Genomic DNA, 144,179 nt, shown 5'->3' on the forward strand with positions numbered 1-144,179 from the left:
TTCACACACATATCTACTGGGAGCGCTTGAGGTTCCTAAACCTGTATTCCCTGGAACGCAGGAGGGAGAGATACATGATTATATACACCTGGAAAATCCTAGAGGGACTAGTACCGAACTTGCACACGAAAATCACTCACTACAAAAGCAAAAGACTTGGCAGACGATGCAACATCCCCCCAATGAAAAGCAGGGGTGTCACTAGCACGTTAAGAGACTATACAATAAGTGTCAGGGGCCCGAGACTGTTCAACTGCCTCCCAGCACACATAAGGGGGATTACCAACAGACCCCTGGCAGTCTTCAAGCTGGCACTGGACAAGCACCTAAAGTCAGTTCCTGATCAGCCGGGCTGTGGCTCGTACGTTGGTTTGCGTGCAGCCAGCAGCAACAACCTGGTTGATCAGGCTCGGATCCACCAGGAGGCCTGGTCACAGACCGGGCCGAAGGGGCGTTGACCCCCGGAACTCTCTCCAGGTAAACTCCAGGTATCCTTCACTTTCACACACATCCTTCACTTTCACACATATCCCTCACTTTCACACACATCTCTGTCACTTTCACACATATCCTTCACTTTCACACATATCCTTCACTTTCACACACATCTCTGTCACTTTCACACATATCCTTCACTTTCACACATATCCTTCACTTTCACACACATGTCCTTCACTTTCACACATATCCCTCACTTTCATACACATCTTTCACCTTCACACACATCCTTCACTTTCACACATTCTTCACTTTCACACATATCCTTCACTTTCACACATATTTACCTGGAGTTTACTTGGAGAGAGTTCCGGGGGTCAACGCCCCCGCGGCCCGGTCTGTGACCAGGCCTCCTGGTGGATCAGAGCCTGATCAACCAGGCTGTTGCTGCTGGCTGCACGCAAACCAACGTACGAGCCACAGCCCGGCTGGTCAGGAACCGACTTTAAGTGCTTGTCCAGTGCCAGCTTGAAGACTGCCAGGGGTCTTAGGTTAGGTAAGGTTCGTCAGGAAACAGGACAAATGTTTCCTGACGCGGGTCTTAGTCAGATGATGACCCGCCTTTGGAGCTTTTGGTCATCTGACCGAGGCCTTCCGCTGGCTTACCGGTCCACCCCTTTAAAAATTATGGTCATTTATAACCATTGTTATATATTATTTGACAGTCTTATGATGCTGCCAGGGGTCTGGTGGTAATCCCCCTTATGTATGCTGGGAGGCAGTTGAACAGTCTTGGGCCCCTGACACTTATTGTATGGTCTTTTAACGTACTAGTGACACCCCTGCTTTTCATTGGGGGGATGTTGCATCGTCTGCCAAGTCTTTTGCTTTCGTAGTGAGTGATTTTCGTGTGCAAGTTCGGTACTAGTCCCTCTAGGATTTTCCAGGTGTATATAATCATGTATCTCTCCCGCCTGCGTTCCAGGGAATACAGGTTTAGGAACCTCAAGCGCTCCCAGTAATTGAGGTGTTTTATCTCCGTTATGCACGCCGTGAAGGTTCTCTGTACATTTTCTAGGTCAGCAATTTCACCTGCCTTGAAAGTTGCTGTTAGTGTGCAGCAATATTCCAGTCTAGATAGGACAAGTGACCTGAAGAGTGTCATCATGGGCTTGGCCTCCCTAGTTTTGAAGGTTCTCATTATCCTTCACTTTCACACACATATCCCTCACTTTCATACACATATCTTTCACTTTCACATATCCGTCACTTTCACGCATATCTTTCACTTTCACACATCTGTCACTTTCACATATTCACTTTCACACATATCCTTCACTTTCACACATACCCTTCACTTTCACACACATATCCTTCACTTTCACACACATATCCCTCACTTTCACACACATACCCTTCACTTTCACATTGACTTATTGTAATGTATATAATCCAGTAAAGTCAAAATAACCTGACATATATTCAAGGTTAATTTACATGTAAAGGAAGTGTATCAGCCTTCATGGGAAGTACCTTGACACCGGTGAAGAGCTCTCGATCCAGGGAGTTGGCGCTACCCTACACTCCCATTGATGAGACCTGATGACCTCCCATTCTCCAGGCGATGTATGACCCCCGACGGGTTTAGCGCTCCCTCGTTAATGTAATTTTAATAATTTAATATTTTGGTCTGAAAGCTCCTCAATTGTCAATATGTTGAGGTATATTATTTACTTCGTTTTGTGTTATATATAGCCAGATAGAGGCTTTTATAATAGAGGAAACAAGGAGAGACTAAGAAAGTGAAATTTGAGCAGAGAAACACATTACTAGGCAACATTACGAGTCCCGTGGCCTGGTGGCAGAAGCTGTCGCTTCACACGGTGAGGTCCGGGTTCGATACCCAGCGAAGGGGTGGAAACATTAAACGTGTTTCCTTACACGGGTTGTCTATGCTCACCCATCAGTAAAATGGGTACCTGGGTGTTAGTGGACTGGTGTGGGTCGCATCCTGGGTCTTAGTGGACTGGTGTGGGTCGCATCCTGGGTCTTAGTGGACTGGTGTGGGTCGCATCCTGGGTGTTAGTGGACTGGTGTGGGTCGCATCCTGGGTGTTAGTGGACTGGTGTGGGTCGCATCCTGGGTGTTAGTGGACTGGTGTGGGTCGCATCCTGGGACAAAACTGACCTAATTTACCCGAAATGCTCTGATAACAAACCCCTCAAGGAAGGTTCCTCGATGTTGGTGAGGGGCTCTTGATTTAGGGAATTGGATCTGTGCTCCAGTTCCCCGAATTAAGCCTGAATGCCTTCCACATCCCCCCCCCGGCGCTGTATAATCCTCCGGGTTTAGCGCTTCCCCCTTGATTATAATAATAATCTGATAACAAGCGGCTTTCTATATAGCATTATATCATTGATGTCAACTATGGCCTGTATACCCTGTACATGTACTTGTAGTAAATAAAGATATAAGTTTACTTAGGGAAAAGTATACTAAGTACAATTATCATACACAGTGTAAATTACTCTTCAGGATAACCCAAAATAAATCACAGCGACTTATATCCAGTGGGATCCTTGTATTAAACTATTACGAAGAAAATCTATAACGTTACACAGAACATTGATGAGTTCTCTTTGTAGTGGTCAACTGTCTTATAAACGAAGGAATTGTTAAAAAATAATAAAAGATAATTATTGTTGGGTGAGTGTGGCAACTGAGGTGAAGAAGCTGAAGTTGACTGAGAGAAAGTTGCCTCAGTCACCCTCCAGACGTTGATAAAGGTGCTACACGTTATTTCTCTCCCTGGAACCTAAACCATGTCTCAATATACCATATATTCTTCTGCAGTGGGAGTATAACATGTCATGTGGCAGAAGGAACAACGTGAGTTAGTGTGAGGCGCCAGCCTGGGTGTGGTACAATGTGGACAGTGTGGCTGTTACTGCTGCTGGCTGGCATAACACCTGCCCAAGGTAACTATATATCCTCTTAGTACTAACCTCTTAATTCTTCACCAGCTAACAGTAATTGTTCATGAACTGAGTAATTGTTCACAGGCTGGGAGTAACTTCACGACTTGGGGGATATTTGTTCACTGGGAGTAAATGTTCATAACAGCAATTGTTCACGAACTACAAATAAATATTCATGAACTAGAATTGTTCACGAACAGTATTTGTTCACAAACCAATTTCAAACTAATTGTTCACAAATTGGGAGTATTTTTTTCACAAATACATTTCGCGTACAATGGAGAAATTGCTTAGAATTGTTCAGTCTTTGTCCAGCTTATTCACTTTTGCAGAAGCTTGAAAATTGTTCTGCAAGTGTTCATAAGAACGGTAATTGTTCACCCAACGTTAAGATAAGTTCAGTAGTATTTCACCGTCGCTTCAGGACCTGACTTATATTGGAAAATTTTCGTATCTTAGAACAGGGAAACTTCGTGTATGTTCAATATATATGCGCTAAACCCATATGGGTCACACAGCACCGGGGATTGGGCGGTAATCGTGTGTAATCCGAGGAAGAAGGTAGCTTCAGTTCATCACATCAAGAGCCCTTCACTAGCATCAGGGAAGCCAAGTTGTCTCAAAGCTGATATTGAACATCTGAGAGAGGAGATTAATGTCATTAAATGTAATTGTACATAAGAGTGTCGAAACTTGAGATAATTCAACACAATGTAATTGGCTGTCCAACAAGTGTAATTGTTCATCTCAAGTGACTTCCTCCAATGGGTGAAATATAATGGGTTCTCTCCTATAAGTTTTCGTAGCATTCCTTATCTTTCAGCCATTATTCCACATCAAACCTGTCCCATGAACCTTAGAAATACATCAGCGGCCTTCTCATGGCTAACACACATTAAACGACCTTCAGAAACTTGAACAATAAATCTTTTAGAATCATATATTCCACTTATGTAAGATCATCCTGAAGACGTTAGTCAGTCACCATTCACTGAGGTAGCTTGATGCTGGTGAGAGGCTCTTGATCCAAGGAACCGAACTAACCCCCAGGATCAAATCTGAGTACCTCATTTCCAGGGCACATTTGACCCCTACGGCTTTATCGCTTCCTGGTTAATATAAAATTAATCTGCATCAAGCCTGCTGAGGACTAACTAGAGCCTAGTTACCTCTACTTCTGTTTAGATAACCCAAGTAAGGATAGCTTATCAGAAGGGGATCTCGGTCAGTCTTCGAGTATGCAGCACCACTGGTGCATCCCTCACCAAGCCAGGCACATGAAGAGAAAGTTTAGAAAGAGATTTTCCACTAGACTGGCACCTGAGTGGAGGGGTAGGAGCTATGGGGAGACTGAGTTAGTTCTGATTCATGAAGGAGACTGAGTTCTGATTCATGGAGGAGACTGAGTTCTGATTCATGGAGGAGACTGAGTTCTGATTCATGGAGGAGACTGAGTTCTGATTCATAGAGGAGACTGAGTTCTGATTCATGGAGGAGACTGAGTTCTGATTCATGGAGGAGACTGAGTTCTGATTCATAGAGGAGACTGAGTTCTGCTTCATGGAGGAGACTGAGTTCTGATTCATAGAGGAGACTGAGTTCTGATTCATGGAGGAGACTGAGTTCTGATTCATGGAGGAGACCGAGTTCTGATTCATGGAGGAGACTGAGTTCTGATTCATGGAGGAGACCGAGTTCTGATTCATGGAGGAGACCGAGTTCTGATTCATGGAGGAGGCCGAGTTCTGATTCATGGAGGAGACTGGGTTCTGATTCATGGAGGAGGCTGAGTTCTGATTCATGGAGGAGGCTGAGTTCTGATTCATGGAGGAGGCTGAGTTCTGATTCATGGAGTAGACCGAGTTCTGATTCATGGAGGAGACTGGGTTCTGATTCATGGAGGAGGCTGAGTTCTGATTCATGGAGGAGGCTGAGTTCTGATTCATGGAGGAGACTGGGTTCTGATTCATGGAGGAGGCTGAGTTCTGATTCATAGAGGAGACTGGGTTCTGATTCATGGAGGAGGCTGAGTTCTGATTCATGGAGGAGGCTGAGTTCTGATTCATGGAGGAGACTGGGTTCTGATTCATGGAGGAGGCTGAGTTCTGATTCATGGAGGAGACTTGGTTCTGATTCATGGAGGAGGCTGAGTTCTGATTCATGGAGGAGACTGGGTTCTGATTCATGGAGGAGGCTGAGTTCTGATTCATGGAGGAGGCTGAGTTCTGATTCATGGAGGAGACTGGGTTCTGATTCATGGAGGAGGCTGAGTTCTGATTCATGGAGGAGACTGGGTTCTGATTCATGGGGGAGGCTGAGTTCTGATTCATGGAGGAGACTGAGTTCTGATTCATGGAGGAGACTGAGTTCTGATTCATGGAGGAGACTGGGTTCTGATTCATGGAGGAGACTGGGTTCTGATTCATGGAGGAGGCTGAGTTCTGATTCATGGAGGAGGCTGAGTTCTGATTCATGGAGGAGACTGGGTTCTGATTCATGGAGGAGGCTGAGTTCTGATTCATGGAGGAGGCTGAGTTCTGATTCATGGAGGAGACAAGACAGGATTGCAAAATATAAAGTACTTCCAGAAAGACCAGACAGATAAGATAGAGTAACAGGATGGACCATGAAAGAACACAGACACTTGATATCCAAATCAACCCATGAAACACCAGACAGCTTTTACAGTTACAAGATAGTGAAGAAGGGGATGAGCTAAGAAATATAGAGGTTAACTTCTTACGTGCGCTCTAAAATATAGCACATAAATCACGTCTATCAACTGAAAAATCGAAATGAGCCATTTAAAAGTATCAGATCACATCTGTGTCGGCGTTGAAATCTCTCTCCGTGAATAATTATATGCAGAACAGTGTTGAAAATAACTTGTTTCTTACAGATTTTTATATTAACCCTAATAAATAAAAGTAGGAGATGAATTCTTGACAAGAATGATTAGAAGCAGAACAGATAAATCATGTGCATTTTGTCAGGATATATGAAAAAATTTCTCCCGATGCGGGTGTTACTCTTGTGATCCATGGTTCATTATGAAGCTTTTATGTAACTACACTGACGCCTCTCCCTGACTTGACGCTCCACACAGTAAACTAATAACCATCATATCATCACTACTGCCATCTGTAAATATTTTTTCCAGAAAAATAATGAGATATAGTTCTGCAAATTCTAATATGTATTAGGTTTATTAAACTGTTCAGCTTTATCTAAACGAAGGAGAATATTTTTATTATTATCACACCGGCCGATTCCCACCAAGGCAGGGTGGCCCGAAAAAGAAAAACTTTCACCATCATTCACTCCATCACTGTCTTGCCAGAAGGGTGCTTTACACTACAGTTTTTAAACTGCAACATTAACACCCCTCCTTCAGAGTGCAGGCACTGTACTTCCCATCTCCAGGACTCAAGTCCGGCCTGCCGGTTTCCCTGAATCCCTTCATAAAAGTTATTTGCTCACACTCCAACAGCACGTCAAGTATTAAAAACCATTTGTCTCCATTCACTCCTATCAAACACGCTCACGCATGCCTGCTGGAAGTCCAAGCCCCTCGCACACAAAACCTCCTTTACCCCCTCCCTCCAACCTTTCCTAGGCCGACCCCTACCCCGCCTTCCTTCCACTACAGACTGATACACTCTTGAAGTCATTCTGTTTCGCTCCATTCTCTCTACATGTCCGAACCACCTCAACAACCCTTCCTCAGCCCTCTGGACAACAGTTTTGGTAATCCCGCACCTCCTCCTAACTTCCAAACTACGAATTCTCTGCATTATATTCACACCACACATTGCCCTCAGACATGACATCTCCACTGCCTCCAGCCTTCTCCTCGCTGCAACATTCATCACCCACGCTTCACACCCATATAAGAGCGTTGGTAAAACTATACTCTCATACATTCCCCTCTTTGCCTCCAAGGACAAAGTTCTTTGTTTCCACAGACTCCTAAGTGCACCACTCACTCTTTTTCCCTCATCAATTCTATGATTCACCTCATCTTTCATAGACCCATCCGCTGACACGTCCACTCCCAAATATCTGAATACGTTCACCTCCTCCATACTCTCTCCCTCCAATCTGATATTCAATCTTTCATCACCTAATCTTTTTGTTATCCTCATAACCTTACTCTTTCCTGTATTCACCTTTAATTTTCTTCTTTTGCACACCCTACCAAATTCATCCACCAATCTCTGCACTTCTCTTCAGAATCTCCCAAGAGCACAGTGTCATCAGCAAAGAGCAGCTGTGACAACTCCCACTTTGTGTGTGATTCTTTATCTTTTAACTCCACGCCTCTTGCCAAAACCCTCGCATTTACTTCTCTTACAACCCCATCTATAAATATATTAAACAACCACGGTGACATCACACATCCTTGTCTAAGGCCTACTTTTACTGGGAAAAAATTTCCCTCTTTCCTACATACTCTAACTTGAGCCTCACTATCCTCGTAAAAACTCTTCACTGCTTTCAGTAACCTACCTCCTACACCATACACTTGCAACATCTGCCACATTGCCCCCCTATCCACCCTGTCATACGCCTTTTCTCTAAACGAAGGAGAAGTTAGCTCCAATTCTTTGAAGGTTTTGCTAATATCAAGGCACCCTCTTAAAGGTTAGGTATATATAGTATATGATGTGAACTAGAAATATATAGACCAGGATATGGCAAGAAACTATGGAAATTATAGAAAGTCGTGAAAAGGCATGAAATTAATTTAGAAAAGTCTTAGCCTTTAGACCTATTAGATATTCAGATAAAACAAACTAAAATACAGACATGAGAGAAATAAAACAATTTTTTCAACAATACCAAAAAAGAGAAAGTTAAGAGCCCAAGTTAGTACTCTAATTAATATATAAATATTGTACAAAATCTATATTGTACAAAATCTTAAGTTTTGAAATAAAATTACTAAATTAAGGGATACGTGTGTGTAATACTAAATGAAAAGTTCAGAATATCCACGGAAGAAGAGGATTTTAATGAACCAGAATACTGCTTACGAAACCTAAACACAACTTTCCCACGAATAACGGATACCACATGGAAAGACGCCAAACGCCTCTGCCAAGGCTGCCAAGTCGAGCTCTCTCATCACCATGTTATAATGAGAGTGCTATATATCAGAGAGCATGTAGAGTTCACTTTCCACATCTGCAACGCCCTGACATGATCGATCTAACTCTCCCCTTCCTCCTTCCCTCGCAAAAGATTCCACATTTCCTTGCAGAAAGTCCCACCTTCAACACAGACTTAATCTGGCGTTTTAAAAGCAGCTAACCTATTACATTAACTTTGACATACTTATGAAACCCATATGAAACAGCCCATTGTAGTAACGAGAAAAGAAAGGATAACAAGAGACTACATGATACCAGTGTAAGTATAAATGGATATGACAAAAAGCTAACAGACGATTTTTTAATTAGCGACGGGGAGAAGAAGATTCTAAAGTTAAAAAAAATACTTAAAAATAAGATGAAGCAGAGAGCTACTTTTAAAATATGACTGTACTGTGCTTCATGAGAAGGTACAAGTGCGACAATCACTGACATTAAAAGAATGTTTGGAGGAAGTTCAGAGGCTGCAAATAGGCTGGTCCCATATCAGAGAGAAACTAGTCTGTTATGACAGCTAAACATGTCTGGCAGAGACCTTATTAATGACAATTGAAAGAGGCTGTATACTCATGTGTTCAGAACTTTCCTTTCTTGAATCAATCAAAAACCTTTCGCACTGTAATATATTTTATTTTTGAAGGATATTATTACCGTACGGGTATAGCTTTGGTTTTTAAATTAATATTAATAAAAGCATCACAAATTCCAGAACAAAAAAAAAATATTAAAATTCTCAATTGTAGCAGTTGGATTTTGTGTTATAATTCATTAGCCATTTTTTCCACATTTTTAAAAAATAAACGACTCAAATTCTTTTGTATAATTATATAATAGTTTTACGTGCAGCAAAATTCTGAAGGGTAACTTTTTCAGTTGTGCTTCACTTATGTTGTCAACTCCTTTCATTCTTCTTTTTTTTTTTTTTTTTTTTTAATTTACTACTGAGGTGGTAATATGCGTCAGGCAGCACTGCAGAGATCACTGTCCTTTTTCACGTTAAAATTGTCGTGCCGCACTGCCACTAACGTATTGTACTTCATTTATCGTATTCGCTTATTTTATTCTTTATTTTGGCTCACTAAGATATTATTGTGATCTTCCTTGCTTCCTCACGTTACTTTATGGTTCATCAAAGTGTCTACACAGTTTGTTGTTCTTGATTACTTCACATACTGTTAATCCCGACTTGTTAATATTCGAGATGGCTTCTTAATATGGTACTCCAATAATATTCACTTTTATCATTCTGCCATTCCTTGTCTATTGTTTTAGTTTCCAAGTGAGCATTTGAGAGATTACTCACCTCCCTGGCCTCCTGACTCTTGTATAGATCGCCGGTTATTGAGCTTGACAGGGATCTTAGTAGAAATATGGCACATTAACTATCGAGTTATGCTAGGTTAGATATACATATGCTCTTCGTATATGCTTATAATAGTTGTGTGTCCTCAAACTAATCATAAAAAGATTGTTATATACCCAGAGTTAAGCTATTTATACACCGAGATGCATACATCTCAGTGTGAATGTTACTGTATTCCCTCTTTTAGGGATTAAAATGCCTTCGTCTGCTACACGTCTTACTCCAGTATATAAAGACCAATCTTCCTGCCTGTGCTACAGATTCTTCAAGACTATGGTACTTATCACCTGCTCCTAACCTGAAGGATTGATTAACACAACTACTGACTGCTGTATATATTTCTACCTTCATGCTGTCCATGTATTGTATTGATAAAACCACTAGATGGCGAAGCGTCTGCAAGTAAAGATATCCGGATGTTGCACGTGTCTTATTCATGACTGCTTGTTCCATAGTGCCACAAGCATGACTGCTTGTTCCTCGGTGCCACAAGCATGACTGATTGTTCCTCGGTGCCACAAGCATGACTGCTTGTTCCTCGGTGCCACAAGCATGACTGCTTGTTCCTCGGTGCCACAAGCATGACTGCTTGTTCCTCGGTGCCACAAGCATGACTGCTTGTTCCTCTGTGCCACAAGCATGACTGCTTGTTCCTCTGTGCCACAAGCATGACTGCTTGTTCCTCTGTGCCACAAGCATGACTGCTTGTTCCTCGGTGCCACAAGCATGACTGCTTGTTCCTCGGTGCCACAAGCATGACTGCTTGTTCCTCGGTGCCACAAGCATGACTGCTTGTTCCTCGGTGCCACAAGCATGACTGCTTGTTCCTCGGTGCCACAAGCATGACTGCTTGTTCCTCTGTGCCACAATCATGACTGCTTGTTCCTCGGTGCCACAAGCATGACTGCCTGTTCCTCGGTGCCAAAAGCATGACTGCTTGTTCCTAGGTGCCACAAGCATGACTGCTTGTTCCTCGGTGCCACAAGCATGACTGCTTGTTCCTCGGTGCCACAAGCATGACTGCTTGTTCCGATTTTGTCTCTAGTTGATAAGTGATTTGCTCTACGATATAATTATAAAAATGTTTGCAAGCGCAGAAATTATAAGAAAACACATGCAGTGAAAAAAATAAACATAATGTATACTGAAATATGCACGCCTGTCTAGGAATACGCTACAATGAACTTCTCAAACCATACCACGGGCGGGATTTGAACCCGCGGTCAGAGAGTCTCAAAACTCCAGACCGTCGCGTTAGCCACTGGACCAGCTAGCCACAATAAGATTCGTCCAACTAGGTATATTTCTACACCATAGGAAGGTTAGCATAGGCACCACTGTGACCACAAATGCAAGTTTTACAGACGAATCTCCAGCTAGCGTGGCCGTGACGAACTCTAGCTCAAGTCCCCTTACTGCCGTCAACATAACTCACGAAATCGTAATGACACGATTGCAAACAAGCCATACCACGGGCGGGATTTGAACCCGCGGTCAGAGAGTCTCAAAACTCCAGACCGTCGCCTTAGCCACTGGACCAGCTAGCCACAATAAGATTCGTCCAACTAGGTATATTTCTACACCATAGGAAGGTTAGCATAGGCACCACTGTGACCACAAATGGACGAATCTTATTGTGGCTAGCTGGTCCAGTGGCTAACGCGACGGTCTGGAGTTTTGATACTCTGACCGCGGGTTCAAATCCCGCCCGTGGTATGGTTTGTTTGCAATCGTGTCATTACAACTTCTCAAGGTATATACGCTGAATTTTATGCACCTCGAGATAATTACGTTGAGATATATAAACTTCTGAGGTGGAAATAGACACTGGTTGTAGAGAATTCTTTTATTTCAACGTTTCGCCCAGTGTCTTTATTTCCACTTGTCGGTTTTTGTCATTATCTACCTACCTCTGGAGGCACCTACCCTGCACACTATAAACAGTTTGTGGTCTTAGATAGGTTCACCTCTGACCCTCCAACAGTGCTTCAACCTCGGCTGTTGCTCGTCTCCGGGTTTCTGAGTGGCTAATGGGGATTATGACGCTTGCTGAGCTGTGTGTTGATTGGTTATGTCTATGCTGCTCTCTTATTGGCTTCTGTTCTACTGTTCTGGGATTGGCTGATTACTCGTGTGACGCTTGTTGAAGATGAAGAGGAAGATCTTGTTAGCATTATTATTAACCCGGATGCTTATTAAACCAGAATGACTTAAGAAATTTATTAGTGTTACTAATTTCCATTGAGGTCCTTTAATCCTCTTCCCCAGGGTGCGACGCACAACGGTAGGCCTACACTCGAGTATCTACTTATTGTTAAGTGAACAAGGGAAACAGGTGTAGGAAACATGCTCAGCGTTTCTGTTTGTGTATATTTGTTTATAATGTTCTGATGACATCAGGCAAATATAGAATTTGAAACTGTAAACCACTTGCTTATCTTTTCAGTAAATTCGTTGCAAATTGGTATTGGGCCTGGTATGTGGAAGACTACCAATACGAGACCTATTTTATTTACACTATAATTTACAGGCTAACAACTGTTGTGATACCTCAACTTATTTCAAAGACTTGACATTATCAGAGGTACACTTCCGCCTCAGTTTTCTACCCACAACAGTCGACTAACACTTCTTTATCTATCTCTTTACTGCTAGGTGAACATAGCACGTGTAATGAAACTTGCCCATAAACCTCGACCACCTGGGAATTGAACTCGGGTACCATCGGTTGTAATCTCAGCAATCACAATTGAGTGCACACAGTCGATAAAAACCTATTTGCAACACAAAATATTGACTAAGAATGTTGCTGGAGCAAAAACTGTTCCAGGTGTCTTCAAACCAGTCTGAACTTAAGGCCAACTCCCTAAGACTCGCCTGCAAGCCCAGAACCTGGTCTCTGCAACACATAAGATAAATTAAGCATTGACCTAAAGTACGTTATACATTAAGCATTGACCTAGAGCACGTTAAACGTGCCAAGCATACACAAATATTGTTCTTCCTCTCTCTCTGTTTTCCAGAGACAAAATATTAACCCCTGCACTCAATTATCAAAATTTGTTCACTATAGAAAAACAACATAAACCTGAAAAAACCCTATTACAGCAAAATATTAACACGTCACAAGAGTAACATGTGCTAACACTGCATAAATATTTACTTCAGGCTTAGTTAAAACCAACAAAAACCGAAATCTATGCAAGTGAGCCTAAGGTTATTAACCTAGTAACCTAGTAAGGGACACTTCCTAGGACGCCTGATGTATGTATAATTACTCTCACTTGATATTCAGTATTGACACCATTAAGGCAATTAAGTCATGTGTCATACTAACCCTCTTACTCCGACGAACATTGTATACTAAAACAACAGATACAGATACTTAAATGGGTGTATAAAAAGAGTGTTATTAGGCTGAAGTTTGAAGACTTGCCACAGATAATGGTTTTCTCGGTAGCTGTAGCAGTTATTATTCATGGTATTTAATGTTAACTGTGTCGAACTTGTTGGCCTATATTGAAAGCTAACAGTGTGAAAGCCCATGTGATAGCTTAACATGCAATATGCTAATGACCTTGACAGTCGTAGCATCTTAAGCACAACAAAGAAGCAACATCTGCAGTTTTCTGTCCTTAATAGTTCGAGGGATCATTGTTCCCAAGAGACCCAGTTTCAGACCAAGCTTTCTAAACTGGAAAGGAAGCATTATAGAAATAAATATTCAAGGATTTGGAACGACGCTTCCCCAGGAACCAACTTGATTACTGTACCTCGTACTTCCCAGGCGCTATATGACCCGTATGGGTTCATTTTTTTTAAGAGAGATTAAGCGCTTCCTCATGTTTATAATAATAATACAGGAATAGGAATTTAAACACTTAAAAGTCAAGATAAGTGTACTGAATGTTGATAGAAACATTGCAGTGAAGCATTTATGGGTACAGTAATAGTAGGTTTTATCAAGCACATGATACATGTATACTTAATAAAGCCCACTCGTAGGTAAAAAATTGGCCAATAAAGTCTTCACCGCATTAAGTGTATATTTACCACTTGTCGGCATTTCACTTTAATTGAGTATATACTGAATGTTTGTAAAACTTGTCATATATTCATGAGATGAGACTAGCAAACTCGCCGGAGTGCATCATGCATATAATCTATTATATTCCTATAATAACCATATATTTTATACATTGTAGGACTTTACAATATTTGTGTTAAATATATGGTTATTATAGATTACCATTGAGGTGCCTAAGAGGAAGACGTAAGTGGTGATGCATCATACATTTAACGGTGCTAAGTAATAATTTAACTAAGGATAACTTTCAGAAAAAGAATATGATTGATATATCTGCACTAAAATGCGTACAGTGGGAGGTAGTTGTTGATGTATCAAAGATGCCAGGGCGACCCCACTCAACCTGACACATATATGCTGGTCCGCCTTAGCCTAGTGTCCGAGATATCCAATAGTTGCTGTTCCCCGCTACCAGTTTATACCGTTACTGAGGACCCACTCTATATATGTTGTTTGTTCTCACATTCGCATGGCGTCTGTCGTACGCAATTTATCGTACCATTACATGACTAGTGTTTCCTGCCACGTCTCGACCTTCCACGTTACCTCTATACTAGAAATAGACACTGGAAACAGGAAAACCTGTAACTAAGATGATTCATCTGAGGCAGATAAAGACCAGAATTGGACGAAAAGTTGTAATCAAACGTTTCCCTACTACCAGTGTCTATATTTCCACTTATAAGCTCACGTCACTGTCTACCTGTTTACCTTTATACTAAACCAGAAAAAAATCAGTATTCGTACTAAATTCTTAAGAAAATTTGTCCATGAAAGTACAGCCTACTAATATATATATATTTATATATATATATATATATATATATATATATATATATATATATATATATATATATATATATATATATGCAATAAGATCACAGTAAACAGGTGATTTCAGAATATGCAAAACAACCACTCTGAAAGAATAGAGAAATTCCAAGTGCTTTCGTGACTACTCACATTATCAAGGAACTATATATAGTTCCTTGATAATGTGAGTAGTCACGAAAGCGCTTGGAATTTCTCTATTCTTTCAGAGTGGTTGTTTTGAATATATATATTATATATATATATATATATATATATATATATATATATATATATATATATATATATATATATATATATATATATATATATATATATATATATATATATATATATATATAAAAGATTCACATTGAAAAGATCAGTCAACATCTGCAACAATGTTGTAATGAGCGTCCACCTGCAACAACACGAGGTAAGCAGAACACACTCCAAAAAAAATATATATATATAAGGAGCGGGTTGAGGCCGGAGCGTATAACGGTTTCCGTCTTGTTGGGGTCGACTACCACCAACCACCGTCCCTTCCCACAATATTACGTCCACTCCAACCCTACCCTTCTGTGTCACCCCTCAAACTCCATTAACCTAGAAGGCTCATTTGATTTCATAAAGGCTAGGAATTAAATTACGTGGAAGTTGTGTTTAGCAGACAGAATTGGTTCGCTTTTGAGCATGCCGAGTATTTCTCAGAGAAACATGGAGTAAAGGGGAGAAAAGAGAGGGAGGGAGCTTATGAACTATATTCCTTCCGTAATGTGTAACAACTTGTGGCCGCTGCTAGGCTATCAGGTTAATTTAACGCACCACTTATGGTTAATTTTCCACGTCATCTCGGGCAAACACACCTTAAGGTTATTTTAATATCATATATGGTTAATTTCATATACGATTTTAGTACATTTGCCTAATTTAACACATATACACCAGTTATGTTTATTTTAACTTGTACTTTAAAGTTACTTCTCCCTTTATGGGTATTTTAACACATTAGTTAATATAACACTTTTTATGGTTATTATAAAATTTAAAAATTATGTTTGAGACCTAAATAATAGCCTACTAAAAACTAATTCATTTAACATGCTCTGTGGTTAATTTAAAGCACCACCTTAATATGATTGACCTTTATTTTTAATTTACCATATCCGCTTAAAAAAAAATTACCAGCAGGATTCTAAGGTTGACACAAGTTCTAAATCTAATACATTTTAGAAAAGTGATTTAACCCTTTCTATTTAAGTAATTTAGCACATCTAAAGGTAATTCAACATGCCCTGTAAGGTTAATTTCACAAAATTACTGATGCCTACCGATATCCGCTTGCCTACACTCTTCACACGGAGTTCACCGCCAGGAATCATGCATTGTACAGAGTTCACGATTGTGTTAAGATAAGATAAGATAAGATTTCGTTCGGATTTTTAACCCCGGAGGGTTAGCCACCCAGGATAACCCAAGAAAGTCAGTGCGTCATCGAGGACTGTCTAACTTATTTCCATTGGGGTCCTCTCTCTTAATGTTGACAGCACTGTTTCACTGTTGGTAGGATGGCTTCATTGTAGGCAGCCTTATCTGTTTCATTGTTGGTAACCCTATCTGCTTCACTGTTGGTAGTCCTATGTACTTTACTGATGGCAGCGTTGTCTGCTTTACAGTTGACAGCACTGTTTCACTGTTGGCAGTCTTGCCTGCTTCACTGTTCACAACACTGCCTTACTGTTGGCAGTACTGTTTGCTTCACTGTTAGCATTTTGCTTAACGTTTGGTAGACTGTTTCACTATTGGTTGCACTGCGTCACTGTTGACAGAACTGTCAACAGTGAGGCAGCTGGTAATTGAGTCATTATAGTAGCACTGTTTCACTGCAGGTAGTCCTCTTTGATTTACACTGTGACTATGCAGGTAGTTATTACTTGGAACTGTGGAAGTGCTTTGTGTCTCCCATATATCTGTTAATGGCTCCGGGGAGCATCGCCCCTGCGACCCAGTCTCTATGTCATCTACAGAAATAAATATACAGGAATATGTTCTATTACCGAAAAAAAGTACAAATAAACGTGTACTGTAAGTAGACGTTTGTAAATTTTACCAATTATATGTTTATTAGAGAAAGAGCAACGCATCCCATATAGCAAGTCAAGCTCAAGTGGAAAAAGTGCCAAGGTTTGCGATGAGTCTAGTCCCAGAGCTAAGGGGCATGAAGTATGAGACGCTAAAGAAACTATATCTCATGACTTTAAAAAAATAGGACCGGGTGACAGGATTACGACGTACAAATTACTGACATTAGTTGACGGGGTGATGAGTCGATTCGAGAAAGGTCTCAGACATACGAAAGCGCAGGCTGGAATTTAAAACAGACAAGTCACAGGGATGTTCGGAAATGCAGGATCCATATATAGTTTTAAGAATAGGTATGGTAAGGCTCACGCAAGCAGCAGAGGAAACCTGGTAGCGGCCAGTGGAGAGGAGGGGGACAGGAGCCGAAACTCGACCCATACAACCACAAATTGTGCTGGGTACTTCTGCCAGAGTGCAGAACGTTTAATAGGTTTCCGTTTCACACTCGTGTAGAAGGATAGTATCTCCGGATAGTTGTTCTTTGTAACTATACGTGTAAACTTTAAATGTGTAGGTTTGTGATGGACCACGGCTCCAATGCTACGTTTTACAGCCTTCCTTTTATTTGTAGATTTATTGATTGTTTAGCGTTTTCAAGTGACGTCATCAGACCGGAAGTCGGCCATATTTGAGGTCAAGAGTTTATTTGTTCGGTCTTAGGTACTTAAATAACATCAACAATGGTTAACTGTTGTTGTTGTTTTTTTAAGTTGTTACATCCTTCAAGGGGCGCGCCTGGATGTTAGTGTAGGGCTAATCCAGGGAATTGGAGCTACCCTCCTTCCTTGGATCAAACCTGATTGCTTTCATTCCTTAGGCGTTGTATGACCCATGGGTGTTTAGCGATTCGCCACCAATAAATGTTAATAAATAAATTTGTTAGCATAAAGGCATTTGACATCGATAACTAGCTGCCCGCAACTCACAAATGATAAGATAGTTATTCTTTTCCCAGACGTTCCTCCATACAGTTGGGTATTGTTATGCTTATTTCTGTAAATTTTTACAGCCACTACTCTCGCCAGTCACCTACCTGTGCCTCTCATCATTGTTTCTGCATACGCTGACAACCCCCGCTGCTCTGTGAGCCACCTAACCCCTATATCGGAGACTGAGCGTCCTCAGGGGAGACACCCTTACACCACCTGCCACGAGACATTACTCTCTCCAACCACCATCTGTATGGAAAGTAGGGCGTCTCTTATTCCCGCTCACACATTATATGCCGCCTCCACCACCTTTTTGTACAGTAGAGTAGCACTTGTTGGTACGATGCCGTGCAAGAATTTGAACATTATTTATCTTGGAACTGATGCTAATCTCAGTTTCACAAACCACCTCCGTTGACTGGACAGGTGGCTTCGTTTTATGCTAAGTCAACTCGTAAATTCTTCGAAGGGGTATACACATCTTATCTAATCGAATCTAAACATATATGCAGTGTTAGGTAACCTAATTATGGAAACTATTCGCCCGTTAGGGGTTTTATCATTTTAATGAAAAACAAAAACAGAGAATGTATAGTAGCGTGGAGGTCAGTTGTAGTGTAGACGAGGTGCGCAAAATGATTATTTGACGGACGGCTGTATCCTGACGACCTAAAATCAGTTTAGCAAGCACTACGTGTTTTGCACAATTGTAGTATAAAAAACGTTGATGTAATCCCTCATCCTTGATATGTTTGGCATCATTCCCTTCATCAAGTGGTCATGGGTAGTAATTTAAATATGTGGTATTACCATTATTAGTACTGCAGGTTTATTTATGATCACCATCACGGTGTCTAAGTGACAAGTCTCTGTCTCCACATTTTTTTCTTGCATCCTCTGTGCTAGTCATCTGCTATAATATTAACTACTAATCCAAAGTTATTGGAAAGTATTTCCTGTGTCCGGTATACTTTAGAATGGTAAAAGATGCATTAGGAAAATCCTACTTTCACCGGGAAGATGTAAGAGAGAAGCCATGTCCTGTCCTGTGAAAGTAAAAGTGAGATTAGCTTCACACATCCGCCAGGGAAGCCAGCAGCATGACGCCGTGACGTCACCATTTTTATACAAGTGACGGGCCTAATACCTTGTGATTATGGAAATTATCTCAAAATTTATTATCAGCCATGCATATAATAATAATAATAATAATAATAATAATAATAATAATAATAATTTGGCATCATTGACATATATAGAAAGTCCCTGGTTATGCAGAGTATTCTGGGCAATTCTGGTTAATATTATTTCCCAAGATGCCACCCACACCAGTCGTCTAACACCCAGATACCTACCTACCTGCTAGGTGAATAGGGACGGCAGGTGTATGGAAACGTGCTCAACGTTTCACTCGTGCCAGGATTGATTCCCGGACCCTCAGTGTATGAGCTGAGGACGCTACTGGTGTACTGGTGCTTAAGTGTACTGGCAATGTGCACTGGTGCTTGAGTGTACTGGTAGTGTGTAGTACTGATGCCTGAGCGTACTGGTAGTGTGTAGTACTGATGCCTGAGTGTACTGGTAGTGTGTAGTACTGGTGCTTGAGTGTACTGGTAATGTGTAGTACTAATGCTTGAGTGTACTGGTAGTGTGTAGTACTGATGCTTGAGTGTACTGGTAGTGTGTAGTACTGATGCCTGAGTGTACTGGTAGTGTGTAGTACTGGTGCTTGAGTGTACTGGTAGTGTGTAGTACTGATGCCCGAGTGTACTGGTAATGTGTAGTATGATGCTTGAGTGTACTGGTAATGTGTAGTACTGATGCTCGAGTGTACTGGTAGTGTGTAGTACTGATGCTTGAGTGTACTGGTAGTGTGTAGTACTGATGCTTGAGTGTACTGGTAGTGTGTAGTACTGATGCCTGAGTGTACTGGTAGTGTGTAGTACTGATGCCTGAGTGTGCTGGTAGTGTGTAGTACTGATGCCTGAGTGTACTGGTAGTGTGTAGTATGATGCTTGAGTGTACTGGTAATGTGTAGTACTGATGCCTGAGTGTGCTGGTAGTGTGTAGTACTGATGCCTGAGTGTACTGGTAATGTGTAGTACTGATGCTTGAGTGTACTGGTAATGTGTAGTACTGATGCTTGAGTGTACTGGTAATGTGTAGTACTGATGCTCGAGTTTACCTGGAGTTTACCTGGAGAGAGTTCCGGGGGTCAACGCCCCCGCGGCCCGGTCTGAGACCAGGCTGGTAATGTGTAGTACTGGTGCTTGAGTGTACTGGTAATGTGTAGTACTGGTGCTTGAGTGTTCTGGCAATGATGTATATTGGTGTAAGCCATCTCATCCGCCTGCCTCTCATGTTATTATTATTATTAAATATTAGCCGGTATTCTCCCGGCCCGGGCCTTTTCCAAGTGGTGGCCCGGCCTTGGCTCCCTCTTTAGGGAGTGTCTGAGACCTAAGTCTCCCATGGGAGGAGGCACAAGTACCTCATCTTTGGGACCAACTGTCCCCAGGCCTAGCCACAAGCTAGGCCTCTCTGGTCTGCCATCCCCTCCCCAAGGGGGCAAATGGGAATGACAGGCTTATGAGCTAAACGCTCGGGCTCAGGCACCTACCCTACCCTAGAAGGGTTAGGCATGGTATCGATGCCTCTCATGTTTATATCAGGCATAACCAGATCTCCCGACGAGGAGGAAAAACTGTTGGCGGGGGAAAAGTATGTTGGCAGAAAAACAAAATGTTCGCAAGGAAAAAAAACTGTTAGCAGAGAAACAAAACGATGTTTGCAGGGAAAAAAAATGTTAGCAGGATAAAAAAGCATGTTGGCGGGAAAAAAAACATACTGACAAATAAAAGCATTATAGAAGAGAAAAACATGTTAGCAGAGAATCAAAAATATGCTAGCAGAGAATCAAAAACATGTTAGCAGAGAATCAAAAACATGCTAGCAGAGAATCAAAAACATGTTAGCAGAGAATCAAAAACATGTTAGCAGAGAATCAAAAACATGTTAGCAGAGAATCAAAAATATGCTAGCAGAGAATCAAAAACATGCTAGCAGAGAATCAAAAACATGCTAGCAGAGAATCAAAAACATGTTAGCAGAGAATCAAAAACATGCTAGCAGAGAATCAAAAACATGTTAGCAGAGAATCAAAAACATGTTAGCAGAGAATCAAAAACATGTTAGCAGAGAATCAAAAACATGTTAGCAGAGAATCAAAAACATGTTAGCAGAGAATCAAAAACATGTTAGCAGAGAATCAAAAACATGTTAGCAGAGAATCAAAAACATGCTAGCAGAGAATCAAAAACATGCTAGCAGAGAATCAAAAACATGTTAGCAGAGAATCAAAAACATGCTAGCAGAGAAAATCATGCTAGAATAGAAACAAGCATACTAGCAGAGTTAAAAGCATGTTAACAGAATAAATCATGCCAACATAGAAGCAAAATCATGCTAGCATAGAAACAAAAGCATGTTAGCGCGCGTCCATCACGTTCTTCCCGCCCTCTCAGATCCTGTTTTCTCCACCTGCGTCTCGATTTGTTTCTTCGACCTTGGCTTCTTATTTTCTTAAAAAAAAAAAAAAAGTCCCTCTATGAACTTCAGCTTGACAAATTTTCTTAAGCTTGAAATATTAAAGAAAATGAAGCCTAATGTATTTTCATGGCAATGTTCGTTTGAGTTTAAGCGAGGAAAAGTTGTATGTCTTGAAGGAAGTCATATTGGGCGGGTTGCGTTAGCGGCCACGGTGATGGGAATTGAGGTCACCTGGCAACACCACGCACTTCTTGTGTTTGTTTTGAAAATATTTTTGTCTGTGAATGTTTCGGCGTCTCCGTCTCTGTTTTCCTCCTTCCAACTCCTTCACTAACTCCTGTCCCTCCCTCCCAGCTCCTGTTTCTCCTTCCCACCTCCTGTCTCCCTCCAAGCTCCTGTCTTTCCCTGCTATTTGTTCTTTATAACTCCTGTCCCTCCCTCCCTCTATCCCAGGTCCTGTGACCCTCCCTCCCAGCTCCTGTCCCTCCCTCCAATCTTCTGTCCCTCCCTTCTATCTCTTGTCCCTCTCTCCCACCTCCCGTCCATCTGTCTTTTTGCCTTATATCCCTTATCTACTTGTCCAGAACAAGTAGGTGTTATTTTAGTCTTGCGTAAACAGTTTAGGAATTAAAGCATTTACGTACTTTAGAAAACAGTTAGTGCATTTTAAGAGTTCATAAACTGACGCTAGGTAATGAGCAAGAAGAACAATATAATATGAAGATGGGTTGTGGGGTTTGTTACCCTGACATAACAAATACTCAAAGTGACTATAAAAACAGGTTAGGCAGATACTAAGCCAATGGGCATCTTTAAATACGAGTTAGGTGCAAATACTTTGAGAATTTTTTAAAAATGAGTTAACAAAAAATATATGTCCAGGTTTCAAAATGAGTCAGGTACAAATAATGTGAGCAGCTCCAAAAACCGTGGGAATGGTTGTGTTAATAGTACCTGCCTAGCATGGGCTAGTAGTCCCTTTGTTCTTGGGAATTTACCGGTGAGTAGTGCTTGGCCGCTGCATGATACCTCCCAGGTTTTATTTTAACATATCAGCTGTTGCCACTATGGTTGGGTGGAAAGCCACAGTCTAGAATCAAGGCATGAGAAAATAGGTTAAATGCAGTGGCATTTAAGATAGTATAGTAGTAGAAGTATAACAGTAGTTGGAAGACAAGCTTCAAGATTGCTCAGTTCCTGTTAAATTTTAATTCGCCTTCCATACATGATTAACCATGAACCATTTTTTCCTGCCAAGTCTCGTCAGAGTGAAGGATGAGTAGTGAGGATGCTTTTCTATTTTGGCTTCATCTCTTCATCTAGTGTATATTATACTCTGAGAGTTTACTTTAATCGCTATTTTAGAGATTAAAGTATGCTTGTTGTTACTGTACAGGTGAAAGACTATAATAATAACCCTCGTTCAGTTGATAAACTCTAAGCCTAACGATAGTGCGTAAAAGTATTGAACTACAGTACAGCACCTGCTAGGCTGGTACAGCACCTGCTAGGCTGGTACAGCACCTGCTAGGCTGGTACAGCACCTGCTAGGCTGGTACAGCACCTGCTAGGCAGGTACAGCACCTGCTAGGCTGGTACAGCACCTGCTAGGCTGGTACAGCACCTGCTAGGCTGGTACAGCACCTGCTAGGCAGGTACAGCACCTGCTAGGCTGGTACAGCACCTGCTAGGCTGGTACAGCACCTGCTAGGCTGGTACAGCACCTGCTAGGCAGGTACAGCACCTGCTAGGCTGGTACAGCACCTGCTAGGCTGGTACAGCACCTGCTAGGCTGGTACAGCACCTGCTAGGCTGGTACAGCACCTGCTAGGCTGGTACAGCACCTGCTAGGCTGGTACAGCACCTGCTAGGCTGGTACAGCACCTGCTAGGCAGGTACAGCACCTGCTAGGCTGGTACAGCACCTGCTAGGCTGGTACAGCACCTGCTAGGCTGGTACAGCACCTGCTAGGCAGGTACAGCACCTGCTAGGCTGGTACAGCACCTGCTAGGCTGGTACAGCACCTGCTAGGCTGGTACAGCACCTGCTAGGCTGGTACAGCACCTGCTAGGCTGGTACAGCACCTGCTAGGCTGGTACAGCACCTGCTAGGCTGGTACAGCACCTGCTAGGCTGGTACAGCACCTGCTAGGCTGGTACAGCACCTGCTAGGCAGGTACAGCACCTGCTAGGCTGGTACAGCACCTGCTAGGCAGGTACAGCACCTGCTAGGCTGGTACAGCACCTGCTAGGCTGGTACAGCACCTGCTAGGCTGGTACAGCACCTGCTAGGCTGGTACAGCACCTGCTAGGCTGGTACAGCACCTGCTAGGCTGGTACAGCACCTGCTAGGCTGGTACAGCACCTGCTAGGCAGGTACAGCACCTGCTAGGCTGGTACAGCACCTGCTAGGCAGGTACAGCACCTGCTAGGCTGGTACAGCACCTGCTAGGCTGGTACAGCACCTGCTAGGCTGGTACAGCACCTGCTAGGCAGGTACAGCACCTGCTAGGCAGGTACAGCACCTGCTAGGCTGGTACAGCACCTGCTAGGCTGGTACAGCACCTGCTAGGCTGGTACAGCACCTGCTAGGCAGGTACAGCACCTGCTAGGCAGGTACAGCACCTGCTAGGCAGGTACAGCACCTGCTAGGCAGGTACAGCACCTGCTAGGCTGGTACAGCACCTGCTAGGCTGGTACAGCACCTGCTAGGCAGGTACAGCACCTGCTAGGCTGGTACAGCACCTGCTAGGCTGGTACAGCACCTGCTAGGCAGGTACAGCACCTGCTAGGCTGGTACAGCACCTGCTAGGCTGGTACAGCACCTGCTAGGCTGGTACAGCACCTGCTAGGCAGGTACAGCACCTGCTAGGCAGGTACAGCACCTGCTAGGCAGGTACAGCACCTGCTAGGCTGGTACAGCACCTGCTAGGCTGGTACAGCACCTGCTAGGCTGGTACAGCACCTGCTAGGCAGGTACAGCACCTGCTAGGCAGGTACAGCACCTGCTAGGCAGGTACAGCACCTGCTAGGCAGGTACAGCACCTGCTAGGCAGGTACAGCACCTGCTAGGCTGGTACAGCACCTGCTAGGCTGGTACAGCACCTGCTAGGCTGGTACAGCACCTGCTAGGCTGGTACAGCACCTGCTAGGCAGGTACAGCACCTGCTAGGCTGGTACAGCACCTGCTAGGCAGGTACAGCACCTGCTAGGCTGGTACAGCACCTGTTAGGCAGGCACAGCACCTGCTAGGCTGGTACAGTAGTTCAGCGATATACGATAATCCTGGTCTTTCAGCATATTCTCGCACCAAGAATGATAAACGTTAACCATTCCAGGTTTCTATTTTTTCTGGCCTTCCTTGTTACCAAACATATCATGGCGTGTCTGTTGTAATTTGCTTATTTGTCGTTAATATAAATTTGTATAGGTATATGCTACCTAATCAAACCTAGATTAACAATCTAATTTTTCTAACAAAGAAAATAAATACAATATAGGGAAAAACGGGTAACTAAATGATTGACTTAGAGCAAAGCTTTGATCATTGACGTTTTAAAATAAAGGAGCTCTCAGAGGCTTCATCCAAACTCTCTCTCTCTATTATTATAATCATAAGTAAACTTTATACCCCCAAAGGTCATACAGTCTAGAAATTCCATTATTTTCTAGATATAAACAGTCTATAATTCTTGATATTAGGGTGTATGTGTATTGCTTAATGACGTAGGTTGTAACCTGGTCCGTCCAAGTCTGACCCAGACGTCGTCATATATTTCATTCTCTTATGGGCGGGTTATTTGTCTAGTGCACTACCTCCCCTCAAGGAAGGTTCCTTGATGTTGGTGAGGGGCTCATGATTTAGGGAATTGGATCTGTGCTCCAGTTCCCCGAATTAAGCCTGAATGCCTTCCACATCCCCCCCCCAGGCGATGTATAATCCTCCGGGTTTAGCGCTTCCCCTTGATTATAATAAATAATAATAATAATAGTGCACTACCTTAATTTTCTTATTTTCCTCCTAGTTCTTCGTATTAAACGCTTCTTTTGCAACATTAATATTTTATTGTATTTATAGTGTAGTGAATCAGTGGCAGACAAGATTTCATTCTCTCTCAAATGCAAAATAATCGCAGTATAAGAGTAGTGAAATTATAAGTGCATTCGTGATTTCTCACATTATCAAAGAATAATAAAAATAATGATAATGTGAGAAATCACGAAAGGGCTTGGAAATTTACTATTAGGAATAGTAGTGGTGCTAGTATTGACACTTAGGAGACCCCGCTTGTTATTCTCATTTATCCTCCCACTCCTATACTCTCACTTTGTCTCCTATGTAGGCCGCCCGTTTTCCTGATCTACATAAGAACATAAAGCAGCAGCACTGCAGCAAGCCTACTGGCCCCTGCTAGACAGGTCCAAGTCACATACTGGCCTAAGCCAGTCAAGTCCAACTCACACCCACTCATGCATTTGTCTAACCTATTTTTAAATAGGTTAGACAATTATCTTAGGTCGATGTAAGGAGAGTATTAAGTTACTTTCCGACTATACACCAAACTTTGTGGTTAGTACACACAGCGTGGTGTATATGCTCTAAGTGTGTGACTTCTGCTTTAACAAAATGTATAGTTTCCGTAACTATTTTTTTTTGTACGTTTTATGAACATTTAAGACATTGGAAAATGGTTTAAAAAATAAAGTTTGAGTATGTTGCAATAAGGGAGGCAGAGGTGCAGAAAGTTTCCTATAATGCAGCTTAAAATATATGTAACTTTCTATTGTCTTGGTGATGGCTCTCCAGGTATGAATTATTCAAGTTTAACCTTAGTGGAGAAAATGGCTTCACGCAACGATAAAAGAAAAAATACTGTGAAAACAGAATGTGTTATTTTGCGAGCAAAATCTCCGGAATTTGCAAATTGTACTGTATGTAGGTAGTGAACCACATGGGCTTACTGCCCTTATTCTCTCATCCAATTATGCACCAGATATTTTACATCCACTAGACACTATTCATTATTTCTTCGCCAGTTTCCGCATACTGCAAAAAAAAAAAAAACTAAATTTTAATTACACGCCGGTGAAATGAAATGTGGTAGAATTGTCATACAATGAAGGTTGGCAACCGCGCGCAGGGTGGTACGTTGGTGGCTACATCAACCAAAACGACAATGATGATTGTCTCGGCCGTTGATCCCAAATACACCCTAGTCTCTAATCCTTCCCTCTCCCTCCACTCATAACTCAAAAATATACTAAAATAAGGAAATCTTGAGTGAGAAAAAAATTTCTAGAAGTCATTACTTTGGGCGAGGCTTCTGTGCAGTATAATGATGAGACAACCAAGAACCACTCAAGGCAACAAGTGGTCTCAAGCAGAGTTGGCGAAAGTCTGCCTTCCAGCCAGGTTGACTGTTGTGACGTCACTTTGGCTGGGGAACCAGGCTCTCATCTGATGCTTGGTTGAACTGAACAATAAATACAGTAGCAGGGCCCCAAGACTGCAATACTCTGAATTGCCAGCCAGTTCACTGGTCGAGAGGGCATGCCAGTGGTTGTGACGATCATTGAATAAAGTTTGTTAGACACGGCGCGCAACACAGCAGGATTGTTAGTTTTTTTATTTGGTGAACATGTAAGATAAAATGTAAATCTTACAAACTTTTACTTATAATAAAAATGCATTTATCTTTAATTTTATCTCTTATTAGTTTTAATTCATTTAACATTTCTTTTCCAGTTTAGGAGTCCTGTTTGAGATTGGGCAGCGGGTGTGATGATTCTAGTAACCGTAAACAGATATAATAAGTATTTAACGCTAAACAATGATGATTGAATCCTGGTCGTTGTCTTCATTCTCCAAAATTAGGAATTAAACTTAATATTAACCAAAAATAAAAAGTGGTCATTATAGCATGGCAGGGAGGTTGGTGCCCGTCATATAAGGTTGTTGATCTGTCCGCTAGGGTGACGTTGTGCTCCCTTTTTAATATTTTGGTCGTACTTTCGTGCCTTGAGAAGTTTTCATTAGCACGGGATAATTGTTTGGTGTGCAATTACCTACCTGGCTGTGGTTGCTGGTGCTGAGTCTTGGCTCCTCGCCCAGCCTGTCAATTACCCATGAACAGCCACACTATTCCTGGTAGCATGCGCTTAGTTATACATTATATTACGACTGTGTAAAGACCCTGCTTTCACCACTTCATCATCCAGTTCATTCCACTTTCTTAACACTCAGACCGTAACTTCAGCTTCCATCTATGTCCCTCTTTGGTACCCTCTACTTCAGGGACGGCGCCAGAATTTCTGTTCTATAGGGGTGAGGGGCTCAGGCGTGGCTGTCTGGTTGGAAAGATGACTAAGAAACTTATTTTGAATCAGCGTTATTATTATTTTTTTTTTATTGGGAGGCTAAGATAATTTTGTAAGTGCTGCAGCCTCCCCAACACCTCCCATCCCTTCTGCCTTCCTTTCAACCAGTTTGTCTCCCCCCTATAAAGTTGTCTGGATATCTTGTACGTTATAATTGTCTCCCTTTGTTCTCTTTTTCTAATGTTGTAAGGTTTAGTTCCTTTAGTCTTTCTTTCCCTCAAGGAAGGTTCCTTGATGCTGGTGAGGGGCTCTTGATGTAGGGAATTGGATCTGTTCTCCAGTTCCCTGAATTAAACCTGAATACCTTCCACATCCCCCCTCAGGCGCTGTATAATTCTACGGGTTTAGCGCTTCCCCTTGATTATAATAATAATAATAATTTAGACTTTCTTCAAACAAGTGTGTGCGTGTTGAATTTGTTGGGGTCGATTCGTAGCTCCTTGGGTTATTTAACTTGTGTCGACGAGCTTTATGATTCATGGTGGCTTAGCGCTTCTTTTTGATTATAATAATAATAATAATAATAATAATAATAATAATAATAATAATAATAATTTATGACTCATGTCCTTCAATTCCCTACTCTGCAAGCTGTGTATGGTGCTTGCCTGCACCACCACGTCCAACTTGTTGCACTTGCCACCTTGATGATGTAAAAGTATTTCCTTATATCCGGGTTGCTTACCTGTGTCTCGAGCCGTCACTTTTATACCTCGATGCTTCTCAGTGAGACTTCTCTCACTCCACTCTGTCTCATCCCCTTAGTAGTACGTTGTTAGACATATAAGTAGTAGATTGGTAAATAAGAACTATTCACAAAGGTGCTAACCTATTATGTAAAAGTCAAACGGAAGGTGTTAATGTTTTGCACCTTGTCAAAGGTGCTGATCTTTTTCCCTCTCCTGAAACTTAACAAAACTTTAAAAATATAAATTCTAATTACATTCATATATATATATATATATATATATATATATATATATATATATATATATATATATATATGTGTGTGTGTGTGTGTGTGTATTGTTTCTTTAAGGCTCTTAAGTTTCATATCAGTCGAATTGTGGCACTAGTCTCGTCGGGAACCTTTGGACTTTGTCAGAACTAGCAGGTGTGTAAAGCTTGTTAAGATATGGGTTGCAGGCTGGCACTACATACTCAAGCTGGCACTACATACTCAAACTTAGCATGAAGTATGTCGTTTATGAAGTTGTAAATGATTCCTAATTAATACTAGTAGCTTCTCATTTTTCTTTGGTTATTGTTAATATGCACTTCCAGTGATATGTTCGGTGTGACGTACACTCCCAAACCTCTCTTTGGGACCGTACTAACATACCTTTTTTTCTGTAGCTCTTAAGTTTTTTTTTTATCTCGGTATGTCAAAAAAAATATTTGTCAATATTTGTCTCTGTCAGCAGTTTACTATAATAGGCCATGATTACTTGTCATTTTGCTTTTGTTGGCTGTATTTATGCTTGTCATTGTGATCTTTTTACCTTACCTTTTGTTTTACCGTATTTTGCGGCTTATTAGACGCATTTTTCCACAAAATGTCTCCAAAAACCACCCTCCATCCTATAAACTGAAGGTCAGTGACGGGAGCTATAAGTTTGGGGTGTGGGGGTGTTCTGCAGCTCTCCCAACAAGTCTTATAACCCACGAAATACGGTAATTCTACATTTGGCTATGTTCTGGTAGCTTCTGTCCATACTTATTTTACACGACTCTTCCACCTCGCAGTATCTGCTGTACTGTGGTGACCTCAATGCTCCCTGAAAGTGTAATCTCGTCTGCATGTTTATTAGTTTAGTTTCTCTGAATGAGAGAAAAAGGTTGATTAGGATAATGTGTCTCTCCTTAGTTTGTTAGGTTTAAGGTTTATTAATTGCATTGAGGGTCATTAAGGCCGCAGCTCACCTGTACTCTAACACAGAAAATACTTTAATACCTGCAAGCCAGTTTAATACCTGCAAGCCAGTTTAACTCTAAACTTGGCATTACCGTAAACTGTCCGTCCATGTACACCATCATGTCAGTGTATGTACATTATCATGTCAGTGTATGTACATTATCATGTCAGTGTATGTACATTATCATGTCAGTGTATGTACATTATCATGTCAGTGTATGTACATTATCATGTCAGTGTATGTACATTATCATGTCAGTGTATGTACATTATCATGTCAGTGTATGTACATTATCATGTCAGTGTATGTACACCATGTTATGCACGAGAGTATGTGACGTATTGTTATACAAGCCAGGGGTCAAGCCAGGGGTCAAGCCAGGGGTCAAGCCAGGGGTCAAGCCAGGGGGTCAAGCCAGAGGGTCAAGCCAGGGGGTCAAGCCAGGGGGTCAAGCCAGGGGGTCAAGCCAGGGGTCAAGACAGGGGTCAAGCCAGAGGTCAACAACATTACCAAGACTTCAACATTCACTATTTCCACCTCCCTCAAGGGAGGGCCTTCATGCTTGTGAAAGGCTCTTCATCCAAGGAACCAGATCTGTCCTCCCATTCCTTGGATGGAACCTAATTGCCTCCCATTCCACGGGTGCTGTATGGCTCCATAATAATATTAATACTAATATAATAATTTATTATTTTCCACCACACGAACACTATATTGTAATGTCATTTTCTAGTTAATAAAAGGCTGAATTGTGATTGGTTATGTTACGAGAACTTGAATACCATTGGTTAATGAAGAGGTAGGCGAGCTGTGATTGGTTTATAGAATGAAAACTTGAATACCATTGGCTGACGAAATGTGAAGTGAGATGTGGTTGGCCGACAACGAACCGGAGAGGCAAACACCAGCGCTCGGTGTATTTGTTCTGGTTTGTTTTAAGCTGAGCACATGCAGTTGTTTGACCAGACGCATTTTTGTTTGATGGTGCAGCGCCAAGTGCAGACTTTGAAGCAACTAGTGAACGCTGCAAGAGAACGCCTGGGCGCTACGAAAGAACATGGATGTTGCAAGTGAATGTTTGGACATTAGAAGATGTATGGATGCTACAAGTGAGTAGTTGGGCGTTACAAGATGTATGGATGCTGCAGGTAAACGTTTGGGCGTTACAAGAGGTATGAACGCTAAACGTGAACGTGTAAAGACTACTAGTGAACGTTTGGGCGTTACGAGACACCTATTAATATTTCACTATTGAAAAGAACTATATTAGAATCCTGGGCTGTTGGTTAACATTAACATAGAGAACAGGAAATTCATGGCTACAGTATCAGATCACATCCATCACTCCTGCTCATAAAATAAGAGCGCTACCATATTGAAAGAAGTAACAAATTGTTAATTTCACTCTAGGGTAACTTTCTCATACTATATCAGGCACAAACAGATATGTGGGATCTAAAGTAGCAGTGGCAGTAAAATATAGTTAACTAGCAAAGAGTAGACTGCGAGGCGTGCAAGGAGCACGAGAACCCTGATAACCATCATGGTAGAAGCAACAGACACACAATGAGCACGAGAACCCTGGTTCATGGTAGAAGCAACAGACACACAATGAGCACGAGAACCCTGGTAACCATCATGGTAGAAGCAACAGACACACAAGGAGCACGAGAACCCTGTCAACCATCATGGTAGAAGCAGCAGACGCACAAGGAGCACGAGAACCCTGGTAATCATCATGGTAGAAGCAACAGACACACAAGGAGCACGAGAACCCTGGTAACCATCATGGTAGAAGCAACAGACACACAAGGAGCACGAGAACCCTGGTAACCATCATGGTAGAAGCAACAGACACACAAGGAGCACGAGAACCCTGGTAACCATCATGGTAGAAGCAACAGACACACAAGGAGCACGAGAACCCTGGTAGCCATCATGGTAGAAGCAACAGACGCACAAGGAGCACGAGAACCCTGGTAACCATCATGGTAGAAGCAGCAGACACACAAGGAGCACGAGAACCCTGGTAACCATCATGGTAGAAGCAACAGACACACAAGGAGCACGAGAACCCTGGTAACCATCATGGTAGAAGCAACAGACACACAAGGAGCACGAGAACCCTGGTAACCATCATGGTAGAAGCAACAGACACACAAGGAGCACGAGAACCCTGTCAACCATCATGGTAGAAGCAGCAGACGCACAATGAGCACGAGAACCCTGGTAACCATCATGGTAGAAGCAACAGACACACAAGGAGCACGAGAACCCTGGTAACCATCATGGTAGAAGCAATAGACACACAAGGAGCACGAGAACCCTGGTAACCATCATGGTAGAAGCAACACACACACAAGGAGCACGAGAACCCTGGTAATCATCATGGTAGAAGCAACAGACACACAAGGAGCACGAGAACCCTGGTAACCATCATGGTAGAAGCAACAGACACACAAGGCGCACGAGAACCCTGGTAACCATCATGGTAGAAGCAACAGACACACAAGGAGCACGAGAACTCTGGTAACCATCATGGTAGAAGCAACAGACACACAAGGAGCACGAGAACCCTGGTAACCATCATGGTAGAAGCAGCAGACACACAAGGAGCATGAGAACCCTGGTAACCATCATGGTAGAAGCAGCAGACACACAAGGAGCACGAGAACCCTGGTAACTATCATGGCAGAAGCAACAGACACACAAGGAGCACGAGAACCCTGGTAACCATCATGGTAGAAGCAACAGACACACAAGGAGCACGAGAATCCTGGTAACCATCATGGTAGAAGCAACAGACACACAAGGAGCACGAGAACCCTGGTAACCATCATGGTTGAAGCAACAGACACACAAGGAGCACGAGAACCCTGGTAACCATCATGGTAGAAGCAACAGACACACAAGGAGCACGAGAACCCTGGTAACCATCATGGTAGAAGCAACAGACACACAAGGAGCACGAGAACCCTGGTAACCATCATGGTAGAAGCAACAGACACACAAGGAGCACTAGAACCCTGGTAACCATCATGGTAGAAGCAACAGACACACAAGGAGCACGAGAAATCTGGTAACCATCATGGTAGAAGCAGCAGACACACAAGGAGCACGAGAATCCTGGTAACCATCATGGTAGAAGCAACAGACACACAAGGAGCACGAGAAATCTGGTAACCATCATGGTAGAAGCAACAGACACACAAGAAACACGAGAACCCTGATAACCATCATGGTAGAAGCAGCAGACACACAAGGAGCACGAGAACCTTGGTAACCATCATGGTAGAAGCAGCAGACACACAAGGAGCACGAGAACCCTGGTAACCATCATGGTAGAAGCAACAGACACACAAGGAGCACGAGAACCCTGTCAACCATCATGGTAGAAGCAGCAGACGCACAAGGAGCACGAGAACCCTGGTAACCATCATGGTAGAAGCAATAGACACACAAGGAGCACGAGAACCCTGGTAACCATCATGGTAGAAGCAACAGACACACAAGGAGCACGAGAACCCTGGTAACCATCATGGTAGAAGCAACAGACACACAAGGAGCACGAGAACCCTGGTAACCATCATGGTAGAAGCAACAGACACACAAGGAACACGAGAACCCTGGTAACCATCATGGTAGAAGCAACAGACACACAAGAAACACGAGAACCCTGATAACCATCATGGTAGAAGCAGCAGACACACAAGGAGCACGAGAACCTTGGTAACCATCATGGTAGAAGCAGCAGACACACAAGGAACACGAGAACCCTGGTAACCATCATGGTAGAAGCAACAGACACACAAGGAGCACGAGAACCCTTGTAACCATCATGGTAGAAGCAACAGACACACAAGGAGCACGAGAACCCTGGTAACCATCATGGTAGAAGCAACAGACACACAAGGAGCACGAGGACCCTGGTAACCATCATGGTAGAAGCAACAGACACACAAGGAGCACGAGAACCCTGGTAACCATCATGGTAGAAGCAGTAGACACACAAGGAGCACGAGAACCCTGGTAACCATCATGGTAGAAGCAACAGACACACAAGGAGCACGAGAACCCTGGTAACCATCATGGTAGAAGCAACAGACACACAAGGAGCACGAGAACCCTGGTAACCATCATCTTAGAAGCAGCAGACACACAAGGGGCACGTGAACCCTGGTAACCATCATGGTAGAAGCAACAGACACACAAGGAGCACGTGAACCCTGGTAACCATCATGGTAGAAGCAAGAGACACGCAAGGAGCACGAGAACCCTGGTAACCATCATGGTAGAAGCAACAGACACACCATAGGCTCAATACAGTACTAATCATGAGTGACTCCATCGATAAGGAAATAAGAGAACAGTGATAACTAGACATGTGGAGATCTAAGCTTTTATATATCTTTGATGAGTATCCAGAGTTTTTCTACTGTAGGAGCCCTGCCCTAGACCAGGGTTGTCTCATGCTTGCCTGGTCAACTAGGCTGTTGCTGCTGGCAGCCCGCTGGCCAACATATCCATAACAGTCAGGGTGATCTGGCACTTGATGGAGGTACTTGTCCAGTTTCCTTCTGAAGGCCTCGACACTTGTACCTGGAAGCTACAGTAAATCTGTATATGAGATGGCGTCCAGCAAGCAAGTACGGGAGCACAGCAGAAATTCTTACATATGAGAAGAGTGAACGTGAACAACAGTGATCACATAGTTCAGTCACATGTTATGAGGGAAGTAACAACAACAGCCATCACAGATTCTATCAAGTCATATTCTTCCTTTGTAATATTAGTTACTCAGAACTGAACGTGATGATCATGACACGGACCAGTGCGGCCCCGCAAAGCTCTTTGCTTGTTCCTTCATAATACACAGTAAACTCTACAGCCAGGTAGCAGTGTAGACCCAAGGGCGAACTATACACATGGATTGGCATCTGCAGCATCCGAGTAAATTAAAACGTGTAGGGCCACTATCCAAGATTATGTGCCCTGTAAAAAAAAAAACAGTTCCTGCAATAAATATTAAAGGACTCGGGTTTGATTCGCTGGCGACGTAAGACGAATGATCAAGTGCCCTTGTACACCTAGCTGAAAATAAATACCTAGGTGCCAGCCGACTCTCGTAAGTGCTGTCTTTTGAGGGAGGATAACAGCTCTCAGCCTATATATTTTTTAAAGAATGATTTGTAATCGAAAAAAACACATATTGCTACATATGCAGAATAATTCCTGTGAAAAAATAGTGAAATTCCAAGCGGTTTCGTGATTTCTCACATTATCAAGGAACTATATATTGTGACATCGCCTGTTTACTGTGATCTTATTGCATTACTACATGTATGCATATAAACGTAGTAATGTTGTAAAATTCCCACACTACATCCTCCTTATTCTCCCTGCCAGCAACTTTCTCAGTAAATTAAGGTATTTCCGGCCACATGTTCACCCGAGTGGCTGGGGAATGAAGAATGAGGAGAGAGCCTTCTGATATACTGTCTTGGCGTCATCTGTTTAGATAGCAACGGAATATGAGACGGGTTTCTTAGTAGCAAACTTTAGTACATACCGTAAGCCTTACGGGAAAGGTCTTGTATTATCTTTTATCTTGTACTCCTCGTAGTCCTTTTATTTGTACTTTCTCTCTCCCTTGTGATGGTAGTTATCTTCGGTATATCTCTTAATGTCTTGTGTTATCTTAGCCTTGAAGTTATCACATTCCTTGTATGTCTTCTTGGTTTGCACGTTGTCCTTGAGGTGGTGGTCAAGGCTCTCTCACCTTGCAGTCATGGCCACGATACTGATGACGTCTCCACCATCAAGGATTTCAAAGTTACAATATTCTGTGTGTGTGTATTTACCTGTTTGTGGTTGAAGGGGTCGAGTCTTAGCTCCTGGCCCCGCCTCTTCGCTAGTCGCTACTAGTGTATGTGTGTGGAGAGAGAGGATCAGAATACAGAGGTGGAGGGGAAGTGCATTAAGAAAGCAAGAGTTGAGAGTGAGGCGAGTCTTCACAGGCGGAACTGAAGTGTGGAATACGATGCTACCCTGAGGGAACTCTCACGATACACACCCTGTGTGTGTGTGTGTGTGTGTGTGTGTGTGCTCACCTATTTGTACTCGCCTATTTGTGGTTGCAGGAGTCGAGTCACAGCTCCTGCGTGTGTGTACGTGCGTGTGTACGTGCGTGTGTACGTGCGTGTGTGTGTGTGCATGTGCGTGCACGTGGGAGTGGAAGGGAAGACCTGAGGTTTGCCCCTGAAGCAGCAGTGAGTTGTTAGTTTATTAGGAATTTCAGAGTTAGCCAGGTGACCTTGAGGACTGGAAGTGTAAATGTCTAGATATGCTTAAATGTGATGGGGATGGGCAAAAGATGTTTAAATGATGGAGGAAGGAGGAGAGGGTTTTTGAGAAAGGTTTTATTTTTTTTACAAATTTGGATACATCAGCAATGCTACTACCTTTCTTTTACAGCATATACTGTATGATAGCTACATAGTGGGAACAAATGCTATATTTCCTTGTATATTCCATCACATGGGTGGGTCTTATACAGTGTTGAAATCTGTCAGCCTGAGCTGGTAGACTTTACGTCGATGAAATACAAAACATTAATAAACAATAGTGGAAATACTTCCAGCAGAGGAACAAGACAAAGACACTTGTCTTGTCCAGGAGTAAAACTCACAATGTAAAACATGAGAGTAGCGACATTTGTTACAAATGGCATTTGATCCCTTATTAACTTATTTGTATATACGTATATTCCTTTAAAGGTTCATCAGCTGTGGCAGCTTCAGAGGTTTCCTTCCAGTTACTTGGGAATTACCATCGCCAAGGATAACCTATTTCATACACAGGAGAAATTATTTTTTTAAGAAGATAGCTACATCATGCCAGAGCAGGGCAACAAAAATTATAGGAAAAAAAAACATGAAAAAAAAAAAACATGAGAATTCACACTTAAACATACAATTTCATTGTTGAAATAGCCTCACGACATTTTAAAATTGCATAATATGCCTCGCGACGAAGAGTCTGAATATCTGGAAGCAAATTTCACTTGTTTGAAGCTTTGTTGGTGGAGGGGCGAGGCCAGTTTAGTTATTTTTATTTGTGTATTTCTATAGATGTTCTGTAGGTCTAGAGGCCTCTAGGCGATGCTAAATCAGTTGGGATTGATCCTCTTTATATGGTTGCATATGTAACGGCTTCCGTAGTTTAGTATCTCATGAAGGTCTCTAGCTAGACCGAGAATATTGTCAAACTAAATGGCATGATGGTTTGAGACACAAATATTAGGAATTAATATAAAAAGTGACAGGTTTGATGTTGCCAGAGGAAGCTCCCCCGTCACTGGAAATCTGGGCGTGTTGTTTCCAACCAGTGCTTCCTGTAATTCTCTCAAGCAGTTCTCAGCCTCAGCCAGCTGCGGATGCTAAAGGGCGCGGGGTTATGCTTTACCATAGGGGTAAAGGTTAAATAAAATTGCATTGTGGGAGCAACCTTGCTGCGTCGATAATTGCTAACAGCCCCAGGCACTCGTAAATTGATGGTAGCATTGCAAGTGATGGTCGAGGTTATTTTTGCAATGTTGAAGATGAACACAGGAAATACCAACGAATTATTGAACTTGTTTTTCCAAGGACTGTGAGGAATGTATCACTTCACTGTTTGTATTATTATATATAAGGGCGTGTGTAGTATATTCACATGATCAAGGAACAAAAGGCATTAACGAAAGGATACAAGATTTGTTTTTGCAAACACGAGTATTAGAACAAAAGTATCATTTATTAACCACTGTAGCTCATGCAACTAAAAAATTTTTTCCCTCTCCTCCCTCTCTTTACACACGCACACACATCCTATTTAACCTTTCTCTGTGTATGTATACTCAGCAAAAGTGTTTTCAGTGGTCGATGCAGTAATGGCGTCGTGTAGCGGTACTTTGTAAGCAAGTTGACCTGCAGGATGATCTACCCTCTGGTGCAGGGCGACACAGAGGTTTAAGAGGTCACTAGAGGTTACGGACAGGGGGTGAGGTAGATGGGAGGGAAGGGATGTGAGTGATGAAGGAGGGAGCAAGGCAGGAATGGAAGAGTGAGGGGGTAGGAAGGGAGATGGAGTGATGAGGGCAATATAATATAGGTGTTTTGGTTGTTTGGATTTATTTTCGTTTGTTTCAGTTTATTTTCACATGTTTGGATTCATTTTCGTATGTTTTAGTTTATTTTCATGTTTGAATAATTTTCCTACATGGCTTTATGTTTGAATTGTACAATCTTGATGAGTAATTCGCTCTCCTGTATCAGCTTACGTGAATGTTGGATATGTACTGGTGAGTAACTATACTGATCTCTCTCTCTCTCTCCTTTGTAGATGTGATGATGGTGGTAGCTGACCCCTGGGTGACCCCCGACCACCACCAGTTACACGCCTCCCTCTCCCCACACACCCACACCTGGATACCAGGGTCTGACACAGGTGACATGGCACAGTCGTGGTCGTTGGACAGTGAGACGCAAGTACCAACTAGATTGGTGGAGCACGAGGCAAGTGGGCAAAATATCCCACAAAATGGGGCATACAGAAGTGACAGTTTGGGCGACAAAACGAATAACGACACTTTTGGCACTGGCATTATAACAAGTTGGGACAATGTTAGCGGCATGTCTGATGGCGCTGTCGATGGGGATGGTGCTACTGTCGCTGGGGAAAGTGCCACGGAAGGTGGGGAAATACCACTAGTGACAGTACAAAGTGTAAACGCAGATCTTGTGACAAACACTGTGCCTGAGGATGGCGGGAATATTGTAGAGAGTGCTACGAGTGGCGATGAAGTAGTAACTACAGTGCCAGATGTAATGACAGACGGCGTTACGCCTACCGTGTTAGATATGGTGCCTCTGGTTTCGGATGGCGCCACGATGTTTGTAACTAGTGCGGATGACGATGTCTTGGTGCTCACACCTCAGGGTAATGATGTGACTAGCGTAAATAGTGATACAGTGATAACCACAGTGCAAGATGGTGTCACAGCGCTAGATGGTGTCACTCATGGTGTTGATGTACCACAAGATGCAGTAACTGATACAAGTCTGATACAGGAAGATAATGTGAGGCAGATAATGGAAGATGGCGTTGATAGAATCAGAGAGGTTGCTGCTGCAGTGTCTTCACTGGTAGATAATGCAGTGAATCTAGTACACACTCTCACAGACAATGGTGGTAATGAAACTTCACTGTCAGATGCTGTAGTTACAACAACAGAAGCCAGTGAGAGAAGTAAGATGGAGGCGATTACAGTAAAAATATCGCTAGCGGACAGTGTGGCCTCAACATTAAAAGTGGAACAACAACTGGCAGGTCCTGAGATTGAGAACGAGATAAGTTTTCCTAGCCTCAGCCTCCAGGAAGACCAAGAGGACGAGACAGTGATGCTAGAGCCTACGCTGACCCTGAAAGACGACGTTGTGTCCTACATCATCCTAACTTCTAAGGTCTTGCTAGAGGACTTAAGCTCGCTGGCACCTACATCAACACTACAGCGGCAGACCATCTCAAGTAGTGTCACTCACACAGGTGATCCTGATGTTGACACGAGTCACAATGGAATATCACTGGAGCTGACGACATCGATGAAGGAGGAAGTGACAGTATCTGCTGACGACTCTGCGACGGAAAACGACGAAGCTGTTAACCTTGAAGACACATACGACTCTGTGATGGGTGAAGACTACGAGCTGATCGTGGAGACGGTGGTGAACACAGCGACAGTGTACTACGACGACGAGTCGCTGCAACATCATTCAAAGTCGGCGAGTCACCGCTTCCCTCGTACAGTGTCTGCCGACCTGCGCGCCACGCCAGCGCACCTCAACGAGGTGGCGGTGACCGAACAGTACCGCAGCTTTCCCTCCCTTCTCCCCGCCGACGACTTCGCCACCTTCATGGGTGGAGACTCGCGCCTCCCTACCGACCTCAGGAAGTCCATGCGCAAGTCTGAGCCAGAGCCAGACATCGACGACATCATCAAGGGCATTGTGCAGTTGCTGGGTGGGAACGTCAAGATGACGGTGGCTGAGGCCCCCAACACCCGCCTAACTACCTTCGCTGACATTTCCAGCACTCGCATCAACAATCGTGGGCCTCCCAGGCTCACCCAACTTCCGTTCGGTGTGCTCTCCTCCCCTGTGCACACCCTTCTGCCAGTCAGACCTCCAGTCACCCCTCCAGTCAATATGGCCAACTTGCGACCACTGCCAGGCAAGCCACAGTTCGTAGCTAACACTCTCCCGCCCTTCCTCGCTGCCTTACCGCCCTCTCTCTCCTCGCGCCCACCTCCGCCCCTCCAGCGCCCATATGTCACCGGCATCCCTCTTCCCGTGGACCTCCTCCCTGGCCCTGACGAAGTGTATAACGCCTCTCCAGAGATCACCGTCAACCCTGTTTTCCAGGACTATGGCGGAGAGGATTCCCTGCAGGATGTACCCTCAGGATACACTCATCCCATCACTGCCCCTCCAACCACCCCCATCATCACCCCTCCTGCCACCCCAATCATCGCTCCGCCTGCCACCACCGCTACCGCCCCGCCTGCCACCACCACTACCGCCCCGCCTGCCACCACCGCTACCGCCCCGCCTGCCACCACCGCTACCGTCCCGCCTACCACCACCGCTACCGCTCCGCCTGCCTCCTCCAACACCGCCTCGCCCTCTACCACAGACACCGCCACACCTACCCCCACCACCGCTGCGTCGTCGGAGACGCTGTTGGTAGATCACCTGATGTCTGACGCCACCGTCACTCACACCACCAGAACAACACTCGTGTCAGAGTTATCCAACAGTGTCTCAACACAAGTAACACATGCATACACTAGTGTCTCAACAGAGGTAACAGATGCATACGCTAGTGTCCTAGCAGGTACAACAGATGCTGCGACCAGTGCGTCAACGGGCTTTCCAGATGTGTCCAGTACGTCAACAGGTGTAGATGCGTCGGAGAGTACGTCAAGACTTGTGCCAGTATCATGGAACAAGACAGAGACACTTGAGAGCACTAAGGAGCTGCATTCCTCCATGCCGGAGTCATCCTCCACCATCATAAGGTGGTCCTTGTCAACACCAGACGACCTCCACCATACCTCCACCACCGCCCCCACTGACGCCCTCTGGTCAACCAGCCCTCGCCCCTCCATACCCCCAGATGCCGCCCCGCGCCCCGGGGTGGTGCTGGACGACCCCCAGTACCGCCCTGGGCATGTCATCACGGGCACGGTGGTACCCTACGATGTGGGCGGCCCAGGAGACATCTTCGATGTTACTGTCTCCGCCCACCAGGGCTTCGGGCCGCCCGTAGCTCCTTTCCTCCGGCCAACCCTGGCCCAACCCTTCCCTATACCAGGTGAGTCATTCACTGCACTTTCACCGTAGTGTAGAACTCTTGATCCGAGGAACCGGAGCTGATTCAGTCCTTCCCTTAAAGGAAAAAAAACTCACAAAACTGTGGCTGAAATAATTTACAACTAATACACAATAAAGAGGGAAACTAGACGATGTTTCGATCTTTCCTGAATCATTATCAAGTCGAGAATTAATATTTCTTAATACGAATCATTCTGTGCACATAAGAGCTGACAGTGATTCAGGATGGACTGAAATGTTGAAGTTGAGAGTGGTCCAGGATGTGGACCCAAATGTCTAGGTTTCAGTTTCGATTTTTTGGGTAGCTGTGAATCTCTCCATTTCCTGGGATCAAACCTCCCCCTGCTACCTTCCCCCACAGGAGTATTAATCACAAAGTGATAATTACTATAACACCACGTGCGACCTGTGACTGCCATTATTATTGTTAAGGAGCAATAGGCCAGAGAAGTAGCCGCAGCGGAGACATCAGTAACAGCAACGGTAAGAGCAGCAGACAAGATCAGTAAGAGCAGCAGACAAGATCAGTAAGAGCAGCAGACACGATCAGTAAGAGCAGCAGACATGATCAGTAAGAGCAGCAGACAAGATCAGTAAGAGCAGCAGACATGATCAGTAAGAGCAGCAGACAAGATCAGTAAGAGCAGCAGACATGATCAGTAAGAGCAGCAGACAAGATCAGTAAGAGCAGCAGACAAGATCAGCAAGAGCAGCAGACACGATCAGTAAGAGCAGCAGACATGATCAGTAAGAGCAGCAGACAAGATCAGTAAGAGCAGCAGACATGATCAGTAAGAGCAGCAGACAAGATCAGTAAGAGCAGCAGACAAGATCAGTAAGAGCAGCAGACAAGAGCAGTAAGAGCAGCAGACATGATCAGTAAGAGCAGCAGACAAGATCAGTAAGAGCAGCAGACAAGATCAGTAAGAGCAGCAGACAAGAGCAGTAAGAGCAGCAGACATGATCAGTAAGAGCAGCAGACACGATCAGTAAGAGCAGCAGACAAGATCAGTAAGAGCAGCAGACAAGATCAGTAAGAGCAGCAGACAAGAGCAGTAAGAGCAGCAGACAAGAGCAGTAAGAGCAGCAGACATGATCAGTAAGAGCAGCAGACAAGAGCAGTAAGAGCAGCAGACATGATCAGTAAGAGCAGTAAGAGCAGCAGACATGATCAGTAAGAGCAGCAGACAAGATCAGTAAGAGCAGCAGACAAGATCAGTAAGAGCAGCAGACATGATCAGTAAGAGCAGCAGACAAGATCAGTAAGAGCAGCAGACAAGAGCAGTAAGAGCAGCAGACATGATCAGTAAGAGCAGCAGACAAGATCAGTAAGAGCAGCAGACAAGATCAGTAAGAGCAGCAGACATGATCAGTAAGAGCAGCAGACAAGATCAGTAAGAGCAGCAGACAAGAGCAGTAAGAGCAGCAGACATGATCAGTAAGAGCAGCAGACAAGATCAGTAAGAGCAGCAGACAAGAGCAGTAAGAGCAGCAGACATGATCAGTAAGAGCAGCAGACAAGAGCAGTAAGAGCAGCAGACATGATCAGTAAGAGCAGCAGACAAGATCAGTAAGAGCAGCAGACAAGATCAGTAAGAGCAGCAGACATGATCAGTAAGAGCAGCAGACAAGATCAGTAAGAGCAGCAGACAAGAGCAGTAAGAGCAGCAGACATGATCAGTAAGAGCAGCAGACAAGATCAGTAAGAGCAGCAGACAAGAGCAGTAAGAGCAGCAGACATGATCAGTAAGAGCAGCAGACAAGAGCAGTAAGAGCAGCAGACATGATCAGTAAGAGCAGCAGACAAGATCAGTAAGAGCAGCAGACAAGATCAGTAAGAGCAGCAGACAAGAGCAGTAAGAGCAGCAGACATGATCAGTAAGAGCAGCAGACAAGAGCAGTAAGAGCAGCAGACATGATCAGTAAGAGCAGCAGACAAGATCAGTAAGAGCAGCAGACAAGATCAGTAAGAGCAGCAGACATGATCAGTAAGAGCAGCAGACAAGATCAGTAAGAGCAGCAGACAAGAGCAGTAAGAGCAGCAGACATGATCAGTAAGAGCAGCAGACAAGATCAGTAAGAGCAGCAGACAAGAGCAGTAAGAGCAGCAGACATGATCAGTAAGAGCAGCAGACAAGAGCAGTAAGAGCAGCAGACATGATCAGTAAGAGCAGCAGACAAGATCAGTAAGAGCAGCAGACAAGATCAGTAAGAGCAGCAGACAAGAGCAGTAAGAGCAGCAGACAAGATCAGTAAGAGCAGCAGACAAGATCAGTAAGAGCAGCAGACAAGATCAGTAAGAGCAGCAGACAAGATCAGTAAGAGCAGCAGACAAGATCAGCAAGAGCAGCAGACACGATCAGTAAGAGCAGCAGACATGATCAGTAAGAGCAGCAGACAAGAGCAGTAAGAGCAGCAGACATGATCAGTAAGAGCAGCAGACAAGATCAGTAAGAGCAGCAGACAAGATCAGTAAGAGCAGCAGACAAGAGCAGTAAGAGCAGCAGACAAGATCAGTAAGAGCAGCAGACAAGATCAGTAAGAGCAGCAGACAAGATCAGTAAGAGCAGCAGACACGATCAGTAAGAGCAGCAGACATGATCAGCAAGAGCAGCAGACAAGTTCAGTAAGTGCAGCAGACAAGAGCAGTAAGAGCAGCAGACAAGAGCAGTAAGAGCAGCAGACATGATCAGTAAGAGCAGCAGACAAGAGCAGTAAGAGCAGCAGACATGATCAGTAAGAGCAGCAGACAAGATCAGTAAGAGCAGCAGACAAGATCAGTAAGAGCAGCAGACAAGAGCAGTAAGAGCAGCAGACAAGATCAGTAAGAGCAGCAGACAAGATCAGTAAGAGCAGCAGACAAGATCAGTAAGAGCAGCAGACAAGATCAGTAAGAGCAGCAGACAAGATCAGCAAGAGCAGCAGACACGATCAGTAAGAGCAGCAGACATGATCAGTAAGAGCAGCAGACAAGAGCAGTAAGAGCAGCAGACATGATCAGTAAGAGCAGCAGACAAGATCAGTAAGAGCAGCAGACAAGATCAGTAAGAGCAGCAGACAAGAGCAGTAAGAGCAGCAGACAAGATCAGTAAGAGCAGCAGACAAGATCAGTAAGAGCAGCAGACAAGATCAGTAAGAGCAGCAGACACGATCAGTAAGAGCAGCAGACATGATCAGCAAGAGCAGCAGACAAGTTCAGTAAGTGCAGCAGACAAGAGCAGTAAGAGCAGCAGACAAGAGCAGTAAGAGCAGCAGACATGATCAGTAAGAGCAGCAGACACGATCAGTAAGAGCAGCAGACAAGATCAGTAAGAGCAGCAGACATGATCAGTAAGAGCAGCAGACACGATCAGTAAGAGCAGCAGACAAGATCAGTAAGAGCAGCAGACAAGAGCAGTAAGAGCAGCAGACAAAAGCAGTAAGAGCAGCAGACAAGATCAGTAAGAGCAGCAGACAGCAGTAAGAGCAGCAGACAAGATCAGTAAGAGCAGCAGACAAGAGCAGTGAGAGCAGCAGACAAGATCATTAAGAGCAGCAGACAAGATCAGTAAGAGCAGCAGACAAGATCAGTAAGAGCAGCAGACAAGATCAGTAAGAGCAGCAGACAAGATCAGTAAGAGCAGCAGACAAGATAAGTAAGAGCACAGACAAGAGCAGTAAGAGCAGCAGACACGATCAGTAAGAGCAGCAGACAAGATCAGTAAGAGCAGCAGACAAGAGCAGTAAGAGCAGCAGACAAGATCAGTAAGAGCAGCAGACAAGATCAGTAAGAGCAGCAGACAGGAGCAGTAAGAGCAGCAGACAAGATCAGTAAGAGCAGCAGACAAGAGCAGTAAGAGCAGCAGACAAGATCAGTAAGAGCAGCAGACAAGAGCAGTAAGAGCAGCAGACAAGAGCAGTAAGAGCAGCAGACAAGAGCAGTAAGAGCAGCAGACAGGAGCAGTAAGAGCAGCAGACAAGAGCAGTAAGAGCAGCAGACAAGAGCAGTAAGAGCAGCAGACAAGATCAGTAAGAGCAGCAGACAAGATCAGTAAGAGCAGCAGACAAGAGCAGTAAGAGCAGCAGACAAGAGCAGTAAGAGCAGCAGACAAGATCAGTAAGAGCAGCAGACAAGATCAGTAAGAGCAGCAGACAAGAGCAGTAAGAGCAGCAGTAACAGACTACATTACTGCTCCACTTTCCACTGCCACATGTGGCCTCAAATATACACTTCTATGTTGATACTTCATCTTGTGTTCACAAAGTTGATAAATCAACCGAATCAGATTCATCACTTCTTTTATCTAATCTATAATCGTAACTTAACGAGAACCACTTGAATAAACGAGATTATAACTTACGTTTGAGATATATTAGAAGTTATGCTAATCCTGACAAACTATATACATACATATATATATATATATATATATATATATATATATATATATATATATATATATATATATATATATATATATATATATATATATATATATATATATATATATATATATATATATTATATATATATGACAAGCGAGAAGCCGTCGGTCACTGTATCTAAATGAGTGTTCGATTCCGTGACCATCGTCTTCTGTGTGAGCCATAACTTGTAACATAATTGCTGAAAGCAGATAGATAATTGCTTGATAGACAGCATATTAACAATTTTAAACGACAGTGTTGGCAAAATTGAAGAGGAAGATGTTACGGTGTGTGGGTATGACGCCACAATGACTGGATACGAACATTGATAACTTCCGGGTACCGTTCAAGGGGGAGAGATGGAGGTGAGGGGTAAAGGGGGTTGGGGAAGGGGGAATACCCCTCTTTTGAAAATGAAAATTTTTATTTCCTTGCAGAGTTTACAATGTTTGGTTTGCATATTATAAGATATTAATTACAAAGAAATCTACTAGCACGCCTAGGCATGCTAGGTTGATGACTTTTTTTAATTATCCTCTTAAATTACATTATATGGACGCCTTTAACCCGTCTACCCATACTATAAAAATATCTGAGAATCAGATTCACACTCAGGTGTAATCGAGCGTGTCCCGTAGCTTGATTGGTAGCGTAATCGGGTACACACACTTTGGTCCGGGGTTCAATCCCCGGTATGGGTGGAAACATTAGGACGGGTTTCCTTAAGACATCTGCTGTCCATATTTACCTATCAGTAAAATAGGTATCCGGGTGTTAGTGGACTGGTGTGGGTCGCATCCTGGGGACAAAACTGACCTAATGTGCTGGAAATGCTCTGCATAACAAGGGTCTTCTTATATAGTAGTATGTCAGTGACGTCAACTAGGCTTGTACACCTTGTACATATATTTGTAGAAATAGACATTATTATTATTATTATAGCACTTGGAAACAAATTGGATCCTGTTGAACTGTTTATTTATGTCTGTCTGGATAGTTTTGCTATATGATCCATACAGGGTTTACCACATATAATGATTGTGTTATTGTTATTACTATTTGATACGGTTGACCACTGTAGTCGTAGTAGTAACATCAGCGATATTGTTACTACAAATATAATTAATACACACCCAGAGAGCACACATATAGCCACTTCAAATGCTACATAACTATCAAACAGTACGTATTAATAAATTATGTTTTTTTTCAACTATCCAATCAATTATGTCCTCCAGAGTAGCATGCTGGGCCCTCTTCTTCCTGTTTACATATCTCTCAGATGTATGTGTACTCACCTATTTGTGGTTTCGGGGGTCGATTCATAGTTCCTTGCCCTGCCTCTTTGTTGGTTGTTACTAGGTTCGCTCCTGGCTTCAGGAGCTGTATCGTACCTCTTCTTGAAGCATGGATCCCGCCTTTACCACTTCACTCTCCAGATTACTCTACTTCATAACAAATCTAAGATTGAAGAAATACTTCCTAATATCTGTGACTCCTCTGAGCTTCCTACTTCTAGCTGCTGTGCCCTCTTGTTCCTGTTCCTCGTTTCTGAAACATGCTGTCCCTGTTCACCTTCTCAATTCCTCTCGGTATTTTGTACGTCGTTATCATATCCCCCTCTAATCCCCCTGTCCTCCAGTGTCATCAGGTTGAGCTCCCTTAACTTCTCCTCACAGGACATACACCCTTATCTCCGGGACTAGTCTTGTTGCAAACCTTTGCACTTTTTCCATTTTTTTTGATATGCGTGACCAGGTGTGGGTTCCTTACTGGTGCTGCGTACTCCAGTAGGGGCTTGACGTACATGGTATAGTGTCGTGAATGACTCCTTAGATGTCGAAACGCTATTCTTAGATTTGTCAGACGCACATTGGCTGGATCAATTATTTGGCTGATATGCCCCTCAGAGGACATGCTCCTCAGAGGACATGCTCGGTATGATACTCACGCCGAGTGAGGTTTTCCGCCTGTATTTTTATTTGCGGTCTTCTTTGCCCTTCCCCAATCTTCATAACTTTGCACTTGGTTGGGTTAAACTCCAGGAGCCATTCGTGTGTGTGTGTGTACTCGCCTAGTTGTACTCACCTAATTGTGGTTGCAGGAGTCGAGTCATAGCTCCCGGCCCCGCCTCTTCACTGGCCGCTACTAGGTCACTCTCCCTGAACCATGAGCTTTAGCATACCTCTGCTTAAAGCTGTGAATGGATCCTGCCTCCACTACATCGCTCCCCAAACTGTGTGTGTGTATGTGTGTGTGTGTGTGTACTCACCTAGTTGTATTCACCTAGTTGAGGTTGCAGGGGTCGAGTCCAAGCTCCTGGCCCCGCCTCTTCACTGGTCGCTACTAGGTCACTCCCTGCACCGTGAGCATTATTATACCTCTGCTTAAAGCTACGTATGGATCGTGCCTCCACTACATCGCTTCCCAAACTATTCCACTTCCTGACTACTCTGTGGCTGAAGAAATACTTCCTAACATCCCTGTGATTCATCTGTGTCTTCAACTTCCAACTGTGTCCCCTTGTTGCTGTGTCTCATCTCTGGAACATCCTGTCTTTGTCCGTGTGTGTGTACTCGCCTAATTCACCTAATTGTGGTTGCAGGGGTCGAGACTCAGCTCCTGGCCCCGCCTCTTCACCGACCGCTACTAGGTCCTCTCTCCCCCTGTGTGTGTGTGTGTGTGTACTCACCTAATTGAGGTTGCAGGGATCGAGTCCTAGTTCTTGGCCCCGCCTCTTCACTGGTCGCTACTGGTGGGTCATTCTCCCTGAACCGTGAGCTTTATCATACCTCTGCTTAAAACTATGTATGGATCCTGCCTCCACTACATCGCTTCCCAAACTATTCCACTTCCTGACTACTCTGTGGCTGAAGAAATACTTCCTAACATCCCTGTGATTCATCTGTGTGTGTGTGTACTCACCTAATTGTGGTTGCAGGGGTTGAGACTCAGCTCCTGGCCCCGCCTCTTCACTGATCGCTACTAGGTCCTCTCTCTCTCTCTCTCTCTCTCTCTCTCTCTCTCTCTCTCTCTCTCTCTCTCTCTCTCTCTCTCTCTCTCTCTCTCTCTCTCTCTCTCTCTCTCTCTGCTCCCTGAGCTTTGTCATACCTCGTCTTAAAGCTATGTATGGTTCCTGCCTCCACTACATCCCGGAACTCTCTCCAGGTAAACTCCAGGTAAACATCACTTGCTAGTCTATTCCACTTCCTGACGAATCTGTGACTGAAGAAATACTTCCTAACATCCCTGTGACTCGTCTGAGTGTTCAGCTTCCAATTATGACACTGTGTCTGTGTCCCCTCTCTGGAACATCCTGTATCTGTCCACCTTATCTATTCCACGCAGTGTGTGTGTACTCACCTATTTGTACTCACCTATTTGTGGTTGCAGGGGTCGAGTCCTAGCTCCTGGCCCCGCCTCTTCACCGGTTGCTACTAGACCCTCTCTCTCCCCGCTCCATGAGCTTTATCAAACCTCGTCTTAAAACTGTGTATGGTTCCTGCCTCCACTACGTCATTTTCTAGGCTATTCCACTGCCTTACAACTCTATGACTGAAGAAATACTTCCTACTATGTGTGTGTGTGTGTGTGTGTGTGTGTGTGTGTGTGTGTGTGTGTGTGTGTGTGTGTGTGTGTGTGTGTGTGTGTGTGTGTGTGTGTGTGTGTGTGTGTGTGTGTGTGTGTGTGTGTGTGTGTGTGTGTGTGTGTGTGTGTGTGTGTGTGTGTGTGTGTGTGTGTGTGTACGTACAGTGAAAGCACTGGTGTTTTATGGTCAGCTGACGATAGTTTCACGAATATTTTTTGTCTATTACTTGATACTTAGTATCCAGGAACAGTGAAGCCATCAGTGTGTAATGGTGAGAGGAGAGGAGGGCAGGGGGGATTACTTTCTCCATAGTGAGAGCTATTCTCTCTACACACCATCCCTCCCTCCCTACCTCACTACACACACACACACACACACACACACACACACACACACACACACACACACACACACACACACACACACACACACATTCTTGGACTGCAAGAAGGCGTCTGACAGTTCCACACAAGAGATTGGTGCAAAAACTGGAGGACCAAGCAGGGATAACAGGGAAGGCACTACAATGGATCAGGGAATACTTGTCAGGAAGACAGCAGTGAGTCATGGTACGTGGCGAGGTGTCAGAGTGGGCACCTGTGACCAGCGGGGTCCCACAGGGGTCAGTCCTAGGACCAGTGCTGTTTCTGGTATTTGTAAACGACATGACGGAAGGAATAGACTCTGAGGTGTCCCTGTTTGCAGATGACGTGAAGTTGAGAAGAATTCACTCGATCGAAGACCAGGCAGAACTACAAAGGGATCTGGACAGGCTGCAGACCTGGTCCAGCAATTGGCTCCTGGAGTTCAATCCCACCAAGTGCAAAGTCATGAAGATTGGGGAAGGGCAAAGAAGACCGCAGACGGAGTACAGTCTAGGGGGCCAGAGACTACAAACCTCACTCAAGGAAAAAGATCTTGGGGTGAGTATAACACCAGGCACATCTCCTGAAGCGCACATCAACCAAATAACTGCTGCATCATATGGGCGCCTAGCAAACCTCAGAACAGCATTCCGACATCTTAATAAGGAATCATTCAGGACCCTGTACACCGTGTACGTTAGGCCCATATTGGAGTATGCGGCACCAGTTTGGAACCCACACCTAGCCAAGCACGTAAAGAAACTAGAGAAAGTGCAAAGGTTTGCAACAAGACTAGTCCCAGAGCTAAGAGGTATGTCCTACGAGGAGAGGTTAAGGGAAATCAACCTGACGACACTGGAGGACAGGAGAGATAGGGGGGACATGATAACGACATACAAAATACTGAGAGGAATTGACAAGGTGGACAAAGACAGGATGTTCCAGAGATTGGACACAGTAACAAGGGGACACAGTTGGAAGCTGAAGACACAGATGAATCACAGGGATGTTAGGAAGTATTTCTTCAGCCACAGAGTAGTCAGTAAGTGGAATAGTTTGGGAAGCGATGTAGTGGAGGTAGGATCCATACATAGCTTTAAGCAGAGGTATGATAAAGCTCACGGCTCAGGGAGAGTGACCTAGTAGCGATCAGTGAAGAGGCGGGGCCAGGAGCTCGGACTCGACCCCCGCAACCTCAACTAGGTGAGTACACACACACACACACACACGCGTACCTGCATGTACGTGAGTTATACATCTTCACGTGCATCACTTGTAAATTATCATAAATCAATATAGAGCAGGTGGCTGGATGATGAATGTGAGTGCTTGTCTCACTGTGTGCATACACATTGACTACCCTATCTGTATACAGCTACAGTTATCATGTATAATCTCTACACAACCACAAGTACTATGTATACAACTTGTCTGGGTCTTATCTAACATATATATGTACCATACAGGTGAAGTTACCATGTATATGTTTCTCAGTCATTGGTAACAATAGTCTTCCTCACACTTCACAATCAGTATATGTAGCAGTATACATACATCCCCCATAGTCACAGTATTTGTAGTAGTATATGTACACTCCTATAGTCACAGTATTTGTACACTCCTAGTCACAGTATATGTAGTAGCATATGTACACTCCTACAGTCACAGTATATGTAGTAGCATATGCACACTCCTACAGTTACATTATATGTGTGTTTTTATTTAGGTATCGCTTTCATAACATACAATTTTTTTATCAATGCTCTTGAGAGCACACATGTTGTTGACACCTACATGCGGTGGTACATTATTTAGTTAACCTACTATAACTTAATAACATCAATGTGGTTTATTTCCTTATAGGTAGCAACGTATGTATTCTTCTCGCATAGTTAAAATATATATAACAATATATGTACTCTCTCTGCACACACACACACACAGTATGTGTAGCAATATACAGTATATACTCTGCCCACATAGTCACAGTATATATAACAATGTGTACTCTCCCTGCACATACACATACAGTATGTGCAGCAACATACAGTATATACTCTGCCCACATAGTCACAGTATATATAACAATGTGTACTCTCCCTGCACATACACATACAGTATGTGCAGCAACATACAGTATATACTCTGCCCACATAGTCACAGTATATATAACAATGTGTACTCTCCCTGCACATATACACACAGTATGTGTAGCAATATACAGTATATACTCTGCCCACATAGTCACAGTATATATAACAATGTGTACTCTCCCTGCACATATACACACACAGTATGTGTAGCAATATACAGTATATACTCTGCCCACACAGTCACACTATATATAACGTGTGTACCATTTCCACAGGGTTGCAGGAAGCCCTGGTAACCACTCCAGCAGACGGCGCTGAAGGCTTTGTTTCCATCGATGGACGCAAGACTTACTTCGACCTGTTTCCCACTGCTGCTACCAACACATATATCCTCCCACAGGTGATCATTGTTATCTTCAGGGGGAAGTGTTAAACTTGTAAGGCTCATACAACGCCTGGGGAATGGCAGAGTATCTCATTTGACGATACAGTCTCTTTACATTAGACACAAATAACATGCACATAGGAGAGAGGAGCTTGTGCACATTGGACAGAGGAGCTTGTGCACATGAGAGGAGCTTGTGCACATAGGAGAGAGAAGCTTGTGCACATAGGAGAGAGAAGCTTGTGCACATAGAGAGGAGCTTGTGCACATATCGAGAGAGGAGCTTGTGCACATAAGAGGAGCTTGTCCTATGTGCGGGTTATTTGTGTATCGTTTCAGTCACGGTATTGTGCCTTTTTGCTCTTCACATTAACATTTTTGTTTTAACATAAAAAACTGTTACTTAAAAATATTACGTTTAATAATCTTATCTTCGGACAACTTAACTATTAAATTTAGCTTACAAAATCTAACTTCCTCTAAACAACTGTAATGTATATGTCACTGAGTTCCACTAACAGTCATCCCGCATTGTTCTGAGTAACCAGAAGCCTCTTACAATTTTTTAAATAAATTTCACCTAATTTTGCAAGTATACATATTTTGAAAAGAAATTTGAACGAGGATAGCTTTAATTCCTTTGATGGTGAGTCCTATGTCAGCATGAAGGCATCCCCCAGTGAAGAGTAACAAGTGGAAGGTTTGGGTTACTGAGAGGGAGGAGAGGTGGGGCAACCTGTCCTCTTAACGCACATATATAAGCATCTATGTGGATTTCTCATGTACAGATTGTGTTTGGTTACGTTAGATTAGGTTAGGTTTCGTTACTTTGTCCTGTATTCATAAAAAAAATTATAACATACCACAAACGAATTGGTAGAAGGTAAGAGGGAATGATGTAGGGACAGCAGGCAGTAAGATAGATCTAGAGGTAAAAAAGATAAAAGGGAAGTAGAGAGGAAGAGAGAAGCAGTAATCATCTTGTATTATCAACAGCAGCAACAAACAGCCGGGTTGGGTGTAGGTGTGGTCATTCCTGAAGGTGACCTAGCTGAAGAAGGTGGCGCTGCACATGATCTAGGATACTATCCACCAACTGCCCCCCTCCTGCCACGACCATTACCTACGCCCACACAGCCTCCACCACGCCCACTGCCACCTACACAACCTCCACCACGCCCACAGCCACCTATTCCCACACAGCCTCCACCACGTGCACAGCCTCCTAGACCTATCAGAAAGCCTTATAATCGTCGTCCTACTCAGCCTTCCATCAGGTATATATATCTTTCAGTGAAATCATCTAAAACTCAAGTATTTATTTATATAAAAAAAAACGGTGAATAGGTAAGTCACAAAATCTGTACAAAATATTTTTTTTTATAGTTCGCATTACACATAGCATTTATAGGCAGGTCAATAATACAATTACTTTTGAATGTACATAGATCTCCAGATGGTGGATATATAAAGTATTTTGAATGATATATACTTGTTGAGGGGTCATTATTTTTATCTGCTAATGTGAATTATATTTTAATGTTTAGGATCGACACTTGCATTGTGGGAGATGACTCGACATGTCAGGAGCAGCTGGGGGAAGTATGCAGGACAGAGGATGAAGTGTCTAGCTGCTACTGCAGACCCGGCACTGCCAGGCGCAGGCCCAGGACACCTTGCAGGAGTGAGACACTTGTTCTGCCTTTACACTCCACATATAATACATGCAGTTGCCCAAAACACTAGGAACCTGTAGATAAACCATGATCATGGCTCTGTTCCTGTGGCTACATCTAGATACCCCCTTTATAGAGAGTACCTTGATACTGTTGATGGTCTGTTGATCCAAGAAATTGGAGCTACTCTCCCCTTCACCTCAAACCAAATTACCTCCCATTCCTAAATGCTTCATAGCCATCATAGATTTAACATTTCTAAGAACATCTCAATACAAATTGGTACCATGATCTCATACACAAGCACACATGTATGTGTCAGCACATGTTAGATCTGTGGAGCTGGTTATAACTTGTCTCAGCAGTGATGTATGACCCTTGTGGGTTTAGCGTTTAATAATGATTATAATAGTAATAATATCTTGTCTCGGTATTTCTCCATTATTACCGTAGTGTTGTCCAGTATTATAGTACCTTAATGTCCACTATTATTGACTTGATTGCAAACAAACCATACCACCGTGATGCTACAGGCCAGCTTTAGCACTTTATATCTTCTGCAGGGATGATCTCGCTGCAAGTGTCGCTGAAGGTGGACCGGGTGGGTGACCAACGTATCGTGTGGGGAGGCAACTATGAGAACCCAGAGTCTGAGGAGTACCGGCTACTGCAGTGGGAGGCCAGACATGCTGTATGTCATACTCATTATCCTACATCTAGGTTCTGCAGGCCAATGTTCACTTTCCTAATTTAGGACTCAGTTTTTATTTAAGATTTAGGGGCCAGGGATGGTTAAGAGATGCAACCTGGTCACAATTTACTCACAAATTAAGAGATAAATCTTAAGATATTTTGATCATTATAGATCATTATCAAGTCATGTGAGTTGACACTGGTCCAAGATGGACCTTTCATCTAAAGATTTATTTCCAATTTGTGAGTTACATATATAAGTTTATTCAGGTATAGGTACACATAAATACAGTTACATAAATTATCATACATATCAGCACTTATGTAGATTACTATTGGGGTCCTTGACCCCTTGAATTGTTCCACCTTAGTAATGTGACTTATTCTTTGTGTTCTAAGCTTCTGTAAGGTGACTCAGCTTACTGTAGATCATGGTCATACTGTTTAGGGTCATAAAGTAAACAGTGAAAAACTTGGACAATTCTGATCTGAGCAAACACTGGTGTGTCTTTGGATCTGCTCCTGGGTATCTCTCTGCCTTCTCACCATAGTTCTTGATGATACAGCGTTTGATTATGTGCACACTAGTGTTTACTGCTCATGCTGGTGATCAAACTCTGGCCAGAAGATAAACTGAACTATTCTGATATTTACACCAAAGGCACTTTTCAGGTTGTTTATATTGAACTATGGACTATTGTCCATCAGATTTGATATATACTGTAGTGATAACCTTATATTCTATATAAAAGATCATGTAAATGTGTTGCTCAGTTGTTTATACAATAAACAACAATCAAGGTAATGTTTCCCATGGTTAATATTAGCAGGGCAAGAAAATGTATACTGTACACTACTAAGAATATCTTCACGGACTTCTTGACATATCAAAGATTAAAGAGTGCCATGAAAGATATATTGTCACTGTAAATTAAAAGCTAAATAATATTGATCCAACTCTACTGAGAAATAAAATATCACTGATATTTGACCAGATCTCAAGCACCATGTCAAAGACGCCTTTGGGATCAGCATACCTAGGCAACACCGTGCACAAGTTCTACTCCCTGGGTGGGAAAGTGATCGTTAATTCGACCATCAACCTAGAAGACCTTCCCTCCACCAGAAGCCGTAGTGTCCGTCAAGCCCTCCAGCGCCAGATGATCCAAGTCATCCAGAATCATGCCAATAACATAGGCGAGTCGGCTCTCTGGGTCGATGGCCCTCTTAACCCCATCCCTGATGTCTCAGGTGAGGAATAAGTGTTCTTTTATCTTTTTTTCCCTTATTAAAAATATTGTTTAGTACCTGCTTTCTGTTGTCTACTGAGCTCTAACAATTTTACAATGCATCTTAAAGCAAGATAAAATGCCATTTTTCTATCTCCAGTCTTTGAGCTATGCTAAGAAAAGGTAACAGCCTTCTCTATTTTGTTGATTATCAGTGTTGTTGGTTATGCTGCTTATCCTTGTGATATGTATGTTTGTTTCCTTCACTGTGTGACTAGGGGTCTTGTTGGTGTATCTTGTTACTTGCATCTCTCCTTCGGCAGATGTGAATGAGTGTTTTGATGAGTCACTTTACGACTGTCACCCTGATGCCACCTGCATCAATGAGTTTGGCACTTTCACATGCCGTTGTCTGCCTGGGTACACTGACAGGTGAGTTATTACATTGTTTTGACTGGTTACTACATAGAGTGCTGTGGCATTAGTTAGGTGAACTCTACATTTACTTGTGATTTTATGTTAATAAAACCAGTTATAATAAGTCTCCTTCACAAACTTAAAAATGTATGTTTACATCATAAATTGTACTACCTCATATTAATAATAGAGTAAAATATTGAATATTTGTCTTCACCTGTCTAGACTTAAGTAGTCTATAAGTATTAGGTTAAGTCTGCCCAAAGTGCCTCTGCATGATAGTGGCTTTCTTTGTACCAATCAAATTATGAAATGTAAACACACATTGTAACCTTAGCAAAGAAATAAAATTTTATTTATCTTATTTATATCTCAATTTTCAGGCTGCACATTTGAGCGTACATATTATCTTATTTCTGTAATGTGAGTAAGAGGCCTGTCTGCGAGACGACCACTCCCGCTGATCACTTTGATGATTATATATTCACAAAAATGTAAACTTGTCACTCCGAGTTTGAATTTCTGCTTTACTAACATACAAGTTTAATTAAGGCAATTTCCTTGCAGGTTCGCTGATGATGCTGAGCAGGTTGGGCGGCGGTGCGAGTCATGTTCCTCTGACTACTGCAACAAGAGGGGAGAGTGTGCCATCAAGGAGGGTCACAAGCTGTGCCAGTAAGTGACACTCCTCTATCTTACTACAGTACTGTCTATGGTTTGGTAATATTGCCACCAACAATATAACCATGCACCACCATCTTTATTATCAGTGGTACCACTACCACTACCTCCACCATCACTATTGCTATCAACATCACTACCATTACTGTCACAACCACCATTACTATCACCTCCACTCCTTCACCACCCTTCCCACCTCCTTCAGTGCTACTATCACCACAGCTATCACTATCTCCACCTCCACTATCACTATCCCCAATTCCATTGCCTCTAACCACCCTCAATTTCACCACTGATGACACAAATATTACCAGTGTCCCTGCATCACCCCGCCAAAGTTATTGTAATATATATTTGTGATCAATTTTGTTTTCTATTTTCAGATACAGTAGAGTTTTAACTGTTTATTTCTCAAGATGACCCTTGTGGGTTTAGTGCTTAGTTTTCATTGTAATAATATTTCTCAAGACAAAATACAGTTTAAAGAAATGCTGATATATCAAGAAAACACCTTAAATACTTTTTTTTTTTTTTAAGTTACAGTAACTTTTAACTTGTGAGACCACTTATTGAGACAAGAACTTAGATCCTTCAACTTCTTGTCTCATAAAGGTATTATTGGGATAAATATTGCAGGCCTTTAGGTTATCACGTTAAACACCTAACTAAATGTGTGTCCAGACATGACGTGGAACTAGTCATAGTAAATATTATACACTGCTCCAATCTGAGCAGTGTTGTATTTTAGTAATAAGATGCAACTAATAGAATAAAATGGGAAAAAAATGAATGGTATTCTCATGGAGCATTGATCCCCAACATTTTTACAATACAATTTTTTTATAGTAACCTGGAACTGCAGTAGAAAATTTTGTAAAAATAAATAAAATATCAGTAACTTTTTTTTTTTTTTTTTTTTTTTCAACAAGTCGGTCGTCTCCCACCGAGGCAGGGTGACTATGAATAGAAAAAAGCTAATGAGTTTCAACAATTCATAGTATAGATATAATGTATTGCATGTATCATTATATGTATTTAACATAATTAGGATGTGCCCACAGAAACATAACTTCAAGTTCTTCTTGAAAGTTAAAGTCTTGCAGATCCCCTAGAAAGTTTTATGGACTAAAAGTGGGTTGGAGTCCACAGGTTGGGAAACACTGTTCTAGAAAGTAGTATAGGTAAATGCCTCAACAGATGTCGAGGGTCTTACTATGGCACCCGATGTGAAATCGATGGGGAGGTGTTGGGTGTGGCTGTTGGTGCCTCCGTTGCTGCAGTAGTCATCATCATTCTCACCCTTATCTTCCTGTGCATGTGGAGGTCAGTCACAGGCTTATTGTTTTTGTTTTCTAGCTGTTTTAAGATACTGAGATTACCTATTTGTGATTACACTAGCTGAGCTGTGTGTGTTTTGTATATACATGTGTATGTGTGTGTACATTTACTTTATCCTCATTTGAATAATTTAGTGTCAGTTTTTTTATAAGAGTTATGCTGCAGTGAATTGCTGTATGTTATCATGGTCATTATCTTTTAGTTATTGAGCCCCTTGTATCCCAAAATGCTCATGCTTGCTTGTGGCTTTCATTGTGCTTAACAACACTTGATTACATGTAAACTACTGTTTGTATGCTACACAAAGAAATAAAATTTTGATTTGAGTTATCCTTTGAGCATGGGGGACGTTTGTCATTAAAGTCCTTGTACAGTAGTGTCACTGCTATTCCTTGATATATGTCTTCTTAGGTTTGAATCACTGATACAAATTTTCTACACATGAACCCCTCAAGGGAGGTTCCTTGATGCTGGTGAGGGGCTCTTGATGTAGGGAATTAGATTTGTGCTCCGGTTCCTTGAATTGAGCCTGAATACCTTCCATCCCCCCTCTACATGCACTGTATAATCCTACGGATTTAGCACGCCCCTATGATTATAATAATCTACACATGATGAATTAGCATTGTTGCATCTTACTGTATATATTATAAATATTAAACACTAAACTCCTCTCCCTCAATCTTCTGCCCTGAATAGCCGACGATGGAAGGCCGAAGATAGAAAAACCGAGGTGCTGGCACGTGGTGGAGGAATTGGTGGATTCGCTGTCAACGTGCAACACAAGGGAGCTTCAGCGGGTCACCAGTATGGAGCAACTCTTGATGACCGCATGCGCTGGGCACACCTAGCTGATACACTCTCCAGCCAAAACATTTATGCGGTGAGTCCTGGACCCCAATGGTGTCTTACATAACATGTGCTCTGACCAAAACATTATTGTAGGGAGTCCTAACTTCTCATTGGTGACTTGCTTCTCATATGACACATGCTCAGCTCAGAACTTGTGTGTGATACATCCAACACTATAATTGGTATAGAACGTGTGAACCACACAATGAAGAAAACTAATGGATATTTTATCGGTACGCCTAATTCAGATGTACGTATATTTTAAAAAGAAGTAAACAGTACAGAAGTAATGTAACATATCATTAATGTTATATATTTAAAATCTAAATTAATTTGTACAAAAACATTATTTACTAAACATCAGTCTTGCACAAAAAAGTATAGTACGTACATATCTGTTCTAGAAAGATTGTGACCACTCAAAGAAAATAGTGAGCCATGCGTGTCGTATGAGGCGACTAAAATGCCGGGAGCAATGGGCTAGTAACCCCTTCTCCTGTAGACATTTACTAAAAAAGAGAAGAAGAAAAACTTTATAAAACTGGGATGCTTGAATGTGCGTGGATGTAGTGCGGATGACAAGAAACAGATGATTGCTGATGTTATGAATGAAAAGAAGTTGGATGTCCTGGCCCTAAGCGAAACAAAGCTGAAGGGGGTAGGGGAGTTTCGGTGGGGGGAAATAAATGGGATTAAATCTGGAGTATCTGAGAGAGTTAGAGCAAAGGAAGGGGTAGCAGTAATGTTGAAGGATCAGTTATGGAAGGAGAAAAGAGAATATGAATGTGTAAATTCAAGAATTATGTGGATTAAAGTAAAGGTTGGATGCGAAAAGTGGGTCATAATAAGCGTGTATGCATCTGGAGAAGAGAGGAATGTAGAGGAGAGAGAGAGATTTTGGGAGATGTTAAGTGAATGTATAGGAGCCTTTGAACCAAGTGAGAGAGTAATTGTGGTAGGGGACCTGAATGCTAAAGTAGGAGAAACTTTTAGAGTGTGGTAGGTAAGTTTGGGGTGCCAGGTGAAAATGATAATGGGAGCCCTTTGATTGAACTTTGTATAGAAAGGGGTTTAGTTATAGGTAACACATATTTTAAGAAAAAGAGGATAAATAAGTATACAAGATATGATGTAGGGCGAAATGACAGTAGTTTGTTGGATTATGTATTGGTAGATGAAAGACTGTTGAGTAGACTTCAGGATGTACATGTTTATAGAGGGGCCACAGATATATCAGATCACTTTCTAGTTGTAGCTACACTGAGAGTAAAAGGTAGATGGGATACAAGGAGAATAGAAGCATCAGGGAAGAGAGAGGTGAAGGTTTATAAACTAAAAGAGGAGGCAGTTAGGGTAAGATATAAACAGCTATTGGAGGATAGATGGGCTAATGAGAGCATAGGCAATGGGGTCGAAGAGGTATGGGGTAGGTTTAAAAATGTAGTGTTAGAGTGTTCAGCAGAAGTTTGTGGTTACAGGAAAGTGGGTGCGGGAGGGAAGAGGAGCGATTGGTGGAATGATGTAAAGAGAGTAGTAAGGGAGAAAAAGTTAGCATATGAGAAGTTTTTACAAAGTAGAAGTGATGCAAGGAGGGAAGAGTATATGGAGAAAAAGAGAGAGGTTAAGAGAGTGGTGAAGCAATGTAAAAAGAGAGCAAATGAGAGAATGGGCGAGATGTTATCAACAAATTTTGTTGAAAATAAGAAAAAGTTTTGGAGTGAGATTAACAAGTTAAGGAAGCCTAGAGAACAAATGGATTTGTCAGTTAAAAATAGGAGAGGATAGTTATTAAATGGAGAGTTAGAGGTATTGGGAAGATGGAGGGAATATTTTGAGGAATTGTTAAATGTTGATGAAGATAGGGAAGCTGTGATTTCGTGTATAGGGCAAGGAGGAATAACATCTTGTAGGAGTGAGGAAGAGCCAGTTGTGAGTGTGGGGGAAGTTCGTGAGGCAGTAGGTAAAATGAAAGGGGGTAAGGCAGCGGGGATTGATGGGATAAAGATAGAAATGTTAAAAGCAGGTGGGGATATAGTTTTGGAGTGGTTGGTGCAATTATTTAATAGATGCATGGAAGAGGGTAAGGTACCTAAGGATTTGCAGAGAGCATGCATAGTTCCTTTGTATAAAGGCAAAGGGGACAAAAGAGAGTGCAAAAATTATAGGGGGATAAGTCTGTTGAGTATACTTGGTAAAGTGTATGGTAGAGTTATTATTGAAAGAATTAAGAGTAAGACGGAGAATAGGATAGCAGATGAACAAGGAGGCTTTAGGAAAGGTAGGAGGTGTGTGGACCAGGTGTTTACAGTGAAACATATAAGTGAACAGTATTTAGATAAGGCTAAAGAGGTCTTTGTGGCATTTATGGATTTGGAAAAGGCATATGACAGGGTGGATAGGGGGGCAATGTGGCAGATGTTGCAGGTGTATGGTATAGGAGGTAGGTTACTGAAAGCAGTGAAGAGTTTTTACGAGGATAGTGAGGCTCAAGTTAGAGTATGTAGGAAAGAGGGAAATTATTTCCCAGTAAAAGTAGGCCTTAGACAAGGATGTGTGATGTCACCGTGGTTGTTTAATATATTTATAGATGGGGTTGTAAGAGAAGTAAATGCGAGGGTCTTGGCAAGAGGCGTGGAGTTAAAAGATAAAGAATCACACATAAAGTGGGAGTTGTCACAGTTGCTCTTTGCTGATGACACTGTGCTCTTGGGAGATTCTGAAGAGAAGTTGCAGAGATTGGTGGATGAATTTGGTAGGGTATGTAAAATTAGAAAATTAAAAGTGAATACAAGAAAGAGTAAGGTTATGAGGATAAAAAGATTAGGTGATGAAAGATTGGATATCAGATTGGAGGGAGAGAGTATGGAGGAGGTGAATGTATTCAGATATTTGGGAGTGGACATGTCAGCGGATGGGTCTATGAAAGATGAGGTGAATCATAGAATTGATGAGGGGAAAAGGGTGAGTGGTGCACTTAGGAGTCTGTGGAGACAAAGATTTTTGTCCTTGGAGGCAAAGAGGGGATTGTATGAGAGTATAGTTTTACCAACGCTCTTATATGGGTGTGAAGCATGGGTGATGAATGTTGCAGCGAGGAGAAGGCTGGAGGCAGTGGAGATGTCATGTCTGAGGGCAATGTGTGGTGTGAATATAATGCAGAGAATTCGTAGTTTGGAAGTTAGGAGGAGGTGCGGGATTACCAAAACTGTTGTCCAGAGGGCTGAGGAAGGGTTGTTGAGGTGGTTCGGACATGTAGAGAGAATGGAGCGAAACAGAGTGACTTCAAGAGTGTATCAGTCTGTAGTGGAAGGAAGGCGGGGTAGGGGTCACCCTAGGAAAGGTTGGAGGGAGGGGGTAAAGGAGGTTTTGTGTGCGAGGGGCTTGGACTTCCAGCAGGCATGCGTGAGCGTGTTTGAACGGAGTGAATGGAGACAAATGGTTTTTAATACTTGACGTGCTGTTGGAGTGTGAGCAAAGTAACATTTATGAAGGGGTTCAGGGAAACCGGCAGGCCAGACTTGAGTCCTGGAGATGGGAAGTACAGTGCCTGCACTCTGAAGGAGGGGTGTTAATGTTGCAGTTTAAAAACTGTAGTGTAAAGCACCCTTCTGGCAAGACAGTGATGGAGTGAATGATGGTGAAAGTTTTTCTTTTTCGGGCCACCCTGCCTTGGTGGGAATCGGCCAGTGTGATAATAAATAAAAAAAAAAAATTAGAATTTTTTTTCTAGAGTGATGATGTATTGTATTTATTTTGAATGTTGTCAATTTTTCCAGGTTTGACATGATTATTATTATTATTATAATCAAGGGGGAAGCGCTAAACCCGGAGGATTATACAGCGGTTTGACATGAAAGCTTGTTAATTTTTATAATATTAGAACTGTTATTTGACTGCAAGTTAAACAACCATTTGACAGAACTATCTTGTCTGGACAATGACTTCTGGTTGCCCTTGTGTTTGTTCTGTTCCCTAGTATATACAGTATAAGATAACTGTTGACTTGCAGTTATCCATTTCTGGTTGACACTTGTATGAGAAGCAACAAGACCGACTTTTAACCTTACACAGCAGCAGCAGCAGCAGCAGTATGGTGGAGGTGCATACACAGCGACAAGTAGCGACTACCTCACCTTGTCGGGTACTTCCACTACACCCTTCTCCATCTACAACCGTGTCACTCGGGCGCTCTCCAGCTCCACCTTAGGCAGGCGGCAGATGGGCTGGCTGGGACGTATCCGGAGGGCGCTGGGTGGCTCCAGGATGGCTAAAAGTCACAGGTCCACCCATACGCTGCCTGAGCAACAAACACTCACACTACAGCAACTTATGGCTCTTCATGCACAGCTCTCCCCCGTTAGTTGACGATTAATGCTCTTCTTGTTCTCTGCCTGGTTTGTCCCCACTACCTTGGTGCTTGTCATTCACCTCATTCTTTTTCTTCTGTACCTTTCATACAGTTTGTGACTATATGACACAATAACTTTTCTTGTTTGACAAGATATCCTCTAAATGTACTGTGACCTTATAACCCAATAACCTTCCTTGTAGTGTGGCCATATGACATAGTAGCTTTCTTTTTAGTGTGACCTTACAACCCAATGACCTTTTTTTTAATACGACTTGATGATATCCAGTATCCTTTGTATAGTGATCTGATCATGTTAGTATGCCTGGATGACAACTGTCCTCTTATGTGACCTGATGAGAGGTAGTTCTGGAGAGAGTTCCGGGGGTCAATGCCCCCGCTGCCCGGTCTGTGACCAGGCCTTATGGTGGATCAGGGCCTGATCAACCAGGCTGTTACTGCTGGCTGCACGCAATCCAACATTCGAATGACAGCCTGGCTGGTGTAGTATGACTGGGTGATAACCTCCTTGTGTGACCTGGTTGAGTGTAGCATGACTGGGTGATAACCTCCCTGTGTGACCTGGTGAGTGTAGTATGACTGGGTAACAACCTCCCTCTTGTGTGATTTAACTTTCTTCTTTAATTAGCATAATTTTATTTATAAGATATTTTATTGATATCTTTATTTGTACTTTCAAATTATCTGTGGCTAGTTTCTCAAGACCAAGTACAGCTACTACAGTGCTATAATGGTCTTCCTTATAGCTACTATAATGGTCTTCTTTATAAATACTATAATAGTCTTCTTTGTAGCTACAATAATATGTGTGCTTTAATGGTATCCTTCCTTGTAGCTCTTCTTTGTTCATTGTATTTCTAAGCCTACTTTATTAATAGACAAAGTAGAAAGTAGACAAGATAGAGAAGACAGTAGCTAAACTAGACCAGAAACAGTGCAAGATTTATAACCACACAAAGTAGACAAGAGGAAATACAGTAGGAAATGGATAGATGTGAAGGCAGAAGAAACATGTATTGTCATGCAGAGAGATCACTACAGCAATGTTCAGTCAAGCTTTGAGTAAAGCATTTGTTGACAGTGTCTTTGTTTTGTCTACAGCAACCAGAACAACTGAGAGGAGGACTGGGCAGTGTGTCTGCCTCACCCAGTGCCACTGCTGCTGCCCCAACCACTGTTTATCAACACCAGAGACAAGTTAGTTGAGTAACCACTGAATTAAGTTTTTCTTGTGTATGGATTTTTTTATTATCTCATGGGAGCAGGGGAAGAGTACTGAACTTTTGGGGGTCATTCACCACATGGAGAATGGGAGACAGTCAGGTTTGATCTAAGGAAGGGAAGGAGGCTTCCAGCATCAAGGAACCTCCCTTTAGGAGTACTTTCTCATACCTCACACACAAATGCTTCACAACCATATGCTGGTCAGCAGTGGTGAGTTTGCAGCACTTGTTGCCTAAATGTCTCGGTGCAGGCAACACTACTGCATGAGCCTCCATCTCAGTGCTGGTCATACTGAAGAGTGCTTGGCTCATAATTTGTAGTGATACAATACAGTACAGTAATGGTGCATTTTAATATACAGCCAAGTTACAAAAAGGTGAGTACGCACACACAAACACAAAAAAATAAATGCTGAAGTGACAGGTATTTATTTGCAGGCAGTTGGGTCATCGTCAGGGTATGCCTCGCTGGGCACACTGGGATCGACAGCCTCTCCCCAGTACAGCCACCAGTACCAACCTTCCCAACAGTTTGGCTTGCAACACCTCTCCCCTGTCACCCACCTCACCAGCATGCAACAACAACAGCAGCAGCAACAGCAGCAGTACCATAAACAGTCAGCCTTTAGTTCACAATCTACATATGGCCAGTTTGGACCAGCTTCCTTCAACACATTATGTAAGGTTTTAGATTATTGTACCAAAGGTACTTCTATTGTATTTAAAAGTAAGATTACTGTATGGCACTTATCTAGGTATGACAGTTACTAGACTTAATATTGTTATATATATGGGGAAGCACTCAACCCATTCAGGTCATGTAGTACCTGGAGAATGGCACTCAGGTTCAATCCAAGGAAAGGGAGTATAGTGCCCAGACTGCCAATTTCGTGCCTGTGTAATTCTGTAAGTTTTCCATCAAATTTTTCATTTTTGGTGTAAGTACCTCTACCATTTCAGATGATTAAAATTTTTTAATTGTGACACTGATGCCCCCTTTAATTACAGGGTCACAGTAGTGAAAGTGTGAAAAGACAGAGGTACTATACGTATCAGGCATTTTGAATGATTACAAGATGTTTATATATATGCATATAAAAGATAACAGTTTAGTAGAGCTAGACATGATTAGCTATATTGAAAATAATCCAAAAACAATTGACAGCCTTGTGATAGGAGTTTGAGAAACATTTTTATTAAGGCTCAGTAACACGGGTTATCGCTTAGTTTATAGAATACTTGATGTTGCAACATACAGTTAACATTACTAACAGTGTGGCCTTATTTGACCTTGTACAGCTCAGGGCGGAGTGTCTAGAGCGCCAACACTAGGAGCCCGCACTCCTTTGCCACTTCATGATGTGGGTGGTCCAGCCACAATTGGGCCCATGGGTGGGGGCAGTGTAGCTCCATCTGGATTGGCCATGGGGCTGGAGAGCTCCGAGGAAGAGGTTGAGAAACCTTATCATCTGCCACGGCCTAAATCTCGCGTCTCCCTTGGGGTGGGTACTCTTGCACCCCCAAACTCGCGCATCGCTCGAAGCTACAACTCTCTTCTCTTCTAGTGCTTGGTTGCTCATGAGGGCATCAATTAGAACTGTGAGAAGGGGGAGGGATGGGGCATGTTTACCACTCCTGGGGCATTACTGTTCCTCAGAGGAGCATTGAGGGGTAGGGACATGGGTCAAGTTATTTCAACCTGAAAAGTGATATCTACATAATCTACTCTCAATCTTGCTCTCATTCACAAGAATATTCTGTCTTGTTACTCTCTCTTACTATATTTATCTACTTTCCCTTATAGTAGTTTCCTGACTCCTTTCTCTTCAAGATTCCTCTAAAATGTTGCTTCTTCCTGTTACTTGTATCCATTTCCTCAGCAGTTTACTGACTGCTTTATTCATTGCCTGAATCATAACTTACTTTACATTGTTCACTCACTACCCTGCTCTTTTGCATTGATTTGCTCAGTCTCCTTATTGCTTCCATGGGTAAACAACATATACAGTAGATTGTGGCTCTTGTATTGGCAACATGTATGTATGTATGTATATTCACAAAGTTAAAGTAAAATTATATTTACCTACCTGTATTTGCTGAATTGTGCCTGTGGTGGTTGAGTTTCAGCTCTTGACCCCACCTCTTAACCTTCACTTCAGTAATGTAGTTTATTCTTGATCTCTAGGGCTCTATCTACTCTTTAAAACATACCTGGAGTGCTTGTGCATATCTCTTCAATTTATACAGCATATGCTCAGTAACAACACACATGGAGACAGAAACTAAGAAGATTAATTGGTCTTTATATTTCAACCCCCCTGCTGGGGTCCTCTTCAGCAGATACACAAATGAAAGGAGAACATGAATTTATAGGAATGGTGTGCCTCTCAAACATGCAGATGAACATGGAGCAACAAGTCAAGGAGTGAGTGTGATGCAAGGTCTTGAGCTGAAGCTTAAAATTTAGGTGGAAATTTGTGTGTGCTATGTAATTCCTGATCTTGTGCTCCCAAATGTACTTGAACAGATAATAGATTTTTAAAATCAGGAAAATCCTGCATATCAGATCTTTTAAGGTGCTATAGTAGCCACAAAAATGATTTAAGAAACAGATAGGGTGATGGAATTTAGATTTAAAACAGCTTTTAATAAAGTTCCTCACATAAGACTAATTTAGAAACTTCAGAACAGGAGGAATAAAAGAAACTATAACAGTGAATGGGTGATTTTATGTTTAAAAATAAAGTATAAACAATAATAAGAGGAAAGCTGTTAGGGGAAATGTCACCAGTGAGGTCCCACAAAGATCAGTACTTATCCTCATCTTTCTAATTTATATAAATGACTTGGAAGAGGTAATATGTTATGCCAAAAATAACACAGTATACAGCAGTATTGTAACTGTCACACCATAAAACATGGATAAGATAGAGGAAGTACAAAGATATTTGAAATAGCTTCTACAGCTATTTATAATTAGGTGGAAGAACTACACTCAAGGGGTTATGCAGTGATATCCCAGAGCCAGAAAAAAAGTTATAAAGAAAGACTGAGAACAAATATAAAATGAGTTTTTTTAGCACTATCAGCAAGGAGAGAGAGAGAGAAAAAAAAAAAAGTTGCAATTGTAAAAGAGAAAAGCATCAGCAAATGTACATATATGGTAAAGTAGGTCCTTGATTTATATTAATGTTTGACATTGTTTATAGGTACTAGACATTTAACAGATCCATGATACTGATGTTGTACTGTACAGTATAGCTTAGAGATGTGACAGTGAGGACTACTCATATATTTTCTAGATATATGATTCATACAAGGTTTGTGATACAGTTACTGGACCAGATATGTAAGTACAGTCCAGTGATTGATGAATCATACAGATGTATGATTCATCAATCAACATGTGATAACTGAATCTTAAGTGTGATTTAATTGTAAAATGTACAGTTCAGCTGATGTATGATTAAGCTTCCAGACATAATTTGGTTTTCACATGACTTGTCAAGGTGTGAATGGAAATTTGCATTTTTCTTTTTTTCATTCTGGCATGATTGCTTATCTTTTCTTTCTGTCTCATGAATATGTAAAATAATAGGTAACTCTTACAAACTTCAAACATTATATGCATGCCTTTACTTTCTTATGTGCTTCTTAATAGTCCTTAATCCTAGATATTTCCTTTCTAACCCAGTAGGCCTAGTCTGAGACCAAGCCATAGAGAAGATAATCCCCAGAACCATTAACAGATGTATAACTGTAGTGTAAAGCACCCTTCTGGCAAGACAGTGATGGAGTGAATGATGGTGAAAGTTTTTCTTTTTCGGGCCACCCTGCCTTGGTGGGAATCGGCCAGTGTGATAAAAAAAAATGCATAATCTAGCCACTAGACTGATGCATGATCCAGCTCTCATATTTACAATTCTGTTAGTGTACTTTTCATGGGATTCAACTCAGTGATAAAATACATATTTGATCTACCAGACATATGACCTGTTAGACATTCGATACAGCATTCAGTGAGAAGCAAGATTCAGTTGTTACTTGAATGTTTTGGCTATTAGAGGTATCTTATGTATGCAAGTTGAAGATCTCATTTGTATGACTTGGGTGTTAAGATGTAATAATTAGCTGGTAGATAAGATTCTGTGAGTGCATGTATAATTTACATATCAAACATACAACACACTGATCAGACTAGCAGACCCAAAATTGATCTATTAGTCAAGATTCAGGTTTCGATATTGAAATCACCTACCAGACATAGGATTCACCTTTCACACTTAGGATTCTTTATTACCCTAGTTCACTGTCCGATAAAGATTCTCAACTTTTTTTTTATCATATAACTTTCAACAGTTTTATTTTTAAACTTTATGTTGATACTCCATTTCTTGTAAAACTACAGGACTGTATGTTTATATAATTTTTTGTAGGGAAAGTGTTTGACAGTTGTTTTTGTTTAAAAGTACTGTATTAACCTTTTCTATTTATAAATAATAGCCATTTTTCTACTTTTATACAAAAATGAAAAGATTCATCTTTTTCTCAATATGGTTTTTGGTTTTCAAATTTGTCCTGTAGATGTAAGCAGTAGAATGTGTTAATACTTTTAAGCTTGTTTAATGGTTTGTATAAGTGATAAGTTGTCTGGCTTTTCAATTAGATAATTCCTATGGCTGCCTTTACTTTATTTATTTCCATGAATTACAATGTACTTCTGCGTTAGTATCTAGGCAAAATTCAGGCCTATGTCTTCATAAAATCGGTAGCCCTTAAACTTTCACAGCCTTTGAGAGGTTATAAGAAAAGTTCTTAATCTTTGGGAATAGTATATAGTAATAATTTTTATGCTAGGAAACTTTTTAGAAAAGCAAATACTGTATCATTTTAAGGAAATATTATTGTATGAATGTTTCAATCAGATGTGTGTGCATGAGTGGTCTAATGCATTACTTCTCTGACCCACACAGGATACGAGTGATATATATTACGAGCCAGATGACCTAATCACGACTCTGGGCCCCCCCGACCGACCTCCTCCCCCACTCCCCAAATCCAGTCATCCCCAGACATACAACTTTGCCTTCTTGCACTAACCTGTCTCTAAAACCAAGATTATGATGTTTAGTATATATATAGCATAATTTCCCTGGGTGCTACAGTCAATTATGCTAACAGTATGCTGATTTTGCAAACTTGTTTTAATAAAGAAGGGAAATTTGTTTGCATAAAGAGAAAATAAGTTTTATTATTTTTAATAAGCATCTATATTATTATAATCAAAGAGAGGCCCTAAAACACACAAGTATCTACAATTCTTGCATGTTTCTTTTGCACCAAGATTTAAGCCCAGAAATGCACAACTAAATACAGTACCATAGTACAAATTCATTTTAAAAATTACTTATTTGGAAATTCAACATATTACCACAAGTGTATTTTATCAGTCACCCTCCTGATCCACTACACAAAGGCCAGAGAACAGCCACATTGACTGGTAGATTAAACATTTATCGGGTTGCTGAATGTTTTATGGTGCATCAGTTATTTGGCAACTGTGTTGACTGTGGCACCTTGGAAGTAAGTGTTCTATAGGAAGACCATTATCACCCACAGACTTGACTATTCTTCATATTTCAAACATTGTCAAACAATCTTCTATGCCTGTCTATATTATGAATAACATACCATATCCATATTATTTCACAAAGAACACTGGTGTATAATTGGCAGTATGGACATGTTGATGCAACATTGTTTCAAAGTATCTGAGTGTATATAACTAACACAGAATTTATATTAAAAAGATTTTGTCCAGGGATGCACCCATGCTGTACAATAAATTAAAATTTTTTAATTATGTTGGTAGAATTACCAACTTGTTAGGGAAGAGAACATTTGCAATTTATGAGACATTTTATTGTGGTAACATTTTGCTCTCCATAAGTACATCAGCTTGACAAAACTGGAGACTGAAATAGCCACAATAAAAATGTCCCAATAGTTGCATATGTACTGTTTTACCTAACAGTTATAAACCTATTTATTGCTGTTTGTTAACATTTACAGACTTATGTTGCTACTAACTCCCTCTTGCTCATCCACATGAATCAAAGTTCTGAATTTAATATACAGTATTTCAGGAATCTTCTTCATTAAAACTAACAGCCTCAGTTTTATGAGAATGGTACCAAGTGATTAAACACTTCCTCTGCTAAAATGAATGTACTGTATATTACATTTGTGGGAGATCACTAAACTCTTCAGGGTCATAGTACCTGGAGGATTGTGAGGCAATCGGGTTTGATCCAAGGGGAGGTCAGGTCTAATTCTTTGCATCAAGAGCTCCTCCTGTTAAGGAACTTTCAAGGGGTAGACTATACTATACTGTAGATAAATCACAACCTTCTTTATTTATTGACTAGTACTATGTACATACCTCCTATATTATTTTCATACTGCTCTGTACAGATTTTAAACTTGTGTAAGAAATTATAGTACAGTATTTTATTAATGGATAAAACAACCCTGGCCATTCACATTTACCCATTAATTATCTTAAACTGATGCATTCACTACATTCTCAGTTTTGTGTGTTTAATCTATAATGATTAATGGTCATGTCAGTGTATTTGTAGGAGTGGAAAGGTTAGAAAGCAATTTTTTTTTTTTTTTTTTAAGAAATTACTGATCAGTTATGAGTTAGGGCAAGGGAGGGGAGAACATAACATTTATAAACAAAGATTTACTTTTAATATAACAAATGGTGTATAAATAATCATAGCTTCAAAAAAAGATATAGATGTAGGAATATGACTTAGTTTTCAATTTGATTACAGGTACAGCACTGATGTATGAATTCCATTGATTAATAGAAAAAAAAAGTGGTAATGGCAGATTAAAATTCACAGAGCTCTCCTCCATTAGGTTGTGAGAACCCCCAACACTAGCTTCTGTCAGGGACCTCAGATATGTGAGGCATCTAGGAAGCATTATGTTTAGTTATCAATATTGTGCTAGATAAAGCCAATGACTTACTTGTTAGTTGTTATCACTTAGAGCATTTGGGAAGATAAATTCCTTTGTTCTCCATAGCGATGTGGCCGGTCATAGCGCTAGTCACCTTGTACCATAATGTAAATAACATTAGCAGTCTCAGCCTATCTGAACTATTGCTCTTTTTTATGATGGGACATATTTGACTATTTTTTCATAATGAATAAGTTCATGAGATGTATAGTCTATTTATGATAATTGTAATAAATTATTGTTATGCCTTTGAAGTTTGATTATCCTGTGTACTAGTAGACTGACTGTCATAATTGTACTAATACAGTAAAACCTTGATTTAACGAATTTCAGATTTACTAGACAGAAGTCAGTTATTTTTACAGACTTGGGTCAATTCATTTCAGATTTAATGATGTCCATTATTTTTACAAAAAATTCTGGATTCAATAAGCAAACTGTAAAATCCACAATTATGAGCTATTGTTGCAGTTCATGAGGTAAATGTACTTTCAGATTTAGCAAACTTGGTTCCTTAAATCCAAAAATTGTTAGCTACTATTAGTCATGGAAAAATATTCTTAAGTTTGAATTCAATTGACAATCAGATTTAATGAACACCCCCTCCCTTCCCCCATTAAATCAAGGGTTCACTGCATTTAGAATATATTTAACAGTGTTTAGTCTATAAAGGATCTAGTTTGGAACACAACTGCTGCTCATGGAGTGTGTGGGATAATCTTATCTACAGTTGTCTTCCATACCAGACAAAACAGTGAGAGACTAAAATTCAGATAATGTACCTATGGAAGCAAGTATGGCAAGCTGTTGAAAATTCAATATTTTGCAAAGTGTAAAACTTGTAAAATGCCAGAAACCTTAATGTCAGAAAAAGGAATGATGTTGATTTGCTGGTGCTATATACTTACCAGCACATACTGATGTAATAACATATTGTACTCAATATATAGCAGTAAAATACACAAAATAGAGTAGAATGTAATAAAACTAGACAAATATTCAATATGGCAATACTTTAACAATTACAATACATTTTGCTATTCTTTAAGGCAGTTGCTGGTCCCCACCTCAAAAAAAAAAAAAGTTAAAATTACAACTAAAGCACAGTAATTAAATATAGCAAAAAATAACAGCTGTACTATACCATATTAATTCTACGAGGCCAACCCACACTCGTTGGAATGCCAGTAGAGGTCTCCCCAGACATCAAGCGTGGCTGAGTTAAGAGGGATGCTTTATTTCTCTTGAAGCTGGCTCTCCAGGTATCAAGAACTGGATGAAGGGTGGTGCCCCCACTACCACTGGTGGAGCCTGGGGGCACTATGGTGACGCCAATAGATGTCCCCAACTCTCCAAGTGTCAAGCTTGGCTGGGTTGAGAGGAGCGCCAGACTTGGAGATATGAACATGGTAGCCATGGGAGGCGAGCCAATTGACCATCTGCTGGAGTGCACTGGCACGGCAAGGGGCATGGTACTTGTGGCGGTTGTTGGCCACCACTGACCACTCCATGAAGATATAGGGTGTGAAGTGCTCCATCAAGAAGATCTTACCACCCAGCACTGCTCCACACTCCCACCCTTCTGTGAGGCCAAGGAAAATCTTTAATGAAGTGAGACTAGAAAATACAAAGTATATTAATACAATTTTATTGAAAAAAGAAAAATCAAACCAATCCACCAAACAAGAATTTGGTGCTGGGAAAAAGGAAAAATTAACCATAATCAAATAAAAACAACACATACACAAGCACATTTATAAAGATTTGATATATAAACATAGAAGAGTACAGAAGAACCCTGCTTATATGGTGGGTTAGGTTCCAGGTTTAAGGTAGTAGGTTGGTAGACAGCAACCACCCAGGGAGGTACTACCGTCCTGCCAAGTGAGTGTAAAACGAAAGCCTGTGATTGTTATACATGATGGTAGGATTGCTGATGTCTTTTGTCTGTCTCATAAATATGCAAGATTACAGGTATGTCTTGCTATTTCTACTTACACTTAGGTCACACTACACATACATGTACACATTTATTTATACACACTCATCTGAGTTTTCTTTGATTTTATCTTAATAGTTCTTGGTCTTATTACTTTTCCTTTTATATCCATGGGGAAGTGGAATAAGAATCTTTCCTCCGTAAGCCATGCGTGTTGTAAAAGTCAACTAAAATGCCGGGAACAATGGGCTAGTAACCCCTTTTCCTGTAAAGATTACTAAAAAGAATAAGAAGAGGAAAATTGTCAAAGTGGGAAGTCTGAATGTGCGTGGATGTTGTGCAGATGATAAGAAAGAGATGATTGTGGATGTTATGAATGAGAAGAAGCTGGATGTCCTGGCTTTAAGTGAAACAAAGCTGAAGGGGGTGGGAGAGTTTCAGTGGAGAGGAATAAATGGGATTAGGTCAGGGGTTTCAAATAGAGTTAGAGCTAAAGAAGGAGTAGCAATAATGTTGAAGGATAAGCTATGGCAGGAAAAGAGGGACTATAAATGTATTAATTCAAGGATTATGTGGAGTAAAATAAAGATTGGATGTGAAAAGTGGGTTATAATAAGCGTGTATGCACCTGGAGAAGAGAGAAGTGTAGAGGAGAGAGAGAGATTTTGGGAAATGTTGAGTGAATGCGTGGGGAGTTTTGAATCAAGTGTGAGAGTAATGGTGGTTGGGGATTTCAATGCTAAAGTGGGTAAAAATGTTATGGAGGGAGTAGTAGGTAAATTTGGGGTGCCAGGGGTAAATGTAAATGGGGAGCCTTTAATTGAGCTATGTGTAGAAAGAGATTTGGTAATAAGTAATACATATTTTATGAAAAAGAGGATAAATAAATATACAAGGTATGATGTAGCATGTAATGAAAGTAGTTTATTAGATTATGTATTGGTGGATAAAAGGTTGATGGGTAGGCTCCAGGATGTACATGTTTATAGAGGGGCAACTGATATATCGGATCATTATTTAGTTGTAGCTACAGTTAGAGTAAGAGGTAGATGGGAAAAGAGGAAGGTGGCAACAACAAGTAAGAGGGAGGTGAAAGTGTATAAACTAAGGGAGGAGGAAGTTCGGGTGAGATATAAGCGACTATTGGCAGAAAGGTGGGCTAGTGCAAAGATGAGTAGTGGGAGGGTTGAAGAGGGTTGGAATAGTTTCAAAAATGCAGTATTAGAATGTGGGGCAGAAGTTTGTGGTATAGGAGGGTGGGGGCAGGAGGAAAGAGGAGTGATTGGTGGAATGATGAAGTAAAGGGTGTGATAAAAGAGAAAAAGGTAGCTTATGAGAGGTTTTTACAAAGCAGAAGTGTTATAAGAAGAGCAGAGTATATGGAGAGTAAAAGAAAGGTAAAGAGAGTGGTGAGAGAGTGCAAAAGGAGAGCAGATGATAAGAGTGGGAGAGGCACTGTCAAGAAATTTTAATGAAAATAAGAAAAAATTTTGGAGTGAGTTAAACAAGTTAAGAAAGCCTAGGGAAAGTATGGATTTGTCAGTTAAAAACAGAGTAGGGGAGTTAGTAGATGGGGAGATGGAGGTATTAGGTAGATGGCGAGAATATTTTGAGGAACTTTTAAATGTTAAGGAAGAAACAGAGGCAGTAATTTCATGCACTGGTCAGGGAGGTATACCATCTTTTAGGAGTGAAGAAGAGCAGAATGTAAGTGTGGGGGAGGTACGTGAGGCATTACGTAAAATGAAAGGGGGTAAAGCAGCTGGAACTGATGGGATCATGACAGAAATGTTAAAAGCAGAGGGAGATATAGTGGAGTGGTTGGTACTTTTGTTTAATAAATGTATGAAAGAGGGGAAGGTACCTAGGGATTGGCGGAGAGCATGTACAGCAGGGCCCCACTTTACGGCGTTCCCCTAATACGGTCATTTCAAATTATGACCAAAACTCGCTATACGGCTCCCCCCACCTGACTTTCTAATACGGTCACTGCGCCCCACCTTGTTTGTTTACATTCTTCGTGAGCTCAGTAAGCACTAAGTCTCTCCATTTTGTCTGGAAACTCCAAAATTTCAAATGTTTTTAAAAGTTATTTCATATTTTATATATACTCTGATAATTATACTTATGTATACCTGTACTTAAATAAACTTACTGTGCTGGCGTGCAGGTACACATTAAAATCAGTAAGAGTGTCTTATGTCTCCAGACGTCATATTAGTAATGATAATAATCATCGAGTCTCATTTAAATGTCGTATATTACGTTAAATACACATTTTCATTAATCCATCCATGATATTTTTTTCAAAATTATATAATAAACACGATACATAACATAAAAAGATGATAAATACACCCTACAATAGAATAAATAAACATATATATGAGATGTGGTAGCCAGATAACTTGTACAAGTGATGCCAAGAATAACATTTTCTCTAATCTAACATAGAAAATGTGTTACTGGGGGTAACTGTAGAAAATTATTCCTTTCGTATGTGTGTAAGCAAGTTCATTCAGGTATACACAAATACAGTTACATAGATTATCATACATAACAACATATGTGTAGAGAACCTAGGATAACCCAAAAAAGTCAGTGACTTATTACCATTGCCTTCACTCAGAGCATCATTTCTTCTCAAAATGGTGTTACATGAGAATGGGAGTGTTCTTCTTTATTTATTCTACCGTATCAATGTAGAGACAACCTGTACACAATGTAACTTGTACACAAACCAGACATGTACACTTTGTTTACAAAACTTACCTTCGCCTGGTTTATTTACATAACTCTGCGCCTGTCCTCTCTCATGCACTCATTCTTTCTCTCTCTCATTTATTTGTTTTATCTCATTTACTTACTCCTGACCCTACATTAAGACTAAAAATATTTTAAGGTAAGTAATGAGTGAACTGTATATACATTTTATCGCTCTGGGATGCTTAAATGTAATAGAATATTATGTGTAGGTGGGTTGGCCTGGTATGGTAGCCCGGCTGACTACCATACATACCACACTTGATTTTTTACAATAAATACTACTCATCTCACCCTATATTTTAAGGTAAGTAATGAGTGAACTGTATATACATTTTATCGCTCTGGGATGCTTAAATATCATAGAATTGTATGTGTGGGTGGGGTGGCCTGGTATGGTAGCCTGGCTGACTACCATACATACCACACTTGATTTCTTACAATAAATACTACTTGTCTCACCCTAGATTAAGACTATGAATATTTTAAGGTAAGTAATGAGTGCACTATGTGTGTATTGTACTTTTTTATTGTTTTTTGATGCCTGGTTCTATTGCTAACTTAATATATGTTAGTGTAAACTTGTTATCTAGTGTTTGTATGCATTTGTAAGTGGAAAAAAAGGGTGTTCCATTTTACGGCGGTTTCCGCTTTACGGCGGTAGCCTGGAACCTAACCAGCCGTATAAGTGGGGCCTTCCTAGTCCCTTTATATAAAGGGAAAGGGGACAAAAGAGATTGTAAAAATTATAGAGGAATAAGTTTACTGAGTATACCAGGAAAAGTGTACGGTAGGGCTATAATTGAAAGAATTAGAGGCAAGACAGAATGTAGGATTGCGGATGAGCAAGGAGGTTTCAGAGTGGGTAGGGGATGTGTAGATCAAGTGTTTACATTGAAGCATATATGTGAACAGTATTTAGATAAAGGTAGGGAAGTTCTTATTGCATTTATGGATTTAGAAAAGGCATATGATAGAGTGGATAGAGGAGCAATGTGGCAGATGTTGCAAGTATATGGAATAGGTGGTAAGTTATTAAATGCTGTAAAGAGTTTTTATGAGGATAGTGAGGCTCAGGTTAGGGTGTGTAGAAGAGAGGGAGACTACTTCCCGGTAAAAGTAGGTCTTAGACAGGGATGTGTAATGTCACCATGGTTGTTTAATATATTTATAGATGGGGTTGTAAAGGAAGTAAATGCTAGGGTGTTTGGGAGAGGGGTGGGATTAAATTTTGGGGAATCAAATTCAAAATGGGAATTGACACAGTTACTTTTTGCTGATGATACTGTGCTTATGGGAGATTCTAAAGAAAAATTGCAAAGGTTAGTGGATGAGTTTGGGAATGTGTGTAAAGGGAGAAAGTTGAAAGTGAACATAGAAAAGAGTAAGGTGATGAGGGTGTCAAATGATTTAGATAAAGAAAAATTGGATATCAAATTGGGGAGGAGGAGTATGGAAGAAGTGAATGTTTTCAGATACTTGGGAGTTGACGTGTCGGCGGATGGATTTATGAAGGATGAGGTTAATCATAGAATTGATGAGGGAAAAAAGGTGAGTGGTGCATTGAGGTATATGTGGAGTCAAAAAATGTTATCTATGGAGGCAAAGAAGGGAATGTATGAAAGTATAGTAGTACCAACATTCTTATTTGGGTGTGAAGATTGGGTGGTAAATGCAGCAGCGAGGAGATGGTTGGAGGCAGTGGAGATGTCCTGTTTAACCCTTTGAGGGTCGAGAGGCCCTCTCCGAAACTCGTTCTCAGGGTCGGCCAAATTTAAAAAAAAAAAAAAATTATTTTCTCTTATGAAAAGATAGAGAATCTTTTCCCGATCATAAAGACACCAAAAGTTTGAAATTTGATAGAAAACTTACGGAATTATGCTCTCGCAAAGTTAGCGGTCTCAGCGATGTTTACGCATCGGCGATTTTGCCCACTTTGAGCCCCATTTTCGGCCAATTTCACTGTACTAGTCGACAAAAAACATGAATATTTCGATAGAACTCCATTTTTTCTATCGAATGGGTGCAAGAAACCACTCATTTATGAAATTCTACTATCCAGTACAGTGGTCAGAATTTAGCAATTTTGCCAATTTCACACAAATTTCAAAAGATGCCAATTTCCGAATAGGGTCCAGAATAAACAAGAAAGACATTCCTGGCACTAAAATGACATTTCCTCTAGTCATTAGTCATGTCTCAAGGCCCCTCTTATATTCTTTTGCTTTCCACTTTGAATTTTTATTTTCACAAAAAATATAAGATTTACTGTTATGCAGACTACTGCATTAGTGTAAAAAATGGTATAAATATTATTGGTGCACTTGTGAAAGAATATTAGACTCACCAGTTGACGTGTATTGCATGCTTGGCACGATTTGTTTACTTTTGAAGTTTGGTAAAAATCGAACATTTCTGCTACTTTGAGCTCAATTTCAAGGCACATTTCTTTGTAAAACCAGTCAAAATCATCTCAATTTCTGTAGTATGTCTTCCATTCTATAAAATGAGACCAAGAAAACTAGAATACAACAATAAATACCATACGAAAATACACTGCAAAGTCGCTGATTTATTCAAAAAAAATGGTCAAAGTTTTTTTTTTCTCATTATGCACTGTGTGCTGCAGGATTTTTTTTAGACTGTGCACACTGACCACATAGACCCATTCTTTCATATGAAGGCCTACCAGCTTTCTCCCACTAGATTTGAGGCCGCTAGAATTTATGAGTACTAGTACGTCAAAAACCCCTACGCGTAAGACGTACTAGTACGACGAAAACCCTCAAAGGGTTAAGGGCAATGTGTGATGTAAATATTATGCAGAAAATTCGGAGTGTGGAAATTAGGAAAAGGTGTGGAGTTAATAAAAGTATTAGTCAGAGGGCAGAAGAGGGGTTGTTGAGGTGGTTTGGTCATTTAGAGAGAATGGATCAAAGTAGAATGACATGGAAAGCATATAAATCTATAGGGGAAGGAAGGCGGGGTAGGGGTCGTCCTCGAAAGGGTTGGAGAGAGGGGGTAAAGGAGGTTTTGTGGGCAAGGGGCTTGGACTTCCAGCAAGCGTGCATGAGCGTGTTAGATAGGAGTGAATGGAGACGAATGGTACTTGGGACCTGACGATCTGTTGGAGTGTGAGCAGGGTAATATTTAGTGAAGGGATTCAGGGAAACCGGTTATTTTCATATAGTCGGACTTGAGTCCTAGAAATGGGAAGTACAATGCCTGCACTTTAAAGGAGGGGTTTGGGATATTGGCAGTTTGGAGGGATATGTTGTGTATCTTTATATGTGTATGCTTCTAAACTGTTGTATTCTGAGCACCTCTGCAAAAACAGTGATAATGTGCGAGTGTGGTGAAAGTGTTGAATGATGATGAAAGTATTTCTTTTTGGGGATTTTCTTTCTTTTTTTTTGGGTCACCCTGCCTCGGTGGGAGACAGCCGACTTGTTGAAAAAAAAAAAAAAAAAAAAAGGTTCCAGGCTACCACCATAAAGCGAGAGCTGCTGTAAAGCAAATCACCCTCTTTTTCACTTTTAAATGCATAATAACACCATCATATATTAAATTAGCAATAGAACTAGGCCTACAAAAAACAATAAAAGTTAGGGCCTTGGATTGGATAATGGTTTGGCATAAAGGCACATTGTTACTAGCTTGATCGTCAATCCATACCAGTAAAAGTTTTTCCATGTCAGCAATAAGGTTATCACATTTTCTTATAACTTAAGTGTTCACTGGTGTAGCACTTTTAATTTCTTGCAACACTTTCTCCTTAGAGTTCATTTAAAGTTATGAAGTAATAACTTTAAAACACTTGAAACTTTGGAAGGTTTCCAGAGCGAACCAAGAGATATGCAGAGCTCAAGGCAACACCCAGTTTCACTTGTAGAAATAAAGTATTACTACTATTATTATCAAACACTGTAGGGAGGGTGCTCCATAAATGTGTATATAATGTCTGTTTTCCTAGGTAGTAGGTTGGTAAACAGTAACCACCCAGAGAAGTACTACCGTCCTGCCAAGTGAGTATAAAACAAAAGCCTGTAATTGTTTTACATGATGGTAGGATTGCTGGTGTCTTTATTCTGTCTCATAACCATGCCAGATTTCAGGTACGTCTTGCTACTTCTACTTACACTTAGGTCACACTATACATGTGTGTACAAGCATATATATACACATCCCTCTGGGTTTTCTCCTATGTTCTTACTAGTTCTTGTTCTTGTTTATTTCCTCTTATCTCCATGGGGAAGTGGAACAAAATTCTTCCTCCATAAGCCATGTGTGTCATAAGAGGGGACTAAAATGCCGGGAGCAAGGGGCTAGTAACCCCTTCTACTCTATACATTACTCGAGTTAAAAAGAGAAACTTTTGTTTTTCTTTTTGGGTTGCCCTGCTTCGGTGAGATATGGCTGGTTTGTTGAAAGAAGAAGAATGTCTGTTTTGGGTGGGCGGTCAGACTTGCTCTAAGTATTTGATACGTGTGTGCTGGGCGCATTGATATACGTTCACTCGCATTATGTATATGACTGTGATGCATTTTCTCCACAATACAAACACCTTACAATGCATGAGGAGCCTGCCAAAACTAGCTCCTCTCTCATATTCCTAGGGATAAATGGTCTAAGGATACTGACGCCCACCCCAACAGCATACCCACCCCCACGATAACTTCAAGTTAAAAAATTGGGAGATTAGTATGAGGTTATTGTACAGAGATACACATCTCGTAGCAGCCGTATACTCATGGTGAAGAGAGCCAAGCGCTGTACCATGGGCACAATCTGTGACTGAGTTAAAGGCAGCTAACTATGTAACCAATGACCTTTTTCAAGTTGCCTGTAATAAGCAATGAGTGGGTCATCACTGTGCATGATTAAAGCCCATGTCAGGTATTTTTACCCTGACAAATAAATTAACAAGAAGTAGAAACTCAAAACTTGGTTGGTTTGTCAAGTATGAGCACTCAAGTGGTGTTGGAATTCTATTGATACAGTAGCTCTAGTGTTGATAGTACATCTAGCAGTAGATGAATCATGATCAGGTACTAGGAACAAGAAGAGCAGAGACGACCTGTTACCAATCCAATGCTGTTTCAGCAGCTCACTACGAGTCAGAACCATGTCCAACCTGTCCTTCAAAACATACCAACAGATGGCATTAGTGATAACTATAAGGCTTATTAATCATTAGAACAGCATTCAGAAACCTGAACAAGTAATTTTTAATAATGCTACAGTATATACATAACATGTGAAAGATTAATCCTTGAGTACGTAGCACCAATGTAGAACCTTTATCTAGCCAAGTGCATAAAGTGACTTGTGGCTCAGTGGTAAACTGCTCAGCTAACACTCAAATGACTCAAGTTCAATACTCACTTGGGACAAGACATATGGTAAAATTTCCTTACACTTCCTGCCCATGTTCATCTAACAGTAAATAGATGCCCAAGTGCTAGATTTCTGCTGTGGGTCACATCCTGGTGGATGGGCTTTGAAATAAATCATAGTAGGATAATCTCAAACTTTAAAAAAAAAAAAAAAAACTTGAGAAAGTACTGCATCTTTACATGCAAATAAAAAAAAAAAAGACAACAGAAAGCACTCTTACAGTGTTATGTTATATTATGCAGAAACACAAAATATAATTTTAAATCAAACCTGCTCTAAACTACATTTTAAGGTAAAATTTAAGCAAAATCATATTTTATATGAAGTTAAAAACCCTTGAAAAGGGAAGGTAGTGAAAGAGCAGGATGCTCTAGGAAATGACATAAGAAGAACTGTACAGGGAATTAAAAGTACAGTGAGTACTGAGAGAGAACAAAAAAAATTCAATCAAAAGTTACAAGGTAGATCCGGCAGCTGGTGCTCAACCCTCACAAACCTAACTGGGTAATTATGCATTTGGCTTACATGAGGAAGTTTGCAGTTTTATTAGAGAGAACAAGTATCTTACCACTGGGTGGATGAAATGAGGAAGCTAGCATGAGGGAATTAAATTAAATTATGGGTAATTTTTTAGTTTCTTGTAAGACACACTGTAGCTATTGTTCCATGTTAATAAAAGTAGTGCTTATAATAATGACAATAATGATCATAATGATGAACCATCAACTGACCAACATCAATCTTAAGGAGGACATGAGAAGTGTTGACAAATGACTTGAGGTGATCCAAAGTGATTGTGGTGACTTGGTCATGAGGTCGTGACTTCCTGATGATCTCTGCCTCCCTCGGTGTTGCCTTCACTACTGACGTTCCACCAAGGTTACCCTCACGGTAGTGTAACTGCAGAAAGTGGAGACAAGGCCATTAGTCACAGTAGTACACGAGTATACTGTGTAAAATATTATTTTTATTTTTTTTTTTTATTATCACACTGGCCGATTCCCACCAAGGCAGGGTGGCCCGAAAAAGAAAAACTTTCACCATCATTCACTCCATCACTGTCTTGCCAGAAGGGTGCTTTACACTACAGTTTTTAAACTGCAACATTAACACCCCTCCTTCAGAGTGCAGGCACTGTACTTCCCATCTCCAGGACTCAAGTCCGGCCTGCCGGTTTCCCTGAATCCCTTCATAAATGTTACTTTGCTCACACTCCAACAGCACGTCAAGTATTAAAAACCATTTGTCTCCATTCACTCCTATCAAACACGCTCACGCATGCCTGCTGGAAGTCCAAGCCCCTCGCACACAAAACCTCCTTTACCCCCTCCCTCCAACCCTTCCTAGGCCGACCCCTACCCCGCCTTCCTTCCACTACAGACTGATACACTCTTGAAGTCATTCTGTTTCGCTCCATTCTCTCTACATGTCCGAACCACCTCAACAACCCTTCCTCAGCCCTCTGGACAACAGTTTTGGTAATCCCGCACCTCCTCCTAACTTCCAAACTACGAATTCTCTGCATTATATTCACACCACACATTGCCCTCAGACATGACATCTCCACTGCCTCCAGCCTTCTCCTCGCTGCAACATTCATCACCCACGCTTCACACCCATATAAGAGCGTTGGTAAAACTATACTCTCATACATTCCCCTCTTTGCCTCCAAGGACAAAGTTCTTTGTCTCCACAGACTCCTAAGTGCACCACTCACTCTTTTTCCCTCATCAATTCTATGATTCACCTCATCTTTCATAGACCCATCCGCTGACACGTCCACTCCCAAATATCTGAATACGTTCACCTCCTCCATACTCTCTCCCTCCAATCTGATATTCAATCTTTCATCACCTAATCTTTTTGTTATCCTCATAACCTTACTCTTTCCTGTATTCACCTTTAATTTTCTTCTTTTGCACACCCTACCAAATTCATCCACCAATCTCTGCAGCTTCTCTTCAGAATCACCCAAGAGCACAGTGTCATCAGCAAAGAGCAGCTGTGACAACTCCCACTTTGTGTGTGATTCTTTATCTTTTAACTCCACGCCTCTTGCCAAGACCCTCGCATTTACTTCTCTTACAACCCCATCTATAAATATATTAAACAACCACGGTGACATCACACATCCTTGTCTAAGGCCTACTTTTACTGGGAAAAAATTTCCCTCTTTCCTACATACTCTAACTTGAGCCTCACTGTCCTCGTAAAAACTCTTCACTGCTTTCAGTAACCTACCTCCTACACCATACACTTGCAACATCTGCCACATTGCCCCCCTATCCACCCTGTCATACGCCTTTTCCAAATCCATAAATGCCACAAAGACCTCTTTAGCCTTATCTAAATACTGTTCACTTATATGTTTCACTGTAAACACCTGGTCCACACACCCCCTACCTTTCCTAAAGCCTCCTTGTTCATCTGCTATCCTATTCTCCGTCTTACTCTTAATTCTTTCAATTATAACTCTACCATACACTTTACCAGGTACACTCAACAGACTTATCCCCCTATAATTTTTGCACTCTCTTTTATCCCCTTTGCCTTTATACAAAGGAACTATGCATGCTCTCTGCCAATCCCTAGGTACCTTACCCTCTTCCATACATTTATTAAATAATTGCACCAACCACTCCAAAACTATATCCCCACCTGCTTTTAACATTTCTATCTTTAACCCATCAATCCCGGCTGCCTTACCCCCTTTCATTTTACCTACTGCCTCACGAACTTCCCCCACACTCACAACTGGCTCTTCCTCACTCCTACAAGATGTTATTCCTCCTTGCCCTATACACGAAATCACAGCTTCCCTATCTTCATCAACATTTAACAATTCCTCAAAATATTCCCTCCATCTTCCCAATACCTCTAACTCTCCATTTAATAACTCTCCTCTCCTATTTTTAACTGACAAATCCATTTGTTCTCTAGGCTTTCTTAACTTGTTAATCTCACTCCAAAACTTTTTCTTATTTTCAACAAAATTTGTTGATAACATCTCACCCACTCTCTCATTTGCTCTCTTTTTACATTGCTTCACCACTCTCTTAACCTCTCTCTTTTTCTCCATATACTCTTCCCTCCTTGCATCACTTCTACTTTGTAAAAACTTCTCATATGCTAACTTTTTCTCCCTTACTACTCTCTTTACATCATCATTCCACCAATCGCTCCTCTTCCCTCCTGCACCCACTTTCCTGTAACCACAAACTTCTGCTGAACACTCTAACACTACATTTTTAAACCTACCCCATACCTCTTCGACCCCATTGCCTATGCTCTCATTAGCCCATCTATCCTCCAATAGCTGTTTATATCTTACCCTAACTGCCTCCTCTTTTAGTTTATAAACCTTCACCTCTCTCTTCCCTGATGCTTCTATTCTCCTTGTATCCCATCTACCTTTTACTCTCAGTGTAGCTACAACTAGAAAGTGATCTGATATATCTGTGGCCCCTCTATAAACATGTACATCCTGAAGTCTACTCAACAGTCTTTTATCTACCAATACATAATCCAACAAACTACTGTCATTTCGCCCTACATCATATCGTGTATACTTATTTATCCTCTTTTTCCTAAAATATGTATTACCTATAACTAAACCCCTTTCTATACAAAGTTCAATCAAAGGGCTCCCATTATCATTTACACCTGGCACCCCAAACTTACCTACCACACCCTCTCTAAAAGTTTCTCCTACTTTAGCATTCAGGTCCCCTACTACAATTACTCTCTCACTTGGTTCAAAGGCTCCTATACATTCACTTAACATCTCCCAAAATCTCTCTCTATGACAGAATTATTACTGACAGAGGTAGAGGTAAGACAGCAAGTAAGACCACAAAAGAGTAATGAGAATTTACAGAGATGAGGGGATGTATATACCACATGCAAGTAAATAATATTTAGATAAAGGTAAGAAAACTGTCTATTACCTTTATGGATTTGGAAAAGGCATAAGATAGGGTTGTAATAATGTTGGTAGAATTACCGACAATATGTAAAGTAAAAGGACACAAGTGCAACTAATGTGACATTTTTATTGTGGCAACGTTTCGCTCTCCAGGAGCTTTGTCAAGCTGGCTTGACAAAGCTCCTGGAGAGCGAAACGTTGCCACAATAAAAATGTCACATTAGTTGCACTTGTGTCCTTTTACTTTACATAAGATAGGGCTGATAAGAGAGCAATGTGGCAAATGGTGCAAATGTATGGAATAGTTGTTAGGTTACTAAAAGCAATGTGGCAGAGAATTCAGGAGTTAACAAAGATTTGTTGAAAGAAGGAAGGGTTCTTGAAGCAGTTGGGGCATTTAAGAGGATGGAGCAAAGCAGAATGACAATGTATAGAACTGGGATAGAAGGAAGGGAAGGGGTCATTCCAGAAGAAAAGTTTGAGGGAGGGGATAAAGGAGGTTCTGAGTGCTAGGGGTTCAGCATTCAATAGGCTTTTATGAACGTTTTTGATCAAAATGAGTGGGTTCACAAGGTTTCATGGCCTCACATGCTGTTGAAGTATAAATAAGGTAACAATAATTAAGAAATAATTAACTCATTTCCCAAGCATTGTATGACCTTATGGGTTAGCACTTCCCCCCTCAATATAAATATTGTACTATATAAAAATAATAGTATAATAAACTTATTTTTTTAAGAACAAAATATCAATATTTATAGAATGTAACATGCTTGTAATATTTTCATAGTAAAACCACTGTGATGTAACAACCTTGACAATGTCTATGATGTATCAGTTACTGCATAAGCAGTCACATCTTGCTTTGTCAGTGTGATACATTACACAATTTTGATAGCCTGTCCTTTTTAAGTTGATTATGACCTCATGAGAGCTCCCAGACTAACATGATTTTAAATTAATATACTGACACTGGTAACCTAACATGTCCTTGTCTAGTGACCTACTACTACTGTGATCATGTCACACATCTTGGACACTTAGATAAATGACCCTTGAAAAATTACCTACAACACATTTCCTGATTATCTCGATTCATCTGTCTCCCACTGACCTTAGCATGGAAACGGTGGTCAGCTACTGCATGAAGCAAAATGGTGACCTTGCTGGCCACCCCCCCAGCCACAGCACCAGCATGTAGTCTTACTGCTGATGACCACACTGGCTCCACCGCAACCGCCCATGCACCCAACCGTGCTCCTAGTAGGCTGTACACACCTACATGAGCACCTAGATCAACCACAGTGCTTGACCTGTTGGGGCAAGGCCACCAGACCTGTTACACAGCTTATTCCACAATGCAAATGTATTGGATACAAAGCATACTAGTGACAGTAATGAAGGACAAATATCAAGCAAGTTTTAACTTGTGACAATGCTCTTCTCTCTGTAAAGCTCTATTAATGCTGAGGCATTGTCATAATAAAAGTTTGCTCTGCATATGTCCTTATAAAGACCATGTACTGTACAAGGTGTTAGAGGACTGGTCCATGGAATTTGTGTGCTGTAAGGATGTAACACTGAACCCATGGTATAGCTCAAAAGTAGCACATATTAGAGACCTGATTTACAATGCTTCAAGTAAAACATCTTCAAAGCAGTCTGCTCCCATACAGTTTTTTTTTTTCTTTGACATGTCAGCCGTTTCCCACCGAGGCAGGGTGACCCAAAAAGAACACCCCCCCCCCCCCAAAAAAAAAAAAAAAACTTTCATCATTCAACACTTTCACCATCACTCATACATAATCACTGTCTTTGCAGAGGTGCCCAGATACTATAGTTTAGATGTCCCTCAAAACTGCCAATATCCCAAACCCCTCCTTTAAAGTGTAGGCATTGTACTTCCCACTTCCAGGCTCAAGTCCGGTTAACCGGTTTCCCTGAATCCCTTCACAAAATATTACCCTGCTCACGCAGGTATATGTATTTAGTTAATGGCTTGCTTATTTATTTATTTATTATAGAGATACAATGTAATACTCACGGGTAGTAGGCCAAAGCAGCTGAGAAGAGTGTGATGATGTGTGGCTCCCAGGTGCCTTCTCTCAGTAGCTGCTGAGAGATGTACCTGTCATTGGAAGCATCATGAGGACACACTGGGTACTCGGGATCACACCTGCAAAAGTCACTTACACCATTACCATACAGTATATGCAAAAAAATGATTTCAGTATGAAGATGAAATCATTAGTGGCTCCTGCTATATTTTTAACACAGGAAACCCTTGATTAAAGAGACTAATGGAAAAAAGAGGGAGGCCAGTAATTGCAGCTGCAGTGGATAGATACATGACTGTTTAGCCACAACCATATGTACAATTCTGGAACCAATGTACTTTTTCCATTAATTAATCAAATGACCCAGTAGATTGTGTTTCATGTCACCAAAGTCTGTTAAATTGAGGATTTATTGCATATTTTAATGTAGGTCTTCTATATTTATGCAATTCTCTTACACAGATATAGTAAACTGTATGATTATTTATAAACATAGTTTAAAAAATGCCAGTGTTACGGTAGCCATCAGCCATACACCTACATCTGTACAGGTGAAAAAGAAGTTATCTTACCTCAGGTATAGTATACCACCCCTAAGATCCAATCCACAAGTTTACTAATTACTAATTATAAATATTTCAAGTTGCTGTGGGCTGCATAAAATCTCGTGGTAAGCCACAGTTTGGAGACTCCAGCTTTAGGGGATAGTGAATATTTCTGAAGAAATGAAGCACTGGCTGTTATTATTATTTTTTATTATCACACTGGCCGATTCCCACCAAGGCAGGGTGGCCTGAAAAAGAAAAACTTTCACCATCATTCACTCCATCACTGTCTTGCCAGAAGGGTGCTTTACACTACAGTTTTTAAACTGCAACATTAACACCCCTCCTTCAGAGTGCAGGCACTGTACTTCCCATCTCCAGGACTCAAGTCCGGCCTGCCAGTTTCCCTGAACCCCTTCATAAATGTTACTTTGCTCACACTCCAACAGCACATCAAGTATTAAAAACCATTTGTCTCCATTCACTCCTATCAAACACACTCACGCATGCCTACTGGAAGTCCAAGCCCCTCGCACACAAAACCTCCTTTACCCCCTCCCTCCAACCTTTCCTAGGCCGACCCCTACCCCGCCTTCCTTCCACTACAGACTGATACACTCTTGAAGTTATTCTGTTTCGCTCCATTCTCTCTACATGTCCGAACCACCTCAACAACCCTTCCTCAGCCCTCTGGACAACAGTTTATTATTATTATTTTCTACATTAACCCTTAAATGGTCCAAACGTATATATACGTTTTTTCAACATCTGAAAGTATGTAAAAAAATGTAGATCTTCTTTTTTGTTTTACATTTGAAAACGTGTAAAAAAAACTTTTATCTACATTTTTTTTTGTTTTATTTGAAAATATGTAAAAAAAAAGTAGATCTACTTTTGTAGCACTACGAATTTGAGCGTCAATCTCTTTGGACCGTTTAAGGGTTAAATAAGATAAATTAAAAAATATTATATACATGTAATTAGAACAGGCTAGTAACCCCTTCTCCTATTCTCCATGGGGAAGTGGAACAGAATTCTTCCTCCGTAAGCCAGGTGTGTTGTAAAATGCCGGGAGTAAGGGGTTAGTAACCCCTTCTCCTGTTTACATTACTAAAGTCAAAAAGAGAAACTTTTGTTTTTCTTTTTTAGACCACCCTGCTTTGGTGGGATACGGCCAGTTTGTTGAAAGAAGAAGATAATTAGAACAATACTGTATGTAACTGACCCATTTTTATACACAAAAAATCTTTAAAAAGACAATTTTATAAACAATACTTTTAGAATAAATTCACAGGAAAAGCCTCATGCTAATGCCTGACCTGGTATTGAGGCAGTGAAGTTCTGGCGAGGGTGGATGAGTCATGTTGAGGATGAGCAGGGTGTGCGGGGCGCCGCCACCAGGTAACAGACGCTCCAGCAAGCTCTCCTCTTCCACCACACTCACTACCACCCCAGGACCAACCTCCACATGCACACATGCAAATGAGTGGGGAGGAGGGGAAGAGGAAATTAGGGATTAGACAAGACAGAGCTAAGAACAGATCAATATATCATGATTACAGTCCTTTTTACCTGAATTGTTTTAACATGTTTTTATTTTCTGTGGATTCTTTAAGTAACTGGTTACAACACAGGTACAGCATTATATATTATATAGGTTCTGTATTATACAAGTCACTAAAACCACTACAAAAACTATTACTGAAACCACTCCTACTAGTGCCACTGCTTCAACTACAACTACTACTATTAATAATATGACTCACCAGGTCTTGTGTCATCTTTGGGGCATGTTGACTGTAGTGCCGATGTTGGTGGTGAGGGAGATGGTGTGGAGGCCAGGTGTCAGAGTCATCATTATCTTCACCCACAGCAGCCAGCAGCAGACTCACAAACACCAGTGCTGTCCCAACCACCAACACTGCAAACCACCAAGGTTCCTACTAGGCTAAAATATTGTCACTGTACACATGCATATCTGTATATGTATAAATTATTTATTTACTTGCCATTATACAGTAGAAATTCCCTAATATGACCAGCCCTTATTCAGAATTTATTTTTATTACTACCTTTCTACCCTCCAATTCAAACAGGCCCTTGACTGGCTCACAAGACTGAATAAATACATTAACAAGTGAGCCAATCTCCAGGAAAGATATCTGCGGTACAGGGTATGTTGTTGCCATCATTCAAGCATCAGTGGACCAAGCACCATATGCTTATCTAAATTCAGTATTTTAAATTAAATTCTGTTGGGAAACCAACAAAAATACTGAATTATCCAATGTTTTTTTCTGGCTCAATGGCTTTCCCATGCCCAAATCCACTTTTTACTCTGGTCATTATTCCTTATAAATGTCAATACTAACCACATGAAATATACAGACAGGCCCCACTTACACAGCAGGCTGGGTTCTGGGCTACTGCTATAAAGCAAAAACTGCTGTAAATTGAAACAATCATTTTTTCACATTCAAATCCATATAAAAGACCAATAACATGTTTACATTATCATATATTAAGTGAGCAATAGAGCTAGGCCTAAAATATGCATATATAGTACACACATTACTTCCCTTACAATATTTTCATCCTTAGCTTATAGTGTGTGACGAATATATTTACTGCAGGAAGTTTGAATAATCAAAGAATGGGTATAATTGAAAACTGCTGCATCAGCAAGAACTGTTCACTCCTAACATGTTCACAAATGCCTGCTGTATGTCCAAGCCCCTTGCACACAAATCCTCATTTACCCCCTCCCTCCATCCCTTCCTAGGATGACCCCTACCCCTCTTCCCTTCTACTACAGATTTATACACCCTCCAAGTCATCCTTGTTTTTGCTCCATCCTCTCTGAATGACAAAATCACCTTAACAACCCCTCTTCAGCCCTCTAAATAATACTTTTAGTATTTCCACACCTCCTAATTTCCACATTACAAAATCTCTGCATAATATTTACACCACATACAGCCCTTAGACACAACATCTCCACTGCCTCCAGCCTCCTCCTTGCTGCATTTACAACCCATATTAAACAACCACATAAGGGAGTTGGAACTAATATACTCTTGTACATTCCCTTCTTTGCCTCCATGGATTAAGTTTTTGTTGCTACAGATACTTCAATGAATCACCCACCTTTTTTCCTTCGTCAGTTCTATGGTTAGCCTCTCCTTCATAAACCCATCTGCTGACAAGTCTACTCCCAAATATCTGAACACATTCACTTCTTCCATACTTCCTCCCTCCAATATATCCAGTTTTTCTTTACTTAACTCGTTTGATACCCTCATCACCTTACTCTTATGTATATTCACTTTCAACTTTCTTCCTTTACACATCCTCCCAAACTTGTCCACTAACCACTGCAACTTCTCTTTAAAAATCTCCCAAAAGCACAGTATAATCAGCAAAAAGTACAGTACCTGTGTCAACTTTTATTTGTTTAAGTTTGTGGGTTGCAGTAGGACCCCCATATCCATGGGATATACGTTCCTAGGACCTGCTGTGGATACTGAAACTGTGGATAGTAGCAAACCTTATATACAAGTCCTATACATACCTATTATAAAGTTTAATTGATAAATTATGCAGAATAAGTGGAGAATTATCACTTTTTCACTGATGGGAAGCACTTCACGGCTTCTCTTAGGCTTTGAAGAACTGCCAACTTCTCTAATTTTGAGCTTCGGGGCCATTATTATGTAAAATTAAGAGGTATTTTTGGACCACAGTAAACCGTGGATAACTGAAACCACAGAGACTGAATCAGCGGATACAAGGATTCTACTGTATATCCATTTTTCCCATTCTTATTTTTACTCTCATATGCCATTCCCCCTTTATTAAGAAGAACTGCAGTAGATCTGCAGGTCAATGCTGGGCAGTCCTAAGTTATACCCACCTGTAGGTTAAGAGGCACTGAGGCCAGCAGACTGGGCGTTTAATGTACATGAACAGTGGTGTTTCCTCGTTGGTAGTACATAATTTATGCATTCAATATTTGCACTAGAGCAACATAATGAGACGTTCTCACTTGCTAAGATACAGCAGTCAGAGTGGCATGTACTATATTAGTCAAAGTCAAATTTTATTTCTTAAAAAATAGTGATGACCGAGCTCTGGAAAAAATTATGGAAAGCATTTCAGGCAGACTCAAACCTGTGCAGTACTTAAGAACCAGGCTAATATATTGCTTCCTGGGGCATGCATACCAATAAGCAGTAGTCGGTGAATACGAGGTCGTCGACACCAATTAGGCATTGCGGATTAGTTCACCCAGCACACATCCTGCCTGCCTTCTTCATCTCTTACTCCTCTCACCTCTTTCCTGCCTCTCGAGTCTTGTTTTACCGTCAGTCTGGAAAAAATAAATTAGGCATCTTAGAATCTCCTCCCATAATGTGTACAACATTAAATTACAACAAAATTCATATCCCACTACTGCTTACCACAAAAGTAAATGCTGCAGCAGAAGCATCTAAAATATTTAGATTAACAAAATATTGTCCTTATTATACTAAGCAAATATAAGGAAGGGGGAAAATAAGCACAATAAGTCTTACAACTCAGTGGCCTGCCTGGGCAGAACTTGACTGTAATCTTAAATTTCAGACCCACATCCAGCATATAACTAACAAATTTCCAAAACAGTAGGTATCCTTTCCAAGATATGATATTATGTACCCCAAAGGGTGCTCCTTACTTTATATCACTCTCTAATATACCCTTACCTCACCTATGGTATTTGTGCTTGGGGATCTACCATGGCCATTCACCTTAAACCTTTAATAACCCAACAAAAAGCAGCAGTGCAGTTGATCAAAAACTCCAGCACCAGACAACACAGCCCACTACTCTACAGAAGCTTGAACTTACTTAATATACAAAATACATATACACACTTATTACTGTGCCTAATATACATACAGAACATTAAACTCCAATATCAACCCTCCACTCAAACTTCTCCTAGACAGCTTCAACAGAACACACGGGCATAACATGAGGCATAAAACAATTTTTGACATCTCGCATGTCCATCTCACACCATGCAAAAATCCAATACTGCTGTACACTAATGGCCCCTTTCAAGGCTGGCAACATTGCAGACCTGGAGAGTGTACAAAGAACTTTCATGACACACATAAGTGCGATAAGGCACTTAAACTACTGGGAACGGCTGAAGGTCCTTGATCTGCATTCCCTCGAACGCAGGCGAGAGAGATACATAATAATATACACTTGGAAGGTCCTGGAGGGATTGGTACCAAACCTGCACACGAAAATCACTCCATATGACAGCAAAAGACTCGGCAGGAGCTGCAACATTCCCCCGATGAAAAGCAGGGGCACCATGAGTACACTGAGAGACAACACAATAAGCGTCTGGGGCCCAAGACTGTTCAATTGCCTCCCAGCATACATAAAGGGGATTACCAAAAGACCCCTGGCTGCCTTCAAGAAGGCACTGGACAGGCACCTAGTCAGTACCTGACCAACCGGGCTGTGGTTCGTACGTCAGCTTGTGTATGGCCAGCAGTAACAGCCTGGTTGATCAGACCCTGATCCACCATGAGGCCTGGTCTCAAACCGGGCTGCGGGGGCAGTGACCCCCAAAACCCTCTCCAGGTAAACTCCAGGTAAACATAAAGGGCCTGAAGATCTGGAACTCTCTGCCTGAAACAGCAAGAGGTCCCCTGCCCACAAATCAATTTAGGAATATACTCAAAAATCATCTCGTCTCTCAATAACAACCATACCCACGCTATGCTAAACTCTAACCAAATTTAAAGCAACTCTCCAAAATATTTTATTATCCCCTTAACTATTAAGCCATTATTAGAAACTTAAAAATGTATGTTTGTATCATTAATTGTACTACCTCATATTAATAATAGAGTAAAATAGTATTGAATACTACTTTTCTTCACCTGTCTATACTTAGTAGTCTATAAATACATGATAGTGGCTTTCTTTGTACCAATCAAATTATTAAATATAAACACATTGTAACCTTAGCAAAGAAATCTGATTTTATTTTATTTTTTATTTATTTTATAATGTCTAAGGTGGAGAAAAAGGATTGTCACTACTAACATACCTATTCTTGATTCATATCATGTTAATAGCTAACAGATAAGAACCACAATGGATGTAAGTCACTAAGGTTATCCTAGGTAATTTACATTATGTATGATAATTGTACATATGTGTACCTGTGCCTAAATAAACTTACTTACCAATGGGACAAAGGAGTGGGAAAAAAAGGCTTTATTGGTTAAGGGAGTTATACTGAAAATAAGTTACTCAGTGTAGGGAAAGTTAGGGTATTCTGCCAGTGTAATTCGTACAGGTGTGTACAGAGGTGCTCGTGGCTTGGTTGGTAGTGTTCTAAGCTCACACACTGAGGGTCTGTGATCAATCACTGAGTGGGAAAAACATTGGTCATGTTTCCATACACTTGCTGCCAGTGTTAACCTTGTAGTGGGTACCTGGGTGTTAGTCTGGGGGTAAGAAAAACCTAAATTGCCTGAAATGTTCTACATAACCTGGACCTTTCTATACAGTATGTCAATTTCACCTAAGTCTGTATCATGTACCTGTAGTGTGTAATGTAAGATAAATTAACATTATTATTATAATGAACATTATTAGTATTATGATTATTAACGATTATTAACATGAACATTATGATTAATATTATTATTATTATTGTTAATAATATCTAATTTATGAAGAACTTTGCTCATTCACAGAGCCCAGAGAAACCAATTAAATTTTTATAACCACGACTGCTGTATAGCCCTTGTGGCTTAGCGCTTCTTTTTTGACAATAATAATAATAATAATAATAATAATAATAATAATAATAATAATAACCACGACTCAGATTTGTTCACAAAGTCAGGAGAGCGAGGAGGCGGGACCAGGAGCTGTAACTCGACCCATGCAACAACCATGAAGAGTAAAGATACACGTAAATAAAGACTAATGGTGGATTACTATTAAGTTACTTGTATTTATTTTAAGCTTGGTGGGTTGGGCTTCCTTTGATCTGGTTATATTTCTTGCTGATGGCACAAGGAAATTATTGCAAGGTAAAACCCACTCAATATTGTACAGTTTAAACTATATTTTATTGCCGAAATCTACCAAGTTTTTTTTTCTTCTAAGGAAAGAGATATTACCTGTGTATGAAGTAGATGACTGACTGATGTGTTGTAGATGACAACTAACACTGTATGACACAACTAACACTGTATGACACAACTAACACTGTCAATGATGAGATAATGAACCTTAAACGTTGACAAGACTGAGTAATACACTTGTAGCTTCCAGTGTGTCTTTCTTTGTTGGGTTTATCAGGGCCACTGACAGCATCAGCTGTATTACTGTGAGTCCTTAACTCTACTGATGGTTCTCCCTCCCTCCCTGCCAGCACCCTCCCTCCCTCCCTGCCAACACCCTCTCTGCAGGCACCCTCCCTGCCAGCACCCTCCCTCCCTCCCTGCCAGCACCCTCCCTCCCTCCCTGCCAGCACCCTCCCTCCCTCCCTGCCAGCACCCTCCCTCCCTGCCAACACCCTCCCTCCCTGCCAGCACCCTCCCTCCCTGCCAGCACCCTCCCTCCCTCCCTGCCAGCACCCTCCCTCCCTCCCTGCCAGCACCCTCCCTCCCTCCCTGCCAGCACCCTCCCTCCCTCCCTGCCAGCACCCTCTCTCCCTGCCAGCACCCTCTCTCCCTCCCTGCCAGCACCCTCCCTCCCTGCCAGCACCCTCCCTCCCTCCCTGCCAGCACCCTCCCTCCCTCCCTGCCAACACCCTCTCTGCAGGCACCCTCCCTGCCAACACCCTCCCTGCCAGCACCCTCCCTCCCTGCCAGCACCCTCCCTCCCTGCCAACACCCTCCCTCCCTGCCAGCACCCTCCCTCCCTGCCAGCACCCTCCCTCCCTCCCTGCCAGCACCCTCCCTGCCAGCACCCTCTCTCCCTGCCAGCACCCTCCCTCCCTCCCTGCCAGCACAATTCCTCCCTGCCAGCACCCTCCCTCTCTGCCAGCACCCTCCCTCCCTGCCAGCACCTTCCCTCCGTGCCAGCACCCTCCCTCCCTCCCTGCCAGCACCCTCCCTGATAGCACCCTCCCTCAAGACTCCCTAACAGCACCCTCCCTCCCTGCCAGCACCTTCCCTCCGTGCCAGCACCCTCCCTCCCTGCCAGCACCCTCCCTACCAGCACCCACCCGCCCTGATAGCACCCTCCCTCAAGACTCCCTCACAGCACCCTCCCTCCCTGCCAGCACCTTCCCTCCATGCCAGCACCCTCCCTCCCTGCCAGCACCCTCCCTCCCTCCCTGCCAGCGCCCTCCCTCCCTGCCAGCACCTTCCCTCCCTGCCAGCACCCTCCCTCCCTCTCAGCACCCTCCCTCCCTCCCTGCCAGTACCCTCCCTCCCTCCCTGCCAGCACCTTCCCTCCCTACCAGTACCCTCCCTCCCTGCCAGCACCCTCCCTGCCAGCACCTTCCCTCAAGACCCCCCACCAGCACCCTCCCTCAAGACTCCCCACCAGCACCCTCCCTCAAGACTCTCCACCAGCACCCTCCCTCAAGACTCCCTAACAGCACCCTCCCTCAAGACTCCCTAACAGCACCCTCCCTCAAGACTCCCTAACAGCACCCTCCCTCAAGACTCCCTACCAGCACCCTCCCTCAAGACTCCCTAACAGCACCCTCCCTAAGACTCCCTACCAGCACCCTCCCTCAAGACTCCCTAACAGCACCCTCCCTCAAGACTCCGTAACAGCACCCTCCCTCAAGACTCCCTAACAGCACCCTCCCTCAAGATTCCCCACCAGCACCCTCCCTCAAGACCCCCACCAGCACCCTCCCTCAAGACTCCCCACCAGCACCCTCCCTCAAGACTCCCCACCAACACCCTCCCTCAAGATTCCCTACCAGCACCCTCCCTCAAGACCCCCCACCAGCACCCTCCCTCAAGACCCCCCACCAGCACCCTCCCTCAAGACTCCCTACCAGCACCCTCCCTCAAGACCCCCCACCAGCACCCTCCCTCAAGACTCCCTACCAGCACCTTCCCTCAAGACCCCCCCACCAGCACCCTCCCTCAAGACTCCCTAACAGCACCCTCCCTCAAGACCCCCACCAGCACCCTCCCTCAAGACTCCCTACCAGCACCTTCCCTGAAGACCCCCCACCAGCACCCTCCCTCAAGACTCCCTACCAGCACCCTCCCTCAAGACCCCCCACCAGCACCCTCCCTCAAGACTCCCTACCAGCACCTTCCCGCCAGACCCCCCCACCAGCACCCTCCCTCAAGACTCCCTACCAGCACCCTCCCTCAAGACCCCCACCAGCACCCTCCCTCAAGACTCCCTACCAGCACCCTCCCTCAAGACTCCCTACCAGCACCTTCCCTGAAGACCCCCCACCAGCACCCTCCCTCAAGACTCCCTAACAGCAACCTCCCTCAAGACTCCCTAGCAGCACCTTCCCTCCCTACATTCTCCCTCCCTCAAGACTCCCTAACAGCACCCTCCCTCAAGACTCCCTAACAGCACCCTCCCTCAAGACTCCCTAACAGCACCCTCCCTCAAGACTCCCTAGCAGCACCTTTCCTCCCTACATTCTCCCTCCCTCAAGACCCCCCACCAGCACCCTCCCTCAAGACTCCCTACCAGCACCTTCCCTCAAGACCCCCCCACCAGCACCCTCCCTCAAGACTCCCTACCAGCACCCTCCCTCAAGACCCCCCCACCAGCACCCTCCCTCAAGACTCCCTACCAGCACCCTCCCTCAAGACTCCCTACCAACACCTTCCCTGAAGACCCCCCACCAGCACCCTCCCTCAAGACTCCCTAACAGCACCCTCCCTCAAGACTCCCTAGCAGCACCTTCCCTCCCTACATTCTCCCTCCCTCAAGACTTAATCAATCAGTGAGTCAGTATTACCACATGCTATATTGTGTGCATAAAGTTGGATGGCATGACATCATTTACATGGAAAACCCTTAAATATGCACAGCATTTCGGGCAAACTTAAACCTTATTTACTTCAAGACATTAATAGTATTCACAGTAAAATAAATTAAATGTGAATGACTCAAATAAGTATGTAGTAGATAAAATCACAGCAACATACATGAAAATAAGAATACTTACTTTATAATATATTAAAGAATTTAGTAATTCAAAATAAAAATCTAATAATAATTACAACAAATATGTTGCTAGTTACCTAAATTGAAGCAAAATGTTCTGAGATAATATATGTCTGCCTAGTAATGAAGAATTGAGACACTTATGCAACACATGGGAATCTTTATTGAAGAAACGTTTCGCCACACAGTGGCCTCATCAGTCCAATACAAAGTAAAAATGGGTAAGGCGAGGAGAAGTTTGAGGAAATCAGTCCCTCAACCTGGAATCGATGTGTTCAGTCCATCACTCTTGTAGGAAGTGCAGCATAGATCAGATCAGATCGGACTCACAGGTAAGGACCCACGAGGGGCAAGTGAGGACAGTGCGAAGAATAGACGGTGAGAGGAATGTCTTGAGTCGAAGAGAGAAGAGTCAGGACTAGACCCAACTGCTAAGCCAGAATAACAATGACGAAGACGATGTAGAGACAACAGGAACTCTGCAGGTGTTGACTGCAACTTGCTGGATGGAATATTGCTGCTTCTTGATGGTGATTAGTGGCTGCTGGCGACAAGGGAGGAGCTGAACGTTGATTGGTCATTTCATAATGGCTTGGTGGTTATTTGGAATTGTGGCGTTTTTTGACAAAGAAAGCTTCCTTGGCGAGGCGAGTTCCATTTTTGAGATGTTTAAATCGTTGGAGAGGAACTATCATGAGACGAGTTAAGGAGTGTTGATATCGAGGATCTTGACACCAAAGTTCAAGATTCGCTAAAACGGTTGAAAATTTTATAGGATAAGCTTCTTTGGAATCTTCAACGACATACTTGACTGTCTTGTTGATGAGCAGCATAGGGTCAGAGAGGTGGCTTATATACTGCAGTCAGATGAGTTGAAGCAGGAGGAGGCTGGATCACAGTGGGACCTGCCACTAGTGTAAGTAGGTCGTCGTCCAAAGGTTGGGCAAGCGTTGAAGTTTTTGTATCAAGATCCCATGATGAAGCCACTGTGTGGCGAAACGTTTCTTCAATAAAAAATCCCATGTGTTGCATAAGTGTCTCAATTCTTCAACTTGTCGGCTTTCAAAACCATTCATCACACACTCACTCTAGTAATAAATGAGTTGAGGGAAGGAAAAAGACCAGGGATAATAATGGATGAAAGACAGGGTTTCAGGATTTGTTTGGCATAATAAATTGTTGTCAGGATTACATTAAGGTAAGGAGGTGCTTTTTAACACTAGTTTTGAAGTAGTTGGCAGAAAGAGACTTGGAACCTTCAGGCAAAAAAAAAGTTCCATATTTTAGGTCCCTCTATGGGCATGCCCCTCAGGGAAGGTTCCTTGATGTTGGTGAGGGGCTCTTGATTTAGGGAATTGGATCTGTGCTCCAGTTCCCCGAATTAAGCCTGACTACCTTCCACATCATCCCCCCCAGGCGCTGTATAATCCTATGGGTTTAGCGCTTCCCCCTTGATTATAATAATAATTTATGGACATTGAATTTTTACACAGGTCTAGTTGTCTAGTATATTGGCTATGAGTTTTGTTCCCCTCAAGGAAGGTTCCTTGATGTTGGTGAGGGGCTCTTGATTTAGGGAATTGGATCTGTGCTCCAGTTCCCCAAATTAAGCCTGAATGCCTTCCACATCCCCCCCCCAGGCGCTGTATAATCCTCCGGGTTTAGCGCTTCCCCCTTGATTGTAATAATAATAATAATATGAGTTTTGTTGCTTATATCAAGAGTTTCAGGGCAGGATTAATATTAGAACCGATTGTCCTGTATATGTAATATGCACAGTAAGTAAGTAAGTTTATTCAGGTATACACAAATACAGTTACATAGAATTATCATACATAGCTGCATATGTGTAGAGAACCTAGGATAACCCAAAAAAGCCAGAGTTAATTTTGGGTTTTAGGTTATCCTGGTGGGTAAGCTACACTATTTAGTAATTTAGTAATTTAAGCATACATACAGAGGTACAAAAAATACAGGTAAGAGCAGCATGCCAAAGCCACTTATATGCATAGCATTACGGGCTGGCTTAAAATTAACTTAAGATTAACTAAGCAATGATGAAATCAGTGATAAAACATTGTAAACAGATAACTATAAAGCACAAGTATTACAAAGACAGGTCATATGGTTGCATGCATTGCTGTACATTCAGTCGAATGGAGTATTCTGTTAGGTAGTGTATTTAAAAAAATAACAAAGTTAGATTTAGTCCTAGGTTTAACATTTATGTGATATAATTGTGAGTAACATATAGGATATACAATTTATAAGGTTCAGTTATTCAGTATTTATTTGGTTTTGAGCGAGTAAGTGAACTTTGAGAAGACTTGAATTTATAAACAGGTAGTGTTTCTTTTATATTTACAGGTAATGAATTCCAGATTTTAGGGCCTTTTATGTGCATTGAGTTTTTGCATAGCGTGAGACGGACACGAGGAACATCAAAGAGTGATCTGTGCCTTGTGTTATGGTCATGTGTTCTGTTGAGGTTGGCAAGGAGATGTTTGAGGGGAGGGTTAATATCAGAGTTAAGTGTTCTATGTATGTAATAGGTGCAGTAATAAGTATGGATGTTTTGTATGGTGAGTAGGTTGAGTGTTTTGAATATTGGTGGAGTGTGCTGCCTGTAGTGAGAATTTGTTATCATTCTAACTGCAGCCTTTTGTTGGGTAATTAGTGGTCTGAGATGGTTAATTGTTGTTGAGCCCCATGCACAAATTCCATAGGTGAGATAGGGGTAAATAAGAGAGTGATAAAGGGCCAGGAGGGCTGACTGTGGAACATAGTACCGTATCTTCGATAGTATGCCTAGTCTTGGAAATTTTCTTAGAAATTTATAATAATAATAATAATAATAATAATAATATCTTTATTTACTACAAGTACATGTACAAGGTATACAGTCCTAGCTGACAACAATGACATACTACTATATAGAAACTCCCTTGTTATGCTCTGCATTTCGGGCAAATTAGGTCAGTGTCCCGGGATGCGACCCACACCAGTCGACTAACACCCAGGTACCCATTTTACTGATGGGGAACATAGACAACAGGTGGAAAGAAACACGTCCAATGTTTCTACTCTGGCTGGGAGTCGAACCCAGTCCCTCGCCGTGTGAAGCGAGATTCCTAAGAATTTTCCCTCTGTTAGCTTTGTGATAGGTGATCTGTTTATCGTTATGTTAAGAGGTACATCTGTAGCTCTGTTACCAAACTGAATGAAGCAGGTTTTGTCAATGTTTAGTGTAAGTTTGTTAGTCCTCATCCAGGTAGATATTTTCTGTAATTCGGTGTTTACAGTATTGGCTAGCGTGACTGGGCTCGGGTGAGAGAAGACGTATGTAGTGTCATCTGCAAATAGTGTGGGTTTGAGTAATTGCGAAGCATTTGGTAGGTCATTTATGTATAGGAGAAAGAGAAGAGGGCCAAGGACACTTCCCTATGGGACACCAACTGTAATTGGTTGAGTGGAAGAGCTTGCCCCATTTGCATACACATATTGGCTTCTGTTGCTGAGGTAAGACTTGAGGGAGTGCCCTCTAATACCATAGTGTGACAATTTTACGTGGAGCAAGTCATGGTCAACTGTATCAAAAGCTTTACGTAAGTCAATGAAGATCCCCAGTGGGACTTCTTTTTTCTCTATTGCAGTGTATATATGTTCTAGCATGTGTATAATAGCATCATTAGTATTTTTATTAGGCCTGAATCCAAATTGGCAGGGGTTGAGAATGTTTTGGGAGATGAGGTAGGAGTAGATTCGTTTATGAATTAATTTTTCGAAGATTTTTGAGAGAGGGTGTAAATTGGATATTGACCTATAGTTATTCAACTCTGTTTGGTCTCCTTTATGGATCGGGGTGACCCTTGCTATTTTGAGAACTGTAGGGAAGGTGGAGGATTCAATGGATTTGTTAAAGAGTGTTGCAATGATTGGTGATAGTACTTGTGACACTTTTTTGTATATAAAGGGTGGTAAGGTATTTAAATCTCCTGCCTTGTTTTTTAGTGTGTTGATAATAAGGGAGACTTCGTATGGGTTAGTCGGAGCTAGGAACAGTGTGTTCGGGTAGTTGCCAGTGAGGTAGTCATTTGGTGGGGTATCTGAGCTTGGGATTTTATTGGCAAGGTTTTGTCCTATAGTGGAGAAGAAATCATTGAGTCTGTTTGCTGTTTCTGTTGGTGTTGGGGTTCATCTGATTTTGCTAATTTTATTTCGCTATTTCGTGATATCTTTTTTGTTCCCAGAATTTCTGATAGGGTCTTCCAGGTCTTTTTTATATCACCTCGTAAGTTGGATAATCTGTTCTCATAGTACAGTTTTTTTTTTTTTTTGCCCTTCTTAGGCTGGTTAGGATTGACGAGTAACGTTTTGTTTGGTCTCTGGTTATGTGACCCATTCTGTACTGTTTTACATATCGGTGTTTTGTATTTATGGATTTGAGAATGCTGGGTGTTAGCCAGGGACTGTTCAGTCTCTTAGCTGTCATCTGTTTATTTTTTTAGGGCAGTGCTTGTTATAGAGGTATTGGGTCTTTTTTAGAAAATTATTAAAACATTCGTCAATATCTATAGATTTCTAGCTCAGTGTGCCAGTCAATGTTTGTTACTGCTGTTGTGAAGTTATTAATGGCTGCCTCATTGTGAAGTCTGAAGGTGACTTTAGTAGTCTTGGGGTATTTTACCAAGAGTTGTTATGAGGAAAGTAGGGTAGTGGTCTGTGGTATTATCTGTAATTATGCCTGATTTTAAAGGGGATATGATGTTGGTCCAGATGTGGTCAAGTAGGGAAACACTAGTCTCTGTAACTCTTGTAGGTTTTGTTACTGTTGGTAGCAACATGCAGTTACTCATTGTGTTTGTGAATTCAGTAACGTGTGGGTCCTGGTCTTGCAGGAGATTTATATTGAAGCCACCTGAGAGTAGTAAGTGATCTTTGTTCATGCGTGCATCAGTTATCATACTTCCTAGGTTTTGACTAAATTGGCTAATGTTTGATTGTCGAACTCTGTAGATGTTTATCACTGTGAGAGGTTTTTGTAGGTATTTGGATTTGAATTTAGCTATTATATATTCCCCATGTATGATAATTATACAGTATGTATTCCATACTGTATTGTGCATATTAAACCCATTGTAATCTCTGTAAACCTAAATTTTCCACTGTCCCTCACAGGAGGAGCTGCAAGTGTATAATAAACTAGCCAATGGTGAAACTTACTAAAACTTTCAGTTTGTCCTATATACCAATGGGCTTTCTGCATACACACCTAAATGTCACCCAACTCTGTACAAATGTTGTATTGTGCTGAAATAAAGATTATGGCTTCAATGGAAATATGTCACTGACTTTTTTTTAGTTATTTTAGGTAATTTATGTATGATAATTTGTGTGATTGTATTTATGTGTACCTGTACCTAAATAAACTTACTGTCTGGATACGGTGTTTCAAGTACTTGTAGAAATAAAGATTATTATTACTTATATATCTTCATACATAGTGAAGGAGGGTTGGTAATGGTGTAAGTTGTCAGTGACCTTTATAAACCCAACAACACCGGCAACACTACAACTGTAGTCTCCTGCAGGACTATGTAAGTCAGTAATTCAATTCAAGTTTATTCTCTATAATGGTTACAATGTGGGGTTTACAGGTTTTGGGTATTTTGTGGTTTACATGTTATAAAATATTAATTACAGAGGGGGCCACTAGGACACCTTGCATGGCTAGGCATTTCGAGCAGACTTGGATTAATTCATAACATTAAGTAAGTTTATTTATGTATACACAAATACAGTTACATAAATTATCATGCATAACAGCATATGTGTAGACAACCTGGGGTAACAAAAAAGTCAGAGTGACTTATTTCCATTGGGGTCCTTCTGCGCCGCCTTCGTCGAGTATACCTGGAGTTTACCTGGAGAGTTCCGGGGGTCAACGCCCCCGCGGCCCGGTCTGTGACCAGGCCTCCTGGTGGATCATGGCCTGATCAACCAGGCTGTTACTGCTGGATGCACGCAAACCAACGTACGAGCCACAGCCCGGCTGGTCAGGAACCGACTTTAGGTGCTTGTCCAGTGCTAGCTTGAAGATAAGATAAGATAAGATTTCGTTCGGATTTTTAACCCCGGAGGGTTAGCCACCCAGGATAACCCAAGAAAGTCAGTGTGTCATCGAGGACTGTCTAACTTATTTCCATTGGGGTCCTTAATCTTGTCCCCCAGGATGCGACCCACACCAGTCGACTAACACCCGGGTACCTATTTGCTGCTAGGTGAACAGGACAATAGGTGTAAGGAAACGTGTCGAAATTTCCACCCGCCGGGAATCGAACCCTGGCCCTCAGCGTGTGAAGCTAGTGCTAGTGACACCCCTGCTTTTCATTGGGAGGATGTTGCATCGTCTGCCAAGTCTTTTGCTTTCGTAGTGAGTGATTTTCGTGTGCAAGTTCGGTACTAGTCCCTCTAGGATTTTCCAGGTGTATATAATCATGTATCTCTCCCGCCTGCATTCCAGGGAATACAGTTTTAGGAACTTCAAGCGCTCCCAGTAATTGAGGTGTTTTATCTCCATTATGCGCGCCATGAAGGTTCTCTGTACATTTTCTAGGCCAGCAGTTTCACCTGCCTTGAAAGGGCAGCAATATTCCAGCCTAGATAGAACAAGCGACCTGAAGAGTGTCATCATGGGCTTGGCATCCCTAGTTTTGAAGGTTCTCATTATCCATCCTGTCATTTTTCTAGCAGATGCGATTGATACAATGTTATGGTCCTTGAAGGTGAGATCCTCCGACATGATCACTCCCAGGTCTTTGACATTGGTTTTTCGCTCTATTGTGTGACTGGAATTTGTTTTATACTCTGATGAAGTTTTAATTTCCTCATGTTTACCATATCGGAGTAATTGAAATTTCTCATCGTTGAACTTCATATTGTTTTCTGCAGCCCACTGAAAGATTTGGTTGATGTCCGCCTGGAGTCTTGCAGTGTCTGCAATGGAAGACACTGTCGTGCAGATTCGAGTGTCATCTGCAAAGGAAGACACGGTGCTGTGGCTGACATCCTTGTCTATGTCAGATACGAGGATGAGGAACAAGATGGGAGCGAGTACTGTTCCTTGTGGAACAGAGCTTTTCACCGTAGCTGCCTCAGACTTTACTCTGTTGACTACTACTCTTTGTGTTCTGTTTGTGAGGAAATTATAGATCCATCTACCAACTGGTAAAGTGTATGGTAGAGTTATTATTGAAAGAATTAAAAGTTAGACGGAGAATAGGATAGCAGATGAACAAGGAGGCTTTAGGAAAGGTAGGGGGTGTGTGGACCAGGTGTTTACAGTGAAACATATAAGTGAACAGTATTTAGATAAGGCTAAAGAGGTCTTCGTGGCATTTATGGATTTGGAAAAGGCCTATGACAGGGTGGATAGGGGGGCAATGTGGCAGATGTTGCAGGTGTATGGTGTAGGAGGTAGGTTACTGAAAGCAGTGAAGAGTTTTTATGAGGATAGTGAGGCTCAAGTTAGAGTACATAGGAAAGAGGGAAATTATTTCCCAGTAAAAGTAGGCCTTAGACAAGGATGTGTGATGTTACCGTGGTTGTTTAATATATTTATAGATGGGGTTGTAAGAGAAGTAAATGCGAGGGTCTTGGCAAGAGGGGTGGAGTTAAAAGATAAAGAATCACACATAAAGTGGGAGTTGTCACAGTTGCTCTTTGCTGATGACACTGTGCTCTTGGGAGATTCTGAAGAGAAGTTGCAGAGATTGGTGGATGAATTTGGTAGGGTGTGCAAAAGAAGAAAATTAAAAGTGAATACAGGAAAGAGTAAGGTTATGAGGATAACAAAAATATTAGGTGATGAAAGATTGGATATCAGATTGGAGGGAGAGAGTATGGAGGAGGTGAATGTATTCAGATATTTGGGAGTGGACGTGTCAGCGGATGGGTCTATGAAAGATGAGGTGAATCATAGAATTGATGAGGGGAAAAGGGTGAGTGGTGCACTTGGGAGTCTGTGGAGACAAAGAACTTTGTCCTTGGAGGCAAAGAGGGGAATGTATGAGAGTATAGTTTTACCAACACTCTTATATGGGTGTGAAGCATGGGTGATGAATGTTGCAGCGAGGAGAAGGCTGGAGGCAGTGGAGATGTCATGTCTGAGGGCAATGTGTGGTGTGAATATAATGCAGAGAATTCGTAGTTTGGAAGTTAGGAGGAGGTGCGGGATTACCAAAACTGTTGTCCAGAGGGCTGAGGAAGGGTTGTTGAGGTGGTTCGGACATGTAGAGAGAATGGAGCGAAACAGAATGACTTCAAGAGTGTATCAGTCTGTAGTGGAAGGAAGGCGGGGTAGGGGTCGGCCTAGGAAAGGTTGGAGGGAGGGGGTAAAGGAGGTTTTGTGTGCGAGGGGCTTGGACTTCCAGCAGGCGTGCGTGAGCGTGTTTGATAGGAGTGAATGGAGACGAATGGTTTTAAATACTTGACGTGCTGTTGGAGTGTGAGCAAAGTAACATTTATGAAGGGGTTCAGGGAAACCGGCAGGCCAGACTTGAGTCCTGGAGATGGGAAGTACAGTGCCTGCACTCTGAAGGAGGGGTGTTAATGTTGCAGTTTAAAAACTGTAGTGTAAAGCACCCTTCTGGCAAGACAGTGATGGAGTGAATGATGGTGAAAGTTTTTCTTTTTCGGGCCACCTTGCCTTGGTGGGAATCGGCCAGTGTGATGATAAAAAAAAAAAAAATATCTACCAACTTTTCCTGTTATTCCTTTAGCACGCATTTTGTGCGCTATTACGCCATGGTCACACTTGTCGAAGGCTTTTGCAAAGTCTGTGTGTATATTATACATGCATCTGCATTCTTTTTGTCTTCTAGTGCATCTAGGACCTTGTCGTAGTGATCGGTAATTAGTGATCAGTGATAAGTTTATTATTCCCCCTCCACTTGTGATGCTGACTGGTATATGATGATGTAAGCTGACATATAATGAGAAAGTTATAATGTTAGCAGGAAACCTGTGTTAGGATGCTTTGTCCAGGATTGAACTTTTATCAAATATCAAGTATCATACTTGATAAAATCCTTCCCGGGACAAAACATCATAATTTTCTAAGTTTCCAGTAATGTTGTCTACAAATGTGTTGTTTTTTCCTCACTACTGTGATAGTGGTTTAGAGAAATATACTGGTCACCTAAAGTCAGTACCTGGCCAGCCGGGCTGTGGTTCATACATCAGCTTACGTGTGGCCAGCACTAACAGCCTGGTTGATCAGGCCCTGATCCACCATGTGACAATGGCCTCTGGACTGTGGGTTTCATGGAAAGGTTGCTATGTTATTATTAAAACAGGTCAAACAAATTAAAACTTGCTGAATTTAGCAAAGGATAAATGGTCACTTAAGAATGACTGTAAACATTGCCAGGCAGTATTTTGCTGACAACTCGTAAGTTTACAGTTAAAAACAGGTTTTGCCATATACAACTTAGAAAGCTTTAGGAAACAAAATCAATATTTTAAAAGGAAAATGCACATAATTTTGAAGTATTCATTGTGTAGCCATTGTATGTAAATGACAGGAATGGGTTGTTCATTTCATTGTTTAGGACCTATAATAGCATAAACCAGTTAGTTAAGGACATAAGATAAGCACTGTCCAGGAAAACTAGCTGATTTTACATAGTGCAGTACTTCCCTTTTAAGGTGGGTGCCTTGATGTTGATGAAGGGCTCTTAATCCAAGGAACAGGAGCTACCCTCTTTCTCATGTCAACCTATATCCCCTTCCCCCCATATTCCCTTGGTGCTATGACTCTTATTGTATAGCACTTCCCCATGAATATAATAATAATGCACCAGTACTCTAATGTGTTAATTGTTATGCAAATACGTGTACGTGTATAGTTTGCCTGAAATGCTCTGCATAACCATGGACTTTCAGCATGCACTTGAGTGTCGCTCATTTCTGTATAAATAATGTACGTATCATGTTGAAATAAACTTGTATGTACTAATAAAAATATGTTGTATATGGCTATTGTGATTGCAATATAATCATTACTAATGTTTTTCCTTCCAGGGTGAGGCAAGTCTTAGTTGAAGGGCTCTGGGTTTGAGGAACTGGATCTGCTTTTATCTATCCCTTTCCTTGCAGCAATTTGGCTATACCTTACAAGAGGTAAAAAATGAAATAAATAAAGTGACTTCTGTAATAATTTTTGTAGCATTATATACTTCAGTAATAAGACCTGTGTCATGAAATATACAATCAATTATAAAATGTGATTTCTGGGCCTTGAACTCCCCTCAAGGAAGGTTCCTTGATGTTGGTGAGGGGCTCTTGATTTAGGGAATTGGATCTGTGCTCCAGTTCCCTGAATTAAGCCTGAATGCCTTCCACATCCCCCCCAGGTGCTGTATAATCCTCCGGGTTTAGCGCTTCCCCCTTGATTATAATAATAATGGGCCTTGAACTCTGAACTGATTTGTGGACCTTTCTTTTTTAACGTTCCCTACATAATAAGATTTGATGTGTGACTTGTGAAATATGTTTTATGGAAACTGACTTGCAAACACTGAAATATTTATATACTATGAATAATGGAGTATGACAAAAAGATATTATGGTGTATGGCTTTCTGATGAACTAAAGTATTCTTGATGTTATCATTCAAGTGAATTGTCCTGATTTACATTCATTCACAGATAGGCCTTAAATCTAGTAAATACACTAAAATACGGTGGTACTGAATATTGATGTTAACATACAGTATGAGGCAGACCTAACTAAAGTTACATACTGTTTTTTTTTTTTTTTTTGTATTTGGAAAAAACTTTCCAGTAGATTTTAGTTATTTTCAAATTTTGCAAAAATTGCTGTATGACCCTTGTAGGTTTAGCACTTCTTTTTTATTACAACAATAATAATACAAAAATAATTCTACAAGTTTAATGAAAGTTGCATGTTACACACACAGTATAGGCATACAAGAGTTACAAATTTTTCTAGAGAATACATAATGTAAGTCATAAAAGGCTAATTTCTAAATATTAACAAGGATCAATATAAAAGCCATTAAGAACATAGGAATTTATTGTGCTTCAGTAAAAGTTTAAAAATTATGACCTATTTTTCTTTTCAGGTACTTGAACAGTCACCTCCAGTGGTAAAATTCATACATCTGAGAGCCAAGTTTCATTCAACACATCTAAGACCATTCCAGAAGCATCATGATTAGAAATACGGTATAGTAATGGTCTAAATCTTCATTGTATTTCACTATACAGCATTTGGTTACTTGTGTATTACATGTACATGTTGGTTACTTGGTTTCTCTTGCACAGTTACATTGCATTCAATTGCAGTAATGTGATAATTTACTATGATGTAAAAACTTAATATTTACAAGATTTTATATACTGTACAATGTTTGAAAACAGAACTATAAATATAGAACTCAGTATAATGATAAATGATTCACTGATTGTAATACAAAACTTGGGAGAATTTTTAGGTCTTTACATTGACAACAATTTGAAATGAAATCCTCATAGCTAATGCATATCCTACCCAAGATCTCCATAACAGTGGGCATCTTGTCTTAAGTTACTATGTGCATCAAACACAATTACTTACTCTGTTGTTTCTAATCTATCTTTACCTCGCCTGTGGTATTTGTGCCTGTGGATCTACTACAGCAAATTGCCAAAAGCTAATGGTAGCTCATTGAAAAGCTTCCTTACAAATAATTTCTCAAGCAAGTGCTAGACATGAAAATGGTATACAATACTGACAGGTTGATAAGTAAGACACATGTGCAGCAGTTAGGTATCTTTATTCTGAAATGTTTTGCCTACACAGTAGGCTTCTTCAGTCAAGTACAGAGGAGTTAGCAGACAGCAGAGATGTGAAGACAATGTAATCAGTCCATTACCCTTGAAGATAGTTTTGAGGTGGTTAGTCCCTCAACCTGGAGAAGAGTTTTGCTCCGTAGTCTGGAACAATGTGAAGTTGAACCAAGAGTATGGAGACTTTCGTACTGTCAAAAGGTGAAGCGTAGCCCACTAGTAGAAGAAAGAAGGTAATCATTGGGAGGGCAGGTCCCTCTCAAATCCATCCCTTCTCTCTCATCTTGTCGGTATTGTATACCAGTATCCTGGTACAGAAACACCTTTGACAACTTTTTCGAGAGAATGGATAGATTTGAGAGGGACCTATCCTCTCAATGATTACATTCTTTCTTGTACTAGTGGGCTATGCCTTACCTTTTTGACAGTGTATAAGTCTCCATACTGTTGCTTCAACTTCACATTGTTCCAGGCTATGGAGTAAAGCTCTTCTCCAGGCTGAAGGACTGACAGACTAATAGAAGCTGCTAGCAATTTAATAGAAAAGCAAGGTTAATGGATGGTAGATATGTTTAACCATTTTAACAAAAAACAGTATTTAAGTGTCTACATGACTTAAGAAATGACGGCAGTGAAGGGACTTGAGCTAGAGTTCGTCACGGCCACGCTAGCTGGAGATTCGTCTGTAAAAACTTGCATTTGTGCTCACAGAGGTGCCTGTGCTAACCTTCCTATGGTGTAGAAATATACCTAGTTGGATGAATCTTATTGTGGCTAGCTGGTCTAGTGGCTAACGCGACGGGCTGGAGTTTTGAGACTCTATGACCGCGGGTTCAATCCCGGCCAGGGGTATGGTTTATCTAAGTGTAATTGCCTTCTCTCCTAAAATGTGTAGATTTATGAAAAAATAATTTGTCTTTCAGGTATGTGGAGTTGGTCGCTGTGTGTCCAATGTTTGGGGTAAAAGAATGTTTCAAGCATCCGGAGTTAAGCACAACGATGATGATCTTCAGACGCAACGAGTTGAGAGGCTAGAGAAATGTATGTTTTATTTGAACATTTTGCCAAGAGAAATGTTTTTATCAGTAAACAAATTGTATATTTTGTATGTGTTAGTGTAGTTATTAACATGAATGGATTATTATTAAATAATCCATTCATGTTAATAACCTTGAGGCAGAAGTGTTCTCTTGTAAGCAAGGTCTACACGACCTTCCTCTGAACTCCCACAGCTCCTGGCTGCCACTTTTCTTGGGTATTTTCATCCTGATTTTATTTTCCTTACCCATTCTCAAAATATTTATCAGAGCATAGATGCTAGGCAATAAAGGCAAAATTTGTTTATAGGAAAATACCTGAGCAGTACAATTTTCTGTGAGTTAAGGCATCTCAGTCTAGCCTGTGTTTATGTATTTTTTTTTATCACTGTCAGACTTTTATCTCTGCATAAATTCTGAAATTTTAAATTCATCAGTAACAGGATGCAGTCTAGGTATATACACTGACATTGTATATAGCTTTACAGATGTAACTACTTGTATAGTGCAAATTAATGACTATATATACACTGTAGCTGTAAACCAGGTGATGATCTTGGGCAGAGTTGGTGGCAATGCAGAGAAACGTGGCAGTGAGGAGCATCCTGTGGTGACCTTCTCTGTGGCCACACACAACAACTACCGTAAAGGAGAAGGTAGGGGATGGCTGTACTGGCCTTTCATACTAGTAACCTGATTTGGTGGGGATGGGTGAATTGTACCTTATATGTATATTGTTATTACTTTCAAGCAGCCATTTGTTTACCCTTTTACTTTCCAGCTGCCTTTTGTTAACCTTCCAGTTGCCTTTTATTCACTTTACCCTCTCCCATCTTAGTCTTTAATGAAAAGGTTCACTGTGGTTTCACTAAAATAATTTAAATGTTAAAATACAAATTATATTTTTGCATAATATGTGCCTGGATCAGGCAAACTACATCTTGGTTAGTTTTCCCTAGAGTATATGTAAACTATTCTCTATCTTTTATTATCAAAAGAAGTGCTAAACCTACAAGGGTCATACAGTGTCCTCTATCTTTTGCAGATCTGATTCAGCAGACAGATTGGCATCGTGTTGTCGTGTTTAAGCCATATCTTCGTGAGACGGTTTACCGCTTCTTAACAAAAGGCCAAAGAGTCATGGTCCAGGGAAGGATTGGCTACTTGGAGCGCAGAGACCCGGAGAATAATTCCGTTGTTATGAAGACTGCTACGATTGTGGCAGATGAAGTCATTTTTTTCAACTGAGGTACAAAAGGTAGTGAATAATACTGTATTGGTTTTTTGACTGGAGAGTAATGCTGTATGACCCTTGTAGGTTTAATGCTTAGCAACTAATTCAGAGGATAACATTTAGAGAGTATAGCTGAGGAATAGTATAGTTTAGTTAAGAGTGGGACTGAGTAAAGATGAACCCTTCATCTTTTGGCTTCCCAAGAAAAGTAGACCAAAATTTTTATGTTCAGTCTAAGATGAGCTTTTAGGGAGGCAATGCAAGGATTCCAGGATATTAAGAATCAGACAGCAAGCCAAGACATTTATTGTCAAATGTGTATTCCATTTTTATAATTAATGAACATGAATATTATTATATTTATTATTTTTTATTATCACACTGGCCGATTCCCACCAAGGCAGGGTGCCCCGAAAAAGAAAAACTTTCACCATCATTCACTCCATCACTGTCTTGCCAGAAGGGTGCTTTACACTACAGTTTTTAAACTGCAACATTAACACCCCTCCTTCAGAGTGCATGCACTGTACTTCCCATCTCCAGGACTCAAGTCCGGCCTGCCGGTTTCCCTGAATCCCTTCATAAATGTTACTTTGCTCACACTCCAACAGCACGTCAAGTATTAAAAACCATTTGTCTCCATTCACTCCTATCAAACACGCTCATGCATGCCTGCTGGACGTCCAAGCCCCTCGCACACAAAACCTTTACCCCCTCTCTCCAACCTTTCCTAGGCTGACCCCTACCCCGCCTTCCTTCCACTACAGACTGATACACTCTTGAAGTCATTCTGTTTCGCTCCATTCTCTCTACATGTCCGAACCACCTCAACAACCCTTCCTCAGCCCTCTGGACAACAGTTTTGGTAATCCCGCACCTCCTAACTTCCAAACTACGAATTCTCTGCATTATATTCACACCACACATTGCCCTCAGACATGACATCTCCACTGCCTCCAGCCTTCTCCTCGCTGCAACATTCATCACCCACGCTTCACACCCATATAAGAGCATTGGTAAAACTATACTCTCATACATTCCCCTCTTTGCCTCCAAGGACAAAGTTCTTTGTCTCCACAGACTCCTAAGTGCACCACTCACTCTTTTTCCCTCATCAATTCTATGATTCACCTCATCTTTCATAGACTCATCCGCTGACACGTCCACTCCCAAATATCTGAATACGTTCACCTCCTCCATACTCTCTCCCTCCAATCTGATATTCAATCTTTCATCACCTAATCTTTTTCTTATCCTCATAACCTTACTCTTTCCTGTATTCACCTTTAATTTTCTTCTTTTGCACACCCTACCAAATTCATCCACCAATCTCTGCAACTTCTCTTCAGAATCTCCCAAGAGCACAGTGTCATCAGCAAAGAGCAGCTGTGACAACTCCCACTTTATGTGTGATACTTTATCTTTTAACTCCACGTCTCTTGCCAAGACCCTCGCATTTACTTCTCTTACAACCCCATCTATATTATTATTATTATAATCAAAAAGAAGCGCTAAGCCACAAGGACTATACAGGCCATCTATAAATATATTAAACAACCACGGTGACATCACACATCCTTGTCTAAGGCCTACTTTTACTGGGAAAAAATTTCCCTCTTTCCTACATACTCTAACTTGAGCCTCACTATCCTCGTAAAAACTCTTCACTGCTTTCAGTAACCTACCTCCTACACCATACACTTGCAACATCTGCCACATTGCCCCCCTATCCACCCTGTCATACGCCTTTTCCAAATCCATAAATGCCACAAAGACCTCTTTAGCCTTATCTAAATACTGTTCACTTATATGTTTCACTGTAAACACCTGGTCCACACACCCCCTACCTTTCCTAAAGCCTCCTTGTTCATCTGCTATCCTATTCTCCGTCTTACTCTTAATTCTTTCAATTATAACTCTACCATACACTTTACCAGGTACACTCAACAGACTTATCCCCCTATAATTTTTGCACTCTCTTTTATCCCCTTTGCCTTTATACAAAGGAACTATGCATGCTCTCTGCCAATCCCAAGGTACCTTACCCTCTTCCATACATTTATTAAATAATTGCACCAACCACTCCAAAACTATATCCCCACCTGCTTTTAACATTTCAATCTTTATCCCATCAATCCCGGCTGCCTTACCCCCTTTCATTTTACCTACTGCCTCACGAACTTCTCCCACACTCACAACTGGCTCTTCCTCACTCCTACAAGATGTTATTCCTCCTTGCCCTATACATGAAATCACAGCTTCCCTATCTTCATCAACATTTATCAATTCCTCAAAATATTCCCTCCATCTTCCCAATACCTCTAACTCTCCATTTAATAACTCTCCTCTCCTATTTTTAATTGACAAATCCATTTGTTCTCTAGGCTTTCTTAACTTGTTAATCTCACTCCAAAACTTTTTCTTATTTTCAACAAAATTTGTTGATAACATCTCACCCACTCTCTCATTTGCTCTCTTTTTACATTGCTTCACCACTCTATTATTATTATTATTATAATCAAAACTAATTGTTAAACCACCAGTCATACAGTGCTGCAGGGTAGAGGGTGTAAGGTCAGTGAAGCATAATCAAAGGTTGTGTAATAAATCTGTTGCTGTCAAAAGGTTGAAGAGGGAGTGTCAAAGGTGGGGTCATCAGCAAGGAGGGAAGATAAAGTAAGGGTGTTAGAGCAGTGACAATGTCAAAGATAAATTGTGTGCTCACTGATAGCCTGAACAGTCCAAGAGAATATGGCAAACTGAAATTGGAATCTGACAACTTGCACAGTGAACCTACTAATTATCCCTCTCCCTTTTGCCACCTGGTACCCCCGCTTCCTTCCTGCCCTGCAGCGCTGTATAGCCCTTGTGGTTTAGCGCTTCTTTTTTTATTATAATAATGCACAGTGAAACTGGGCACCTCTGTGCGTGTATAAAAAAAAAATTATCCTATTTTTTTGTTAGGTTTAGCCTTCTTTCTGATTATAATAATTATTATCCTATTTTCCAATACAGAAAGCAGAGAAAATATGATCAAGGACATCATCAGTGGTGATGCTTCCTGTGACATAACCGAGGCTAGTGGCTGCTTGATGAAGATAATGAGCAGCCACTACTATTGTATCTTCTGAGTGTAGCAAGTTACCACACACTTTATCTATTAGTTCAAGTGAAGATTCTTGAGTTATGTCACTGTTAGAGCCCTTAACAACATTCATACCATTAAATGAAAGTGATGACTGATGATACCCATATGATGCTTTCTGATTATTTTCTGATACGCTGTGTTCGAGCATTTCCTTAGCTCCTGTAACTTTATTCCCTGAACTTATAAATGTAAGAGCTTCTAGGCAAGCTGAAATGTGTGCTCTGTGTCTTGCTGAAGTTAATGTAGGGTTTTCTGCTGTTCCTACTTCACACATAGAGGCACAAAGATGTTTTAACTTCTGAAGTACATTTGTAAACCCTTCTTGGGTTTTAACAGAGAGCAAAATGCAAGAATCTTTCAAGACACTAGCAAGCAAATTCCTGTCCTTTGCACATTCAATTAAGTCTACTTTATTAATCAATGTAAGATAATTTTTATTTTGTATCCACTGTAATGATATACCTGCAGGAAAATTATCCCTGCTATTACTGTTTTCACACTCATAAATCCCCAGTTCTTTAAAATAGTTACTCAGAAATGTGTTCCAGTCAAAGTCTTTTTTCTTAACAAGCTGTAAAACCTCTAGTGCTTCAAGAATAATCACAGCTGCGTCAGCATGACGGGCTCTTGCTTGTGCTCTCTTTACCCCCTCTACCTCGATTATGTCTTCTGTTTGTCGAAGACCTGCTGTATCACTGATGATAACTGGGTAGCCACCAAGATCCAGCGAAGATTCAACCACATCTCGTGTTGTACCTATAAATTATTAGGATTACATTCAATATATCTAAAATACTGTTTCTTGAAAGCTAACATACAACAGCTGATTATTTTATTATTATTATAATGGGGAAGTGCTAAACCTGTAGGATTATATATTGCCTGTGGGGGGATGGAAGGTATTCAGGCTTAATTTAGGGAACTGGAGCACAGATCCAGTTCCCTAGATCAAGAGCCCCTCACCAGCCTCAAGGAACCTCCCTTGAGGGGTACCACAGCTGACTCTTTGCCTGTGTGAAACTGCAGCAATAGCCAATAAGTAGTGATAAATAACTCAAGACAGGTACAGTTTTGGTGACATGCAAGAACCTTCCTAGAGTGAAATCTAGGAAATCAAAGATACACTCATGTATGGTATACACACATTTATGCCTTATTTGTTACAAAATTTAATATACATTTTCCTACCTTTCCTGTTATACTTATTGACCTTATGGGTTATCACTCCATGATTGCATTTGTCAAATGCCTTAACAAAGTCCTTGTGGACCACATCAGCATTTTTTTTTTTTCCATAGCTTCTGCAATTTTGTCACAATGATTAGTAAATTAATGAATACATGTTGGTGGCTGTTATTAAGGTAAGACTATTTACATGAAAGCATAACTTCTGATTCTCTAATTTTCTATTTTAAGAGGTATGAGGTCTACTGTATCAGAAGCTTTTCTTAGCATTTCAAGGATAATATGTGAAGAGAACATGGTGAGTTGCAGGAAATAAGAACATAAGCACTATAGTAGGCCTACTAGCCCATTCTGACAAGTCACTTCTACTACTAGCACAGGCCAGTAGGCCTACTGCAGTGCTTATATTCTTACTCCCTCTATCTCATGTTACCTTTATGTATCCTCTATGCCCTTGTATTGTTTATATCAACTCGTTAAAGTTCCTGGAGAGCAAACATAGCTGTAATATCTTATGTCTCATTAGTTACTATTGTGTTCTTTTACCTAGCATAAATATCAAGTTCTAGTTTACTTGAAAGAATCTGCATAAACATTGGCTTTTTAAAATGTATGAAATAAGTATCGCCTAATACAAACATTTTGGAGGTAAAACGTTTGTATTACCATGAGTAAGAGTTGCTTACATGGACCCTTTTCTATGAAACTATCACTCACGAATAAATTAAGGAAAGCAGTCTTACAGAGATGAACTAAATAGTACTGTATTAGGAAATTTAATTTCATACTTCCTTCCTGTGTGATATCACCACAGTTGTTCAATATATTTATAGATGGAGTTGTAAGAGAAGTGAATGCTCAGGTGTTGGGAAAATGTATGGGGTTAAAACAAAAAATCTTACACAAAATGGGAGTTGTCACAGTTGCTTTTTGCTGATGACACTGCTTTTGGGAGATTCTGAAGAGAAATTGTATAGGTTGGTGGATGAATCTGGGAGGGTATTTAAAAGTGATAGTTTAGATATTTGGGAGTGGACTTATCAGCAAATGGGTCTATGAAAGACTAGGTGAACCACAGAACTGATGAGGGAAAAAAGGAGAGAGGTGCACTGAGGAGTCTGTGGAAACAAAGACCATTATCCATAGAAACAAACAGGGTAATGTATGAGAGTATAGTGGTACAACGCTCTTGCGTGTGTGAAGCATGGGTGATGAATGTTGCAACAAGAAGACTAGGCAGTGGAGATGTCATGTCTGAGGGCAATGTGTGGTGTGAATATTATGTAGACTGCACGACCCTTGTTGGTTTAGTGCTTTATTTGATTATAGTAATTTTCCAGAGAATCAGTAGCTTCGAGATTAGGTGGTGGTGTGGAATTTCTAAAAGTATTATCCAGAGGGCTGAGGAGGGGTTATTGAGATGGTTCAGACACTTAAAGAGGATGGAACAAATTAATAGGAGGGCAGGGTACGGGTCAACCTAGGAAGGGTTGGAGAGACGAGGTATAGGTTTTGTGTGTGAGGGGGTTTGGACTTCATACAGGTGTGCATGAGCATGTTAGATAGGAGTGAGGGGAGGCAAATTGTTATTTATGACTTGACATACTGTTGGAGTGTGAGCAAATTAACATTTATTAAGGGATTCAAGGAAACCAGTTTGCCAGACTTGAATCCTGGAGGTGGGATGTACAGTGCTTGTTCTCTGAAGGGGAAGGGGGTGGAGATATGTTGCAGTTTTTGAATTGTAATGTTGGCACACCTCTGGCAAGACAGTGATGGAGTGAATGATAAAAATGTTTCTTCTTTTTTCAGGTCACCCTGCCTTGGTGAAAAATTGCCAGTGTGTTAATAAAAAAAATATTTCCTAACCTGGAATAGGAGAAACAATGGCTGCTGGTCTTTGCGTGAGAATATTCAAGAAGCTGCTCTTGCCTACGTTGGGTCTACCAAGGATGGTTAGTTGCAGGCCACTTCTTAGCCTCTCTCCACGCCGATCATCTCCCAGATGACATTTCAGTTCTTGGATAAGTTTACAAATTTTGACTTCAATGTCTGCCAATATACCCTCCTGCAATAAGAACACAATTAAAAACTGCTTCCTCTAAATGGATATTACATAGCAATTAAATTTTATTTAAAATGTATACACAGTATGTATTTTATCTCAAAGTTTGAAAATTATGAAATTAATTTGATGTACCATTCAATTTTAACCAGTAAAGTTCATATCTTGTTAAGTAATATTTCTTAAACCTGTACAGTATAACTACCATGTTATTTTTGTAATGTGTTTTAGTAGCAAAAAATAAACAGTGGCTTACTTGTATGATGTTAATTTAACCACAAGTGGAACTAAGCGAGTGTCACAGTATTCCTAGTAATATTCTATCAATGGGTAGAGTATATCTGCACTGGTTCATAAGTCTGCTAGGAAGACCTCAGATGAACTATTATACTGTAGAATAACACCTTTGGTAAGTGCCCCAAGTTAACTCGTTAAGTGCCATTGTATATTGTGAGCTATAAGAGATGCCACAGTGATTTTGATAATTTGTGCTAGTTAGTTTGCAACTCATACAGGTTTATCATTTAGAACATAAGAATGTAGGAACACTGCAGAAGGCCTACTGGCCCATACGAGGCAGGTTCTTATCAAAACGACATCTACCTAAAGCTACTCAAGAAATAACTCCCGTACCCCTTGACACCAATCAAACCCAGCCCCTCCCACTCATATATTTGTCGTCTCTTCTTAAAGCTACCCAAGGTCCTAGCCTCTATCACCCCACTGGGAAGACTGTTCCATGCATCTACAACTCTGTTAGAAAACCAGTACTTACCTAAATTTATCCAACTTAAATCCATTATTCCTGGTTCTTACCTGGTTCGACACCCTCAGTACTTTATTAATATCTCCCTTGTTTATGCCCGTCATCCACTTATACACTTCAATGATATCTCCCCTCATTCTACGCCTCTCCAGAGAGTGGAGATTTAAGGCTTTAAGTCTATCTTCATACAGGAGGTTCCTTACACAGTAAATCATTTTAGTCATTCTTCTCTGTATGTTCTCTAATGAGTCTATGTCCATCCTGTAGTAAGGGGACCAAAACTGAGCAGCATAATCTAAATGAGGCCTCACTAGTGATGTATAGAGCTGTAAAATAACTTTTGGACTTCTGTTTTGTTTTTAAGATAATCCATTAACTGTTAATTAATGGTATAATTCTTATTAAAGATGATACAGAACTTTATAGAGGGGCACCTGAACTGTATTGGTGCTTTGGAGAGTGATGGTGAAAGTGGTTATTCTTTTTTGGATCACCTTACCATGGTGGGAGATGGCCAGTTTAAAAAGAAAAAAGAAAAAATTAACTCATTTGTATAACTCTTATCTCTGGTCTTCTAATTTTTCTTACATTTCTGTTGTATCACAGAGGAGAGAAAAAAATTCTAATACTCCAGACCAGGTAGAGGGTTACTCTGTAATGCCTTTCCCATTCCCCAATCTAGCACCTGGAAGCACACCAAGTAGCAAATGCTAAAAGTAACAAAGGAATAGTAGTGTACTAGGTCATATCTTATCCAATGTCATGTAGTGGCATGATTTTGAATTAAAATATCAGAAAATTTCAAGGGGACTACTAAATGAGTGAAAATGAGTGTGTTTCCTTCTTTGAATTGCCTTACCTTTGTGGCCAATTGATAATGTGATTAAAAACAATCTCTAAATGTTAACTAGGTGCATATGAAGTGTAGAATAATATTGTTCACCTAAATAATGCTATTGCAGGTATATGACCATAAATTCAGATACAACCAATTTGTATTACAGCAGTTTATGCACAGACAGAGCTGCAATCACAGCTGTCACACACATCTTTCAGCTAGAGTTGAATGACTAAATTCTAAAATATATATATAAAAAATGTAGTGCGGATGACAAGAAACAGATAATTGCTGATGTTATGAATGAAAAGAAGTTGGATGTCCTGGCTCTAAGCGAAACAAAGCTGAAGGGGGTAGGAGAGTTTCAGTGGGGGGAAATAAATGGGATTAAATCTGGAGTATCTGAGAGAGTTAGAGCAAAGGAAGGGGTAGCAGTAATGTTACATGATCAGTTATGGAAGGAGAAAAGAGAATATGAATGTGTAAATTCGAGAATTATGTGGATTAAAGTAAAGGTTGGATGCGAGAAGTGGGTCATAATAAGCGTGTATGCACCTGGAGAAGAGAGGAATGCAGAGGAGAGAGAGAGAGATTTTGGGAGATGTTAAGTGAATGTATAGGAGCCTTTGAACCAAGTGAGAGAGTAATTGTGGTAGGGGACCTGAATGCTAAAGTAGGAGAAACTTTTAGAGAGGGTGTGGTAGGTAAGTTTGGGGTGCCAGGTGTAAATGATAATGGGAGCCCTTTGATTGAACTTTGTATAGAAAGGGGTTTAGTTATAGGTAATACATATTTTAAGAAAAAGAGGATAAATAAGTATACACGATATGATGTAGGGCGAAATGACAGTAGTTTGTTGGATTATGTATTGGTAGATAAAAGACTGTTGAGTAGACTTCAGGATGTACATGTTTATCGAGGGGCCACAGATATATCAGATCACTTTCTAGTTGTAGCTACACTGAGAGTAAAAGGTAGATGGGATACAAGGAGAATAGAAGCATCAGGGAAGAGAGAGGTGAAGGTTTATAAACTAAAAGAGGAGGCAGTTAGGGTAAGATATAAACAGCTATTGGAGGATAGATGGGCTAATGAGAGCATAGGCAATGGGGTCGAAGAGGAATGGGGTAGGTTTAAAAATGTAGTGTTAGAGTGTTCAGCAGAAGTTTGTGGTTACAGGAAAGTGGGTGCAGGAGGGAAGAGGAGCGATTGGTGGAATGATGATGTAAAGAGAGTAGTAAGGGAGAAAAAGTTAGCATATGAGAAGTTTTTACAAAGTAGAAGTGATGCAAGGAGGGAAGAGTATATGGAGAAAAAGAGAGAGGTTAAGAGAGTGGTGAAGCAATGTAAAAAGAGAGCAAATGAGAGAGTGGGTGAGCTGTTATCAACAAATTTTGTTGAAAATAAGAAAAAGTTTTGGAGTGAGATTAACAAGTTAAGGAAGCCTAGAGAACTAATGGATTTGTCAGTTAAAAATAGGAGAGGAGAGTTATTAAATGGAGAGTTAGAGGTATTGGGAAGATGGAGGGAATATTTTGAGGAATTGTTAAATGTTGATGAAGATAGGGAAGCTGTGATTTCGTGTATAGGGCAAGGAGGAATAACATCTTGTAGGAGTGAGGAAGAGCCAGTTGTGAGTGTGGGGGAAGTTCGTGAGGCAGTAGGTAAAATGAAAGGGGGTAAGGCAGCCGGGATTGATGGGATAAAGATAGAAATGTTAAAAGCAGGTGGGGATATAGTTTTGGAGTGGTTGGTGCAATTATTTAATAAATGTATGGAAGAGGGTAAGGTACCTAGGGATTGGCAGAGAGCATGCATAGTTCCTTTGTATAAAGGCAAAGGGGATAAAAGAGAGTGCAAAAATTATAGGGGGATAAGTCTGTTGAGTGTACCTGGTAAAGTGTATGGTAGAGTTATAATTGAAAGAATTAAGAGTAAGACGGAGAATAGGATAGCAGATGAACAAGGAGGCTTTAGGAAAGGTAGGGGGTGTGTGGACCAGGTGTTTACAGTGAAACATATAAGTGAACAGTATTTAGATAAGGCTAAAGAGGTCTTTGTGGCATTTATGGATTTGGAAAAGGCGTATGACAGGGTGGATAGGGGGGCAATGTGGCAGATGTTGCAAGTGTATGGTGTAGGAGGTAGGTTACTGAAAGCAGTGAAGAGTTTTTACGAGGATAGTGAGGCTCAAGTTAGAGTATGTAGAAAAGAGGGAAATTTTTTCCCAGTAAAAGTAGGCCTTAGACAAGGATGTGTGATGTCACCGTGGTTGTTTAATATATTTATAGATGGGGTTGTAAGAGAAGTAAATGCGAGGGTCTTGGCAAGAGGCGTGGAGTTAAAAGATAAAGAATCACACACAGGGTGGGAGTTGTCACAGCTGCTCTTTGCTGATGACACTGTGCTCTTGGGAGATTCTGAAGAGAAGCTGCAGAGATTGGTGGATGAATTTGGTAGGGTGTGCAAAAGAAGAAAATTAAAGGTGAATACAGGAAAGAGTAAGGTTATGAGGATAACAAAAAGATTAGGTGATGAAAGATTGAATATCAGATTGGAGGGAGAGAGTATGGAGGAGGTGAACGTATTCAGATATTTGGGAGTGGACGTGTCAGCGGATGGGTCTATGAAAGATGAGGTGAATCATAGAATTGATGAGGGAAAAAGAGTGAGTGGTGCACTTAGGAGTCTGTGGAGACAGAGAACTTTGTCCTTGGAGGCAAAGAGGGGAATGTATGAGAGTATAGTTTTACCAACGCTCTTATATGGGTGTGAAGCGTGGGTGATGAATGTTGCAGCGAGGAGAAGGCTGGAGGCAGTGGAGATGTCATGTCTGAGGGCAATGTGTGGTGTGAATATAATGCAGAGAATTCGTAGTTTGGAAGTTAGGAGGAGGTGCGGGATTACCAAAACTGTTGTCCAGAGGGCTGAGGAAGGGTTGTTGAGGTGGTTCGGACATGTAGAGAGAATGGAGCGAAACAGAATAACTTCAAGAGTGTATCAGTCTGTAGTGGAGGGAAGACGGGGTAGGGGTCGGCCTAGGAAGGGTTGGAGGGAGGGGGTAAAGGAGGTTTTGTGTGCGAGGGGCTTGGACTTCCAGCAGGCATGCGTGAGCGTGTTTGATAGGAGTGAATGGAGACAAATGGTTTTTAATACTTGACGTGCTGTTGGAGTGTGAGCAAAGTAACATTTATGAAGGGATTCAGGGAAACCGGCAGGCCGGACTTGAGTCCTGGAGATGGGAAGTACAGTGCCTGCACTCTGAAGGAGGGGTGTTAATGTTGCAGTTTAAAAACTGTAGTGTAAAGCACCCTTCTGGCAAGACAGTGATGGAGTGAATGATGGTGAAAGTTTTTCTTTTTCGGGCCACCCTGCCTTGGTGGGAATCGGCCAGTGTGATAATAAAAAAATAAAAAAAAAAAAATGTATATGTTTAAACAGTCATGTACAGCCTTACTGATATGTTTTCATCTTCACTAAAATCAATATAAGCTTCGAGGCCAGCTCTGCACTGCAAGAGTGTTTGTCTCCAACGATTGTAGAGCTGAGCTAGTACACCTTCCATCTGACGGAGTGCCAGCTTGCGCTGGGCTTCAGTTTCTGCATGTATGAGATCTCCAAGCCCCTCCACTGAAGTCAAATCCAGCTTGCCATGATAAAATGCTCTTTTTGTGAAGTCGCCTGAAAAATTAATTTCTGTAGGTACATAATGTAAGAGATGAATGTAGTAATACAGAAGCTTACCTCAGATTCTAAGTCACACCCTAATTATTATTATGTACAAAACCCGATATAAGCTATGGTGGTTTTTCATCCACTCACTCAACTTTGTTACATACAGCTAATTCTTTTCCAAAAGTACTCTTGGACATTTTGAAACATTCAGTACTGGTTTCAAACCATAACATTATAGATGAAATTTTAAGAATTTATACTGAGCAATTCAGATTAGTCTAGGTAGTAGGTTGGTAGACAGCAACCGCCCAGGGAGGTACTACCGTCCTGTCAAGTGAGTGTAAAACGAAAGCCTGTAATTGTTTTACATGATGGTAGGATTGCTGGTGTCCTTTTTTTCTGTTTCATAAACATGCAAGATTTCAGGTACGTCATGCTACTTCTACTTACACTTAGGTCACACTACGCATGCACGTACAAGCGTATATATGCATACCCCTCTGGGTTTTCTGCTATTTTCTTTCTAGTTCTTGTTCTTGTCTATTTCCTCTTATCTCCATGGGGAAGTGGAACAATTCTTCCTCCGTAAGCCATGCATGTCATAAGAGGTGACTAAAATGCCGGGAGCAAGGGGCTAGTAACCCCTTCTCCTGTATATATTACTAAATGTGAAAGGAGAAACTTTTGTTTTTCCTTTTGGGCCACCCTGCCTTGGTGGGATGCGGCCGGTGTGTTGAAAGAAAGAAAGAATAATTCAGATTAGCAAAGGATAATGAGAATTAAGGCCAAAATGTCTATGCATCTGAGCTGGAACAATTTTGTAAAACAATGATTGGGTCTGCAAACTATAAATTGTTCCCTTTCCCAAGCAAACTGGGTAGGAACAGCTGGTGAGGAATTGCGTGTTAGCAAACTGACAGACTAAGTTCCACTAGGCAACTCTAACTCTGGTACAAAGAGGCCTGTCATATTAAAGATATAAACAAAGCTAACACTACAGGAAAGGAATTCCTTCCAAATTAATGAACCCCAAATTCCCCTCATTCAGTGACATATTAACTCCATGTTTAGTTTCATGTAGTAATATCCTTTTAGTTTCCATAACCTGGCATTTTATTACTCACAACTTGTATAGCATTACTAGCTATTTCATCTAAATCTATCCCACTTGTAATTATGCTAACATATACACCATACTTTCCACTACAGTAAAGGTCCAATATAATGAACTAATAGGGGGAGGGGGGTGTCCGATTTACTGAAAATTTTGCTACACAGGAGAGCCCCGCGTTATGGCGTTTCGTTAATACAAACATTTCAGATTATGACCAAATCTATTTTCATACCAGCCTGTGCTAGTTTGTACCCTGGGAGAATACTGAGTGCAGATAAAACAGCAGCAATGACAGCTGGACCTCCATGTACATGTAGCTCACAGCTGTCCTCTCCTGTGAAGCTGTGTGGACCAGGAAACCAGAGCACTAATCCTCGATCCAGGCTCTCACCTAGGAAAAATTAAGAGATAATTAATGAGGGTTGTGATACTTTTCCTGCATTAACTTTAAAATAAACGATGCATATTTTTTTAACATAACCCCTTCTCCTGTATAAAATTTTTGGGCCACCCTGCCTTGGTGGGATGCGGCCAGTTTGTTGGAAAAAAAAAAAATTTAACATCAACCATCTCCCACTGAAGTAGGGTGAGCCCCTCTAAAAAAGAAACACTTTCACTATCATTCAAAAACAGAGATATAAACTTAACTAAACCATATGACCCACGCATCCAGCCTGTAGACATAGCCCACAAACTTTATCGCTTCTTCTCTACTATAGGATCAAAACTAGTAAGCAAAATCCCAATCTCAAATACTCAGGCAAGAGACTACCTCACTGGAAATTACCCAAATACTCTATATCTATCTCCTACGAATCCTACAGAAGTCTCACTCATTATAAAGTCACTTAACAAGAAACCTAAATAACTTGCCACCACTCATGTACAAAAAAGCAGCACATGTGTTTTTTGCCCATTATTGCAAATCTGTTTAACAAATCAGTAGAATCTTCAACCTTCCCATCCATACTCAAGATAGCAAAGGTTACTCTGATCCTCAAAAGAGGCAATCCAACTGAACTGAATAACTACAGATTTAGATCAAACTTGCCCTTACTATCTAAAATCTTTGAAAAAAATAATACATAAATGGGTCTTCTACTACCTAATATCTCACAACATACTTAACCCTGACAGTCTGGGTTTAGACTGAAAAAAGTACAAATGATGCAATTAACTTTAAATGCTCAAATTGCTATGTTTACCTTGTGCAGTGCTTTAAAAAAAATAATATCCTTTGGGGCTCTTCAGAGACCTGCAGAAAGCATATGATACAGTGGACCACAATATTTGCTCCTTAAATCAGAACACTGGGATGAGAAGACTACCTAAAATCTTATCTTAACAACAGATACCAGTATGTCTCTACAAATGGTGTACCTCAACTACTCAGCCTGTAGCTGTTGGAGTGCCAGAGGGCAGTGTCCATGGCCCTCTTCTCTTTCTCATTTACATCAATGATCTCCCCAATGCATCTTATCTCTTTGAACCAGTTCTATTCACAGATATCACTACTTTTGTCTTCTCCCACTCAAACCTGACTATGCTTAGTGACACTGTTAATGACTAGCTACTAAAAGTATCTATCTGGATGATGACCAGCAAACTCACTCTCAATATAGACAAAACCTACTACAAGCTGTTTGGAAACAGAGCCTTAAATATCCAACTTAACATATTGATTAATTTTTTCCCTATTACAAGACATATTGAGGAGGATCAAGCCTCCACCATGTCTTGTGCTGAATGACCCACATGGGTTTAGCACGTAACTTGAATTATTAAAATTGTGTGCTCACACTCCAACAGCACGTCAAGTCCTAAAAAAACCATTTGCCTCCATTCTCTTCTACTTATCATCGTCATGCATTCCTGCTGGAAGCCTATGCCCCTTGCAAACAAAACCTTCTGTACCCCCTCCCTCCAACCCTTCCTAGGATGATCCCGTCCCTGCCTTCCTTCCACTACAGATTTATACACCCTCCAACTCATTCTATTGTATTTCATCCTCTCTAAATGTCCAAACCACCACAACAACCTCTTCTCAGCCCTCTGGATAATACTTTTGAAAGCCCTGCACCTTTTAGTTTCCACTGCCTTTTGCCTTCTGCTTGTTGCAATATTCAAATATCCCAGCTGTATAAAGTTTTTCTTATTTTTAGTAATTTATGCAAGAGAAGGGGTTACTAACCTATTGCTCCCAGCCTTTTAGTCACCTCTTCCGACACACATGGCATACGGATGAAAGATTCTTTTTCACTTTATGAAGGCTAAACACACTTAACAAAAATTTTTTAAGTGAAATATATACAATATACTGTAGAGCATTGTACTATTTTTACTTAATTTTCAGTATTAAAATATTATAAAACAATATATTTATACTATTATGTAGTAATTTACAAAATTATAAAGTAACTTCCTGAAAGATTTAAGATAACCTTGAAAATTTCACCAGTAACAGGATGAACAATTCTCCTGAGCGTAGCTACGCGGGGCGATGGGAGTGAGGCTGGCACTGTCATGCTTGTAAAAACATCTGCAGCCCTCTTGCCTGTCACTCTAAGTACCGCAATGCCACATTTACCTTGCCCTAAGGAAATAATTGTATTTGTTAATGTTAAAATAAATGAGTGCCCAAATAATGGTTTACACAGAAAACAGGTGATGGCTAATTATATATAGTATCTACCTTTTAAGAGCTGCTTAACAGCTATTAGCATCATCAGGTGATATTTATCATAACAGCCTGTTAAAGTAATTTATATAATAGAATCCTACAGTGCTCATGAGGATCCTCACTCAGAATTGCACTTCTTTAACTACCAATTACCAGCACAATACTTTCTCATCTGGGATGTCACATTTACATATTGCATTAGCATGTTTGTTCCAAACCAATATAGTCTCATGTACATTAAATATTATACTAGGTGTTGTTTTCTGGCGGTCTATTTTTACTTAAGTGTAGAGTCATGTGCCATATGAGTATATAATATGGGTTGCAAGAAAGCTCACCAGTGAATGCACTGCCATGCATTACTACACTCCATTGTCGTTTGACATCAGTAATGAGGACAGGCTACAGAATTGTCATAAAATGTATAAAAAAATCCTCATGACATACAGTAAGCCTTGAATATTTGTGTTATACTCTCTACTGGTGTTTGATGCTTTTATTATGTACCACATACCCATCCTGTGGGCTGGAGTCAAAAACGATTATAAAGGCACAAAATGGGTTTGGGGAATGGACCCAAACATTTTAAGCAAGTTACAGCAGTACTAAACTATTTACAATTTATTGATAAATATATTCCTAATATTAAGTTCATTACACTATTCTGTTGATTAAGCAAGTTACTGCCAGACACTGATGTTGCACATGAAAAGGTTATCAATACAATACAGTACATACTGTACTTTAATTCATTAAAATATATTTAATATATTTTACATCTGTAACAAAAAAAAAAAAAAAAAAATTCCAACTAGTTCCTATAGCCAATAATCCTATTTAAAGCATACTCATAATATACAATAACCTAACTTGCAAATTCATTACTTCATGCATTAACTTTTGATAACACATGGCAAGTGCAGAGAGCTGAGAAGACTCATTACATTTAACCCTACTAAGTAAGCAAGTAAGTTTATATAGTTCATATGGTAGAGTACAAGATATAAAGATAATAGACAATATAATAACATATGTGAGTGAAATTAATGGAGGATTAATGGACATTATTGATCAAGATTGTTGTGTCATCTCCGTTGAATACTGTATCTATAAAATTTTCAAATAGCGTAAGTGATTTTAAATATTAGCAAACACAACAGCAATGCACCTGATGACAGAGCATAAATAGTAGAGGCAAGTCGGTGAGCTGTTTTCCACTGGTTGACCCTAAGTAGTGCACTGTGTAACACCAGATATCCCCGGGTGAACCACATCTTTCATACCAAAATTGCTGTTGCACAACCTCAAATTCTGAAAGAAATATATCTTATGAAAGGAACTAACAGTTATCAGTCTCAATGAAGGATACTATTCATAAATGAATATTGTAGCTCAGATCTGAATTACAAAAAAAGGCAGAAGGACCCTGTGTGTGGGTTAAATGTTGTTTTTCAATTATAAGGTGGAAGTCAGAACTAAGTCTTTCACATTACTGCCATACACAGCTTCATCTATGTTTACTGTGTTCCCTAAGATTCAGATGTTTATACAGTACTGCCAGGAAGACAATAATGTGAAAAGGATTGACCTATTGATCATTGAGATTCCAAATCCAGCCATATATCTAACAAATTATAAAACAAAATAAAACTAGAAGCAGTCTGTACATATGTGGCACTGGTCAGCATTAATAACCATACAATATTACAAGATCTATCCATATCTTGCTCAGAGGACTGTAACGTGGGATTCTGCAATTACCTGCATTCCAAGCCATGAATTAAGGCTGAAATACGCTTTATGGATACAGCACAAGAAATATATGTAGTATTGGACCCCAATGGAAATAAGTCATTTTGTCTGAATTTTTTTTTTTTTGGAGTTATCCTATGTAATTTACACATGTTACTATGTATGATAATTGTACTTGTGTGTACCTGTACCTAAATAAACTTAATATTGTACCTCATGTAATACTTCAACTACATAACTACTATAGTATGCAGATAAACTGATCAAAAATATAGAAGAGTTTATGACTAACAATCATTTCTTTTTATCAAGGGTAAGATCCAGATGCATGGAAGTCATACAGTGTCTGGGGAACAGGAGGCATTTAGGTTTCATCCAAGGAAGGGGAAGATAAATCCAGTTCCTCGGATCAACAGGACTTAAACCATTAAGATTCATACAGGATTGAAGGTAATAGAGATGAAACTTATTACCCGGATTATTCACCTGAAGGATTATCAACCCAGAAAGCCACTATGTCTGGCTTATTCTTTGACCTTCTTGCCCAGGTTGTGACCCACAAGTCTGTAGCGCACACAGCTCACACACAGTGTCCGTGGTTCAATCCCCAGCATGGATGGAAACACTGAACTTGTTTCCTTACACCTGCTGTCCCTGTTCACCTAGCACTAAGTAGGTACACGAGTGTTAGTCAACTGATGTGGGTCGCATCCTGGGGACAAGATTAACCTAAGTTGCCCGAAATGCTCTTCACAAACAGGGACTTCCTATACAGTATGTCACTGATGTCAGTTATGGTCTGCATAAATTGTATCATATACTTGTAGAAACAAAGATTAATAACAAAGACTTTATGCATGCATTTATGTTAATGTAAGGAACCTCAGGGAAGGTTCCTTGATGCTGGTGAGGGGCTCTTGATCTAGGGAATTGAATCTGTGCTCCAGTTCCCTGAATTGAGCCTGAATACTTTCCATCCCCCACACAGGCGCTGTATAATCCCTACGGGTTTAGCTCTCTCCCATGATTATTATTATTTGGTTTAATATATATGAAAATCTTGATATTTTTGAGCCAAGAATTTTAATTACTTAAAGGATTTTTTCTTTTCCCGGACTGAGGCCAAATTAACAATTCAAATTCAAAGTTTATTCTCTATAAGGATTACAATGCTTGGGATACCCTATGTTAACTCTACGTAAAGTACTCTTACAGTACTCATATGATGTGTTTTGCCTCAAGACAATTGCAAATATTGGTGTTATGTTATTATTATTTCCAAAGTCTAAATATTAACTTACTTAACCGTCTGTTGGGAATTGTTAAAAGCCACCAAAACTTACGCCTTTTTGAGCTCTGACTAGTCTAGTCCGGGAAAAATGTTCGACGGAAATGAGACAGGAAAGTTTCTATCGAAAAGAAAAACAAGAGCATAAGATTCCCAAGTCAGATAAGGTTGATCCTACTCCTAAATACCAGCAGTCAGGTGTCTCACACACTAAATAAGCACATCTACACTATGATGGCCGCCGCTGATAATCCCTTTCATTGTCTTAAGGGCCACTGACAGCTCACATCGTAATAAACCCAGCTTCCCGATGTACTGGTTAGGTTACTATTACAACTGAGTGCTGTACAGATAAGGAGTACTGGGAAGAAATATTTCCCAAAGCTGAGCGATGATTATAATCATGGGGGAGCGATAAACCCGTAGGGATTATACATCGGAAATAAATCACTGACTTTTGGGTTATCCTAGGTTCTCTACACATATGCTATGTACGATAATCTATTTCTGTATACCTGAATATTATTATTATTATAATCAAGGGGAAGCGCTAAACCCGGAGGATTATACAGCGCCTGGGGGGGGGGGATGTGGAAGGCATTCAGGCTTAATTCGGGGAACTGGAGCACAGATCCAATTCCCTAAATGAAGAGCCCCTCACCAACATCAAGGAACCTTCCTTGAGGGGATACCTGAATAAACTTACCTACGTACTTACTAGCCCATGTTGGGGGGGGGAGGGGATGGAAAGCATTCAGGCTTAATTCAGGGAACTGGAGTACAGATCCAATTCCCTAGATCAAGTTACGAAGGCTGAACGTAACTATACAGTAACTGAGCAAGAAGCTTTAGCAATAGTATAGTCTTTAAAGCACTTCCAAGACATTATTTATCAGTACTCTGTTCATGTCTTGACAGACCACGCTCCACTGATACCTTTATTCCAGAACAAACAACCTACTGGAAGGTTAGCCAGATGGACCTTGACTATCCAAGAGTTCAATCCCACCTTTGAACACTTACCTGGCAAGTCAAATGTAGTCGCAGATGCCTTATCGCGACATGTTAGTATAGTAACTGCAGACCCTCCATTTAGTGCTGAGGATGTAAAGAATGCTCAACAAACAGATCCCATGTGGTCTGGTGTGATTCGATTCCTGCTCCAGGAAGATCTTATTCTGACTGTGAAGCCACCAGCACCCATCAGTGACTTTGTCATGAACCAAGAATTACTGTATCGAACAGCCGAGTTGGGTACTCCTAGCAGAAGAGTATACCAGTTAGTAATTCCACAGTCACTAGTGAATGTAGCCTTACAGCTAGTTCACGATGTACCAGGTGTTGCACACCCTGGTATGGATCGTTCAGTAAAACAAGCCAGATTGAAATACTTTTGGCCTCGTATGGCAACTGATATTTCTGAGTATGTTAAGAAATGTAGTGTCTGCATGCAACATAAAGGTAATGCTAATGGTCCTAATCCAATCCAAGTGTATATAACCACTAGCGAACCTTGGGAAAGAGTTGCGCTAGACTTGTTAACTAATTTCCATGTTCCCTCCAGGGCAACAAACATCTGTGTTATGGTAGACCATTTCACCAGATATTGAGTTAGTTCCTATTGCAGATAAGACTGCCGAGACAGTAGCTAAAGCGTTTAAAGAACGCATTATTTGCAGGCATACCACCCCTAAGTCCCTAGTAACAGATAATGGAGGTGAATTCTGTAATGAGATTCTTGAAAATTTGTGTACCTTGTACAAGATCTCTAAATCCACCATTGTTCCTCATCATCCTGCCAGCAATGGGTTAGCAGAATGTACCAATAAGAAAGTACTTGATGTCTTGAGAGCCACTATCAATCCCAACAGTGAAACTTGGGATGAAGTTATACCTGATGTGCAGTGTGCTATAAATTCTGCTTACAATGTTTCTATAGGCGACACTCCACATTATGCATTGTATGGTGTAGATAAACGTTTGCCTTATGAGTTGCTATATTCTAATCCGAAACCAAATTACAACCCTGATGATTTCATAGCAACTCGTACCAGCTTAGCTCAAAGTGTTTTTAGAAGAATCCGTGAAACACTTCATAAATCAACAGCAGAATTTACAAGAGTCGCAAACACTCGAGCGAAGCCATCCAAAATCAAAGTAGGTTCGAGAGTTATGCTGACTAACTTTAACAAAACGTCTGCAATGCCTAAGCTTGATCAAAAGTTTGTTGGTCCTTATCGAGTAGTTGAACATATCACTGGTAATAAGTATAAGGTTAGAGAAATTAGTACTGGTCAGTATAAAGAATTGCATTTAGATCATATGAAGTTAGTATGTGATGATAATGATGTTCCAATCCAGACTAATGTGACAGACTCTGACAATCCTCCTGATCCTGTACTCTCTACCTCTGATACTCAGTCAGACGATCAACCTGAATGTCGTTATTCCCTACGTACACGACAGGTATTGAGAAATCCTCAAGTATCATTTGTTACTTCCAATTCAGATTTGCCTCAAATACAGCATGAGTTAGCCAGTGCAACAGAGTTTGATCCTCCCAGAGATGACACCCATTCTGCATATGTCAATCTCACCCTAGCAGAGTTGGGGTTAAATGTAAATAACCTGTATAGATGAATAATTACAGTATCAACTTATCAGTATTCAAGAATTTTTTTTTGTGTTCACGTTCTCTCCGAATTCTGAGAGTTAACAGTCTAGATTTGAGTGCACCGAATCTGCTTTCTGTTAAACACTTCTTTCTTTGTATATATTCCTTCCTCAGAATCCGTAGATCACATGAATACAGATCGATCGATCAAATTTTTTTTATAACTTCTATTGTGTAATCTCAACGTTGAGTTTCCGATGAGTTGTGCTATATTATACCTTATATTGCATTACAGTTTTATTACAGTTTCAGTTACGTAAGCTTCCATTCCAATATTCTACTTATGTATGTTATAATGTTCAATTGTTGTGTACTTTGACATTGTATAGACTCAGCCCAAGCCGTACACCTGCCGTCTCTAGTTTGTATTAGTTGTATGTCGGGACGACATACGTTAGCGTCGCCGAGCTCTCAGTAGTAGTACCAGTTCCTAGTAACCAGTTACCAGTAACCAGTGTACCAGTAGATGACTCACTACCAACCATCTGTGTGAATCATTGACTGTATTCATATTGCTGCTGACCATAGCAGGATTTCAAACATCCCTCACCCGTAGGCACTCATGGGTCAGTCAGGCTAGGGAGCAGAGAGAGGCAGGACGGCTGTTGGCGCTTTCCCACACTTTCCGTTATATTATACGTACTACCAGCCTACGTGAGTATTCTTACCCTATCCACGTATCGAAAACCCACATGACACTGGAGCACAGATCCAATTCCCTAAATCAAGAGCTCCTCACCAACATCAAGGAACCTTCCTTGAGGGGATACCTGAATAAACTTACCTATGTACTTACTAGCCCATGTGGGGGGGGAGGGGATGGAAAGCATTCAGGCTTAATCAGGGAACTGGAGTACAGATCCAATTCCCTAGATCAAGAGCCCCTCACCAGCATAAAGGAACCTTCCTTGAGGAGTGGTTATGCAGAGCAATTCAGGCAATTTAGGTTAATCTTGCCCCCCAGGATGCGATCCGCACCAGTCGGCAAACACCCAGGTACTTACTTCCTGCTAGGTGAACAGGGACAGGTGTAAGGAAACATGCCCAGTGGTTCTACCCATGCTGGGAACTGAACCATGGACTGCATACACAGAACAATACATGCAAATATAAACCTCCCACTCAAACTTTTCCTCACCAACCTAAACAGGACACATGACCACAACACAAGACACAGATCTCTTTTTGATAGACCTCATGTCCATATCACACTGTGTAAAAACTCTATGCACATAAAGGGCCCCAAAATATGGAATTCATTACCAGAAGATATTAAAGTAACCCAGTCTGAAAATCAATATAAGACTCTTCTCAAAAGCCACTTAATCACCCTAGACTAAATGCTAAACACTCAGTACACACTTACTCACCTATGTACTCCCACATCATAACTGAAACAATCACATTGAACCTTTTATCCATTGTTGACAGGAATATAATTAAATCATTGTTTTCACAAAAGCATTTTAGAATATAAATACGTATATCTTTGTATTATACAAATTTTGATTCATTTATAATTAATATTCTACTGTACAACTATGAAATAATTACTTTCCTACTGTACAACTATGATATACTACTCCTTAGTATTAAGTAGACTGTAAGCCAATAATGTTAAGTTGGCCCATAATGCCAAGGCATAATAGAGGCTCTCTTTGCATTGCAACCCACTATTGTATATACACAATCTCAATGTACTGTTTGCAAAAACATTAAATAAATAAATGTGCAAGATGAGTGGCTACCAACCGAGCTATGAGACATTTCTTTACACTTCCTACCCTTGTTCACTTAGCGATAAGTAGGTACCTGGGTGTTAGTCAACTAATGTGGGTCACATCCTTAGAGGACAAGATTAAAGGACCCCAATGGAAATAAGTCCTTGATGCTACACTTCCTTGATTATTATTATAATCAAAACTAAGTGCTAAACTCACAAAGGTCATACAGCACTGTCTGACTTTCTTGAGTTATCCTGGATGGCTAACACTCCAGGTTAAAAATATAAACAAATTTCATCTTACTCTCACTTGAGTCAGTAACCAGCTTCCCATCAAAACCAGTAAATATCCAGTGAAAAAATGAAGCTGATGAATGGTGCTTCTCATGTAATGTCCCCAGTGGGCAGAGTAAGACTAAAACAAGCATTCCAGGAAGAACTGTTCAAGCACTGTCTTCAGTCCAAGTGTACCATGGTATGAGTCATCTCAAGCTCAACAAACTCATCTGCTACCTTCCCCCACTTACTGTGAGCTTGAAGAGTAATAGTGGTGTTACTGCAGCATAAGTCGAAGTTGCATCTCTAGTGCCTAAGAGCAGGTGTACACTGGTATGAGTTTTGCAACTCAGAAACTTCTTCAGTGGAGCCACACCCAAGTGACTTAGGGAAGGGAATGGGAGGGAATCAAGTTCATTAAGAGCCCCTCACTGGCAACAAGGACCCTTACTTGAGGATAGGAGCAGACATAGAAGTCACATTAAATACAATAAATAAATTTCAGTTGAAAAGTAAAGTGAATCTCCATTACAAACTGGATTTGAGATGTCAGTCAATGTAAGCACATCCAGGGATTTAAGGAAATGTCTAAAATGAAGTCACTGCGCCTTCTAAACAAACGGGACAATCTACCAATTGTATAAAAAAAAAAAGTGCTAAACCTGCATAGGTCATACAGAACTTAGGTAATGGGAGGCAATTGGGTTCATTCCAAAGGAAGAACATTATCAATTTGTTGGATGAAGAGTCCCTCACCAGCATCAAGGAACCTTCCTTGAGGGGGTTAAATTCAGTTAAAATCATAAACTAGGAATCTGAGCAAAAAGGGGCTGTTAATATGTCAGGGCACTACTGCACCAAAAGTGAATTCTGCATCATGATCTCTTGATAGATAAAATAGTCTATTAATGTAGGTGAACCGAGAGCATGACCCGAAAGTCATCGCAGAGAGATGCTGGGTATCTTTCCATGAGGTATCCATGTCTACTGTACATAATTGTCAAAACATGGTTTCCCATACACTATAGCAATAGAAGAAAGATTGCCAAGATTAACTGTGATTTGATGGCAAACATCTTAGTCCTGGAAAATAGTCTTAACCTATCAAAGATACTGAACTATAAAAACAGGAGTGTCCATTTACCTTCAGTTACTATGGAGGAAAAATGAAGTGGATGACATGTACCATGGAGGAATACTGGAGTGGTTGACATGTACCATGGAGGAATACTGGAGTGGTTGACATGTACCATGGAGGAATATTGGAGTGCTCATTTAATATAATTGTACTCTGAGGAAAATAATGAATGATTTTTTTTTTTTTAATTTTATTACCCATTTAACATAGCATTAAAGAGCTCCAGAATTAGAGCTTCTTAAATGCACTTAAATGCAAATTTATGCTCTCATAGAGAGCTTTCTCAGAATATTGAAATGCCCTTGAACTAAAACTGAGGGATATTGTAATATATCAGGCATTCTATATGCATTCTATATTTAAATTTTGTTTACACTGAAAAAAATAGCCTCTCTGAGCAGTACTGAAAAAGGGTTCTTTTAACTGGAGCATTTAAACTGACTTTAAATTAATCTTAAAGCATAGGTAACTTTAAAATATGCTACACAAATAACCCGCACATAAAAGAGAGAAGCTTGTACTACTACTACTACTACTACTACCACCACCACCTCTTCCTGCCTATATATAGCCGTCCTGCTCCCCCTCTGGTTAGTGTGACTTTGTCAATGGTCCAAGTCGGACCGAAACGTCGTCGTAAGCTTCTCTCTTTTATGTGCGGGTTATTTGTGTATCGTTCCAGTCACGGTATTGTGCCTTTTTTTGTTATTTAAAATATGCTCACCTTATTATTGTATTACAGTGATACCTTACATATCTGGCCTGCCATTATCCAAACCTCGCCAATATCCGAACAGGCCCTGGGAAAGGGCAAAATTCTAAAATCATTACCAAAACATCTGAACAGCAGTTCAGATACAGCAGAAGGCTGAATCAAAATTGGCACGCACTTTTGTGTACCGGTTGGTCACTAGGAGCCACACTCTTTGCCTTCCTTTTAGCATTATTACAGCTGTGTTTTGTCATAGCTATGTTGTGTATGGCACCAAAGAGGGCCAGGAATGTGCTTACTCTAGGAAAAAAAAAAAAAAAAAAAAAAAAAAAAAAAAAAAAAAAAAAAAAAAAAAAAAAAAAAAAAAAAGAGGGAAATATTGTGGCACGTGGATGCAGGCTGGTCCATGGCTGGGAAAAAACTACAGAAGATGACGTGCAGGACTGGCTAGTGTGTGACGAAGACGACCTTGGTGTGCAATCACTGACGGATGTAGTGACTGCAGAATCAGTGTTGCGCCCAGAACATTCCGAAAGTAACGACGATGACCCAATGCCTCCAAGACCAGCAAGGGCAGGTGTCGAAACACTTTTGTAGTATTTGGAGCATCCACTGTCCACAGCCCATTTGAAACGTTATGGTCCTGTGGTCCGTGGAACCTGGAAGGCTGTTATTCGAGCCCAGAGTGTCTATTCCCACCGCCAGATGATGGTGGACTTGTTTTTTAAACCTACGCCATCGCCAATGGCAATGACAGGGTACAAATGGCAAAATGATGGTACAGATGTGCATTTCCCCCCCTCATGTATCCGGAAACTCCATGTTTCCGACCCGATCTTGGCCCATGTAGTTCAGATATGAGAGGTATCACTGTGTTCTGTTTGCTATATCTTTCCTTGTTCTATCCCTCCTCCTGTTACCAAATAACCTTGATACATACTCCATCTCTACCAATCTAATTCAAGATTTTAGATGCCTGAGTGACACTCATTTCATAACCTTACACTAGAGACCGGACCGCGGGGGCGTTGACCCCCGAAACCCTCTCCAGGTAAACTCCAGGTAGAGTAGGAATCGGCACACTCTGCAAATCTCAAACTTGAAGGGCATCCATTTCTATTCCTAACCAGAAACTTGTCTTCCCTAAATGATTACCCTAAAATGTTAAATGACAAATCTGCTTTTGTGATTTTTATACATACTAGTTTAAATGTTTTTAACCCAAAGGGTATCTCTTGCAAAGGCAGGGTGACCCCAAAGAAAACGTTTTCACCATCATTCACTCAATTGCCATCTTTCCAGAAGTCTGCTGATACCGCAGTCAGATTACCCTCCGAGTGCAACATCCCCAACCCTCCAAGTGCCAGCACTGCCTTCCCATCTCCAGGACTAGGAAGGGCAGTGCCTGCACTCTGAAGGAAGGGTGCAATGTTGAACAGGTTGTAATACTTCATTACTGACACTGATTAAGCACAAAATATTTGCTTTTCTCCTGTCTTACAGATTGAAGAGCATGAGCTCTTGACAAGCATACTGAGAAAAATAGTTATATCATTTGATCCAAGTTTCATAAAGTCTGGTGAAAAATACAAAAAAAATATTTTATCTCCTGTCCCTAGTGCTGTATCACCCTTATGGATTAACATTTTTTGTGAGCAATATACAAATCTTACTAGTATTTCTCACTACCAACATACTACACTCATCAAAATTACCAAACTTACAGTTATCAGGTACACAGGCTGATGTTTCTTACACCTTATACTGGACTTACAAATGTTCGTACCATGCAAAACATTATCTGCAGAAAGAGGCTATTTTTTGAAAAAAGTTTTTCATCATAATTCCATCTTACTGTGAAATACATACTTATATTTCTTTACAACTACCTTCTCTGAAAGACACATCAGTAAAACTCTTAACTATTACAGTACATGCATAATGCATATCTTTCATTTTCAAGTAGACTCTAAATGTTGTACAATAAGTTTGATATACTGTACTCCATTTCTTCCTGTCATGCACTTCATTCACCTTCTGATAATGTCAATTTGACCTCCCATTGCCATCTTCATATACGATAAATAACAATGAATATGTTCTACAACTCTGATCTGAGCTTCCAGACTTATATTAAAGCAGTTACTCTGATGTCTAACTCTTACACACTTTGTTTCTTCCACAATGTTTCACTAATTTAAAATTTCTCAACTGTCACAAATGCTCAACATCATCTACAGTTCAAAAATCAGAGTAAATTAATAAACTTATCTCACTCCTGACTTTCTTTTTCTCGCTCTAACTTTGCTATTTCAGCTTCCAGCAGCACACAAGCTTGTTCAATCTCATAATTGCGAGAGACAAGTGATACCCAACTACTCTCCAGATGGCGCAGCTCCTCTCCTGCCTTGGTCTGCATGCTTTTTCTGGACCAATTTAGTTCCTGAATTTCTTTCCTGTTAAGAGGGAATATAATTTACTACACTATAAACATATAAAGTCTACAATAACCTACAGAGTCTAAATGCTGTACTCTAAATTTAAATATATGTGGTACTAAACCTGTATAGGTTATTCAACACAAGATGGGTCAAAGGCTCAATCCTTCTTATGCTGTTGCAGGGGAGAATCTGCAAGGCTTTAACAGACTAAATCACAGTACCATGGGTACAATAATTTACATCTAAGCCTCAAACTGGACATGAAACTAGACAATGTTTTGGTCTAAGACCAGTTTGTAATTATCTATCCTAACTCATTCACTCTTCCAGCTGTCTAACCTAATTCTCTCTCTTTCTCAATTCAGTCTAACAAGACCATTTAAACTAATTCACCCTCATTTCTGGCTTATCTATCACTCTCAGTTTGGTTTAATTTCACTCGCTCAACTGAATACAGTGTGACTTATTTCACTGCATCCATCCAATACAGTATTACAATTTATTACAATTCTCTCATAAAAATATGATGTACGAGGTTCTCTAGAATAGTGTACTCACTTGTACTCCTGTAGCTGTGCCTGAGAGCGGGTCAACATGTGCTGTAGGACATTGTTGTGAGCCTTCCATGCTTCCGCTCCAAACTCGTTCATTAAATCCAGGTTCATAATCCTTTTAAGAAAAACTAATAATATAACTGAATGTATAGATTTAAGCCAGATGCAAGGCATGTAAGTATTAACAATAGACTCTCCCACAGTGCTCTGATCATAAAAGAGGTATTGCACTTTACAGCATGCTAGCAATTTATATTACCTTTATTCCCTCTCTCACAACTTAGTAAGATAATAAACACTCTTTAGTAAGAGTTAGCTTAATTAAACATCCTAACATGGTAGTGATAAGCTGTGGCATGCAGTAATTAATGACAGAACTCAAACACTGTCTCACAAAGAGATTATCCTAAAAAAAAAACAAAAAAACTCTGAACTTGCCTAGTCGCCTGATGTTCAAGCTGGGCCATTGAATTGTCCACACACTCGCCCCAAGCAGCAACATCTGTCATTTTTCCAGGGGGTGGTGGTGGGAGTTCATAACGCTTCATACTCAACGTGTCCATTGGCTGTCGTGCAGCAACACGTTCAAATTCGCAACGCATCACATCCGTCTGTGGTTTGAAAAAATTTCTAAACATTATATACATAAAAGAATTGTGACACTCAAAGAAACTGCAGATACCCTCTCTGTACAATAAGGGAACTCTAAAGTGTATAAAATTTCAGGAGTGAAGAAAGTAGTCCATCAAAACTGATGATATCCAAGTCTAGTATATGATAAGCCTTATCATTATAAACTATGATGAAACATACTAGGAAACTAGTGGCACATGGTGCAAGAGGAGAAATTATCTCCTGGATTGAGGCATCACTGATCAACAGGCAAAAGTGTATTTGTTTAAGTGGGAAAAAATCAAAATGGGGACCTGTTACATGTGGTGTTCCACAGGGGGTCATTACTGGGCCCCTTGTTCACAATATACATAAATGATGTAGATTGATGGAATAATTAGTGACATGAGCAAGTCTGCCAGTGATACTGAAATAGGTCAACAAATAAATTCTAATGAGGACCCTAGAACTACAGGATGATCTGGATAGGCTGATGTGATTGGAGAAGTGATAAATACAGTTTAATATGGACAAATGTACGGTTCTAGTTCTGAGAAACGAACAAAACAGGACTTATTGAGAAAAAGACTTAGCTCTGGTTAACAGAAATCTGACGATAAGACAATAGTACAAAAGTGTTCACAAACAAGCTAATAGAGTTCTCGACTTTATATCCGGAAGGGTAAATAATAGAACTCCTCAAGTCATACTTCAACTTTATATATATCCTTGGTAGACCTCATTTTGATTGTGTTGCTGAATTCTAGTCTCCATATTACAGAATGGACATAAATGCACTGGAAACTTAACAAAGGATGATGAAATTGATCCCCTTATCAGAAATCTTTCCTATGAAGACAGGGTGAAGGCACTGAATTCACAAACAGAAAACTTAGGATGTATAAAAGGTTATACAAAATGTGCTGAAAAAAATCTACACAAAATGTGACTCATAGTACTGGATGCAAGTTGAACAAACTTAAAATTAGAAGGGATATAAGGAATTACTGGTTTGGCATTTGAGCTGTAGAAGAGTGAAACAAATTCAGAGTAACATCTTTGAAGAAAGAACTTTGGGTAGTTTTCACAAGAGATTGGACAGGTATAAGAGCAACCAGTTAGGTGAATCGGACCTACTTAACATGGACCAGTAGGCCTACTGCAGTGCCCCACTATTCCTATGTTTTTAAATGGCAAGTACATTAAGTAAACAAGCCTCAAGTCCATGGAAAAGATTAAACACATGATTATTAAGACCAATATAACATTATACAGCTATATATAATATAGATCAAGAAGTGAGCAAATAGTGAAAAAAAATATACCAAGGAAAGAATGTACACACTTTCTTCCACTGGTTTGTGGAGACTCACCTCAAAAGCATTTAAATTAAGAGGAGGGAGGTGCTCCAGGTAGTTCTTGGTGGGACGGTAACGCTTCTTCTCATCCTCTACCATTGCAATGGCCTGCGAACATTATTTAACCACTGTGAATATGGCTTCAACAATAAAAAATATGCTTTTAAAAAATACCTTGTATAAATTCATTAGCACATTTACAACAGAAACTTTACATTATATTGTACATTCAGTAAAAATAATGAAGCTGAAGTAATTAACAAACAACAAAATAATATACATCTATTAAAGTTTTTTATATTTGTATAAAGCAATCTTTAAGAATTACCTATACAAGGAGAAACATATATGATACCATGTTATGTCAAAATAAGATGCACAACTTAGGGACTCACATAACAATAAATTTTGTATAAACTTACAATACTTTCATTTAAATTATTATTATTATAATCAAGGGGGAAGCGCTAAACCCGGAGGATTATACAGCGCCTGGGGGGGGGATGTGGAAGGCATTCAGTCTTAATTCGGGGAACTGGAGCACAGATCCAATTCCCTAAATCAAGAGCCCCTCACCAACATCAAGGAACCTTCCTTGAGGGGACTTTTATTTAAAGCATGCCCAATATATGGATTATGTGAATAAAGCGTATCATCTTAACTTTAGATATCTTAGGAAGTCATCATGAAATATCACTTTCGAATATATGTACTGTATTTTATGTATATTGACTTTGCAATATGTAATATGATTGTATGACATAAAAATTAATGCTGGCAATTCTTATGCAATATATTGTTTAAACCTCTGGGTTAATAATCCAAACAAAATCTTATTTCCTCTAACGTTAACTATTCAATATCGAATAGTTTACAGTTCTGATTTTAATCGAAAATGATATGCATAACCTGGGGATTAATGCTCTCAAAACCATTCATTTTTTAAAATAGAGAAACAAAGTACAGTGAATTGAAAGCCCATATTGTGGAAAGCCCGAAATGCTTTGCATAACCTGGGATTTTAAATATAAAAAAAAAATATATAAACCAATTTTCATAAATTTATAATCATCTTAATATAAAAGAAAAAAAAAACTTGCTACGTACCGCCTCCCCTCAGGGAAGGTTCCTTGATGTTGGTGAGGGGCTCTTGATTTAGGGAATTGGATCTGTGCTCCAGTTCCCTGAATTAAGCCTGAATACCTTCCACATCCCCCCCAGGCGCTGTATAATCCTACGGGTTTAGCGCTTCCCCTTTGATTATAATAATAATACGTACCGCCTCTCTGACTCCTGGCTCCTCATAGCCGGTGTCTATGTAAGGTAAGGCGTCCACAATGACGTCCTGACTCATCTTGTGACAAATATATTAATAATTCCACTAGAAGCAGCAGAAGTGTTGTGGCTGTTGGGGGTTGTTAGGGGCCACTATGATGAACCCTGCTTACCGGGGTCCTTATGTCTCTGTAACCTTATGACTACCACCTACACCACATAAGTTTATTTAAGTACACATACACACAAGTACAATTATCATGCATTGTAATTTGTGTAAATTACCTAGGATAACCCCAAAAAAATCGAAGTGACTTATTTTCACTGGGTATGATGTACTCGCTTCACCTGAACCCGTTCACCTTGCAAGTAGGTACCTGGGTGTTAGTCTACTGGTGTGGGTCGCATCCTGGTAGGCAAGATTTAAGGACCCCAATGGAAATAA

At 41.0% G+C, this 144,179-nt stretch overlaps 5 protein-coding genes across 23 annotated transcripts; 2 read left to right on the forward strand and 3 right to left on the reverse strand.

The window, feature by feature from the left end:
• Positions 1 to 3,205: 3,205 nt before the first annotated feature.
• On the forward strand, positions 3,206 to 70,743 carry LOC128704165 (mucin-2). 4 transcript variants are annotated; one of them, XM_070099268.1, is made up of 16 exons: positions 3,206 to 3,416; positions 38,128 to 41,157; positions 51,907 to 52,031; positions 53,013 to 53,293; positions 53,564 to 53,700; positions 54,256 to 54,383; positions 55,381 to 55,636; positions 55,938 to 56,046; positions 56,599 to 56,706; positions 57,910 to 58,035; positions 58,750 to 58,933; positions 62,974 to 63,258; positions 64,373 to 64,468; positions 64,933 to 65,173; positions 65,794 to 65,996; positions 69,468 to 70,743. In XM_070099268.1, exons 1-16 carry the CDS (start codon positions 3,365 to 3,367, stop codon positions 69,591 to 69,593), a joined length of 5,487 nt encoding a protein of 1,828 aa, XP_069955369.1. In that variant the 5' UTR covers positions 3,206 to 3,364; the 3' UTR covers positions 69,594 to 70,743. The 4 variants fall into 4 exon arrangements, with proteins under 4 accessions (XP_069955369.1, XP_069955370.1, XP_069955371.1 ...); XM_070099269.1 differs by having other exon boundaries at positions 62,977 to 63,258; XM_070099270.1 differs by having other exon boundaries at positions 53,016 to 53,293.
• LOC128705541 (uncharacterized) lies at positions 69,737 to 95,591 on the reverse strand. Of its 4 annotated transcripts, none has more exons than XM_070099273.1 (8): positions 95,463 to 95,591; positions 92,376 to 92,521; positions 89,919 to 90,073; positions 89,472 to 89,614; positions 87,595 to 87,726; positions 86,665 to 86,863; positions 82,357 to 82,525; positions 69,737 to 73,108 (listed from the first exon to the last, which is right to left on the reverse strand). In XM_070099273.1, the coding sequence occupies exons 2-8, from the start codon at positions 92,422 to 92,424 to the stop codon at positions 72,822 to 72,824; spliced, it is 1,134 nt and encodes a 377-aa protein (XP_069955374.1). In that variant the 5' UTR covers positions 92,425 to 92,521; positions 95,463 to 95,591; the 3' UTR covers positions 69,737 to 72,821. The 4 variants fall into 4 exon arrangements, with proteins under 4 accessions (XP_069955374.1, XP_069955373.1, XP_069955375.1 ...); XM_070099272.1 differs by having other exon boundaries at positions 95,352 to 95,585; XM_070099274.1 differs by having other exon boundaries at positions 95,439 to 95,583.
• Positions 95,592 to 102,959: 7,368 nt separating this feature from the next.
• On the forward strand, positions 102,960 to 119,117 carry mtSSB (mitochondrial single stranded DNA-binding protein). 5 transcript variants are annotated; one of them, XM_070099285.1, is made up of 7 exons: positions 102,960 to 102,995; positions 108,421 to 108,519; positions 109,484 to 109,586; positions 111,113 to 111,230; positions 111,763 to 111,882; positions 112,272 to 112,484; positions 118,606 to 119,117. In XM_070099285.1, the coding sequence occupies exons 3-6, from the start codon at positions 109,572 to 109,574 to the stop codon at positions 112,472 to 112,474; spliced, it is 456 nt and encodes a 151-aa protein (XP_069955386.1). In that variant the 5' UTR covers positions 102,960 to 102,995; positions 108,421 to 108,519; positions 109,484 to 109,571; the 3' UTR covers positions 112,475 to 112,484; positions 118,606 to 119,117. The 5 variants fall into 5 exon arrangements, with proteins under 5 accessions (XP_069955386.1, XP_053654987.1, XP_053654983.1 ...); XM_053799012.2 differs by lacking the exon at positions 102,960 to 102,995 and adding an exon at positions 103,246 to 103,264; XM_053799008.2 differs by lacking the exon at positions 102,960 to 102,995 and adding an exon at positions 103,836 to 103,934.
• LOC128704163 (tRNA modification GTPase GTPBP3, mitochondrial) lies at positions 114,351 to 132,244 on the reverse strand. Of its 8 annotated transcripts, none has more exons than XM_070099280.1 (7): positions 131,995 to 132,244; positions 129,100 to 129,242; positions 127,707 to 127,844; positions 125,484 to 125,642; positions 123,920 to 124,143; positions 118,663 to 118,861; positions 114,351 to 116,364 (listed from the first exon to the last, which is right to left on the reverse strand). In XM_070099280.1, the coding sequence occupies exons 2-7, from the start codon at positions 129,203 to 129,205 to the stop codon at positions 115,460 to 115,462; spliced, it is 1,731 nt and encodes a 576-aa protein (XP_069955381.1). In that variant the 5' UTR covers positions 129,206 to 129,242; positions 131,995 to 132,244; the 3' UTR covers positions 114,351 to 115,459. The 8 variants fall into 8 exon arrangements, with proteins under 8 accessions (XP_069955381.1, XP_069955378.1, XP_069955383.1 ...); XM_070099277.1 differs by lacking the exon at positions 131,995 to 132,244 and adding an exon at positions 131,160 to 131,236; XM_070099282.1 differs by lacking the exon at positions 131,995 to 132,244 and adding an exon at positions 131,179 to 131,210.
• Positions 132,245 to 139,412: 7,168 nt separating this feature from the next.
• BCAS2 (BCAS2 pre-mRNA processing factor) lies at positions 139,413 to 143,905 on the reverse strand. Of its 2 annotated transcripts, none has more exons than XM_053799005.1 (5): positions 143,739 to 143,905; positions 142,475 to 142,567; positions 140,928 to 141,100; positions 140,494 to 140,604; positions 139,413 to 139,950 (listed from the first exon to the last, which is right to left on the reverse strand). In XM_053799005.1, the coding sequence occupies exons 1-5, from the start codon at positions 143,811 to 143,813 to the stop codon at positions 139,767 to 139,769; spliced, it is 636 nt and encodes a 211-aa protein (XP_053654980.1). In that variant the 5' UTR covers positions 143,814 to 143,905; the 3' UTR covers positions 139,413 to 139,766. The 2 variants fall into 2 exon arrangements, with proteins under 2 accessions (XP_053654980.1, XP_053654981.1); XM_053799006.2 differs by lacking the exon at positions 143,739 to 143,905 and adding an exon at positions 143,567 to 143,589.
• Positions 143,906 to 144,179: the final 274 nt, after the last annotated feature.

The sequence above is a fragment of the Cherax quadricarinatus genome, chromosome 66, assembly GCF_038502225.1.
Source record: "Cherax quadricarinatus isolate ZL_2023a chromosome 66, ASM3850222v1, whole genome shotgun sequence".
NCBI classification, from domain to species: domain Eukaryota; kingdom Metazoa; phylum Arthropoda; class Malacostraca; order Decapoda; family Parastacidae; genus Cherax; species Cherax quadricarinatus.

Excerpts from the sequence above, each read along its gene's own strand:
- LOC128704165 (XM_070099268.1), top strand. The coding sequence starts at position 3,365 with ATGTGGACAGTGTGGCTGTTACTGCTGCTGGCTGGCATAACACCTGCC. Across the intron at positions 52,032-53,012 it reads ACACATATATCCTCCCACAG|CAGCAACAAACAGCCGGGTT; the intron begins GTGATCATTGTT and ends TATTATCAACAG. Across the intron at positions 55,637-55,937 it reads CCCCATCCCTGATGTCTCAG|ATGTGAATGAGTGTTTTGAT; the intron begins GTGAGGAATAAG and ends CTCCTTCGGCAG.
- LOC128705541 (XM_070099273.1), bottom strand. The coding sequence starts at position 92,424 with ATGCCTAATTGGTGTCGACGACCTCGTATTCACCGACTACTGCTTATT. Across the intron at positions 86,864-87,594 it reads GCTGCTTTGGCCTACTACCC|GTCAAGCACTGTGGTTGATC; the intron begins GTGAGTATTACA and ends TTGCCCCAACAG. Across the intron at positions 73,109-82,356 it reads CCTCCTTAAGATTGATGTTG|AAGGGTGGGAGTGTGGAGCA; the intron begins GTCAGTTGATGG and ends TTGGCCTCACAG.
- mtSSB (XM_070099285.1), top strand. Across the intron at positions 111,231-111,762 it reads AGTTGAGAGGCTAGAGAAAT|CTGTAAACCAGGTGATGATC; the intron begins GTATGTTTTATT and ends TATACACTGTAG. Across the intron at positions 111,883-112,271 it reads CAACTACCGTAAAGGAGAAG|ATCTGATTCAGCAGACAGAT; the intron begins GTAGGGGATGGC and ends TATCTTTTGCAG.
- LOC128704163 (XM_070099280.1), bottom strand. The coding sequence starts at position 129,205 with ATGTGGTTCACCCGGGGATATCTGGTGTTACACAGTGCACTACTTAGG. Across the intron at positions 124,144-125,483 it reads GTACAAACTAGCACAGGCTG|GCGACTTCACAAAAAGAGCA; the intron begins GTATGAAAATAG and ends TTAATTTTTCAG. Across the intron at positions 116,365-118,662 it reads CATTGTTTCTCCTATTCCAG|GTACAACACGAGATGTGGTT; the intron begins GTTAGGAAATAT and ends AATAATTTATAG.
- BCAS2 (XM_053799005.1), bottom strand. The coding sequence starts at position 143,813 with ATGAGTCAGGACGTCATTGTGGACGCCTTACCTTACATAGACACCGGC. Across the intron at positions 141,101-142,474 it reads TTAATTTAAATGCTTTTGAG|ACGGATGTGATGCGTTGCGA; the intron begins GTGAGTCTCCAC and ends TTCAAACCACAG. Across the intron at positions 139,951-140,493 it reads GCACAGCTACAGGAGTACAA|GAAAGAAATTCAGGAACTAA; the intron begins GTGAGTACACTA and ends CCCTCTTAACAG.